Source organism: Rousettus aegyptiacus, unplaced genomic scaffold, assembly GCF_014176215.1.
Source record: "Rousettus aegyptiacus isolate mRouAeg1 unplaced genomic scaffold, mRouAeg1.p scaffold_m13_p_9, whole genome shotgun sequence".
Classification (NCBI taxonomy): domain Eukaryota; kingdom Metazoa; phylum Chordata; class Mammalia; order Chiroptera; family Pteropodidae; genus Rousettus; species Rousettus aegyptiacus.
Genome location: NW_023416312.1, coordinates 2,668,607 through 2,796,824, shown reverse-complemented (window position 1 = coordinate 2,796,824; position 128,218 = coordinate 2,668,607). Strand labels below are relative to the sequence as shown.

At 41.5% G+C, this 128,218-nt stretch overlaps 2 protein-coding genes and 1 pseudogene across 10 annotated transcripts; 1 reads left to right on the top strand and 2 right to left on the bottom strand.

The window, feature by feature from the left end:
- Positions 1–16,731: 16,731 nt before the first annotated feature.
- On the bottom strand, positions 16,732–24,541 carry TCEANC (transcription elongation factor A N-terminal and central domain containing). 9 transcript variants are annotated; one of them, XM_016119409.2, is made up of 4 exons: positions 24,455–24,541; positions 22,451–22,578; positions 18,273–18,328; positions 16,732–17,938 (listed from the first exon to the last, which is right to left on the bottom strand). In XM_016119409.2, exon 4 carries the CDS (start codon positions 17,821–17,823, stop codon positions 16,765–16,767), a length of 1,059 nt encoding a protein of 352 aa, XP_015974895.2. In that variant the 5' UTR covers positions 17,824–17,938; positions 18,273–18,328; positions 22,451–22,578; positions 24,455–24,541; the 3' UTR covers positions 16,732–16,764. The 9 variants fall into 9 exon arrangements, with proteins under 9 accessions (XP_015974895.2, XP_015974858.2, XP_036083079.1 ...); XM_016119372.2 differs by having other exon boundaries at positions 16,732–17,833; XM_036227186.1 differs by lacking the exon at positions 24,455–24,541 and adding an exon at positions 23,690–24,372 and having other exon boundaries at positions 16,732–17,833.
- Positions 24,542–31,453: 6,912 nt separating this feature from the next.
- Positions 31,454–81,866, bottom strand: EGFL6 (EGF like domain multiple 6). The gene is made up of 12 exons (XM_016119469.2): positions 81,779–81,866; positions 64,938–65,050; positions 59,788–59,880; positions 56,568–56,687; positions 54,343–54,462; positions 52,836–52,970; positions 50,940–51,062; positions 43,980–44,306; positions 42,859–42,939; positions 37,460–37,561; positions 34,878–35,143; positions 31,454–31,794 (listed from the first exon to the last, which is right to left on the bottom strand). The coding sequence occupies exons 1-12, from the start codon at positions 81,850–81,852 to the stop codon at positions 31,684–31,686; spliced, it is 1,665 nt and encodes a 554-aa protein (XP_015974955.2). The 5' UTR covers positions 81,853–81,866; the 3' UTR covers positions 31,454–31,683.
- Positions 34,366–34,484, top strand: LOC118608094 (annotated as a pseudogene).
- Positions 81,867–128,218: the final 46,352 nt, after the last annotated feature.

Here is a 128,218-nt window from a genome sequence, read left to right as displayed (position 1 = left end):
TTATATAACCTCTGGCTCTTTAGGGAGTCATTTTCAGGTAATGAATCTAATGTCTTTTCATTCAACAGCAAAAAGGTTATGCTTTGGTTTCTCACAAATATAAAAGACAGAATACTTGCGAAAATGAGGCATGTACAAAATATTGAGTTCCAGTTTGGGTTTGAATAAATTTTTCTTTTATAGAAAAAATATTTTTTTACCCATGCAGGATATTTCCCCAAAGAAATATGAGTAAGGGTTCATAAAACACAAATCTGTTGAAAATAGGGAGGGGAAAGAGATATTCATTACCTTATTTTAAAACACATAATAATTAAGACTATACAATAAAACATAAGAACGCTAGTTAATTGTCCAAAAGAAAAAAATATAGTGTCATGTACATTGAATTAAACTGCAACAAGCAATGTATGATATCACTAAGGAAATGCCACCTGAAAATCATATGTCAGAATCACAATCAAGGAGTGATGGACTACGAATTTCTCTCTTCAACTGCCAATACCAACCAGCTACTAACAAGCGCTCTTATGGAATGATTGTATCTCGGCTTAAAGTAAGCCTTGAGAAACTCAAAGATTTTCAAAAAAGAGTTCTAAGAAGGACCTACAAGTGTTTTTTAGGCTGTTCTGAAACGTAAGGGAAGCACACAACATAATCTGAGTATAGCTTATGGTCAGCACCTAAAGAAAGAATAAGGAAAGTTGCCCTTTCTGAAATAACTATTACTTGGACCCTAGTCAATTGACACAAGAATACTTGTATATTCTGGTCTCTTCCCCCCATTTACTTCTTTACATAATTGATCCGAAGGGCAAGTTTGGAAGATCTTTGTTGTGGGATGTGTGTGGTTGGCAGGCTGACACAAGTTAGGTAGATGGTCTTAAGCTCCCTTGCTCCATGAACTTGTTTACTGATGGAAACCATTTAAGAATTGACCTAGTTTGACTACCTTCATCTAATTAGGATTTTCATTATATTCTGTAAACATCTAATGCATCACTCACGAAGGAAAAAGAGGTCAAGTTTGCTAGACATTAATGATTCCTTTCCTTAAATGACACCTACTCATTAGTACTACGAGCACTGGGAGTAAATGCCCCATTTCAAGCTGAAGTCTGAAAGAAATTACCTCTGGTATGTCTGATGAAAAGCTACAAGGGTGCCCCAGACTCAGGTGTAATAAATACTTGTTATAATTAAATTGGTTACAGGCATACCTCATTTTATCGAGTTTCACTTTATTGTGCTTCACAGATGTTGTGTGTTTCATAAATTTAAGACAAGACTCTCCACCAGCAAAAAGAGCATGACTCACTTTATTGCAATACTTGCTTTATTGCAGTGATCTAGAACTGAACTCACAACATCTCCATCTATACTTTTCACATACAAGGAAAAACTCAGAACTCAATGGTAGGCAATTTGACCATTAAGTGACCTATCTAAATAATCAGAAATCTAATATTTTTCCTTTCATGGGCCAAAATAAAAGGCTCGTTCTCAATATACACAGAAGTTCTTGTATAGCTATATTAAGAAGGCGGAAAAGCATAAAAGGTAATTCAAAATCCAATATATTTCACTTTAAGGTAAAGTCGGAATGAAAATATAACGTTAAGTGAAAAAGAACATTGCCAAATAATGTATGGAGGAAAATCCCAATTTGGTGGAGGAAACATTTCTTATAGAATTTTTCAATATATATTGAAATATTTATTTATTTATTTACGTGTATTTACATATCTATATAATATATATTTTCAATATTTCCAATCAATGTCACACTCTTCCAGTTGGCCTAGAAACTAAATTCAGCATGTTTCTTACACTAATACAGAACTTCTGATCCTGACCTTTAAGTCAGATAAAATTTCAATGTATGATGAAATACCAGAAATCTGATTTCTTCATTGCTTATCTTAAAAAGGAGTAGAGTAGTAGCATCATCCTTAATCTATGTACCATCAGTGAGCAAAGCTGTAATTTGCAATTTTCAGGTTGATGTGATCAAATGGAAAGTCTGACTCACAACCATGATAGAATATATACTCTTTTATGAGTCCCATGAATTCTGTCCTGTGGTTAATGATGAATATCCACCCCGAGTCAAAGACCACTGACATGCTTCCTTCCATCAACCTGCCCACTGTCAGAAGACTGGGAGTGTCGGAGTCAGGAGCCCACACAACTGGCACTTCTCGAGTTTATGGGTAACCACCATACTCGCCCTAACCCTTCCAAAGCCTGCAGCATATACACACATCTACTCTGTCCCCTTGGGTGGTTTTACAATTTGCAGGAAATGAAGAATCATTTATGTTATATTTATTCAACAAATATACAGTGAGTGCACACAGTGTGCCAGGTGCTGAGACTACAGTGGTAGACAAGACACAGGAGGAATTCAGGAGGTGTCCCCAGGCCCCCTCGCCACACTTTTGCGCCCAACCATCTACCAACTGTGTGTATATCATATGACTTTACCTTGATGAATAAAAGAGATCCTGTCTCTTTCCTAGGAGAGCTCAGAAGAGAGGAGGAGACATTCAATAAGCAACTAAACAAATTGGACTTAGGGCCTTGAAGGAAGCAAACAAGGCGTAATGAGTAGGAATACAGGGTGATTATATCACAGAAGGCATGAATGAGGAGGTGACTCATGCTGAGCCCTAAAGATGAGCAAGCAGCAATGGGAAGGGCTATGGACAGGTGGTACAAGATGAGAGAACAGCAGTTCACCAAGAACCTAGCACACGGTAGCATTCAATAAAATTCTAAATAAAGAAAAGATGCAAACTGTTACAAAATCTTCATAATTGATAGAAGAACTGAAATTCTAATTGTTTCTCTAGCCATAACTAGATCTGATGTATTTACTTAAAAATAAAAAGTGCACATTGTACATAATGCTGCTCTTTCTCTACCCCACTTTGAACATAGCTTAGCTCAGGTCATTACAGATAGCAGAATGGCATAGGCATTAAAATTCAGGAATGAAGTGGGGAATTTGATCCCTTTGCTGATTTCCTGATGAATGTGAGTTATAAATTACACTTCACCTTCAAAGGCAGTGGAAGGAAAATCCCAGGCATGCCGTGGTTACATTACATAAACAGTATACGTTTGAGTGTGTTTGTGTGGGTGTTTGTGCATGAGTGTTTATTTTTTTAAAAAAATGGAAAGCAACAAGGAAAATCAAAAGAGTTGACTTGTTACGGCAGCAGGATTCTGGGTAATTTTTATTTAAATTTTGAATTCCATGTTACAATATTTTTTTGGGCAATAAACGGAAATTTTTTAATGAAGTAATTAACCTTTAGAAGAACTTTATATGGGACCCAAATGTAATCTTTGTCTTAGGCTACGATGGTTAGGGCAAGACAAAAATCCAGTTATCTTAGCGACCTTTTCCTTCAGATAGAGCCCCCCGAAATCCACGAAGACACATCCAAAACTTCGTGCCACTCCTAGAACTCCGGACAGTGGTACTGAAGTGCTGTTCTCCCCGCCTCCCCATGGCCATGTGTCTGAGTACCCAATACCCATGAGCACCTTTCTTGACCATTTCAGTGTAAGAGCTGAGACCACAATGGCGCTCACATAACCAACTTCTCATCCTTTCATCTCCTCTGGTCCCGCCACGCATGTAGGCATAAATATTCTAAGATGATGCAGATTCCTGGCTACAGCTGTTAGTGGGTTCAGCCTAAACTCAATCCCTGATTGGATTAAAGTGAGAAATCCTCACCCGATCTGTCTAACAGAGGACGGAGGGGAACTTCAATGGTAGAAGCTATTATCTGGAGCATTTGTGTTCTATTTATTCACAATTTCCAGCACGCAACAAATACAGATACGCAAAGAGACACCAAAAAATAACTAATAATCAAGAAAAAACTGAATGATAGAATTTAATATGTCATGACAATTTGGATGCAAGGGTAGTTTGTGCTACTAGTTTAAAGGGGAAAAATATACAATAAGCTCAGTTGATGAAGAAAAACTGCATTCAGTAAAATTCTATACCCATTTCTGATAAATCATCTCAGCAAACCAGGAATAGAAGTGAAGTTCCTTACCTTCGTAAAATATATCCGCTAAAAACCTATACCAAACATCATTCTTAATAGTTAAAATCTCTAAGTATGCCTTTTGAAACAAGAACAAGATAAGTATGTCTGCTGTGACCACTCTTCAAAATTGGAGGTCCTGGCACACAGAAGAAAAAACAAGTATGAGGATTGCAAAGGGAGAAACAAAACTATTAAACACAGACAATATGCTTAGAAAAGGACTCTACAGAAAACTTATTTAAAGAATTTAATGTGTCTTGCTGTAGACTGAATGTTTGTGTCCCCCAACCCCCATCAAATCCCTCTGTTGAAATCCTAATCCCCTAAGTGATGGTTTCAGAAGGTAAGGTCTTTGGGAGGTGATTGATTAGGTCATGGGGGTAGAGTCTTCATGATGGGCTTAGTGCCCTTATAGAGACCCCAAAGAGCTCCCTCCGCTCTTCCACCACCTGAGAATATAACAAAAAGAGGGCCATCCATGAACCTGGAAGCTGGCTCTCACCAGATAACGAATCTGCTGGTGCCTTGATCTTGGACTTCCAGCATCCAGAACAGTGAGGAAGAAATTTCTGTTGTTTATAAGCCACCCGGTCTATGGTATTTTTTTATAGCAGCCCAAATGGACTAAGACAGTGGATAGATAAAAATAGTTAACAAAAATAAATTCCATTTATACAACCAACAAACGAGAAATATAAATAAAAAAGATACCAATTTCAATAACAAAATTATAAAATATTTAGGAATAAATCTAACACAAAAAATGTGAAGACCTTTGTGGAGGTGTGTGTGGTGCCTCAAAGAACTAGAACTGTACTGTCTAATAGAGTAGCTACTAGTTACATGTGGTTGCTTAAATTGAAATACAGATCAATTAAAATCAAATAGCATTCAGGGTTCATTTCCTTAATCATATTAGCCACATGTGGCTACTTCGCTGGCCAGTGTAGATATAGACTATATTTCCACCATCACAGAAAATTCTACTGGATAGCACTGGACTAGAATATGTCTCTTCATCTCACAAATTTTCAATTAGAATGCAGTCATTTATATTACACTGCATATGTTATACTCCCATAAATGAAAGCATGACTTAGTAAGAAATACAGATTAAGAGTTGAAAAGTTTTCTTATCTTCTAAGAGTTATTGGGCTTGCCTTTTTTGAGGGTTGGGGGATGGGGTTTCGCTTAGCATCTTAAGGTCCTTCTGACAGTTAAAAAGCCAACTATTTTGTGAGTCTTTTCATTGTAACAGCCTCAGGTACTTTGATACTTGCTCTTCCGGAACCTGGCAACAAGGATAGAGGCACAAGACCCAAGACTGGCCAATCAGACACTCTCTTTGAAGATCTGAGTCTTGGGCAAGCAACGCAGAGATGCTGAAACAATTCAGAGTACCTTCCGTCATGAGTAGTGGTGGCCTCTGGGATCTAGTGACCACAGATGGTGCCAGTGGTGATGGTGACAGTGGCAGTGTTTAGTACCTAGCAGTGACAGCACCTTAATCAGGTCATTAGTATCTTGGATTCCAGTTGTTCCTGCCCACCCGAACAAACTCAATGCTCCAGTCTTACCTTTAAGAGCAACCCAATATCTCCCCAAGAAAGTCTTTTCCTAAGTCAGAAAGAGTTGATGTCTTTACTTGCAACTACAAATTCTGAATGGTACAAAGTTAGAATGTATGTTATAGATTATCTAGTGCAAGATTACTGTGATTCATAATATAAATGCAGGCAAATGGTATTACATCCCTCTTAACACTTTCATATCAGTCAGCGTAGGCTAAGTTATGGCATGGTAAAACATGACCATCTCCCCCAAATCTCAGTGGCTTACAAAAACAAAGACTTATTTCTCACATTAATGTCTAATAGGGGTCAGCTGTGGTTCCATTCTATGTCATCTTCCGTCTGGACCCAAGCTGAATGACCTCAACTAATGGAGCAACTCCTGTCTGATATATTACAGGTCTCATTGATTGAGAGAAAGGGACCAAAATGATACTCCAGCTGGCTCTCACAGTGCCACACAGAAGTGACATCCATCATTTCTATCCATATGTCATTAGCCAAACCAAGTAACACCATGGGATGTACCATCCTTCTAAAGGGAGGGGCACAGCAAGTCACACGGCAAATCTGATCTGAGTGCTGTGAGGTTCTAGAATTGTCCCCTGGAAGGGTCATCAAATGTTTGATCAGTAATACAATCTAACACACCTCCTATAACACAGGGCTCTGTTTCACTAATTAGGTAGATTTCAAATTCCATAACATGAATGAAATTAAATTTATTTTGAGAAAATCATTTTTCTGGAGATCGGACTTGAAACATCAACAGTAGTAACACTTGATCCAGCTCACTGAAGTTAGATGCAGTGCTTCTACAGTGTGAGGTGGACTATACAGAACAGAAACGCTATGAATTCATATCGAAATTCCGCTCTCACTTGGAGTAGAAATCTATTTTCCAAAATTGCATTGAGCATCTACCATGCTCACAGTTAACCTTGGGCTTTGAGGGATACAAACCTAAGCCGATGGATAATTAAAGGGAAAAAACATGGCCACTGCAATATAAAGCAGTGATAAAGAGGAGAGACAGAACAGAGAACATCCATCAGAAGAGGTAAGAATGAAACACCCCAGCCTAGTGATATAATGGAATCATGTGAGGAAGGGATTACTTTACCACAAGCCATATAATTCAGAAGCACAATAATTTTATGCCAGAGGATATGTGTGTTTGCAAGGAGATATGCAGGGGAGGAAAAACTGATCCAATATGTTAAGAATTCTGCACTTTAGTCCCCACTAAATGCAGTGGCTATAAGTTCTTACCAAAGACAGTGGTAATAGTGATGAAACTTAATTGAACTCATCTTTGCCAGCTCACTTAGGAAACTAGAGGAAAATATCCATATTCCTTTTTTCTTAAAGAAAAAAATCTTACGACCTTTATCTTATACATAAGAGTGGGGTTTTTTCTGCTTTCGAAATGTCACGTTTTACAGGTGGTTAACCAAAAATAATACTGACACAAAAGTTTGAAGAAGTGTAATTGTGACAGGGGTAGATGTTAAATTATATATGTAAATTTTCAGTTAAACCAGCACTTTAAATAAAGGTCAGTACAGTTCCTTTGGTTAGTAAAATATGGTTTACTTCCTGAGTTTTTTTTTTAAAAAAACAACTCATATGAAAGAGCCAGACACAAAAGGCCGCTCAGTGTATGATTCCATTTATATTGATGCGGGACAGGGCAAAATTCCCCGAGCGGGAGAGAGCCCGAGCCCTGCACGAGAGAAGAGAGTCCTTTTGTTAGGCAGTTTTAGTCAGGCAGGAGAGACAGGAACTGAGGCCCAGCTCTGTAACCATAGAAACTTCCCTTGAGGACCTTCCTTAAGTACCTCCCAGAAATACCTCCCTTTCAGGGTTATAAATTACCCCAAATCCTACAGCACAAAGGCCATAAAAGCTGGGGGCTAAACCTGGGGGCTAAACCAGCCACAAACGCATGCGCATGCGCAGAAAGTACTGTCCCTCACTTCAGCCTCATTATACCATCATTATAATACCATGACTATGCCTAGAAGTCCATGAATCTAATTTTAACAGACTGAATCCCGGGTAAGCACATGCGCAGTATGCAAAAAGTTATATATCAGCCAACTTTCAGTCAAGGTGACCTCACAGAGGGATTATCTAGAATCTTCCATTGTGGCCCAAATATAAACAGACCTTCCACTTCATAAACAGACATTCTCCCAAAAAGAAAAGAAAAAAGAAGAGAGAAGAGAAGAGAAGAGAAGAGAAGAGAAGAGAAGAGAAGAGAAGAGAAGAGAAGAGAAGAGAAGAGAAGAGAGAAAAGAAAGAAAAGAAAGAAAAGAAAGAAAAGAAAAAAAGAAGAGAAACAACTTCCCACTTCTGCGTTGTTGTTACAGCGCTCCTGGCTGGAAATCCGCCCCTGCCTTTGGGGTGTATTATCTTACCTCTTCACCTCTTGAATTCCAGAGGGCTGCAGCCTTCCTTAGCAGGTCATCTCCGTCTAAAATGTATTTTCAATAAATCTTACTTTTTCTCAATCTCACCCACATGCAATTCTTTACTGCGTCGGCGGAGAAGAAGGAACAACACACACCGTCCACTGTATCCCACTTTCCACCTCCTCCTCCTCCTCCACACCACCGAGGCGACGCCAGGTTTCACCTCACCCCAGTGGTGACACTTTGACAGAGAGTGTAGAAAGAATTCAACACACGCGCCAAAGTTAGAGTCAAAAGGAAAGTTTATTAGAAAAGGGGTGACACTTCACAGATAGAGGGTGGTCTTCTCTCAGAGGCAGAGAGTGAGATAGACAGTGTGAGAGAGAGGAAGGGGATGAGGGAGGGCCGTAAGGGGGGGAGAGATAGAATACTGAGAGAGAGAGATAGAGAGATAGAGAGATAGATAGAGAAAGAAGTGAATGTATGTTAATGTCGCTAGATCGTAGCGACTCTCGCGCACCTTCTTACATCTAGATATAGGAGAGAGAAGGGACTGAGAAGGACCCGAGTGTTCAGGGAATTCAGTTTGTCATTCTTAAGTTCTCATTTCCTTTGCAGTGAGGAAGAGGAAGGGGAAGGGGAAGAGTACGTAGTGCTAAAAGCCTGCACTTCCCAGCCTTTAATCCATTGGTTCCTCAGGGTTTTAGCCCTAGGGAATGACTCTTGGTGCCCATCTCCCCTCCACCAGTGTGGAGAATGGGTTGTTAGCAATCCTTCCTTTGTTCTGAACACGTCCTCCTGGCCTGGCCGCAGGGCTGATCAGCATATTGCAGTTTAATTGTAGTTTGATTAACATTTTAATTCTCTTGCCTCCTCCTACATTAATGTGAAACGTCCAGGATGGGCAAATCCACAGACAGGAAGTAGATGAGTGATTGCCAGGGGCTGTGGGGATGGGGTTTGGGGAGTGACTGTTCATAGGGACTTATTTTCTTTTTGGGTCGATACATATGTTCTGAATTTACATAACTATAATGGTTTCACAACTTTGTGAATACACTAAAAACTGCTGAATTGTAACAAAAATAAATAAATGCACATGAGCTTAAAAAAACTCATGGATAGCAAATGGTGTTTATATATGATGGAGGGATGATTTTTTTCAAAGAGCCACTTTTAGAATCACCAACATACAACCAAATCGGGCTGTAATGCATAGATAATTAAGTCAACAACAACAACGAAATCACCGAACAACTCTTTCAACTATATTCCTTATTAAATACTTACGGGGTCTTCTGGCAAGCAAAACAATGAATAGACAAATTTTTATTTTTGATCTTTTCCTTATTTATTTCTGATGAAAATGCTATTGAATACTAAAATGGAAAACAATGCACAAGAAAGGGAAAGATGATAAGACAAGTGGACAATTAACTCCACCTTAGAGTGTGAGCATGTATGGCCTAAGGCTTTATATCTGATGTTCAAAGATACTGCATGGGGAAGAAAAACTCGAAAATAATCTGGGAAAAACATGTTCTCTCTTTTCCATTCTTTCCATTCTCAAATTGTTTTGCCTGTTGTCAACTACAATCCCTCCCTCTAAACTTGTTTTAAATCCTTTACATAAATATACATATGTATTGATATGTCATATCTCTCCCTTTTATGGTTTTAAGCGTGTTAATGCAACAAATATTTGTTGAAAGATTTCTATGTGCCAGGAACTGTCCTAGGGGCTGGGGATAAATTGTGAACCGAAAAGACAAAAATCTCTGACACTATGTAGTTTACAAATTAAAGAACGGGGGTGAGTGGGAAACAGACAATAAACAATATAAATAAGGAAGGCGTTGTATTTAAATGGAGAATAAGTTCTATGAAAAAAATGAGAAAGGGTACTTGGGGATGTAGTAAATAGCCAGGAAAAGCATCACTGCCCCAGATGACATTTGAGCTAGGGCTTGAGAGATTAAGTCATTGGGAATCTAGGGGAAGAACATTCCAGGCAAAAGCAATGGCCAGTGCAAAGGTCCTGTGGCAGGCATGTGCCCGGCACAGTCAAGGGCCAGCGAGGAAGCCAGTGACCTACTGTAAGCCACGTGAAAAAAGAAGAACAAGTGTGTCAAATGCTGTTGATAGGTTTCACGGCTGAGAATTGTCCCTTGGATTTAGCAACATGGAGGGCAAAGGTGATTGTGATCGAGACCAGTAGAGAGAGTAGTGCTAACTAGGAACTCGGGCATTTCATCCAAAGATATAAGCAGAAGGCAGAGGTCATAGGTCAGTTGCTGTGGACAGGACAGCATTTTGCAAGCTGGAACACGCATAGGACTCACGGAGGGCTTAGTGACAGCAGAGATTTGGATTCAATGGGTCTGCATGGGGCCCCGGTTTCTGTATTTGCTCCAAGTGATGCTGATACTGCTGATCCTAGGGCCTCACTGTGAGGAGCAAAAACGTAAGACTAATTTTATCTACAGTTTCTTTTCTGAGTACAGATCTAACCAGGGACGTATGTGGCAACTGCTTTGGGTTGATTCTAGAAGATTTTCTAGGTCCCAGGAGCTTGAAATCATTGACAGTGGAGCTTGAATCTGTGGCTTGAGAAATGAGGAAGAAAGAGAAATGGAGAGCATTGATTGTGGGTCGAAGCTTTAACCCTGCTAGCTGCGTGACTGAAAGATGAAGGAGGCTTCTACGCAGAGATATGAAAGGCCACAGGGCCCAGCAAAGCGACCTGACACAGGCCGCTGCATGCCAGGCGACTCCTCTTTATCAGCAGAACTGGAAGAGGTGCCTCCCCGAAGGCCCCTTTGAGGAAGACTGCCATATTTCTCCATTGTGGGCCTGAGGAAAGAGGGACTGTGAAGGTTCAGAATGACTCACTGAGATAAACGTCCAACAGAGATCCTGTCTCCAATCCCCTCCCTCGCTTCATCTGATTTTTTGAAATCATCGTTTTATTGAGATATAATTCACAGACCACACAATTCACCCATTTCAAACATATAATTCGATGGTGTTAGCATGTTCACAGAGTTGTGTGAGCATGACCACAATCCATTTTTAAACATCTTCATCGCCACTGAAAAAAACCTATGCCCTTTAGCCACTGGTTCTCTTCCTAGCAGTTCTTTCCTGTCAGACGTGGTGAACGTCCAACACAGGGGCACATGGTCCCCCTGCCGTGGGCAGGAGCTCAGTGGGACACCAGCTGGACCAGGCCTGGCTATGCTATGGGTGGGAGGAAAATGGAACCGGTTTGCAGCTCAGTCACTTACACGTAGGCGTGTTAGGTGAGATCTCGCCAGAGGACTCGGGCCTCACTGGGCATCCTTGCAAACGTCTTGTTTGTTTCCATCCACAAATGTGAATTTAACAAATTATGATACCATTTTGATGATTTAAGCAACGGCTGGGGCACTCTCTTTTTATGTTTATATACATTTCAAAAGCGAGTATATTCTAAACAGAATAAGACGTTTATGAATGAGCTATTTTGTAATTTGCTTATTAATTAGATCTATAACTTTTCCATGGCTTTTTAGATATTTTAGAAATATGTGTCATCATTTGAAAAAGATTAATGACTACTTGGAACCTACTCCTATTTGGAGCTTGTTTTTATTAGAAAAGCAAGAATATGTCCAATGAATTCGTTTTACTTCTTTTTTGCTTTGCTGTTCTGTGGTCCATTTGCAACGTTTTAATGAAGGATGCAAACAACATAGCTATTTTGTCAAAATTGCTTGTCTGTGTTATATAGTCTCCCTAGGTCATACAGATGGAGAACAAAGATATAAAAACCATCGTATTTTCTAGGAAATGGTAATTGAAAGTGCATTGATATACTTTTAGTCTCCAAATTCATACAAATATATACATATGAATGTCCCTTTAAAAGCTACATGTTTTTATATTTTAAAAATTAGCATTTTAAAAATCACTTGCTTTTCCGAGAACCAGATAAACCACATGGCACTGTGCCACATGAATGTTCGGGAAGCTTCCCTTACATTGGGAAAGCCAGCCGCCCCTGTCAGGTGTCCCTAGCTGATTTCCTCATCGGAGGGAGGGGTGCACAGCACTGGGCCAAGATAAAGTCTATAAACCACACATTGCTGTCACTGACAAAACAAACCACGGTTTTAAAAACGGTTGAACCTTGAGCGGAATTAACAGGAATCTGGATGTTTCTGGAAACAAACCGATATGCAAAAAACAAAAAACCGAATACCCTGTTTTATTGAGATAGTTCTGGCTTTGCCTCTGTGTACCGTTGGGCCAGCAACAATATATCTCTCGGCTTGGGTTTCCTCACTGCTAAGTTGCTGGCAGGGACTTGTGAAGATTAAATGAGACACTTTATATAAAGTACCAAGAATCTAGTGAATATGGCGATGGAACATCTTTCACCCTACTTCTGCGTGACTAACTTCATCTCAAGATTGACCTGGAGGGTCACAGTCTCTGGGAAGCCCTCCGGGATGCCCCCGGGGCCCCAGAACTTCTGCCTCTTCAGTCTCTTCCAATGTGAAATGACTGCTGGCTACAGGGCATTGGCGTTTCCCCTGCATCTGTGGGTCCCAAGGCCTGGGACAGTGTCTTGATCATCTCTCTGGCCCCAGCACCTGGCAAAGTATAAACCAGTGCGCAATCATTACCGCCTAGCCTTTCTGATAACACGGAGCTCGGAAAAATTAATTTTAAATCCTGATGCAAATGAGATTATATGAGGTTGTCCTCAGTTCTCCCTTCAGATCGGGGGCTCTTATGGAAGCGAAAAGTTGCCCTCTGTATTCTAGGTCCTTACAGTAAATACCTCTGAGATAGAAAAAGATCTGAGTCAAATCTTTTGCATTTACTGGTAAGTTATAAATAACAAAGCAATCTGACCTAAAAGATGAAGGCCCGGCCCTCGCAAAGGCATTGGAGCGCTGCCAGGGGCAGGCTTCCTGACTTGGTACCTCAAAATGGTAACAGGGAATGAAAGGGGCTTCTCATCCCAGGAAGTGCTCGGGGAAGAGACAGAGCTGCAATTGTACCCACTTTTTATCTAAAAGAAGTAACACGGACAAAAGGCGAGTGACGTGGGAAAACCCTTCTACATTCAGGTATAACAACTGATGCGAGTGCCAAATGCAGAGCTGCTTCCCCGTAACCATGGCAACCGAGAGCCAGGCTATATTTGTATTACGTGGAATTTCTGTGCTTTTGTTATTCTTTGTTATGGGCCACGGGTAGGAAATTTGGGACTGGTTGTATTTTATGAAACATCCATTTGTAATATTATTAATGTAGGGAAGGAAAAAATCTTTTTTCTTCTACCTGGCTAGGTTCTCAGCTGCTCTTAACGAAACACAGATTGACAAGAGGAAAAGCATCCATTTATTTAATATAAGTTTTACAACACGTGGCAGCTTTCATAAGGAAATAAAGACCCAAAGAAATGGTTAACCCAAGTGTTTTTAGACTAGATTTGATAAAGAGTGGAAAGTTCTGGAAAAATGTGATGGGACAAAGGGAATGAGATTGACGTAAGTGACCTGGGAGAAATCTAGCAAGGACTGTTGGTTCAGATTCCTCTCACCTCCCCCCATCTGTGCAGGTAAGGGTGCTCCTTCCCTCGGGGGTGGGGAGGGCGCTTTTCACATGAGGGCCATATGACCAGCCTCAGGGCAGAAAGGGAGATCAGAGAGTCCTTCCTACACCTGTTTGTTTCTCAAATTCCTCCAGCTTAAAATATCCAATATTCCCAGGCACCATATTTAGGGATGGTATGTCCTGAACCACGCCACCAAGGGCTTTGTCAGGCGCAAAGACGTAGGGCGAGCAGTGTGCATACTCATGTTTGAAACCAGGTCCATGACATTTGGGCCATGGCTACGGCCACTTAGCTGGTGTTCCTGCGGCCATCCTTGCTTTCCTCCCCAACTAACTCAACACAGCAGCAAGAAGGAGCCTTCGCACAGGTCATCTAAATCTTACCGCTACCAAGTCCCTAGCTTCCATGGCTTCCCATCAGGCTTGGAAAAAAAAACCCCAAGTCCTCATCATGCCCAAAGGGGCCTTCATGTGCCCGATGGCTCTCACTGTCCTTCCCCTTGCCACTGCACCTCAGCTCCAGCGGACCTCAGCTGGATCCTGTCTGTGACAGGCACACTCCTGTCCTGGGGACTTTTCCTATAAAAAATGATTTTAAATTAAAGATCCTTTACTCCATAAGCAACTTTTTTTTTAAAACCCTTTCTTCTTAGGGAATAAGATACAGGATATGAAAGAAAGATTATCCATACTTAGAAAATGTCATGCTATCTCACTAGCTAAAAGAAAAAAACTCAGATTATTATTTTCCTATCTCTAGTTGCAAGAGTCACTGACAAAGTTGATAAAAATTGAGGAAGACTACCCAGATTTTTACATGTTGGAAAGTAAAGGAATTTCCATCCCAAGTGCTTTTATTTGCCTGTATATTTAGTTTGCAAAATTCCTGTATAAAAAACTACCAAAAAAACCCCAACCCCAAAACACACACAAAAACACCAAACCAAAAAGCAAACACTGACATGAATTAATCACACTTGGTTTTCATTTGCCGTACTTTCATACCCACTGAATAGTTTTTAAGGTCATTTCAAGTCACATGAAACCACACTTTGTGAAACTTGAAGTTTTAGGTGACCTTGCAAGTTTCTCTTTAAAAGACTAACATGTTACATCACAAAAAGCAGTTCTGGGAAGTCACAGGGAGAGAGTGAAATAGAATTCATACTTAATGGCTTCAAGACGATTTCTTCAAAACCTGTTGAGAACACATAAGTTTTGTGTACCTTTTGGGGAATTCTGTCACAAGGCGGGTAAACTATACATATGTTTAGGGCTTCAGACCTGACAGAGCAACTTAGGAAAGTTAGGAGCTAAGAACTGGTGAAAAAGTGTGGGTCTGTAGATAACTCAGAAGCAAACTTGTTAAAACTGTCACAATTAACATTCTATGAATTTTTAAAAAAGAAAAAAAAATCAGCTGTAATCACATTGAAGGCTTGGTTATACGGACAGATGGGTTAAACATCGTTTACAAAAGCCTCCAAGAAGTAATTTCCTCTTCATTTATTTGAGAAGCACCGGTAGATTCAAAGGCTGAGGCAACAGACTTCCTGTGACAGAGTAATGCCTGTTTTTACATAAACAGAATTGGAATGTTAACTCTAAAGGGGTTCAGAGTATGCCCCCCAAAATACGCCATCCTGGTGTGAGGATCATTGAGCTAAAAGCAAATGAGAAAAGCAGACATAGGATGAGTTCCCTGCCCTCCCCCATCAGACTGAAAGTAGAACATAAATTCCACACCTGGTACCAGGAAGGGGTACCAACCTCATCACTGGAGAAGAGGTGGCACCACGAACATTCTACACAAACCTGATGCAATAACCAGTTATCTTCCATTAGTTCTTCCATATATTTTCCCATAATTTGCTGCCCCTAAAAGCCTAAAGCCCTTTTCTTTCATCTTGCTACTGTCTACAGATTTATTGTTAAGATTCTATAGAAGCCCAGGATCTAACCCCCGCCCCACCTCGAGTCACTCATCGCTGTTTCTCCAAGCGAGTATCACTTGCACGTGACTAAACTGGTTTTCTCTCATTAATATTTGGTCAGTCTAATTTGCAGTCCCAGCTACAGAGCCTAGGAGAGTTTTTGCCCTCCCCTACATGTCCTTGAGAACATAGAGACTCTCTAATATCAGAAGCCAAATGTCATAAAGAGTTTATACACCCTTGAGAATGTGGGCAAAGCAAAACAAAACAAAACAAAACAAAACAAAAACAAAAAAAGCAAAACACACACACACACACACACACACACACACACGGGTCTAAGCAAGAGGATTCGAGACAAAATCCCACATCTCCAGAACTACATTTCTCAGAAGTCACTACTGAGGTAGTCTCGGACAGTGAACTTGGCAGAAAATCTGGGAGCATTCGAGTTGGGCTATTTATGGTTGTGTAGCATGGGCAAGTCAAGGCACCTCTGTGGACCGATTTTGTCGTTTGTAAAGTATACAGAAGACCAGTGTTTTCTCAGAGCTTTGGAAAGGATCAAGTGAGAGCCTAGCTATCAACGGTTTTCATTTGTGCATCCTAAAATAAATTGAGGAACTAAAAAAGAAATGTGGATGCCTGGGCTGCAGCCCACAGATTGAGATGCAATTGTTCTAGGGTGGGCCCTCCTCATTGGTGGGGTTTCAACGCTCCCCACATGATTCTAATACGCAGCCACTGCTGAGAACCACAGGCCTATTGCTAAAGTAGCGCGTCTCAAACTACCTTGGACATGCTCACCGGGCACGGACACTGTGAATGTGCAGATTCAGATTCAGGAGCTTGGAGCCCGAGAGTCTGCATTTCTAATAGACTCCTAGTTTATGCTGAGCCGTTCTCAGCCAGACACGGAGTATAACGAAGCATTAAGTAGCCACAAAGCATGATACAAATAGTCACCCGCTCTCTCTCCCCAAAGCATCAAGTTTTAGTGATAGTGGTGTGAGCGTCAGCCAACGGACTTTCTTTCCCTCTTTTTAGGATTAAGAATTGTGTGTATGAGATTTTTAAAACAAGCATAAAAGCGTGATGCAAATAAAAGGTATCACTCTTATGATCGGCTGTTAAGAGAATATTTATTTGTAATCAATCACAGGCACACCCACTTGCTATGATACCACTGCTCCCCGCATTCGTTACAGATGACGTACGTCATCATTTCTTCATCCGGGTTTGAATTCCGCACCCAACTTGGAAGGAAAAGTGTTCCTCTGGCGATGACAGTGACCTTGCAGTTGAACTTCTCACAGCGTCTGCATTTTATTTTCTTCGTGTGCGTCCCCTCGGTCGCTTGGGGAAGGGAATGTTCCCGTATGCTAGACTCTGTGTAGGAGGCTCTCAGTTGCTTCAGCTCGTCGCTTGCCATTTCCATGACAGTCATTTCGGCAAATTCTCTTGGAGACATGGTCCCAGAGAGCAAGTTTTGCTGTAAGTGAGAATTTTGGGGGTTCTTCAGATTGGCAACTTTGCTTCTGATACAAGCTTTATATTTTTTCAGGTTCTTGGAATAACGGGTAAAAATGTGCCCTTCGATCTCTCTTGCAAGGTCGTGCCACAAATCGGCCTGGGGCTGATCTGTGGAAGAACTAGTTAAAGCGTCATGAAGAAGCTCTGTGCATTTAGTTCTCACGGGCACTGCAGGATCCAGCAACTCACTTGACTTCTGGTCAGTGGATCTGGGGTCACCACCGCTGACATGCTCTTCCTTAGGTTCTACCTGACTAGGGCCACTCTCGGGCACAGTCATTTCTGTGGCTTTTGCTGTAACATCTTGGGACGATAGCTGAGAATTAGGGCTGGAGCTGTCCGACATCTTCGCCTGACTTGCGTCAGGAGAAAATCCCGAATTTTCTTCATTTCCACCTGTAGGGAATAATTCAGGGCTGTCCCTAAGTTTGAAGTGAGGACCCTTATAAAGAGCTTTCCATTCCAACAGCAAACACTTGGCTTTCTTTTTCAAAGCCACTGTGGGACAGCTTTTGAGGACTCTGTACACAGCCCTAATGACGTCTGTCTGCTGGAGATGCTCCTTCGTCACATGAAGAGTTTCTAGCTCAGTTAGATGGTTGCCAAGATCCTCAAAGTTCCTTTCAGACATCAGTTGCTCAATAAGGGACGCTCTGGCAGCTATCTGGGACTTGTCAGACATTTTTTTACAGCTGCAAGGAAAAGAAAACAGAGGTGTCCATTTTTCTTATGCTTGCTTTTGCCAGTCACGGCTTCCTGACAGCAGCACAGCACTGCAGTGACCTAGGTGGTGTTTTCTGTAAGAGAAAGGTAATAAAAATGGGTGCGACACGTTAGGAAATGGGATCTGCAGTGCGGTATGGCTTCGTCTCAAAAGTCTGATTCTCAGTAGTTAAAAAAAGCAACATTGCAAACAGCGTCTACATTAACAGCTGCTTTAAAGGAGTCTGCCGGAAGATCTGCTACAGCTTTTTCCATCTCGAGTTTCACACGTCAGTGATCTCTCCAGATCGAGATTCGTCAGTTCCTTTTGGATGGAATTTGGTGGTCATGTTGGGGACGAATCACGCCAGTGTCAGCATCAATGGGGCCAGGTTGTGCAAGGCTGGACTACTTCCTCCCCATACTCACCTACGCATTGGAACCACTTGCTGATTTTACAGTCTTTGAGTGGTACTTTCCTGAATCTAAAGGAATGAGAAACAGGGCACATAGAGGATGCTGTTAGACATCCCAGGAATCTGAAGAAATCGTGACCGAGCACAGGGTGGAGGGCGGTGGGGGAGCCAGGTGCTGACACCTCAGTCTTCTGAGCAATGGGGGGTAAAGGTTCAGACTGAGCGAGTCAGAGGATTTATAACTTTGGACTAACTGGTCCCCAGGCCAGAGTTTGGCTCTGTTAATTTTTTTCTTTTTTTAACTGCTAGGTGTAAAAAAAAAATGCTGCTCGATGATTACGTCGGTGTGAATCTCATCCTGGGCAGGCAAATATTTATCTAACCAGTTTATTTTTCTCTCCGCGTAATGTACATAATCTTGCCTATGTGATACCCATGGATCTGTATCTGCCCAACTGGTCTAAATGTGAACATAAGCAGCCTGATTGCAGGGACCTTGTCTTTTAAAAAACCACAGACTCCCACTTTACAGCACTTATAACCTTGAGTGAACATACACAGGCTAACAGCACTAAAGCAGCTACAAGGAATGAATGCAGTCTTCCTAGAAACCATCTGACACGTGCTAGAAAATGTACGTCCTTTTAGTTAGCAATTCTACTTCAATAAATTTACTTTAAGGAAATGAGAGATGTGGCTGTGTATATGAGAATTTTCTTCAAACTGAAACTAGGAGGTCCCAAATGGTTAAACTTGTACACGGATGTTAACAGCAGTATTATTCATAATAGACAAAAGGTGGAAATAACCCAAATGTCCATCAACTGATGAATAAACAAAATGTAACATATCCATACAATGGAACGTTATTTGGCAATAAAAAGAAATGAAATTCTGGTATATGTTGTAACATGGATGAGCCCTGAAAACACTAGGCTAAGTTAAAGACACAGACCACATATTGTATGATTCCACTCACATGAAATGTCCAGAACTGGCAAATCTGTAGAGACACGGCGTAAATTAGTGGTTGGCTAGGGCTGGGGATCGAAGCGGGGAATGAAAAAGGGAGTGGCTGCTAACGGGTGCAGTTTTTCTTGGGTGAGGTGAAAAAAATCTCTAAAGTTGATTGTGGTGAGGAGTTACACAACTGTCAATATACTAAAAACCACGGAAGTGTACACTTTAACTCGGTGTATGGCATGTAAATTATAGCTGAATAAAGTTGTTATTTAAAAACAACACAGAGTCTGATCTAAATTTTATTTAAAGATCACATGAGAAGAGAAAAGGCCTAAGATAGAAACACAACATTTTAGACAGTGTCATATTCCGAATGAAAAGATTTTAGGTGATTTTTGTTCCTTCTTTTCTGTATGTTCTATGATGAACATGTATTATTTTCACAATCAGAAAAGTTATTAGTCTAATATAACTTCATGATAATGCTATATATTTAAGATGTGTGCCTACTGGAAAATGGCATGGTAAATGGATCAATCAATCTTCTGGAATTAGAATATGGGAGAGAAAGGTACGCCCTCACCTGAGGCTTTGCCTTCAGGTCAGCATTTGCAACTTTCTCAGAAGTCCATCGCTAAATCTCAAATAGATGACTCTCTCTTCAAAATCTATCACCGAATATGAAGAATTAAGTACCCTTGGCCACGGCGTTGCCCTGCTAGGACAGATCCAGATGACCAAGATTCCGAGTCTGACTTTTTTACCTCCAGGTGGAGCTGTACATAACCTGGTGGACTTTCATATATTTTTTAATATATAAAGTCACTTAGCGGACCATCAATTCAGGATCTTAAGTGATTATTTTTCTCATTATCAAGATTCGGTACTTTCAAGATCATTGTTTCTTCTTTTTAAGTTCCACTTTTAAAGACTGAAAACCATAAAAGAGGTCCTCCTAAGAATCAAAGGCTTAATAAACAAAGACTAGACAAGATAATACAGAAGAAAAAAAAATGCACATCCTCAATCGCTAGACACTCTTCTCACAACTGTCTCCTGAGACTGCTGGGGTCCAGAGGAAGTGAAGCAGCCACGCCACCACGGTCCAGCTGTCCCCCACGTGCTGGACCGTTTCCTAACACAGAAGCAATAGTCACGCAGCCTGCATTCTATAGTCATTCTATATGCATCACTACCAGAGAAGCCAGGGTTGAAGTTTGCTAAACTCAGCGAGGTGGTTAATGAGGGCCAGGTCTAGCGTGCCTGTAAGGAGCTTAGGTAATGTTTAACTCAGGTCGGAATTTCTCCACGAAGGCTCAGTCTCAAGGAGATCCTGAAGGGGACTTGAACTGGAGTTTCGGGGCCTCGGGGTTATGAGGGTGGCCGTCTGTCAGACCAGCAAAACCTGTTCTTTGCTAATGAAAATGTACAGAAATGAATGTATTCATGTGTAAGCACTCTGCTCTTTACTTTGCCCCTCTATTTGCCTCTCCTCCATATTTACTTATTTGTAATTTTTAATTGTGGTAAACTACGCATGCCATAAAATTATCATCTCAACGCTTTTTAAGTGTGTTTCACGAATGTTAAGCACATTCAGAATTGTGCAAACCTCCAGAAACCTTTCCATCTTGCAAAACAAACTGTGTCCCCATTACACACTAACTCTCCATTCCTTTCTCCTCCAGCCCCGTCAAACACCATTCTACTTTCTATCTCTATGAATTTGACTACTTTAGATACCTCAGACAAGTGGAATCATACGGTATTTGTCTTATGACTGGATTATTTCACTTAGCATACTATCCATAAGTTTCATCCATGTTGTAGCATGTGTCAGGATTTCCTTCCTTGTTATGCCTGAATAATATTTCATCACATGAAGAGACCACATTTTGCTTATCCATTCATCTGTTGATGGACACTTGGGTGGCTTCCACCTTTTGGCTCTTGTGAATAATACTGCTATGAACATGGGGGTAAAAAATATCTTTTTGAGACCCTGCTTTCAATTCTTTTGGGTAGATAGCCGGAAGTGGGACTGCTGGATTATATGAGAATTCTATTAATTTTTTGAGGATCTGCCATACTGTTTCCCATTCTTCTCCACATGTTTAACAGCCTTTCAATCCTGTTAAACTTTCTATTCCCCCTGTGGGACAATCATGAGGATATAAAGCATTTATTCCCCTAGGAGGGTATAGTGTGGAAGCAACTGGGATACAAAATTTTGAAAACTGCCATAAAAAGACAAAGGAAGCTGTCTGTCCAGTTTAGGGTTCTATATAGTTCATTCAATGAATATTTACTGTGTATCTAGTACATGACGGATGCTGAACCTAAAGAGATACTCTCGGCCTGAAGGAGCTGCCAGCCCAGTGGAAGGAATACAGATAAGAAACCAGCCAATTACACTCCACAAGGACAGACACTGGCCACTAGGGGACACGCACGGGAAGAGTACCGAAACCGAATCTGGGTTTGCCATCATCTGGCCAGCTCCAATTGCTTCTTCACCGCTTTCACTCTGATTCACAGTGCTCTGTGAGAGGGGTCACCCTCTGGTACAGATCTTAGCAAGATAGTCCCTTGCTTTCCCACTTGAAGCTCTTCAGAGGGTCCCCTTGCTTTCAAGATAAAGCCAAGGTCCTTGGCCAGGTGATGAAAAGCCCCCTTCCAGCCTCCTCCATGATGCAGCTGAACCAACAGGCACTGACCATTTCACGGCTCTGGGCCTTTCCTCCAGCAGTTCCCTGAGCCCGGCCTACCACTCGCCATGACTGGTTCTCAACCTTGACTGCAAACCCAAATCATCTGCAGAAATTAAGCAGCCAAAACAAAACAAACAATGCCAGGCCCTTGTTTCACAGAATGATATCAGAATGAATTAGCATCCCTGAAGGTAGGCCTGGGTATTTTTACCTCTTCAGGTGCATCTGGTTCAAATCAGAGCTGTCACCACTGTACAGGCACGACTCCCTTCCTGCAGCAGGACCGTCTCAGTTACACTGCTAGCAGCCCAAAGACGGCCCTCGTCCTGCTCCTAGACTCTGCACAGAACCCCTCTGAATTCAGTTTGCCAGATGAGCCCCCATTAAATCAGGAAATATTAAAAACACCTGCTGTGCACAACCCACTTGAGAACCTTCTCCGCAGATTACAACTTGTGATGGCCATGTTTTAAGCATCATGATGCACCCAATTCCCCGTATTCATCCCCTCATTTACCTCTTAACAGCAGAAGGCAATGTACATTTATGGAGCAACTCTCCACGCCATACACACTCACGTCATCTCCATCCTCACAAGAAACAAGACAGGTGTACTGCGTATTTCCGTCTTACAGATGAGGGCATCTGTTAAAAACATCAAGTATTTGCACATTGTTTTTTCATGCTGCATACCACATCAAATTTTAATTGTCTGCCTTAACCACAAGACCATAAAGATGTCATTTGTTTCATTCACTGGTACACACTTGGCAAACACCTGGCCAGTGCTTGCTATTTCTCAACAAACATTTTTTTGTTAAATGAGTGAAAAGCGTCCAGGATGCTCTTTCCTCTCTGCTTGTGAGGCTCATTCTTTGCACTACAGATCACCTTGCTTGTATCCACTGCACCTAAGCTCAGGGCTCTTCAGCTTCTTCCACAAGAGACCAACCTCTTCTCAAGTCTAGTTTAATAAAAATCATTAAAAAAAATTCGAGTTCAAAGAAAAAAGCATGGTGCCTACTGTTGGCTAATTAAGTGAGCTGCAGGAGTCAAGCCATTTAGGGATAAGGACGGTCAAGAAGGTAGTTCCAGAAGTAAGGAGTATTGAGCATGTTGGGTAAGTTTCATAACTATTTTGTGCCTCAATTTCCTCATCTATGAAATGAGGGAAATCCCACATCCTAGGATTAATATGAGACTTAAACGAGATAGTCCTTAGAAGTATGCCTCTCACAGAGTAAGCCTGACAATTACACAGGACTACAGTGAAAAGGTTTACATATATCCACCATACCAGGCATTGTTCTAGAACAGGGGGTTGGCAAACTTGTTCTGAAAAAGGCTACAGAGTAAATATGTTAGGCTTTGCAAGCCCTCCGATCGCTGTATGGACTACTCAACTCTGCCGCTATTACAACAGCAACAGCAGCCATAGACAATACATAAATGAATAAGTGTGGCTTTGCTCCAATAAATCTTTTTTTCAAAGACAGGCAAGCTGGATTCAGCTGCAGGCCATAGTTTGCTGATCTCTTTCTAGAAATATTCCAGTAGAAATATTCAAGCCACAGATAAAATTTAAAATGGTCTAGTAACCATGTTAAAAGCAAACACGTGAAATTAAAAATATACTTTATTTAACCCAGTGTTTCCAAAACACTGCCATTTCAACGTTATCACTATAAACAAATTACTGAGTTATTTTACATTCTTTTGCACACTCATCTTCCAAAATTCGCTTTTTTACACTTACTGCAGAACTCAATTCGGACTAAGCACATCTCAAGTGCTTATGTAGCTAGTGGCTACCATACTGGACACGAGTTCTAGAGCACATGCTAATATGATGCTTAGATTTGCACCTGGTATAGCTTCTGAATACATATCATATGTAGAGTTTATACAGTGCCAGCAAGAGTAGGTCCTAAATATGCTGACCGACTGCATATAAAAGCTTGTAAATATTAACTAATACTACAGTATGGGCAAGGTGCACACATCTGGCTTAAATCCCAAAGAGGAAATATCAAAGAAAAATTTCCAAAAGCTGTTAACAAATCGGCAGCAACCTAGATCTCTTTAGAGATTTAGGTCTAAAGAGAAATTTTAAGTTTCTAGCCGTAACACACAGACCTCTCTCCCGCTATACGGGAGCCCCTTCCTCTACGGAGAGAACTGGTGCCAAAAGTTGGGAGGGGCGTCGCAGTTTAAGGACAGCCACTTAGTACACTGCGCTAGGGCGCTCCCGTCATGAGGATCCCTAGCGAAGGGACAGCGAGTGGAAGAGACCAGCTGTGGCCCGCGTTCGGGTTCCAGTGGGTGGGGTGGGCAGACAGGTACAGTCCGCTGCAAACCGCCCAGGGTGACAGCCCGGCACCCAACACAAGGCAGCGGCGGCCGCAGGGATCCGCCCGCCCCGGAGACCTCGTCTGGAGGGGGGGAGGCGAGGGCACGTTCGGGCCCACCCGGCCCAGGGAGCACACGAGCAGGGACGCCGGCGGACCCGAGCGTGGCTCACCGCGAAGCGCAGAAGCCCGGGCGTCCTCCGTGACCCCCGCGCCCAGGGAGGACTTCCGGTCCGGGGGCGGGACAACGAAGGCTCAACCAACCCCCGCGGACTGAAGAGCACGGCCGGACCCAGCGCATGCGTGCTAGGGAAACGGCGCCTGCGCAGCGCGGGCAGCGTCGTGGGGCCATTCTCCCCTGCTGGGTGTGGGAGGTCCTATGGTCCCCGGCTGACAGTTCAGCATCCGGGCATGAACTGCAAGAAACTAGCCCGACTCATGTTTCTGAGCGCAGTTTGTTGAACTACTCTAAGCGTATCTTTTCTGCTTCCAGTGGAGACAGTGTTCAGCTAAATGTTGACAGAATTTTGGACAAAAACGTGATTTATCAATTTAATGCGGTAATTAATTCAGCAGTATTTATTGCACCCTGATATGCCTCAGTTTGCTATGGAAGTAGGATACATCCATTAAGTAGTCATGTGTATCCCGCGCTAATCACCCGTACACATCTTTACGTGCAAGGGTTCAGTAAAACACAAGTGATGGAGGAACTAGAGAATGTGGCAGCCTTCTTTGCCCATCCCCTCCTGTAAGGTAACTTGGGGAAGGTTCAAGGAAGCAGGGCTTTGCTCTGGATTGGATGCTGTCGGGAAGCAGGGTGATTCTATGACTAAGGAATGCAATAAACCTTACCTAAAAGGAGGGAAGACAAAACTAAAATTGTAATTAGTAAAAAAGCAGTAGTGACTCCGTTTTAAAAACTGTTGAAATACTGCAGGTCCATTCTGGATATAACTTAAGAGAATTTACTTTCAGAAGGCTATTTCTATAAGATTGTTTCTGTCACAAGAACAACATGAGACAGCTATAAATCTAATTTATTGAACAGACAGGGCTCTGTAGGATGTACACAAGAAGAAACTATTATTTTTTCTTACCATTGCCTTGAAACTACATCTGTGGGGTTTCTCCCCTGCCATTTGGCTCCTCCGCAGCTGGAGCTTGAGGCTCGAGCAAATCACACAGCTTTTCCAATTACTTTCAGGTATAAAGATATTATTATTATTATTATTATTATTATTATTATTAGTTGTTAAAAAGTCCATTCTAATCTAAAATTTAAAAAACATTCAATTACTCATCCAAGTCAAAGCTATGACTTTCCCTCAGTTCACGTGAGGTCTATAACTATGTGGAACAGCAAAGGGAAAGACATGGATCAATTTCTTCACTCTAGTGCATCCTTTCTCTGCTTCCTCCACTATTATCTGGTCTCTCCCAGGAGAGGGCAGGAAGAGGAAAGAGTAGTAAAAAGGTCTTATTTGATTAGCATTGTAGGTTGAATGGTGTCCCACCTCAAAGATAGTTATATATACTTCCTAACCCTTGGAACCTGTGAATGTGACCTCATTTGGAAAAAAAAAAAAGAGTCTTTGAAGATAGGAATCTCAAGGCGAGGTCATCCTGGATCACCCAGGTGGACCCTAAATGCAATGACAAGTATCTTTATAAGAGACAGAAAAGGAAAAAACACAGAAACAGAGAAGAAGGCCATGTGAAGACAAAGATGGACATTACAGTTATGTAGCCACAAGCCAAGGGACTCCTTGAGGCACCAGAAGCTGGAAGAAGCCAGGAGGGATTTTTCCCTAGAACGTTTGGAGGGAGTATAGTCCTGCCAACCCCTTGAGGTTGGGCTTCTGGCTCCAGAACTGTGAGCGAATAAATTTCTGTTGTTTTAAGCCACCCAGATATGGCAGCCACAGGAAACTAATATAATTAATGATGTCGTTACCTGTCATTGGAGCTCTCTGTGTGCTAATGTCCAAATGCTGCCTCTTTTGTTCTTTTTATAGGCTCATTTCTGGGATGTTTTTTTGAGACCCCTCTATTGAGACCCCTTCTCACACATTCTCTAGTTGAGATCACATACTGCCTGGTAGATCACTAGCTCTTGGTTTAGGTGGTACATCCCACTCAGCCTTTTTCTGTTGGGTCACCTCACCTGAAGCAGGCCTCTTGGGCAGGGTCCTTCCAAAACAACCCAAGCCCAGCTACTTGTTTGATGCACACTTAGCCCATGGGAAAACCCCAGCAGCTCCCCCCGCCCCCTCCGCCCCAACTAAGCCCTGGAAGCTGAGGTTGCTCCCTTTGCAGCCAGTCTCTTTGCTGTTATAGGTCATCTTAAGTAGCCCCAGCTGGCTTCTCACCTGTTGAATTTTTTGAGAGTCAAGCACCGTTTCTTGTGTCTTTCCATGACAGGGAAACCTGTCAATCTCTCTAAAGAGGGGTGAGGGCCATGGATGGCAGAAATAGTTTGAGCTCCCCACTTAGCCCTGTATAGATGTTCTAGCATGCCTCTTTAGAATCATTGGGCACTTAACAGTGTGCTCAGCTTTGGGGCCTTGGGCAAAGCTCCATGTCCGGAAGAGTCCATTTAGCATCCTCTTGTACCTGTAGTCATCGTTAGGTCATTCCCATATCTCTTGTTCTTCTTTCCTTCACCATTAGTCCATTTAGTCATTTCTCTAGAATGTGAGTTATTCCACCATAGATTTATGGCAACAGATTAGCAGATAAATGAAGGACCAGAAAGTCTGGTTTTAATCACTTCTTGGTGCAGCTCATAAGATGGAAATTCAGAGGCAATGAAACAATATTTATACTACTTGGTTACTGGGGATGCTTCAAAATTCCATTTAATCGGAAAAACGTTAAAAAAATACAAAAATAAATGGGATGGAAGGATGCCAACTCTATTCAAAGACCTCTGCCTGCCCACTCAATTGCCGTTTGTATTGCTGCTAAGAAATTTGAGCTGAAGCCCCCCACTGGGATTTCATTCTGTCAGAGTGTCTGGTTACTAGGAGTAATAGTCTGCCAGTGGCCCTGATGTGTGGACTGCTCCATGCAATGTCTCACTTCATCTTGGTTCTCAGGTTTTTCTTTTAAAGGATTGTTTTGTAACAGCAATTCACCAGAGTAGCAAGACATAAGCATTGAACTAAAAACCATCGATTGATTTGGCTTCCTCGTCTTTTGTTCTTGCATCATGTAGCTTCAAGGCTCATTCTCATGGACTGACACTGTACACACCATCCACAGCCTTCCTTGCATGATATAGCCTGGGCATGCTGCCAGAAGGGATCATTCATCAAAAACGACAATAAAAAGGATAACCATGTTCACTTCTAAGTCTTCAGGGAGAGAAACATTTGGCCAGAAGTGTACTGTTCTGGTTTACGTTGCCCAAGAGAAATATTTTTCCACTTCAGCCTCATTTCTACCCCTATAACAACCTAACACATTGTACTTGCTGCATCATGTGGATTATATTATAGTTTTATTAGTTGTTCCTCATTTCAAACCTGACCCAACACCACCTGGGTTTCTACTTGTTGAAGAGAATGAAGGCATCGACTCCTTTGTCATGACAAGAGTAAATCATTTAGATTGGTATGTTGGCTGGGACAATTACATGAACTCAATCCCAGCTTTTGTGTGATGGGGTCCACGTGGTGGACTTCGGTGGGTTTGGGTCATCAGCTTTCAGCCCACTTTCTGAACAGCCAATCAGGTGCTTCGATCTACCCTAACCAGGTGGCATCTATGTGACCCAAGCTGGGCTGATTGCACACTCCTCCCCAGAATGTAACATTGGAGCAGAGTAATGTGGAGACCAGCATGGTGAGAGATCATTCTGGCGGCGCTGGCATCCTGATCAGCAATGGCTTTCCCCATAGCTCTGCTTCTAGCCCTGCAGTTTCCGAGGCAGGATCACTGGTCTTTCCATCTGCCTGCACTCTCCTGCTTCCTTACTGTTCCTTCCCTTTGCCGTAAGTTAGCTGAGCTCTGTTTCTGTTGCTTGCTAGCAGCAAATACTATCAGACACAGTCCCCATCTTAATGTGGCTGTGAGGTCTGAGGGCCATCGGAAGAGAATCCCTGCTCTTAGCGAGGAGCTGAAACTGCCTTCTTACTCATTCCATGTACAAAGGCACTGGAAGCTGCTATTATCAAACACAAAATATTGGTTAGTAAAGGTTACACTTGCAGTTGTTTATTCTCGACGCTTGAATTATCTCTCCCTTTGTCAGAGACCAGCAGAATGGGACATAGGAACAGTAAGAGCTGATAGGAGAGGACGAAAGGTCTGTGAGATCGGATTCTTCACGACTTCAGGGGTGACTGGATTGTAAAGTTCTGTGTGCCCAGAAAGAAACATGAATTCACAAGATACCGGGGAAGGGAAATGGAGCAAAGGGGAAGCAGGAGCTGACGACAGACAGCTCTCCTGGCCGTTTGCCCGGTGACAGCCACACACATGCACACAGGCTGCCACAAGGGGGCGCTGCTAGAACTCTGAGACGGTCTGAAAAACGCAGGATGCAGGTGCAAAGTGTCACACTCAGAAGGAGAGCTGTGTCACTAAAACTGAGGAAAAAGATTTTTTAAAAGACAGCGACAGGCTGGTGATGGTAACTGGAATAGAGGAGGTCGAAGAACTGTAAGGGCAGGATATTGGATGTTATTTGCACAGATGGTACCGCTGGTTGATGACATCTAGGAAGGACAAGGCTGCAGAGCTATTTAACTGCACCTCCAACGAACAGAAGCTTTTACACAGAAGTTGAGAAATAAGAGATTGCGAGCAAGAGTAGGGCAAGGAGGGATACACCTTCAGCTCCAGACCCTGACATGTATGTAGTGTGGGAGGAGGAGTGGCTTTCAGTTGCTAAGGCTGCGGGGGTAGAGATGGCCCTGGGAGAGAACTCGGTTCAGCTAAGATCGAGAGATGAAGAGCTTTTTGGCATGAATTAAGATGGAGTGGAGTTTGTTTACCAGACAATGGAGTACCTGTGATGGTGAAGGGAGCGGAAACAGTCGGAGTGCCCAGAGGAAGAGGCCCAGAACTGTGGGGATGAGAGAGTGGGAGAGGATGGATGACAAGGGCGGTTGGACATTGGTCGGTGGCCAGGGACAACAGATATGGGAGTCATGGCTGAATTAGCTGACCTTCGGTTTCCCCAAGGGAAGCAAAGTATGATTTGGTGCTGGTGCAGGCTAGAGCTTCACGACACTGTGGGCTGTCAACTGGAATTTAAAACAATATGTTGGTATTTAAGGGCCCAAGAAGTTAGTCCCAAGACTATGGTCCTGCAGAGGAAATGGCAGGAGCAGCCCTCTGGGATCAGGAAGAGTGATTGCCTGAGTCCGGGTTGCACTTTGTTTGAAACTCTAGGTAGGTCAAGGAAGGACTTACTTTTCTCTCAATAAAATATCGAGCAGTGGCCAGTCTGGGACAGGAGTAGAGATGCCACCATGTCGTCAGGGACCCAGGGTGCCTCCAGCTCTGCACTCCTCCAAAGGGTGTGGTCCTTGCCCTCATGACCACAGGGTAGCTCGTACAGCTGCCTTTGCAACCACATTGCAGACAGGAAGGAGGAAGAACAATGGCAAGTAAGCTGCCAGCTGAGAACTCTCTTTAATGATCCTTCCTGGAAGCCTCACCAATGTGTCAGCGGCCTCCTACATCTAAGAGATTTTGATAAATGCAGACTTTTAGTTGAGCACATTGCTCCCTAATCCCCCAAATATATTTATTTATGGTTATATTAGTGAGGAAAAAGGTGAGCATGGCTATTGGGTAGGTAACTAGAAGTCTCTGCTACAGATATCAGAGAAGCATGAAATATTATTTGATTCAAATTAAACTCAGTTTCTTCATGTATTGATTTTCTATACATAGCTAACATGATTCCCAGGCCTATTTCATTTCTAATTCAATAGCTCTTCCTTTAACCTGGATGACTGGGTCACTGTCCTTTATTGCAAGTTTCCTCTTCTATTTCCTTTACTCTGAGCCACAACTATGGTGTGAAATTTCCTTGGTCACTGAATGGACAGGAAGTCTTCTTCAAGTCCTACCACAGTATTAGAAACCACATGTATCAGTTAGCTTTTGCTGTGTAACAAACCATCCCAAATTTTAATATCTTAAAACAACCATTTTATTATCTCTTACAATTCTTTGGGCTAATTTGACTTAGCTGAGCAGGACTTCAAGTGGTATCACTAGAAACACTGTTTTTTGGGGTTTCTATAACTACCAGTTATCCAACAGATACAGCTATAATCCTGTGTAGATGTTGTAAGCCCAAATTACTTCACACTAAAGAAAAATGTTGTAATTTTCCCCCCAAGAGTTTCAGCATGAAAAAGTCAAGAGTGAGACTACAAATTTTAAGGATTAATAAGTAGATTACCTTCTCTTTTCCCTTTCTCCTGTGGCCTAATTCCTTCATTGCTTTACAGAAGAGCAAGCAAATATCTGGGGAACATTCTACTCGGAAGTTGTCTTGGAGCTATTTCTGACCCAGAATATTAAAGCAGAATATCCTTTTGTCCTCAAAGAATTCACTCAGGATTCATTATCACACAAAACTGTTCTTGAATTTAGAAGAAAAGAGAAACAGAAAAGAAGGCATTCATCTTTTTTTGAGTCCTGCTACTTGCTTAATGTAGTTTTAGGTAGTTCTCTGAGGCCTTGAATAAAACAACTTATGCTAATTTGCACTGCAGTTATGAGGCCTAAAATGCAGTTATGTGTTCCCATAATACGAAGTCATTTTAAGAATTTTTAAGAACATAAAGTATTTCCATAAAGAATAAAAACCACATTTTCCAGTGAAGAAAAAAATCATTCACATAACTAAACCTAGAATTAACAACCACATTTTCTTACTTAGAAAAACTTAAACCATGAACCAAGGTGATTATTTGGATATTATTATTACAAAGAATTTAAATATACAAGTTTGGCTCTAAAAGATCAAGTTAAGCCATTTAGGTAAAGGTCTATCTGTGATGTCATAGTTTCCAAGAAGTGCCATAAAAGTCACAGTTAAACATTTCTCCATGTTTTTTTTTGTAATTCTATACATGTTGTATAGAGAAGTTCCTCAATTCATGTAGACAAATAAAAATATACTGGGGGGAAAAAGCGACATTTTCATATTTTATAATTCATAAATGAATAAAGGCACACAATGGTACTATATTTAAAGAAAATACTGATGCATTTTATACAAGAAAGGCATCTTACAACAATGTTTCTGTTGGTACATTACAACTTTTCAGTTGGTATTTCTAAAATGGAGGCGGATCTATGATATAATATCAAAAAATGGAGAACTGAAACAAAAAGCCAGAAACGAAGATATAAAAGACAACAGTAATATTCAACCATCCACAGATGAAAGGCTGTCTGGACATAAGCCTGACACCAGCAAAATGCCATCCACTGCAATTTCTCCGGATTTGCCTTTGCCACGTTCAGCTTCAAAAATGATCTAATAATGGAGAGGGAATCAAAAATTACTTCAAAATATTCAAAACTGATCAAATCAAACAATTTGATAGCTATTAAAGAGAACTAAACTCATGTGTTCCTATTGCACAGAAACAGACTTTGACATTGAATATGTAGTAATATATCACATTTTCCAGATGCCAGGTATCTGCACTGAATGAGTTATGTTCAGAGAAAAAAAGGTCACTGTAACACCTAAAAGAATCTGGAAAGCTGAGAAGGGTAAAGTTTCATAAGAAAAATTGGAATTCCCATTTGAAGAAACAAAGGCAAAAATAAGAAAGTAATACGGTTTTCTTTAAATAAAAATTGGCTAGAAGAAATTTAATATTCCCCGTGAACATCTAATGTAAAACTATATAGTCAAAAGGGAATTATTTTGATATATCCAAATTTTGGTTGTTTGTAATAATAGAGTTATTTTGCTTAAAATATTGATTCGCATATTCAATGATCTGGAATGTCATTGTTTTTATGTGTTGAAAATGTTTGATAATAAGCTATAATCGTTTTTATCTAAGACATTTATTAATAAAGTAACCAAAAGAAGCAAACTTCTTTATATTTTAGAAATTTCTATAGTATAGAAACGGAGAATGAAAACAACACACAAAAACCCATCTTTGAATTTGACACAAAATGACACGGGTAAATCATTTAACAAAATTAAGGATATACAGTGACTATTTTATGTTCACTCATTCATCCAAAAATATTTCCAAAGAAATATTATTAAGTTTTCACTGAATATTTCTAAGTTTCTTTAATTTTACAATATTTTTCAAAAATAGTTCTTGTTACTTGTATGATCAGAAAAAGATACCAGAATATATTTCAATTTAAAAATTATGAAAATCATAGGCACAATTTATGGAGCACCTGTAAGATGCCATTCATTATAAGAAGAAATAATTAAGAGGTAATATGCCTAGTAGGCTCTGAAATTCTTTAATTCTCAATATCAGAGATCAGCAGATTTAGAGGACAGCAAAATGATGCTGATTCAAAGATGATTAAGGTTATCCTGGAACAAAAATTTTAGAGAGAAAAGAATATTTAATTTAGAACATGTAATTCTTTAAAATGACATACACATGTAATTCTATCAAAATGAATTCAATAACATGTGCATACTGTGGTTATAGATTAAAATATATATTCATGTAGAAAGTGAAATGCAAAATATGGAAGCAATCATGTCACCATGGAATGACTAGAATCTTTACTTTTGTTCAATAAGATAATTTACTTTTGTCTTTTCTGAACTTAAAAAAAATAAATTCAAATTTATAGCAAATTGGCATTGTAAAGAATGATCTTTCAAGAATCATGCAACTATTCATTCTTTCCTGCGTCATAAATAATCACAGAATAGTTGTCAAGGTGGCAAAGATGAGGTGATTTTAAGCTTGCTGTCACCACTGTGTTCCACTTTCTCAGGCTCTCCAAACAGAAAGAGAAAGCCTCAGAGAAAAATGGGGGCAAAGAGAGACTGTGACTGCCCATTGCCTGGGCTGCTGTCTTTTGCCCTTAAGCTCTCTGATTGATTTTCTTGAGAACTGCTGGACACAAGTTATCACTGAGTAGCAAGTGATAGCACAATTGGGTATAGAAACTTCTTCCTCAGTCTCTTCTCAGGAAAGAACTGCTTTCAGGAAGATGTTCATTCTAGGTAATTTTAAAAAGTAGTGATCTGAAAAGCAGACATCTCACAGCATCTGAAACGGGAGGGATAATGAAGGTGGGCGTGTCTAGATTTGGGGATATGCAGCTTTTCCATCACTGAAATCCCTGACTGATACTCCCAGACAACTAAAAATAAATGTTAGGATAATTAATTGACATCCTAATTTGTGTTTGCATTTAACTGCATTTTCCCTTACCCTCGTACAAAAATATTAGGCAGGCTTCTTATGTTTTCTTGTCAAGGAGATTTAGGATATAGCAATCAAAAGCAGACTTTTCTACAATACAATCCCCTTCCTGACATTTTTTCTGTGTAGGTTTAACCTCCTTGAGGAGACAATGCCAATAGAAGGTAGAGTGGCCTTTGGTTCCTGCGAGATCACCTCTAAGTCCTTGGAATATCCTACCTCTTAAGAGTGTCTTTGGCCATGCCAGATAATTTATGCTAACAGTGTGATTTAGGGCGAGGCCTTGGGTCCCACAAGTATCAGCCTGACCTCTGAAGAAGCTAGAGACTGAGTAACAGAGGTCAGTCACATGGCCAGTCATGCTGACCCCCAACAAAAACCTCGAACACCAAGGCTTGGGTGAACTTCCCTATTGGGCAATACTTTGTGCATGTTGTCACTCATTGCTGAGAGAATTATGAGTTGTCCATACCACTCTCCTGGGAGAGGACAACTCTCTCCTGGACTGTGCCCTTAATCTATATCTTTTCATTGTAACAAGCTGTAATCATGAATATAACAGCTTTTCTGAGTTCTTTGGTCCTTCTAAGGAATCATGGAACCTGAGGGTGGTCTTGGGGACCCCAAGCAATAGCCACTAAGTTCAGTTCAAAAAACATTTTAAAAATGACCTTGTAGTCTACAGCCATGCCACCCTGAACATGCCCCATCTCATCTCATCTCGGAAGCTAAGCAGGGACGGGCCTGGTTAGTACTTGGATGGGAGACCACCTAGGAAGACCAGGTGCTGTAGGCTTTTTAAAAAATGACTTCGTAGCTTCCATTCACTGTGATAATTGCTGGGCATAGAATGAGTGAGCAACATGGTTATTTATTTATTTATTTATTTATTTTTATTTTACATATTAAGGAAATTATAGCCTGGTTCAGAAGGAAGTTAGTGAGAGGAGCCTGACACACAAACGCATCATTTCCACAGAATGTGATATGTGTGCTCCTGACAAGCATTATCATTAGTTGTGATTAACTGCCTTGCCGATTTTGCTCCAAAATATAAGCTCGTTAAGTGTAGAGGAAAGTCTTACTCATCTTTGCAGCCTCGGCATCTAGGTACTTCAGTAAGTGTTTTGTTTGTTAAATCATTGAAACAGAATGTAAATATCTAGTCTCATGCTGTTTTTCCACTTACACTTTTGGTAGCGTCAATCCCTTGATACAGCTGAATTTTCCCCATCTTCCACCTTTCATCCTCACTCTTGGTCTCCTCCCATGCCAGGGCGTTAGTACTGTTTTTCACAAATACTCGAAGTTTCCCTACTTTATTTCCAGACAGCCGGTAATAAAAGAGCAAACAGAAGTTGCTTTGGGGCTGCAGGTCAGGGAGAAGAAGTTTTAATCGGCCAACATCCTTCTTATGGCCTGCCAAGGCGGGAACTGCCATGTAGTAGCCAACAGCTTTAAGAGAGGAAAAATGCACACTTGACGAGGCCATTGTAAAGGGTTTGGCTATAGTGTATAAGATACTATAAAAAATGAACGATAATCTCCTAGCAGGAAAGCTGAAGTCCTTTCATTTCGAACATAGGAACGAAACTTTTACACTAAAATAGGTTTTAGGGGTCACAGAGCTGAAACTCATTGCTGTATAGAAAAGGCAACCAAGGGTCAGAGAAACTGAGGGATTTGTCCACATTCACAAAGCTTGACAGTCGCAGATATGGAGTAAGACTCTTAATTAAATGATCCTATAGTTTTAGCACTGCAACTTTCCATTTGCTTGTTTGCACTTCAGAATGCATTTTCACTGCATGGCAGTCAGCTCCTTAGGTGGGTTCACAGTGTGGTGTTTAATCCACAATGTACCTGAATTTGTACTAATGGTTTCGTGGTGCTCAACAACCGTGTGTTACATATCATTGCAACTTCTGATTTAGGATGATAGGAGCACATCTCCTATTTCTAAGTATCCATCTTCCAAGTATCTTTTAACCAATGATAGCGAATGTTTGCTCATCTTCGAGCTTCTGATTGTGGCTTTGATGAACTTGGACAAAACTCTCATAAAGTGGGGTCTGAAGAAGTTAATAAGGAGGAGGAATTCCTTAGAGGCCAGGAGGAAGACACTGGGTGGGGTGGAGTCTTCTGCTAGTAAAATTCCCAGAGACACTTGAGGACCCAGGCTGACACTACCTAACTTTTTATTGGACCCAGAGACTGTCCGGTCTTCTTGTCCAGCTGCTAAGGTTGTCAGAGTCAGCAAATAAAATATAGATGCCCAGTGGAGTTTGAAAGTCAGATAAACAACATGTCTGAAATATACTAAAAAGTATTCATTGCTTCCCTGAAATTTAAACATCTTATACTTTATCTGGCAACTCTAACCAGCTACAGTCTCTTTTCTGGGACCCACTGTGGCAGGTTTCCTCTTCTCTCCCAGCTAAAGCCTACTTTAATCTGCCCTTGAAATTTTAACCTTCTAATAATGCTGATTCATACCATGTTTCTTTATTTTATATTTAACTCCATTGGAAAAGACAAGCCAATCTAGAAATGGAGGTACAGAAGGGAAGGGAGTACGATCTAGGTGATACAAACCCCAGGGTCTTTTGTCCCATTGATAGAAAACCCACTTAAGACATTGTTGACTATGTGAGCGGTCACGATCCTAGAGTAAGCTATGGGCTCCCACTGTGCCATGGCTCTGGTAGACATAGATTTGGAGATGCCATGACGGAAGAAAGGAGAAACTCAGGTCAGTTGCCATCAAGATAGTTTCTCCAAGCTATGGACTATCACTGGCCTGGTTAAACTTGCCCTGTGGTTGCTCTGAATCTTTACCGACAGTCTCACTCCCACAACTTGCTGTGTGAGATGCATCCACTCTACCGAAATCCCGAATTATTATTTTTTTAGGGAATATCCAGGTTTCCCGATTACATGTCAGGGCTTGAAAGAAAAGCTCTCAGGAAGGAATTAGTCCAGAGGAAGGATCTAGAAGAAGGATCTTCTAACCTAGGGCTGAGCTTGTACATCCCCACAAAAATAATTTGACTGATAGGAAACTCAAGTCTCTGAATTACAGCAGTTGTCTCTAATTATATATTCAGCCATAGGAGACAAGGGTCCCATTTATGCTTCACATGGGATCTGCCAGCCAAACGCTCTGTCCAAAAGAAAAGCTATGGCCCATCAATAATGTTTAGGTAGGCAGTGGAAGCTAGGCAGCTCAGAGCTGAGAAAAATCCAAGCTTAACGGGGAAGAAAGAAATCATCAAGCAACAGAAGGGAAGGTTCAGTCCAGGAGTTCAGGTTGTTAATTTGGTGCTCATTGTGGTTTTGATGCTTTAGGGCTGACTCTGCTAAAACTCCAGGTTTAGGGAGAGGTCTTATTTCCTTTCCAGGTTTGTTTCCTTCCCCAAAACAAAAAACAACAATGCATCAAAGTTGGCAAATTGGAGAAAAGGAACGATTCCCTCCTACCCTGTACAAATTTCAACGTCTCTCTCAGCAGCAGAGAGTGAAGATGGAAGCGGTTTGCTGAAGCATCCTTGGTGGAGTAGATAGGTGGGTAGCAGAGGGATTAAGGAAGAGAATGTGATATGCTAAACCAAGTTAGTCATTCATCAGGGGAGACTTCGGAAGGTCTAAAAGTTTCCAAACATGACAAAGAACCCCAAACTAACAAGTGACAGGAATAATAACCCTCCCATTCTGGAGAGCCTTCTTTACCCGAGTCGCATTGCACTACATGAGATAGTGAAACCTAAATACCATTGTTTCGATCAGCAGGATTCCAGTCAAAATCATCTTCTATATCCTGTTTCCAGTCACAGTCCCCACGATCGAAGCTGCAGTCAACGGAGATGTTTAAATCTGCTAAGAAAAATGGTGTGTTTCATAATCGTGAAAAGCTTTAGAAAAATGTCTAACACGTGGAGCTTTGGAAGGCAATGGCATGTTTTCAGTCAAGAGTTTAGCTAAGCTACTCCATGGTATTGCAGCCTCAGCATCCATTTTGTTTGGTCAAGCAGCCTGTGGGGGCCTTAAACTGATACTAGCAGTGCCATGTGAGTACACACCCTAGATTACAACTTGCGGTGTCACAAGTAAATGGAAGTTCCTTGTATGACTTCCTGGTTGCCTTTGTGAGAAACAGTCATCCCTGCTTCCCAGGGCTTCCCCCTTGCTTGCTCCTTAGAGCAACCCCGACGTAGTTGGTTCGAATTGGCCAACCCAGCCTTATCCTGATGTACAGTGCATAAAGAAATGAGGACCTTTTGGACTTTACAAAATGGATTCCGTGGGAGCCATGATAGTAATGTCAACTGGCAGGTAAGGGTAAGGTAGGGGAGGAGGCGAGAAACTAATACTTAATCAAGCCACGTTCAGAGACTACAATGTGCAGATCAGCCCTGCAGCCAGGCCAGGAGGACACCTGTAGAACAAAGGACGATTTCTGCTGGATTACTAACCACCCCTTCTCCACACCTGAGAAGGGGAAACAGGAAAAACAAAGTCTTTAAGTGGCACCCAACACAAATAAAATCATTCATTCCCTATGGCTCAAACCACAGGGAACCTGAGGATTAAAGGCTAGGAACTATCAGCAGGCCTTTCACTCTACATTCTTACCTTTTCATGCTTCATACTCTTCCTTTCCTCACTGTATGTCCATATCAAAGGAAATGGGTTGACAAAGTCTTTTAAATCATAATTCACAGGTCGAAGGAATTATATTTGAACCAAATTCCCTTAATCCTCAGGGTCCCTCTCACTGTCTTTCTTTCTGTACTAATCTTGACTGTGTCTTACTGTTCTCCTCTCTCTGGGTCCCTCTCACTCTCTGCCTCTGACAGGAAACCACACTGTCTGTGGAGTGTTACCCTTTTCCTAATAAATTTTCCTTTGACTCTAACTTTGGCATGTGTGTTGAATTCTTTCTACACTCTCTGCCAAATAACCCTCTTCTCAGTGCAGGACTTGGTCTCCCCCGCAAATTGGGGAACTTTGCCCTGTCAAGGGGAATGCCCTTAGGGTTCATCAGCTCCCACCTACAGAGGCCAATGAGCATGAGGCTCCCACCTTATAAGGTGCATGGACGCTGAACACCTGAGACAGATGATGCGCAAGCCTGACCCGACAGCATCATGGACGTTGCAGAGAGCCCAAGACTCTGACCTTCTGCCCATAGCGGCCACAGGCTTGGGACCGACGCGCAGCTCTCTGCGCTGCCAGTCAACTCAGCTCGCCTTGGCATCCCTAAGGACTTTCATCCTTCGCTCTGCCACGTGAGCCTCTGTGCTTCCCCGCTCTGTGTGCTGTGTGTTAACCTGGGTGGGTACCTGATCGGTTTATCTGAGAAGGTTCCACCCAATAAACCTGGCTTTGGGGAAGGACACAAATATGTTCAATGGCATTAAATCAGTAGCCGCTTTTCTTGCTTGCGACACCTCAAAACCCCAAAGTGTTGAGGACCCTAATGAAGGCATGTGTCCCAGGTCCTTCCTCTTTCTCTGTAAATACCATGCCTTGATCTCTCCACGTGGGCCCACCAGGTATGCCATGTACTTCCTCCAGGACCTGTGAGTAATAAACTTCTCTATCTCAATTTCTTTTGTGGTCCTTTGTTAACTCTGGGTTCTACTCAACAAGTGTTAATTTAACAAAATCACAACTATTGTATGGAGTACAGAGCCAACATTACAAATTTGGGACCAGTTCCTCTCGTTGCTTTTATGTAGCTCATGAGTCAGCAAACTAACATCCTGGCCCACTGCTTGTTTTTGTAAATAAAGTTTTATTGAAATATACTACACCCATTTATTCATTCATTTACATATTATCTATGGCTGTTTTTAAGTTACAAAGACAGAGTTGAGTAGTTACAACAGAGACTGTATGGCTCACAAAGCTTAAAATATTTACTATCTGGTCTTTTATGGGAAAAGTTTTTTGACCTCAACGTAGATGATAGAAAACACAGCTGGGAAAGAGAGGGGAGATGGAGATGCTTTGGTTATAACTGATGCCAGCCTCTGGCTCTGAGTTGGGGCTTTGGCAGTTTAATGTTGAGGAATAAAGGAATGGCAAAGACAGGGAAAGAGCTAAAGAGAGAAGCGGCAGTGGCTGGTCGTTGACTTATTACAATTTATAGAATATTTGCACATACATCACAATATTTGATTTGATTGTCGTAAAAATTCTATAATCAGACTCATTTTCGGGAAAGTAATACTGAGGGCGTAAGTGATTTTTCTAAGTCCCGCAGACACGGAGTGCTGGAATTGGACCTGTATCCTAAATCAGACTGAAATTCAGGGCTATCCATCCTGCAAATATCCTAAGCCAGCACAACACATTGCTGCTTTCATCTCACGTTCCTTTCTTCTCAATCCCTGTTGCCCCCATTCCAATGAAGATATTTTGTTTCTAGTCCCAGTTTTAAAATTAAAAGATGTCAGATAATACTCGCTTCTAGTCTTCGATGTTCTTTAGTGAGTATCATTAGTAGTTTGAAAAGGTGATGTTATCAGGCCACAGCTAGTGCAATATATAAATCCTTCAGTTGGTTTATAACTGTGGTGGCCTTTTTCCCAACTCCCTACTCTTCCTCAACATGCAGGAGATTGAGAATGTAAATGGTGACAATGCAATAGCATATAGCCAACTACTCCTTAAAGAGAGAAAACTCAAGGCTTTGGTCTCAAGTACGGTATTTCATTTGTGTAGCACTTTATGATTTGCAAAGTGCTTTCAAATACATTCTCTGATTTAATCTGTACCACTCCTAAAACAGATGCTGTTGGTGCCACGGCAACATCTGTCAGCACTTATGTTCCCTCACAGGCACATAACCCTCTACTGAAAACACTCACAACCTTCTGTGTGAGGATATTCTCTGGCCGGAACATGCTTGGCCCAAGCCAGGCAGACCAGAATACTAGGGAGCTATTCCCCTGGGAGAGCTCTCAATCAGTGAGGGAAAGGCATTGGTGGATAGATACCTCCATTTTCTTGCCTTTAGGACCAGTAAGCATTGGAATTTGACACGGACCTGAAGTCAGATTGGACTCCAAGCCCTTTCTAGTCTTGCAGAGGGTCCAACTGGAATGGAGGTCCAGTTGCCACAGCGGTGCCCTTCTCTGTCTTTATGGCAGGTCAAGAGTACCCTCCTGGGAGCAGCCTTCAATCCATGTCTGATGGGAGCTGGTGTGTAAATACTCCACTCCCTTTCTCCACAGTTCTGAGCCACGTGTTGTATACTGGCTTCCAGATTCCCCAGTGGACTCTAGCTCCAATTGTCTACAGTGGAAACCTGCTTGAAAATGAAGCCTTTACTGCCTCCTCCTCTACCCTATCTCGCTTCCCACTCCAAACCAGTTTCCTGGGATCACCTCACACATAAATCACTTGCACACAAATTTTTGTCTCAGGGTCTGTTTCTGAGGAACCTAGACTAAGACAGCGCCTTAAGACAAGTATTGTTTTTATTACAAATTTACACTTGAAAGTAATGAGGCAACACAAGTCTAAGCGACTTGCCCAAGGCCAACAGCAAGTGGAAGTGTTGGGGTACCCACCTGAGTCTTCTAGTTGAAAATGAATGCTCCAGGACACTTTACTCAAGGACCTTAGCAATCACAGAGTCATATGCTCATATGCAATATTGTAAACTTTCTGTGTTTCATTAAGGATCACAGAAGAAAAGATAGGATAAGAAACCTGGTTCATTTGGGAATCCAAAGAAGATTCAATTTATTAATTTCACTTTAGCAAGAGTAAAATAGGTCTGGGCAGAAGCTCTGAGCACTTGGAGAATGTAGCTTATCTCTTGAGCTATGATACATTTTCTTCCTAATCAGGAAAAAGGGCAATAAGGTGTTTGATGCAAAGAAATAAAAAAATTAAATAGAACACTTAGGAGAAATATGGAGAAAAACGAGCAGCCTGTAGGAGCTGGGTCATGAGTCACTAGCCTTTGGAGAGTTTTTAGAAGCAGGTTCTTAGATTAAATTTGGAGGACTGAACTAGAGAGGTAGAGAGGTACTTTCTTCATGGTGGAAGTTATTCTGTAAACCAAAGGAACAGAACTGAAGAATGTACTCATGGGGTATACACAAGTGGGAATCAAACTAGCATAAGTTTAGGACATGTATGGTGGTAAGTAAAAAGTTTGAAAAGGAAAAAGAAGATCAAAGCATTCATATTTATACCAAGTAAAAGTGATTAATATATAAGTAGGTTTTCCCCGGATGTTTGTGTAGAAATGACACATATAAATTGTTCCAGGTCGTAAATGTGCTAAATAAACTCAGAAGAATTAGGGATAAGACCTAAGAAGTTCCAGATTATGAGGCTTTGATAGGCTGATCATGAAAATGGCCCTAATTTTTACCTCTTCCTGTACCCATGCTCTTTGTCACGTGACTTTGTAGCACCTTCCCAACTCATAAGTCCGGACTGGCCTTGTGAATTGCCTTGGCCAGTAGAGTCTGGTGAAGGTGATATGCCAATTTTGGGCCTAGACCTTAAAAGGCCTGTGTGTGTCCACTCTTTCTTGGAACCCCGTCGCATGCCTCATGAGAACAAGCTTGACTAGCCTGTTGGAGGATAAGAGACCAAACGGAGAAGAGCTGAGTCAGCCCAGTTGTCCCGACTGAGGCCATAGGTGTGTGAGAGACTACAGCTAGGGTCAGCAAAGTCACTAAGCGGGCCTGCAGCTGACCACAGACACGTGAGCGAGCCCCACCCGGACCAGCTCGGATTAGCAGAACTACCCAGCCAATCTATACACTTGTAAGTAAAAATAAATATTCATTGCTGCAAGCCACTGAGGGTTTCTGGTTTGTTGTTATGCAGCATTATTGTGACAATAGGTAACCGACACAGGCACTTCGGGTTAGATTTTAGTACATGGTCAGGTTGTGGGCTCTTAGGTGTCGGAAGTTGAAGCAAATGAGTCATTTTCTCCCATTTCCATACACACGATCTGTCTCAACATTTCACTCTAGGTGTCAGGTGGGAGTGGTACCGTGTGTCATGATCTAATGATTTTTCCCTGAGGTGTTTATAAATGAAGCAACGACTCATAAACATCTCATCCTATGAGGAAATGAAAACAACATGGCAGACCGTGAGAGAGCATATATCTGGGAGAAAGCATTATTTACCTTTGAGTTCCAGTCTGGACGTTGTAGGTTTTCTTTCGATGAGACCCAGATCATATTCATCTGCTTCATTCACCTGATGGGCTAATAGAGGACACTTGATCAGTTAAGAACAATACCAAAACCTCACATGCTAAGAAGTTATGAATGAATGATTGAACAAAGAGGGTTTAATCATGTATTCTACCGACAACACATGTTAGAGCCTTGTTTCCCTAACGTTTCCAAGGCTTCACTTGGGTCCAGTATCCTCATCCAGGAACCTTTTTCCAGAGGTTCCCAGTTGACCTAAGCATCTATACTACTAATAACACGTCCTTTCTCACCAGGTTTTGGAAATACACTTTCGTGAGATTCTCACTCTCTCTTAAGGGAGATGATGTCATTGGCATGCTAGTTTTTGGATGAGTGGGCCTGTGTCTATTTCCCATTTAATTAAATACAACAGCCATGGACCCAACAACAGACAAGGCACAATATAGAGAGAGCAACGGATGTCCAATGAGAACGAAATGGAAAGTCTCAGTGTACGGGATCCAGGATGGGTTAATATGAAAACCATCCAGGAGAAGCTGAGACTTATGGTGGGTTCTGTACTTATCCATCCATGGAGAACACATAAGCTTAAACTCTACTATAGAATTTTCTTTCCCACAATTGCCCATTTTGGCTTTTGAAATCATAACTACACAACTGTAAAATTCTCCTTTCATTGAATGAGACTGTAAAAAGCACCCTCAAGGAGAAAGGTAGAGTTTGGCAGATCCACTTGGTAAGGGCGGGTCTGGTTTGAGGGGTGCACCACATGGGAAGCTGGGCAGCCAAAGAACCGTGCATGCGGGGCAAGCAGCTGACTTGGCTGGGAGTGGAAAGAGAAGGAATGTGTCAACCTTCTCTGCCCAAAGGGAAAGGACTTATGTACCTTGTTTCCCACAGAGCAAATCTGATTACGTATCTCTGAAAGATGTTAAGTTTCCAGACCTTATTGAGAACCCTGCTTCACAGGACTTAAAGCCAAAGCTGTTTTATTTAACGTGTGAAACTGTCTTTTCTTCTTTCATTTGCTGGGAGAAACCACAATTCATTTTTTATAACATGTATAAAAGAACAAAAGAGATACTCACAGAACACATCGCCTCGCAGCCTCTGCTCCTGTTCCACGTGGTTCTTCGAGGCTGTCTCATCTCTTTTCTCTTCCCCCAGCTCCTCATCCTTTTTCTCTTCATTCACTTTTTTTTCTCCATTAGGGCGCCCACCTCTGAAAACGCTCTTTTCAGAGTCGAAGGGCCGCAAGTTAACCTTGGGGCTGGGAGTCCCAGCAGGTTCTGTGATGACATTTTTAATTTTTACTTTCTTTTTCATGCTGTTTTTGTGAGCAAGCAACTTCTTGATTCTGTCTTTAATGGTACCAACAGCTCTGATGACTTCCTTCACAGACTTTTCGGGGATAACTAAAATAAACAATAACAGACAAGAAGTTCCACCTTGTCTGATAATTAGATGACTCACAAAAAATGGAGCATTTAAAAAGAGTTAAAGTGCAGTAAAGGAATGTTTTCCGACTCAACTTATATGAAGCTCTATGATTTGACATTATTTTCCCCTTTTTTTAGGCAAGGCAACCCTTGGTTGACCTCACAGGCTGCAAGAAACTTGCCGGCTTACAATACCTTATTTAATTTATTTATGTATTTATTTATTTATTATTTTTTTACACCTACAGAACCCAATCTTCCTAGATGGTCTCCCATTCAAGTACTAACCAGGCCCGGCCCTGCTTAGCTTCCAAGATCAGATGGGATCGGGCACGTTCAACTGGATCTGCACCTGTTTAAACAGTTGTAATGTTAAGTTAGTATCTTAACTACCTTCTGTTGGAGGACACACCTTTGATTTGTTTCAGAGATCTGATGATGAAACACCTGTTCCTTCAAGGTTGTTACAGATCCTAAAGTAATGGATTATCCAGGGTCCTCTAATATTCTTGCTTTCACGCAGGTAGTCTCCAAAGCTCATGCTACCCAGGTAGCTATAGGTTTGTCCAAACTTAATGTTCAAAGATTACAGCCATAGCATTAGGTCGAACCACATAAATTGCCAATAATGAGCCATTTGTAACCTACAAGAATGACGATTGATGGTTCAGTGCAGACATGCCTAATTTTTCTTCTCTATTCTCTTGACCCTTTGAATTTTTTCACCTCCATCAACTACTATTTAAAGCCAATGATTTAATTCATTGAACACTTATAGAGAGGTTTCTACATTTACTATTTTATATTCATTTCCTATTTCTCACCACTAAATTAAATTGCTTTTAGAAATGCACCTCTAGGCTGATTCATCACGCCCTCAGTAGATCAATGACCCTTGGGAAAACATTAGTTTAGAAGAACTCAAGAGGCAGAAAAAAGGTCATTGGGCCCAACATCTTTGTTTTGTAGATGAGGCAACTGGGTCAGGTTAAGTGACTTGCCCAAAGCCACTCAGCTAGTGAGCCATAGCCCTATTTCTATGACAGGTTTATTTATTCCTGCTTTAGGGTTAAGGGTTCCTTTTCTCTAGACTGGTTCAAATTCCTTGAGATCTAGAATCCAAAGATGCATGCCCCCTTTCCAGTGATTTACTCATGATAATTCAGAATATCCAACTTATGTAAAAAATAAAAACGCCGATTGTTAAAGCCAAATATATTGTCCTTTTATAAAATATCCAGGCATGCGCTAGTCTAGACTTAAGCAAAAATGGTGTAAGAACATCTGAACCAATTCACTGAACTCGACTACGTGGACATAGTTTAGAGGGAAATAAAATAAGGGAGTAGACATCAATTTCAGTGCCTAAAAAGAATACTATAAAAATAAATTGGATTAGGATTTTATTAAAATGTTTTCCTTGGTGATGTTTTAATTTCTCCTCCTGCTCAGTTCCTTCTTCATCATTTGGCTGATTTGATTTGTACCAGAGTGGTAGAAAAATAAACAAGGAGAAGCCTATAATATTGTGGATAATTAAACAATGCTTTGAAAATACATGTGCTCTTAATTAAGACATTGTTTTTACTTTGAAATCAATCTAAAACTGTTATGACAAGAGCTACATTTCCCTTTTCAATGAAATGTCCTAGTTATTTATCAATGTGACAGCCTGTAGTTAGTTATAGGTTCAAAACCAACTACTACTAATACAAATAACATATCAGTATTCATTTTCCCAACCTTCAGATGGTCTGTTTCAGCTTCTCTGCTAGAGGTCACATTTAAGTTTTGATTGTAATGCGCTGATCAGATATGGACCTTCTGCTGGAGGCCCCACTGTGTAATTCTGTCCATAGTTCCCTGAATCTTTCCTGAAGACCCAGCAAGAAAAATTAAAAGGAAACACCTACCCCCTGGAAATTCCCCTTCAGCAATCAGTAACATGAAACTAAGGACCTTTAATATATAATGGGGTTCAACCCACAAAAGGCAAACCTAAACATCTGCTCTCACTTACTGCTTTGAAGTTATTTTTCCTATTGAAAATTAAAAATTAAGCCATCACAATCTTTGTGTTGTCAGCAATTTCACTCCCTCAGTATGGAGAGAAAGAGCTGGGGTAAGGATTAAAAAGCTATGCTTAAAAAAAAAAAAGCTATGTGCATACATGACTGTGAATGGTTATATTTGGCTGATGCACATGACATGACTGTTTCCTCTTAACATTTTCTTCATTGCACCATCTTCTTGAGAATATAAACATGTCGGAGGCGGGGGGAGTTGCAGGAGGAGGATCTTTGACACATTTGGTCATCTTGGATATAAAAACAGGGAACTGCAGTCTTCAGATTCAGAGGCCAATCTTCTGTAGATGAAGTTGGTATTTTCTCTTGGGAGAGATTTGAGATTTCTCTAAATATCTACTTTGCCCCAAACTTCTACCAACCTGAAAACCCAAACTTCACTTAGAGATGATTACTAGGATGTGAGAACACCTTTCCCAGGGGGAATACAACTTTGACTTTCCTTCACTTGTGCCGAGTTCATCAGATGATCTTCTCTCTGGCAGGAGAACTGCTCCTGTCATCTGAGCTTCAGACACAGTCCTAGGAGGAGGGGCTTAATCATGGATGAGGAAAGTACTGCACTGTGGTACCCAGGAAATGGGAAGGGGCAAGGGTGGCAGAAAAGCTAGCCAGGAGAGTTTGTCAGGGAGGGGCCCAGGGGCCATCTCCATCCCAGAGGTATAGCTATGGTTCATGTACATGCCTATCCTGTGACAAGCCCTGGAGCCCGGTTTTCTGGGTCTGACTCTTAGCTCCCACATCTTCTAGTTTTATGTCCTCCAATCAATACTTATCTTCTCTTTGCCTCAGTCTCCCCATTTATAAAGTCGAAGTAAGAAACGGGGGGTTTCTGAGGTTTAAATGAGAATACGTGTTAATTACTAAGACTAGTGACTGACATATAATCGGCCTGTGTTTGCTATTATTTTTAGAATTCATTACCAGGATGTTGAAAATCTTTTACTGAGTTTTAAGAGAAATTTCCAGGCCATACCTCCAAACTTCTAATGTTTATTTTATAATCGAAAAAAAATAGAATGGCCTGGTTATAGCGACACCTATGTTCTTGAATATGCTCTATATAAATTGAATTAAATCAGAAGCATATTTCTAATGACTAAGGAAGCTACTTTTGATGGGAACAACTGTTATATTTTGATAATGACGCCATCACACTATTACTCCTACTACTAGTGAACGATTATTGAGCACTTAATATATTCTGGACTGGAGCTAAACCCTTTATATGGACATCTATTTATTATGTATAGATTATTTCATGTAATCATCAAAACAATATTAAGGGCCTGATACTATTGTCTCTATTTTGCAGGTGTGGAAACTGAGGCACTGAAAGATTAAATAATTTGTTCTCAGTCCCCAGGTGATAGGCTAGGGAGCCAGGAATCAAGCCAAGGTAATTTGATTCTAGGAGCCATGCTCCTCATAATTCAATGACATAGCGCCTTTTCCTAAATTGACTACTACTACCCAAGTAGCATAATATCAAAGTTTTGATTTTCTTAGAATGAGGTATAGCTGCTGTCAAATTAAGGTTAAATTATCTCATAGTGTATTATTAATAGTTACATGTATTAGAACAGTAACAAAAAATACGTATCTACACTTAGAGTGCTCCTTCCTCTGGGTAGCGAGGGCACACAAGGATCATCTACTAACTCCTCTTCTGTACTGCAACATAGTCTGGACTTTTGCAAAACTAGTCAGCTCAATGTAGAACATACCTCAGAAGTGTCCCACCCTGTAAGGGGGCAGCTGGGTCTTTTTTTTTTTTTAATATTTCAAGTATACAGTACATTGGTTAGACATTTATACAGTTTATGAAACGATATGCCGATGGCTCTTTCTCTCCTCTGGCTCTCTACCTGGCCATTACCTTACTGCTGACTGCATTCCCTATGCCATGCTCCCCATTCCCGTGACCATCTATTGACTGCTAATTTGTACTTCTTTAACCCTTCACCCCTTTCCCCCAGCCCCCCAATCTCCCTCCCTCTGGTCGTCACCAGATTGTCCTCTTTATTTGTGAGTCTCTTTTAGATTAGTTTGTTCCTTTTGTTCCTTAGATTCTGTATATAAGCGAAATCATATGGTATTTGTCTTTCTCTGTCTGACTTATTTCACTCAACATAATACCCTCTAGGTCCAGCCATGTTGTTACAAATGGTAGGATTTCTTTTTCTTTTTTTCTTTTTTTATGGCTGAGTAATATTCCATCATATTTATCTACAGAATGCTGGATCCACTGGTTGAGGGTTGTCCCTGGGGGTGTTAACTCTGGGTTGTACCTACAGGGAGCTGAGCAGCCTTCTAGAGAAAGCTGGAAGGTCACAATGCAGAGCGAGTGCACTGCTCTGGGACTAGGGACATGCATGGAACTGTCCAGCCCACCTCGATGAAAATAGGGAACCCCAAGGGACCATGGCCTGGCCCATCAGCAGTACCCAGCACAGGATGACTGGGAGCTCCATTTTGGATAAGAGGAAACAAGTTTAGAGAGATTAAGAAACTTGCTAAAGGTCAAGTACGGGGTGGAGCTTGGATTTAGATTCAGGCTGTTCTACCTCCTGAGTCTGAGCTGCGGACCACTACACCACACTGACTGAGACAAGTGAGCCTGGAATGCACGTGTTCATATTTGGTGGCCTGAAGGAGCCCTTGGCCACTCAGCCAAGATGGACACTGATTTATTTGGTCACCTCTCCAGGATTCTCTCAAGGTTATGGCATCCCTCCCCTCAATCCCCCCATGCACAGCCCTGCATAGGCCAGGCAGGCAGTCTCTTTCCTTCCTTGAATAAAGGCACATTACAGGCACATTCATACTGAGGACATTACAGGCACATCCATACTGAGGAATAGACAGCACAGTATTGAGTTGCTGCAGACTGAGTGGCCATTTAATCCCATCTGCAGCTACAGCAGGCATCTCCCCCAGAGCCCGCAGGGAAAGCCTGCTCTGTGGAAGGTCCCTAACTCAGCAGAGTCCCTGCTGGGATAACTGGGGGTCATTTTTAAGATCAAATGTAACCTCCACCCATTTGCTCTCAGTCTGCTTTGGGAAGCTACTTTTATTTCACATTCCTTATAATATTTATGGACACAATTTATGCTTTTCCACACTGTGTTTTTCTTCCAGACTAAACACTGCCCAGTTCTTTGGCATGTCATCATAGAATTTGTTTCGAGACTCGCTTTCTCTGGTTATATTTTTTTGTACATACTCTATCCAGGGGTGCTCAACCGGTGCCCGCTGGGGTACTCTGATGTCAACCTTTCATGCATGTGCTGCTCAATGTCTATCATGTTATGGGCAGTTAATTTTTGCCATCGCTGAATGGCCATTCTTGTTGTGTCATCGGATGTGATACAGGTCAAGGTCCAACTTGAAGTCATATTTACTGGAACGTGTGGGAACTCAGCTAAGGGGTATATGAGAGGGAATGGTCGGGGCATGAAACAAATCTAGTCACCCAATGAGTCAAAAAGGACACAACCAGAGGGACAGGCCTGGATGAGGTTAAACTCTGTGAGATGCTGTTCGCCAGAGGAATGACTGCCCTCTCACTGTTGCTGGCTTGCCTGGGTAGACATTTGGGATGCTTATCGCGATTTCTAGTTTTCTCCTCTTTTGTGATGTATGGAAGGATTATATATATATTTTCCCCCTTACTTTCAAGCTGAATTAATTAAGAGCTGGGGCATGATTGTCTACACTTCTTTTTATGCTATGGCGGATCCTGAGGCCTCAAATTGATACTTTGGTACCATAGATGGAGGGACCTCTATCAGTCTGGGTCTCTAAGTGACTACATTGAAAATAAACAGCCTGAAAACTCTCTTCAGACATAGCATGAGTAAGAAATAAATGATTACTATTGTGGATGTTAATAGCAGTAGCATTCTATTGTTATACATTTAGTTTATAAATTTAAGATTTTACCACCTAAGTATTAAGGAACTTATGAGCAAGAAGAATGGGACTCTGTGCTACATATTAAAAATGTAAATCCAGGTTTGAGGATGACAGATAAAGTGACATCAGCTTCATTATACTTTGTTTTGGTTGTGCATTCTGGACAACCAAAAGTCCTGATTCACATGGTTAAAAATCTTCTGTGGTCCTAAGCATTGATATTTTAGGATTGCTTGTTCCTGAACCTTAATCTAGCCTGTCCTGACAGATACATTTGCTCAGTGTCATTTGTCTTTACATCTTATTTTCAATATTTGAAAGTCTGCTGCAACAAGAAAAATATCCAGAACCCTTGCTATTCTTTTAGTGCCTACGACTTCAGTACGTATTAGAGATGTGGTCCAATTAGCAGAGAAGACAAGACTGAGGCACAATTAAATTTTCAAATACTACATGCACACTCACATACACAGGGAGGGGAGGGAGTCAGGAAAGGAGGGAAGGAAGGAAGAGGGAGAGAGATGGACGGACAAACTGATGGACAGAGAAATATATGAAGGGAGGAAAGAGAATACTTAAGATATCATGACCAAATGCTACTTACGAGAACACTGAAGTCCACTGCCTTTGTATCCCTGCTTGCACTTGCACTTGAAGGACCCTTGGGTATTGAGACAATTGGCGTAGAGGCTGCACGTATGAGTATTCACAGCACATTCATTTACATCTAAAAATGTGAACATCCTGTGAACAAACTTGTAGTAACACGGCGTGCTGAAAGACTATCATCCCTTATACTTGAGCGGCTCTAGGGCCAACCACCAACATGGCCAACAAACCAGTCATGGCCTGAGAACTGCGAGGTGTAAAATTCTCAGCACCTTGGTGCAGAGTCCCGGCTTGCCTGATACTCAGTATGTAGGGAGTGTGTCTGCAGCTCACTTCTCCCATGGCCATTTTATCTGATGATCAATATTGCTGAAATCTATAAGATGCTTAGGTTATTTTCTTAACTTTTTTACCAGCCTAATTTAGAACTAAATCACAATATTGGAAAAGAAATTCTATACATGGAAGGACTTGGAACTCCTAGGCAAAGAAGGACAAGATGGGTTAAGAACCAGTGACATCACCTGAATTCATAGGCATTTTGTTCAAAGACTGCCAGGAGTAAGGGTCAGGCTAGTCTGAGCTTGTCTGCTGGGTGTAGACTAGGAAAGTTTGTGAGTTCCACCCAGGTGAGAGGCTCATTCGCCCTCTGCTCCACCCTACTGCCGAGCTGTACTTTTTGTGGACATATGCACACAAAATAGCCTACTGTTTTTAATTTAGTCGCAAAGGGAGCTTGGATGCTAATCTCCGTCACTTTTAAAATCACAAAGATTTGTTTCCTTTGGAAGCTCTCCATATGACTTTGTACTCTGTCCTGTGGGGCCTCCCTGAAGGTATCACGGAACAGGCTTGTGCTGTGTGATTCAGCATCACCGATTACGGAGCTGGGCGGGTCTGTAGGGGGTTCACCAGCCTGCCTAGGACAGCCCTTGTGTTTGAGAAGATTTGAGAGAAGAGCTGTGGGACCTTCACAAGACGGTTCAAAACCCAGGAGTATCGCCCCAACACAATTACACAGGATGTGTCCTGGGACGCTCTGAGTGTAGGGTTGAAAGAAACCCTACTTTTTCCCCAACTGTTTGTTAGCTTTCTACATCACGTGCATGTTTGCTACACATTACGTGACTAGGAGTCTACAGGGAAACTAAACTTCCCTTCGCTGTAAGACAAGCCCCGTCCCACGTTATGTCTGGGTACTGGGAAGGTACCAAGAGCCCCCCAACACCCACCTTCACTTGCTTACTGAGACTTGGGATCCCTTCACTAAGGGATATAAAATAGTTTTTTCACTAAGGTCAGGCACGTAGCTAACTAATACCAGAATCTTATCAGAGTGGCTTCAGTGACCCTGGAAAGGGGACATCTGATGGGATGTGGAGCTTGAATCATGACAGGGCTGAAAGAGAGAGGAAAGAGCATGTGCCTTTACCTCCACCTGTTTGTAAAGCCACCCTCATGGCAACGGTTATGAACAAATCACCAAGATTGAGATCAAGTAGGCCTTGTTATTCTTTCTTTTATCAAATATAGAAATTACTTTATTGTTCTCATTTTTAGATTTGCATCTGGACAAAAAAATCAAAAATTAAAAAACAAAACCAACCATTTTTTAAAAAAGGCCACAGAAATCATTTCAAGATATTTGTTCCTATAAGAGAGCTATATAGACTGAATTTCCTTTCTTTAAAACTTTACAGAACTGGCTTCCTGTAACTCAGGTCATCAGAGTTCCCTAAATGCCAGAAATGTAAAAAATGTAGCTTCTTCCATGTTGCTAAACTAGTCAGTACAGTAGGTTGTTCAACTAATAGACTGAATTCAAACATCTCTAGAGAAAGGTTACAGGTGGTAGGGAGAGGGAAAAGGAACAGATGCCACAAGATCTTACCTATACAGTCATATCGGCCACTGATGTATTTCAGTTCGAAACCAACATGACATTTGCAATAGTAGCTTCCAAATGTGTTCACACATCTTCGCTTATAGGGGCAGGCGGCTTTACCAGAGGCGCATTCATCAATATCTAGGATGTAGAACCAGAAGGTGTCAGAGACAGTAAGAAAAGCGCTCTAGCTCTGACATACATATGCACGTGCACACAATCTTTATGTCTGCTAAGTGAATTAATATTTTTCCAGCTATGTGTACTGTATAGCACATACAAAATTTGAAAACAGACAGGTATACTTTAAGCAAGCTGAATACCTGAAAATTACAATTATTCATTTTACAAAAGAATTATTAGCAAGCTCCTCTAAGTCCTGCAATACTGACCCAAATAACAGAAATGTGGTTTCCTAAGAACACACTTATATGTAAATTGTGGGTCAAGTGTTATGAAGGAATGATGCAACTTTGGCAAATAATAGGCTTCCTTCCTTTTCTACCATTGAGAGTCACATTATCAGAGGGGCCGACAGCAATGTCTACCAAACCATTAAGACTCAGGCTTCGCTTTCACTCTTGGATATCAAATTGAATGCATGTTATGTTGTTATTTTGGATCTGTGGTTAAACATACAGGTTGATGCTGGTTTATTGTTTCCTTTGCATTCTTAAAATAATAAGTCAGTGATGGACTGACAAAAATTATTTTTCATGCACATCTTCTTCCTCCTTCCAATAAAAATAGCACCAGACAAATCGAAGAGATGGGTGAGAATTTACATTCAGTTTGGGCAGGAATTAGCCTTGTCATATAAGCTTTATTTTACTACAGAGTACTAAACCTTGTGATTCTAATTAAATCTTTGATTACTCTCAAAGAGCAGAGCTAAAATTTTAATTTACATGATTTTTTAAAAGTGTTTAACTGATCTAGGACCTATTTGGCTGAGCTTTCTAAATACAGTTTATAAAGTTATGTACGTTTAAGATAAACATCCAGCATCTTGACTGAAAAATATGTCTACTGCAGTAAGGAAATAAGAATATTAAATCATACTGATATTTCCTTATTTAGATCAAAAAGATTAAGAACTCTTTCAACATTCTGATTTGGTTTGACATCTCTTATTAATGCTATGCGCTCCTTGCTCTAAATATTATGTATATTTAGTATAATTTAATTAAGTACAGTACTGTAAGGATATAGAATTTGGTGGTCAAAGTAAAATGCACAGGGTAAATATACTAAAATAAAATTTTTTTATCCTTTTTTCACTGTGGCATTTGACAACCCAAAAAGAATAGAGACGTGTTCTTTCTAGCATCCCAAAGTGTGTCTAGAGCAAATGTGGGTAAAAACGTTGTCACAGAAATGGACATAAATCTGTACTTTTAGGAGCTTGTGATGTCTGGTCAGCAAGCAGATTGTGACAAATGAAAAAGGAGAAATCCAGTCAAGGGAGCAGGCGCGGGAAGAGAGGGAGTGGAGGTGATGGCTGCTGCTCTACCAATGCAAACTCGTCCGTCTGGGGCCAGGCGGAGTCCTGAGGATGGACATAGACACTGTGGTCCTTCCTTTGTGTCTTCACAGCTATATTGGCAGTTTGTCATGGCACACGTCCTAGAGTCTGAAAAAGTAAGTAAGGATTAGCCCTTTCCAAGATGATACAAAGCGCTTACTGAGAAACCACCTCTGAATTCTAGGACATCAAATGTAACATGTGGAATGGTATTACAGGACAAGCTTCTTTGTTTGAGAACAAATGGAATCTGGGCAAGGGTGGTGCTTTGGTGGCTCCATGGTCGGTTTTGTTGGCCAACGCACTGAGTTTGACGGTCCTTAGGTAGGGCACGCACCCCTCGGTTCACAAAGACTGCAACTCTCTCTCCTCCTGCATGACCTCCAATCCCTGCTTTATGTCACCTGGCTGGTTTCTATAGGATACACACCTTCTAATGTAGGTGATCAATCTGAGTAATTAGGGTAAAAGAATCCATTCTAGAAATCTCTCCGTGCATGTCTAGCCTCAATGAGAATCATTCGAGTCACGAGGCTTGGTCTTTTAGGTGCCAGTATTAAAACATGTGGCAGATACAACTGATTGACTACCCAAAAGCCATTCTGGAACCCCCTTTCTCTTGCCATTTCATCATTGAGGCTGAAAAGCCAGATACTTATCCTTTTCCCAGTTTCCCTTTCAAAAATAAGGAGTGGCCATGTGACCCAGTTGTGGCTAAAGAGATATACAGATGAGTCAAAAATAGACAAAGAGGGCACAGGGCTAGATACACAGGCCAAGGTAATGTAACAACATCTACTGATGCTCATATTTCCAGTTTATTCTTCCTTCTCGTTAGTTGTCTTCTTTTTGAATTAATTTTCAAAATTTACCTAATTCTATCTTTCCACTGGAGGAAAGATATCTTTTTTGGCACTGACTAGGCTTTCAAGAAATGTTTCAGGAACATCCATTAGCATATATCTTTTCAAAAATGTTAAGTGATTACTATAAAAACCTGAATGTTGGTTCCCACGGGGGAGGGGAGTTCTGGCCAAGATCCATTTGGTAGTGGTTACATGGGTGCTCGCCTTTTACAACTTGTTAAGCTATGGATTTGTCTCTTGTGGGTTTCTGTTTAATTTATAACAGTAAGGTTTTTTTAAGAAGTGACTCTTAGAATGCCTGCTTTATCTCTACAGCTTCCTTGCTAACGAAAAATCTAGATGACCTGTAAGGTCGGGGCACTTCGCCAAGGACGGACAGCACAAGGATGAGCCAGGGGAGTAGTAAGCTGTGCATTAGCCAAGATTTTATAACCACGGGAAAGCCCAGGATGGGCTGGAAAGGCCGTGAGACTTCTGCAACCACAGGAAACTGGCAGAAGGCACAGGCTCCGGGCTCGTTGTGGGCAGCGGGGCAGAAGAAAGAGAGATGGGGAGAGGGGAAGGAGGATGGGATGGAGGCAGGGAGGATGGGTTTACCTTTCAGCTGCAACATAAACCTGAAAAGCCCTCCTTATCAATAAAAGAATGGATATAGACTTTTACTCTCCTACAGCACACGGGTTTCTCTTTATCACAGGAGGGCTTTTCTTTTCAGGAATGTGAATCGCAATGTATTTCCAACAAGAGTCACTAATCTTTGAGTGTGGGGCAAGGGGCGTGAGAAAGGTAGTCAATGGGAAGAATCACGTCCAGATAGAATTTAAGTTTATTACCTTCCTAAAACAATATGCTGATTTTATTCAACATGCTTATTTTCCTGAAGAAACTCAATATGTCCCTGAATATGTATAAATATATACTTTATTTTTCTCTTTAGTTTGTCTTTTTATTTAAAAAGTGTCCAGAACAGCCACATCCATAGAGACAGAGCAGATGGGTCGTTGCCGGAGGCAATGGGGAGGAGGGTGAGTGTGGCTGCTAATGGGCATAGGTTTCTTTTTGGGGTGAAGAAGCCATTCTGGAATTACTGGTGACAGTTGTAAAACATCGCGAATGTATTAAAAGCCACTGAATTGTACACTTTAAGATGGTTAGCACGGTGAATTCCACATTATTTGTGTTTTATCACAATTCAAGATGGAGCAAAAGTGTTTTAGCCTGGGAGGATGTTAGACTTTGTTTGGTTGTTTTTTTTCCGATCACTCAAGTCAACTTTTGCTCAAGCATCAAATGGTGAACATCGAGTCTCAAAGGTTGACTGAGAGGAGCCTGGCTGTTGAAACTTACTGGCACACGTGGCATCTGGCATTAGCATGTGGCCGCTGAGGCAAAAGCACTTGTAGGTCCCATGAGTGTTCACACACCTGTGTTGGCAAGGCCGTGGTTTCACTCCGCACTCGTTCACATCTGCAGGAGGCAGTTAGAACATGGAGAAAGGTGAACTGAATCGAGAAACAGATGTGGAACTGGGTTGGCTTCCCCGGACCCTGCCTGTGAGAGTGTGGACATGGGGTGATGATTCGCTTTTTCTCTGACATTCATTAAAGGATTGGCAAAGATGCGCAGTGAGCTACGCCGCTGGAGGGAATGTAAACAGGAACGACCATTTTGGAAAACTGGCAGTATCTACTAACTCTAGATATAGATACACCCATGACCTAGCAATTCCACTCCTGGGTGTCTACCCAACAGAAACATGGATATTGCTCACCAGAACACTCCTAACAGAAGGATGGATAAATGACCTGTATACTCGCGAGAAGGAAAACTACAGAGCAATGAGACTGAGCACACTGAGACTACAAGCGACAGTGAATGAAGTTCACGACCGTGATATTGAGTGGAAGAAGCTAGATACAACATGCACGTTAAAACACAGGGACAACTAATCTGTGGCTGTTGGGGTTTGGGGACAAGTGACTAGATGAGAGTGTGAGGGGGTAAGCTGTTAAGTTTCTGTTTCTTGATCTGAATACCAGGAATATGGGTGTTTTTGAAAATTCATTGAACTGTACATTTGTGATATATACACAAATCTGTGTGTGGACTGCTTGAGTAAAAAGTTATAAATACACGATTTAGATAATACTGCCTTTAATGCTATCCCAGGCAAACTAGGACAGATGCCGATAGCACAGCCACCTCTCAGTTGCTATTTTGTGAGGCCCCTCCAAACTAAATTTATATAAAAAAATTCCCAGAAAAAAAAAAAGCCTGGGAGGCTAGGATCTAAATGCTAATAATCAGGTTGTGAGACTGACTTCCTTCTCTGTGTTTTTTAGTGTTTTCTAAAAACTTCTAAATATTAACAATAAACAACTTTTTTATTAAAATGAAAAATGATACAGAAGGAAGCCTTGGGTAGAGGGAAAGCTGTCATGTGGGTGCCTCGTGTCCAAACCTCTCAAAGAAGAGAAACAAAGGAAAAAACAAGCATGTTCCTTATAAGACAAAAATTCAGCATGGCAGCAGGCAAAGTGTATCCTTGAAAATAAGGAAGTGGCTGCTTTCGCCTCTGAAAAAGGATCTTACATGTGAGTTTCTCCAACACCCTAGCTGGACATGTGAAAGCCCCTTCTCCATTGCCCATCCCCTACCAGCTTCCAAATGGATCCTAATCGCTTCAAAAGGCAACTGAACAGGTTGAGAAATCCAGGATTACCCTCCTATTTGGCCCTAACCCAGAGGTGACTCACTGGTCTCTTGGAAGAAGCATGTTTGGGAAAGACATCAATGGAGGGCTGAGACCTGACGCCATGATCAGATATATCTGGCCTTTGATCAGGGTGCCCTGGGCCAGGGAGGCTGCGGGTGGGAGACAGACAGTCCCAAACTCGAGCCAACTGGACCATTCCCTTAATGTTAATATTTTACCGAGACTTGACAACCAGCATGAAAAATTTCTTCTCTATTCCAAATCTCTCAGAAGGTGTCTTGGTACAGAATCTAAGACATTTGGAAAAACAGGTTTCCTGGTATGAAACCCCGAATCAGGGATGCAGCTAAATGATCACTTATGAGACCACGATTCTTGAAGCACCTCTCTCAAGCAGCTGGACGTGGTTCTAGGAAGCACCCTAGGGTGCTGGCCTGTATGCTGTTGGTGGGCCAGAAGAGATTCACAGACTCTTCTCTGAGGCTGCAGGACTGGCAGCTCAAAGAAAGGGCGTTTTGGTGTGCACAGCTAACCTCTGGGCTGGGCAGCAAGGGCTGGGCATGGCAGAGTGGAGTGGGTGCCTGCCTTTCTCTGCAACCCCATTCTTCCTTCTAGAACCATGGCAACTTTTCTTAATGGCAGTTGAACTTGATTTGCGGTTCTTTGCTCAACTGCATTAAATAACTGGGAACACGTTCTTAATTGTTACAGGTGTCTTCATGCCAGGGGTTTTCAATCTCAGCATTATTGACATTCGAGTCAAATCATTCTTCGCTGCTGGAGACTGCCCTGCGCACTGTAGGATGGTTAGCAGACTCCCTGGCCACTAGACGCCAGTAGTAACCCCTTCAAAACAACTTCAGTTGTCCCCTTGGGTAAGGTTCCGAGATTCAGCAAACAGGATACTCAGTTCAATTTGAATTTCAGGTAAATGACTAATACTTTTTTAGTATACACATATCCCATGCGCTATTTGAAACATGTGTACTCTGTAAAATTATTTGTTGTTTATCTGAAGTTTAAATCTAACCAAGAATCTGTTTTTAATCTAAAAACCCTTCCTAGGGGTCAAAACTGCCCAGATTGAGAACCACAGTTCTCAATAGTATCAATAAACTCTTTACCATCGTCTGCTAAACAGCCTATGACAAAAGTCACAAATTGCCTTTTAAAATACATCCATTACAATAAAAATATGCAAGTCATCCTACCCAACAATCCCATCTGTAGATATTTATCCTATGAACAAACCCACTCAGGGTGCAAGGATATACATAGAATGATGTCTGATTTAGCATTGCTTACCATGGCAAATAACTGGAGACAACTTAGATGATAGTGGTTAAATAAAGTATTTTTTACATAAATGATAAAAGCATTCACACTACAGATTAGGACACAATCTTGAAAAATGTGCGGTAGCTCTGTCTGCATTGACAGGAGAAGACGCCCACCAGAAATGCTGAGCCCTGCAGAGGGTCCAGGACAGACTTTACTGGCTGGAGTAAGCATGGGGGTGGACATTCTCACTTGTTAGTTTATATCCTATTGCACTGTTGGATTTTTAGAGTGGAAAACATACATTACTTCGGTAGCTTAAAAACACAATAAAATATTCGTTTAGAGAAAAGAAAGATCTGTTATCTGGCATCTTGACAGAAAATATCAGAAAGACTTCTACATCTCTCCAGCAGAGATTGAAAATTTTAGTTCTGAAACCGCTTTCATTTGAAGTTTCGAGCTAAAGTCTATGACATCCTGAGCACCATATTGTGTCACGAACCCCGCTGCAATGATTGAAATGCTTCCGGAAGGTAGGTTTGTACTAGGACCCTGGTCTGTTTCACTGACCTTGACTGCAGGTTTTCCCGGTGTATCCTGGGAAGCATCTACATTTGTTTGGTCCCACACACTCCCCAAACTTGCATCCAGGTTCACACGTTGCTGTAAAAAAGAAAAGGTATTTTGAAGATAATAGAACAGGAGTAGTTAGCACAGTGAAATGCATGCATGTCAAACTCAGCCAGCCACCTTCTGTATGACAGAGAAATCCATGGGGACACAAAAAAGGACGATCTGCTTCCTCTCCAAACTGTTCTCACCTTTAAGATACTGGAAAGTGTTTTGCTTGTAAACTAGATCATACCCCACCATCATGGCTTCCACCTCAACGAGTGCAAGTTTATTTTAATATTATTTAGCCCTGCCACACCTCCAGTGGCCTTCAAAGAAAAATAAAGCCTCCCAGACCACGGCCAACCAGTTTTGCACGTAAACACAGAAGAGTTAATAAAAGAAGTATAATGTGCAAGTCAGAAGAGACTCCTGGGGTAAGTGCAAATTAAGAGCCCTGTTCTTCTTTCTGTCACTTGCCTCTTTTTTCTCTTCCATATTTTCTCTATTTTTCTTTTGAATGATCAACATCTTTTGAAAGCTGTATGTTTTCAGGAGAAGTGAATAACTCACAGATTGGAAATGGTGAGGCTTGCTACGTCTAGCCCTAAGGATGGGAAGAAAAAGCATTGTGAGGAAGACAATGGCGTGACAAAGGCAGGATTTGCTTTTCCATTTTATTCACTTCTGTATCCAGACACCCGACACACAAATTAGGCACTCAATAAATGTTTGTTTGCTGAATCAAGTGGCGGGAGAAAACAGAGGATGTTTAACTGATTGGGTTGGGGGCAAGAAAAAAATAGTCAAAGATGATGGGAAATTTGCATCCAGCTGATAGGGAGGAGATAGGGAGAAAAAGTACTAGAAAAAAAGGAAAATGGGAAAACCCAAAGAAAAGAAGGGGAGAAAGAGAAAAAAATATTGAATGAGAGAGACAAGGGAAGGCGTGTAGGGAATCAAGGGCCATCAGCAGGTTTTGGAACCAGCAAGAGCTCAAGAAATGGCCGTGGTATGAAAGAAAGACTCAGCAATTGCCCTGGAATGCTGCTCACTTCTCTGCCCATTGGTTCTCTGACTCATAGTAGGTCCACCTCTGAGCAAGCCTATTCCTAAAGATCCCGGCATCTTCCCATTCAACCCTAGTTTTTATTAATGTCACCATTCGTCTCACAGTTATCTGGAATCAATATCTCAGACATCTCTATTTTTTCTTGTCCCCAAACCAATCAGTTACCACATCCTACCCCTGTTCCTACCAACAGTTCATTCATTGAACAAATATTTATCTAGGTAATGGGAACCACTTTGCCCACAGATATTGGCAGGTTACACCACACCCCTTCTCCCTTGCTCTTCCTCCAACACTGCCTGTGACTGACAGCCTGGTTTCTGGGCAGGACAAACTCTGGTGCAATGAACACCCCAGAGCTCCCAGTGACATCAGGCTGAAGCTAGCCTTCACCTGAAGCCACATCCTTGGCCAGGTCCTTCATGCCCTTACAGATTTCTCCTGAAAGCGTCCCTCAACAGAATATTTGTACACAAATCCCTTTCGCAGGCTCTGATCCTAGAAAATCTGCAGTCAGACACGACACTAAACCAATATTCCAAAAGCATAGTTCTGATCATGCCATGCCTTATATAGAAGTCATCAAATAATCTTTATTGCTTCTCGAATAAGGTACAAGCATCACAAACATGATCTGGCCTCCATCTTCTTTTGCAGTCTTAGTTTATTCTGTTCCCTACATGTAAGCAACGCTGTGGTCAAAGTAGATGGTCTGCCATTCTCTAGGTCTACCCTTTGCTTTCTGCCTCTTCCTATCCATTGTTACCCCACCTTGGGTACCCTGCCCCCTCCCTGCAATGGTTACTACCCTCCAGATCCTTTAGGGACTACTTTGCATAGCCCCCCTTCCCAGAAGCCTTCACAGATTTCTCCAGCCACGTGTGAACTTCCACTCAGCTTAGAGAGCACCACGAAGCTTCGGGCGGGCTTCACCTGTGAAACTGACCAGTGTCCAGCTTATTAAATAATCAGACACATATCTGGCTTCCATCTACTACTACTTGATTCTAAATGCTTTCAGAACAGAGGCTTCAACGTTCCTCTTTGTTTTTCCTGCTGCATTTAATAGGGTTTGTGAACATGCTATATACTCAAACAATTTTGAACAGTCAATAAAGTAATAGGTGTAGAACTTTTAATAGGGAAACATTTTGCGACTCTGAATAAATCATAAGTGAGAAGTTAGTGGGAAAAAATGCTTTCCACTCTTGGAGGAAAAAAGACACAGAATTTGATTTCCAGTGTCTATTTTGTTATGGATACGTGCTTGGAGATTCAGCTTGAAGTTCAGATGTTAGAAAAATAAATCTTGTATTTTTTTAAGCCCTGAAGACCTCTGATTGCTCCCTAGGAAGTTATTTTCAACATGGAAGGAAGGCCCAGGATAAATGCCAAACAGAATACAGCAGAAATGGTGAACAGTGTCCTTGCTGCTCTAAGGTTAAAGCTCCAGAAAGATATTTTCAATTTACAGTCACTTTGGATCTGAAATTTGAACAGCCAATCCACAGCACAGGGACATTCAGTGTGTCTAAAATGGCCTGAGATTCAAATGTGCTTTGGAGAAAGTAAAGCTCTCTTGTCTTGCTCAGTTCTCCCTGGAACTCCTCCATCTGCAGCTTTTCATTAATGATTCATTTACAGACAACTCTTTATCCTACTTAGCGCAGTGACATACATTTGAAGGTTAATGACACTGAGTTGGGCAGACCCTGACTGGGAAGTATATTTAGGCTGGGCAGAGGCCAAGATCTAGAAAGCTCTGGCAGCGAGGCAAGGCCTTGGAGGGACAAAGGGGGAATAGACAGACAGTGGTGAAGGCCTGGGTAGACTGAGGCCTCACAGGCTGGGGTCTGACTCAGCTTGTTCAGGCAGGTTGACATGCATTCTTGTCCCCTCCATGCGGCCTACACTGTGGCTTAGGAATCAGAGACCTGGCAAGGGGACTAACCACCCGGCTGTTTGGTGCTTCCAGGGGTATATGACTTTGCCATCGAGAAAGATCATGCAAATTGGATAAAACACGACACAGATTTTAGATATAAAAATCATAGTATTAACCAGAACATTTGACCTGCGCAGTCGGGGTGCTAATAAGCCCTTCGGCTCGCCAAACATGCACAGTGAGCACTTTGCTTGAACCCTCTGCATTTGCTCTCTTAACACCTCACTTTAAATTCTTTCATGCCTATGGCATTATATCGTCCACAAAAGCATTGAGAATGTGACTGTCTGCATGATTACCGGCCAAACTGCTCGGATCTAGTTACAGAATAGCCCTTCCGGAAGCAAGTTCACCCTCATTTATTCACCAGAGACGTGCAAGTTTTATGGCAGTAGGTGCTGAGGTTCGTGTGACTGTAACAGAGTTTCCAAATCATGCATCCCACGTGGCTTTTGCCCCTTTCCACCTCACTGACTTCAAAAAAAGATGTGTTATGTTGTGTCTAGAAAAAGAATAAAGCAACACTTACTTCCCCCAGCACTTACTTCCGCCATCATCTGGTGCTCTGTCGGAAGTCTGTGAGGAGAGTTACTGGGCCTTTCTGAATCAAGGGGACTTTATGAGGTATTTCCTATGTGTGCCGGGACCCCTAACACTTACCCCTCTTACCCTCTAAAGTAGATATTATCCTCTCCATGTCGCAGAGGAGGGAATGGAGCCTCGGTGAGTTTACCTACCCTTGCCCAAGGTCACCCACATCATTTTAGTTCTCAAGACAATACCCTTGATCATGACACTACCAGTGAGAAAAGCTACCCTTCCAATTGACAAGATCCTACGGGGATGTGTAACTTGCTTTATCTAGGTGGGTAATGTTGATCTTTTTCCAAGTATCTTCACGCTCCCGTGATCTTGTCACAAGGAAACTGTGACAGTAGACGGTTTGTATAATATTGAGCATGCAGTAGCTATATCAGTGTCCTCCAATGTTTCATAGATTTTGCATATTATCAAGTTCTGCCCTTACCTGCGGGCTATCCAGATATTATTGAAACAGACAGAAGAGAAGTTTGGGGCAGGGACAGACCAGCAAAAAAGAAGGTTGCATTGTTATTCTTAACAATAGCTGATATTTTTGTGCTTTACGGTTTAGGATCTAATGTGATGCACACCAGTGCCTAAAGTGTATGGGACATGCCGTCGTGTATTTATCCCATTTAACAGATAAAATATTGAGGTTCAGATATATGTGACCTAGGGACACAGGAGCAGTGAGACCAGATTCTTACGCTGAAGGAGTGTGTCCCATCTCTGACAGTCAGTCAGGAGAACTAAATGTGGATTTGATTCGTCTACACTGTGAGTGTTGGTAATTAAAGAAAGTCATATAAAAAACGAAATACCACAAAACTCTACCCAACTCCCTGTCCTCCCCAACCCTCCTGAAATTATCAAAGGACTCTCTGAGTCCCTGACACATGGTCTGAGAAACGATCTCCAAGGCAAAGTGTGAGTCCTTAGTGTGATATTTGCACAAAAGAATCCAAAAAATACTTAAAATCTTTGCATATATGCATGCATCCCTTGAAACCATCCAGAAATTGGCACAACAGACTTTCGAATTATAATCAAATTATAAAGTAAATGGCTTACTTTCATGTTTGTGACTAAATTAAAAAATGTATTTTATTAGAAATCAGTTGGAAAAAATTATCACTGGAAGGAGGTATTTCTTGGCCTATATTTTTGCCCAACTCGGTTTCTCCAGATTAAAACAGAAACGGTAACGAACGATATAGTCACACTCGCTAAGACAGCAACAGACATAAGTGGCAAGGTAAGTCTCCTAAAACGAATCAGGTCAAAAAAAGAAAAAACAAGAAACATAAAACGCATCACGTCTAGGGTGCTGGTCGGTGATGTCTTGGAAGGAAAGACGTCTCATAGGTAACCCAGATGTTGGTAGTTGTCCATGTCCCTCTGCTGGGAAACCCACTGGCTTTGGTGACAGCTTATGGTGTCACAGATAAAACCCGAAAGTGCCTGGCCTGGTTCTTGAGCATACAGTGGTCTGAGTTTTTACAAAATTACCTTCGCAGACTCCGTTGCTGCTTCTTCTCCAGCCATAGCAGCAGGCCATTTTGCTTCCATAGCGACAGACTCCAGGCTGGAGTGCTGGTGCCGACAACCCGTGATCGCTTGGACTGTGGAGAAAGAGCCACATGTCAGAAGTGAGAAAACAGAAAGGGCAACAGAGACCCTTCCCTGCTACTAAATGTGCAGCAGAGATGGCATGACCTGGTTAATTTCAACAAGCCTGCCATAAACACTAAATTCGACCTTGAAAATCTGAATTTTGGGTGGCCGGTCTGTACTCCCATTTCATGCCAGCCTTTTCCAACAATTAATGTCATCCATTTCCTTCTTCTCCCAGTGTTAAAAAGAATCGGGTTATAGACTTTATAAAATAAACGCACATGAAAGTGGCCAAAACTTTATGTTCCTGAACCTTGTAGAGCGCCAGTTTTGAATTGTGTTCTGTACAGACACTGAGGCCATTCCAGGTCTGCGTCTGTTCCAGTGCTGAGTGTGGTAATGTGACTCCCTGGCCCTGTGGCTTTGTCCCGAAAGAGAGCATTGCACTTCACCCCAGTGGCCACCTGGGAACCGGTGAACGAACTATAGTCAGGTAAGAGCTGGAACGAGTCTAGACATCCTTCAGCGAAGCCATCCCATGCTACAGATGAGGAAGCTCCAATCCAATGAAGGGGAGCCCGCCCCTTCCCCCGCAGAGCTGGAGACGGGGACTCCAGCCCAGGGCGCCTTCTCATTTCTCACTGCCACCTAGAATCACAATTTGCTGAACTCTCTAACTGTGGAGCCAGAGTTGTCAAACTTTTTTCAGAAAGAGTCAGGTGGTAAATATTTTATGCTTTGTAGCCCATACAGTCTCTGTCCATTTGCAGAAGCAGCCACAGGCAATAGTTGCAGATGGGCATGGCTGTGTTCAAGAAAATCCTTTTTATAGAGACTGAAATTTGAACTGAATATACTTTTCATGTGTCATGTGATGCTATTCTTCTTTCGATTTAGCTTAAACCATTTAAAAAGGTAGAAAGCATTCTTCGCTCATGAGCCCTGTGAAAACAGAGGGCCACTCAGCCTCAGCCAGTGGACTGTATGTAGCTTGCTCACCCCAATATCCAGCCCTGCAACCATGTTCCCCTGACTATGCTGGGCCATGAGTGAAGCTTACGGCATGTTTACCTACTTACCGGCCAAGTATGGGACGCAGCTGCTACCAGATTCTGGAGGAAAAGACTTGAGTTGTATATCCTATGGAGGGCTGGGGTTGTGTTCACATGCATATTAAATACACTGTAAAATGTTTCCTGTGCTCTTTGACAGACAAGGAATGCGCATTTTACCACGTGCCTCCTGCTGCAGGACTGAAGTTTGTGCAAGTTAATAACATCTTAGTCAAGGTCGGGAGGTTAAACAGCCTTGCAGTTTTCCCTCGTGGTCTGCCCCTCCCGCCAACTTGGTTATTCAGTTATGAACATCAAAGACATGGTCCGTGACATTTCATTAACCAAGAACACCAAATGTTAGGATGATTTTATTTACTTTTTCTTGAAAGGGACATTCTTTCATCCTCTAAGGGAATTAATTTTGGGGATTTATGAGTTATTCTCTCAACCTCTGATTGGATTTTTGAATTCTCTACAACCACTACATCGGGGGTCTCCAATCCCCGGGCCGCAGACCGGTACCAATTCATGTCCTGTCAGGAACTGGGCCACACAGCAGGAGGTGAGCAGCGGGCAAGAGAGTGAAGCTTCATCTGGATCTGCAGCCGCCCCCCAGCGCTGGCATCACCGCCTCAGCCCCGCCTCGGACCATCAGGCATTAGATTCTCATAGGAGCGCCGGTCCCTGGTGCCACAAAGGTTGTGGACCGTTGCTCTACACGACTGACATTTTTACCAGATAAATCTTTGTTGTTAGAGGCTTTCCTGTGCATTGTAGGATATTTAGCAGCATCTCTGGGCTGTACCTACAGACAGTAGCACCCACCCTTCTAGTTATATCAGCCAAAAATGTCTTTAGACATTGCCAAATGTTCCCTGGGGGGCAAAACTGTCCCCTGTTAAGTACCACTGTATTACAGTGAAACATTGATCGAGCGCTTGCTATATATTCCGTACAGTGATAAAAATGACACGATCTTTGCTCTCTTTACAGTCTACTGTCAACAGATACATTACAGCATAGAGCAGCACAATAAGTAGCATCGCGATGGTCTCAGAAAGAGTTGTGACTGAGAAATAATGCAGCCATCTGTCTTAATCTAATGTGGACCTTACTAACAATTCTACAAGGAATATTCTTGATCCAGTCTGCACGTAACTAACAACGCCCAAACAAGAAACCACGGATACTGAACATGAAGTACGTTGAGTAAATAAGTGCAAGTCCAAACGCAACGATATACTCAAGAATCATTCTTTAGCATTTTAAACATTGAGCTATAACCATTTAAAAGTGTACACTTCTGCGGGTTTTAGTATATTCACCGTGTTATGCAACCATCATCACTATCTAATTCCAGAACATTTCCATCACTCCAAAGAGAAACCTCATATTTGGTAGCGGTTAGTCTGCGTCTCCTCTCCCTCCATCCCCTGGCTACCACGAATCTACTTTTTGTCTCTGCATTTGCCTAGTCCGACATTTTGCATAGATGTAATCTTACACTGTGTGGTCCTTTTGTGTCTGGCTTCTTTCGCTGAGCACGTTTCTAATGTTGATGCACACCGTGGCATGTACCACTACTTCCTTTCTATTGCAGAATCATATTCCATTCTGTGGACAGACTACATTTTGCTTATCCATTTATTAGTTGATGGACATTTGATTGTTTCCACTTTCTGGTTATTATGAATTCTGTTGCTACGAACCACCGTGTACAAGTTTTTGTGTAGACACATGTTTCTATTTTTCTTGGGGTTATACCTAGGAGTAGAACTGCTGGGCCATATAATAACTATATGTTTAACTTTTGAAGAACTGCTAAACTGTTTTCCAAGATGGCGACATCATTTTCACCAGAGATGTATGAAGGTTCCAATTTCTCTACATTCTTATCGACACTTGTTATTGTCAATTTTTTAATTGCAGCCATTCTAGTGGGCGAGAAGTGATATCTCACTGTGGTTCTGATTTGCATTCCCCTATTGGCTAAGGATGTTGAGCATCTTTTCATGTGTTTATTGCCTGTTTGTAGACCTTCTTTGGAGAAAGGTCTATTTTGGTCCTTTGCCCATTTATAATTGGGTTACTTGTCTTGGTGTCTTTCAGATTTGAATGCAAAGATTGAAATTAGTAAAAACAGCTATCCCTACACCTTGGTGTATAAGGTAATGTAACTTTACCTCATGTTGCAAAACTCTCTCCCACCTAGGTCCTCGACGAGCCTGTTTCCTGACCATACATGCCTGTAATAAACCTCGATGACGTGCCCACGTGTTCCTTCTTCCTTTAACAACACAGAGCTGGTGTTTGGGGAGCAGAGTGGTGGGAGGAACTAAATTTGCCTGGGAAAGCGAATGAAGGTGTCACAGGGGAGGTGACATAATATGAGTTGCAAGAGAAACCATGATAAACAGGAAAGCTATGGGAGAAATTCTGCCTATGGGACTTTAATTCCACATTTTTATAAGGAATGTGGGATTCATTTAATTAATTTCAACCTATCAACAAAACCTTGGAGATGACCTGCCAACTTCTTGACTGTAGGTTTGCAATCAGTGCATTTACCAACTGCAGTAAGAAGGATCTTACCTATTTCCTGATGCCAAAAAATCCCAGCTTAATCCTCAGTAGGGCGTTGATATATGGAGCACTGTGCTAGGTAGTGGGGATACAAAGATAAATGTGGCAGTTGGAGTCCCTGGTAATGAGCTTTTAGACAAGAAGGTGAAGGTAAGAGATATACTAAACATATTCAGTTGGCTATAGAAGCTTAAAGCAAAGAAATTTAATCTGTTCAAAGGGATCCAGATGTTCTCTCTGAGGGTGCAAACTTTAAATGAGACTGAAGATGAATAGGGGTCAACCATATAGAATGAAGGACAGGTTATTACAGGCAGAGGTAACAGAATGAGTGCAGGCTAACAGGTAAGAGACACCATGCTTGTGCTTGGGGAACAGACAGAAGACCAGAGGATTGAACAAAGGGAGGAAGATGAGCCTCAAAAGGTGGGCAGAGGCTACATCATGGAGGATCTCGTGAGTCAAGTTAGGGCTATGGGACTTCATATCCTAATCACAATAGGGCAGCACTGCAGGGTTTTAGGAGGGAGGTTATTTGAGAAGATCTCCCTTTAGAAAAATATTATCATGACAAGTCTGGAAAATGGACTGGAAGGAGGCAGAATGAAAGCAGTTGGCTCAGAAGAAAGATTTTGGTGGCTTGGACTGGAGCAGTAGCAGAGGAGATGGGGAGACATGGATGGAATCAAGGTAGATACAAAAGACTTGGTAATGAATTAGTGTCATTCATTCGCCCAACAAGCGTTTATTGAGTATCTGCAATGTATCAGGAACTGGGTTAGTCTCCAAAGGTTCAGCAGCAACCAAGAGGGACCTAAGATCTCTGCCATCATGGAGATCTTATTCTGGAGAATTGGATGTGGAGGGTGAGGGGAATGTATTAGCAGGGAGACAGCAGTATTGCATTTCCGGAATGAGGAATATGGAGGGAGGAACACGTTAGAGAATAGAGTAAATGACAAGCTCTTTGTGGGACATGCTGATTTTGAGGGCTCATCAGACAGACAACCAAGGAGAGATGTTGAGTAGGAAGTTGGATATTTGGGCAAGAAGTCCAGGAAGCAGGAGGAGATTTGGGAGACATCTGCACGTAGTTGGTCACTGAATCTATGGGAACAGATGTAGTGTATGGAAAGGAAGGCTTAGAGAAGAGCCTCAAGGAAGTTAGCACGTGAGAGGTGAGTCAAGGAGGAGGAAGGTCCAAAAAAAGAGACCTGGGTGATGCTCAGAAACATAAAAGGAATACCAGGTTAGTACGGTGTCAGGAAAGCCAAATGCAGAGTGTTTCTAGAAAGAGCCGGATCAGCTCTGATGTCAAGAGGTTGTATAATATGGTGGTTGGGACAATGGGTTTTGTGATAATTAAATTATTTAACATATGTAAGTGCTTGGAACAGTGACTAACATAGAAAACATTCCCTAATTGATTACTTTCACTAGTACTAGGATTAATATTATTATTAAATGTGTTGAATGAGCTATAAAGTTGAAAATTGCCATTGACTCATAATCAGTTAACTGCATTACAGTTCGAACTAGGTTTCTGTGTTAGTCTGAGTCCTCGGAGAAGCAGAAGTCAAGATGGAATTCTTAAACATGCAAGGATTTTATTAGGGGAAACACCTGTGAGAGAAAACGGGCAAGGTTGGGAGAGCCATTGGGTCCCCCGTAAGTCTGATCCTGAAGGAGATGGGGAAAGGAGGTTGGGAGTGAGCACCCAGGGCTGCTGTGCAGTGGACGTTCTGGCCAAGCTGAAGGGGAGGGAGCCTAAGAGCCAAAGTCTACCTTCGGAGGGGAGCAATATTTCCCACAAAAGGTCCTGCCATAGTATCCCTGACTCGCTTGGCCAAAAGCAGCCTATGGGAAGCGCTCAAACGTGAAGATGGGTTTCCGAGGGTAGAGTGGTTGGGGCCCTTGGTCAATTACACTCCCCCCCCCCACCCCAGGTGTTGGAGGTCCCATGGCTGCCAGTTTCCATGGTTTTTTACTTTTTAACGTAAATCGGAATCAATTTTCACTGTGAGGGGAGACTGTCGTAGAATTTCACGTTAAGGAAAGTAACCATAGATAGCATCCAGTTCTAACCCATCATTTTACACATGAAGAAACTAAGGCCAAGAACGACTGGTGACTTTTCACTGGTATTAGAAGTCAGAGGGGAACACTTCAAAGAACTATTAAAGGAGAGCAGAATTTGCCACTCCAAAGTGTGCCTCTTTGGGCTGATTATTGACAGCAGACAGAAGAGAAGCTCTAAAAACTGAGTAGAACTTACCCTTTTGTAATATTTTTGTAACATTTACACTTCTAGGGGGCATCTCCATTTGTAAGGGTGCCTCCCTCTTTGTACCTGAAAGAGGAATGACTTTAAGTCTCTAGAAACTCTCATCAATGGCGAAGGCAGGACTTAAATTTGCATAACAATCTTACTCTTGTTTACAGTGCTTTGCCTGATCACCTCCCCAAACTGGCTCCCCCTCCTCCACCCGCCACATCTGTATCTTTAGCTGGAGACATTTAGCTTGGGCCATTTCGGGGAGTTACTCAGCTTTCCTGGGTCTCTCCCATGTATACAGTGGGGATACATGTTATTAAACTTCCGATTGTTTTTCTCCTGCCAATCTCTCTTTTATTGGGGGTAGAGGCATCTGAGTCAAGAACCTGGAAGGTAGAGGGAAAATAATTTTTCCTCTGCTACACTTCATTTATCCATCTATCCATTTGTTCACCCAAAATGTATTAGGTACCTACACATGTCAGGCACTGTACTAGGCACTGAGACTCTTGAGGTATATGAGGACAGCCCCTGCCCACAAAGAACTTGTAGTCTATGGCTGAAGATGGGTAAGTAAACAGATAATTATCCTCCAACATGATGACTCCCACCAAAGGGATAAGATCTCAGGAACTAGGGGAAGATATTGGAGTTGTTAGGTTGGTGTGGGTGGGTGAGGGGTTTTCTCAAGGAAATGGGGCCTGACACGAATTCTGGTGACTAGTATAACTTACCCAGGTCTGTTTAGTGGGGAAGATGTCCCAGGCCCCTGCCAATGATGGAGCCACTAATGCCGTGAGTCTGTGTCTTGTAAACCCAAGCACAGAAAGCTCCCCTGTTTGGAGCAGGGGAGCAGAGAGGATAGTGGGATGGAAAAGGAACAGGGAGATAAGCAGGGTCCTGAAAGAAAAAGCCTGAGTCCACAGGAAACATTCTGTCCGCCCTGAAAGCTCTGGAGAGTTAAGGGAGGATTTCAAGCAGTTGGAAATATCAAGGGTTTTACAAAACACAAAACAGCCTCCATAGAACTATGGTGAACTTAATAAGCTCAAACGAGATCAGTAAAACTGTTAGATGTGAAATCACCCCAAACTGATGGAAATTTGTTGAAATATGATTTTTCAAAAAGTCTAATTAGAAACTTTGGTGAAAGGGCCCAGGGTCCCTAGCACAGGTGGCCAAACCCATTTAATACGTACTGGTCAAAGTCAATTACTTTTGATTATGCAGAATACTGCCTGGGGTTAACTAACAGGAGAAAGTTACCAGACGATGAAATTCATATACTCTTTCCACATTACCACTACTCTCCAGAGACATCCTCTTTCTTGAGTTTTATTGCTTTCATATGCTCGCCTGTAGGTGAAAAGGTAAAAATGAGAAATCTGAGGTGTATGAATTTCTCCCAAGTCATCATTTTTGACATGGTCCAAAGCATCACTGTAAAACGCTCCAAAACGTTAATGACTAACACTTGGGCCATGACAAACTTGTCAATAAAGTAAGGTTTCTTATTCACTGTAAGGAATGCCTTCCCCAGTCACGGATCCATCCTCCAGCTCTGTTAGAAGATATCAGAAATTTGTTATTAAATCTAGCCTTACTCACATCTGTTTAAAAAATGAAAATAACAGTTAGGAATCAATTCATGATCAGGAAGTATAAATGGATTCTGATGTTTGGGCAAGTACACAAATCAGAAAACACCAGTTCGGCCTCCAGCTCGAAACAACACTGAAGGAAAAGCTATCAAAAGAACCATGTAAGCAACGTGCCTTTTAATTAATGCGGTGCCTTCATGTGTTCACCGAGTTTTGAGAGCTTCGAAGACACAGTCACGATGGGATTTTATTGGTTTGATCATCCAATTCCACATCTGATCATGGACATGGAAAATTCAAGTGGTAAGTTACTAGTGGATAGAATTGCTAATAATTACTTGCTGACTTATAGATGCCACAGGAAATTGATTTATTACATCAAAAATCCAGCTCCATTCTATGCTTGCCCGTTTTTTTTAATGCACATGTACAGCTATTTAAAATTATGCATAAAAAGAAAATTAGTTATTAAATGTTTCTGTTTAAGTTGAAACAATATTATCGAGGGGAAGAAAAGAATCCAGCACAGGCCAGCATGATATTGACAATAGCAAAGCACAGTAGCTTATAAAATCTTTTAAAAATTGCTAACAAAGCTTTAATTTTTAGTTTCTACATAGTTCTTGCATGATATTCCATGATAATGTTAGCAAATGCCTCAGATTACTTTCCCAGCAGCCTCGCCTTCTACCTTTGCTCTGACTCCATCCCCACTGACCAACTTTCCCATCACTAATGCAATTATTCGTTTACTTTACTATCTGGTTGTGAGTATTCTGGATAAGGGGCATAACTATTCGGCTAAACTATATGAAACTGCCATTTTTTAAGTTAAAAATGGCCAAATATCCATAATTTCACATGTTGCAATTTAATGAGTGTGGAAGAGAGAGTTAAATGCTCATCAAATCCATTTCTGTGTCTCTGGGCACAAAGCTATGCTACTGCTTCCTAGCCAGCCTGCCAGTTAGGTGGGGCCACGTGACTCATTTTGGCCAATGGAATGATGCAGAAGTTAGCCTACTCTGATCAACACAGTGGTATTTCGAGAACCATTTCCTTTCCTAAAGTCCAGGACACATGATTTTTTCCTTATATGTGAATCCATTCATACAAAAAAATCTCGCAAAGCTATCAATATGAATTGCATTTAGTTTCATACTTAGTGGAGTATGTAATTTAAATGTGCAAAATACGACCACTGCATGCTGGGATATCAAAGATGCATGGTTAAGGCACAGTATCAATCATCAGAATTTAATAGATGCCTGAGTATAATGAGCTTTTATATATTTGGCTGGATTGACCCGACCCCATAGAACCTGATAAACTTGGGGTCATCAATCAAAAGGAGTTTATGAACCTAGAAAGGGAATTCCTGATCTTGGACTGAAACAATCTGCCACCTTGGGAGGCCAGGCTGCTCACTCTCACTCACTTACTCATATCTCTCTTCTTAAACAATGTCTGGCACATAGAAGGCCCAGGAAGCTCAGTCCGGAGGCAGGAAAGTATTAATGTAGGTGAGCGAGTCTCTGTGGAAAGGAGTCCTTGAGCTGTGGAGTCTGAGCTTAAATGCTGAATTGCCCAGTTTCTTTAATGCATGATACAGCTTGCTGTCTACATTGAGATCAAATTAATCAGAAGATCACCATCTCCACAGCTGAAGTTAATTTAAAAATATTCCCGGGATTGTGGAAGTAGTGTAGTATTTCTTCATGGGATTCCTTATATTTTGCAAAAATATACTGTGCCAGAATTCTTAGTATGCTTGCTTACGGTCAGGTTCCAGGAAACTTCATGATATTCTCCAAGACGAACTGAGAAGTTGAAACTTCTTTAACTGATATTTAAACTTCTTTAACTGATATTTAAATCCGTTTAAATGTTGCCAAACAAATGAAGTAATTTATTTTTTTTCTAAATTGGGATAACAAGGTCCAACTATGAGGGGTTTTTTTCGTTTTTGATTTTTGTATTGTTTTAATCAATAGCTCCCAGTATCACAAGTCCATTGTACCTAACCAGTTAAGATTAATTCTGGGTTCTCATCCATCTTCAAGATACACAGTCCAAGTCCAACAGGTCTAGGGATACCCTCGAAGCATCTCACCTTCCTGGTTGTATAGGTTACCAAGCTCTCGGGTCCCACCGAATATTGATGTATCTTCAAATTTCCCATGCCAGGAGTGGTAGGGCTAAAGTTAGCAAAATTCAGAACTTTTCATTGCTTCCTCTATTTCTCTCACTTATCTTCCAAGCTCAGGACTTATTGGCGAAAACTGGGGATGAGGACTGTGTTAGATCGTGTTCCTCCCTGAAGCAGACCATGAGACAAGGATTTGAGTGCAAGTGGTTTTATTTATGAGGTGAAGGGAACATCGATAGGGGAAAGTAGTCAAAAAAAGCCAGTGTTATCAATATGGCTACATTTACTTTCCATTCCATTCATTCATTCATTCATAGTGAACGTGCGGGAGAACGATATAAAATGAAGAAACAAAGGGGAGCCATTGTAGGGGTTCAGGTGAAACATGATGGTGATGTGGTTGGGTGGTAGAGGCAGAAGGGAAGGCAGACAGGCTTGAGACATGATCCATAACAGGACTTAGTGTCAGATGGAATAGAAGTGGGAAAGAAGAGGAAGTCGTCAGGAATGATGCTGAGGTTTTTGGCTTGAGCCAGTTTGGATGCTGTTCCTTCTGGGATAGGGAGAAGAGGCGAGGCAGCGGGCGAAGCGAGTTCTGGACAACTGATCAAGAATTCAGTTTTAGATGTCTTAAGCTCAGGGAGACATCCTAATGGATAGGTCAAGAATGCAGCAGAGAGAGCCTGGGGCTGGATATTTGCATTTTGAATTTACCTACATCTAGATGCATTGAAAGCACTAGGACCATAAAGGTCAACTGGAGAGGCTATAGATAAGGAAGAATATAGGGTCAGAGACTGTTCCCTGTGGAAGCGGAGGCTAGCAAAAGAGGTTGAGAAGGAAGGAGCAATCAGTGTGGGAGAAAGAAAATCGGCATGTGCGGTGTGTTGGTTTTAAAATATGCCCCCAAATCCTTTGATATTCCTTCTTTCGAAAGATCGAAAATAAAACTACCTTATGACTCAGCAATTCCACTTCTGGTATGTATCCAAAGGAATCCAAAACACTAATTCGAAAATATATATGCGCCCCTATATTTATTGCAGCATTATTTACAATAGCCAAGCTATGGAAGCAACCTAAGTGTACCCCGACAGACGACAGGATAAAGAAGACGTGGTACATATATACAATGGAATATTACTCAGCCATAAAAAGAATGAAATCTTACTATTTGCAACAACATGGACAGGCCTGGAAGTTATTATGTTAAGTGAAATAAGTCAGACAGAGGACAAATACCATATGATCTCTTATATGTGGACTCTAACAAACTGATGCTTGCCAGATGGGAAGGTGGTTGAGCGGCTGAGTGTAAAAAGGTGAAGGGATTAAGGAGTACAAATTGGCAGCTATGAAATAGTCACAGGGATGTAAAGTACAATACAGGGAATATGATCAATAATATTGTCAGGTGGGTACGAGGCTTATTGGAGAGATCACTTTGTAAGTTACATAAATGTCTAACCACTATGTTGTACATCTGAAACAAATATAATATTGAATGCCAACTGTAATAAAAAAAATTTTTTTTAATGCTTAATTCCCCTTCCCTTATGTGGGGCTGTACTTAGTGACTGGTTTCTAACAAAGTGAGTACGGTGAGAGTGATGGAGGATAACTTCTGCATCTAGGACATAGAAATCATTGCAACTTCTCCCTGTTCTCTCTGTCCTGGAATTCTTGCTATGTGGGAAGTCAGCTGACATGTCATGAGGACATTGATGCGGCCCTATGGAGAGGTCTACAAGGTGAGGAGCTGAGGCCTCCCGCCCATTGCCATATGAGTCTGCCATCTTAGAGGCAGATCGTCCAGCAGTGGCCAACAACTTGACCGCAACCTTGTGAAAAACCCTAAGCCTCATACAGCTAAACTGCCCCCAAATTCCTGTCTCACAGAAACTGTGCGAGATAACAAATATTGTTTCAAGCCACTAATTTTGGGGGTATTTTGTTGAATAGCAATAGATAACTCATACATATAGTGCCCAGAAACAAAGCAAAGAGAATACTTAATGAGCAAGGTGATGATCTTTCTAAAGATATTTACTGCTTTGGTATTTTGATTTTTAATTTCGTATTTTGATTTTTAATTTTGTATTTGTTTTCATCAAATCTGAGATGCCATGGATTATAAGCACACTATTATTATGTGCATTATGAAAGAAAAAATGCTGCCAATTAAACTATACTATGGCTCATTGTCTCAATGATAATTCTGTGCAATTGTGTGATAATTCTGAACATGAATTGGGCATGGCCAGGTTATCTTTAAAGAATACAAAGCCTGCAATACCCTGCTTTGCTGTCTATGGCTCTGAGAACAAAGTCCAAACTCCTTGGCATATCGGGCTCCTTATAGCCTGGTTCCAGCCTGCCTTCTTTAACTCTTGGCAGCCACTGGGTTCACGACCACAGATGCTGTATCTTGAGCCAAAGTCTTCCTTCTGCATTCCTTTTACAGGTATGTATCTACCCAGCCAGCCATTCATTTATTCCTGTGCAATCCCTATTACAAATTAAGCACTGGATGCTTGTCTTCTTCCCCATGTAATATTAGGTAGACTCGCATTCTGAGGCTCATGTCCTACAGTATCCTAGAATCCTGCAGCAGGATTAAATCACGGTGTTACCTTAGTTTTACAGTATTTCTTTTCTTTCTGTCCCACTTCTCAGTTTCTCTACTACAACTTCCTGGGGTCACCTCCCAAACCAACCATGTGCACTCAAATCCTGGTTTCAGAATCTGCTTCTGAGAGGGTGGAAAATCAGGAATTTTCCACTTTATTATACACATGTCCCTTGATTGTGCTGGGCATGAATCAAACTAAACAGGACCACTGGCGATAATGTGTGAGAAAACACTTTGTAAAAATGTCAGCTTTTATGTATTCAATTTTGAAGGGGAAATATATTAGGAATACAGGCATACCTCAGAGATATTGTGAGTTTGGTTCCAGACCATTGTAATAAAGCGAATACTGTAATAAAGCGAGTCACACAATATTTTTTGGTTCCCCAGTGCATATAAAAGTTATGTTTACAATATACTGTAGTCTGTTGTGTAATTAAAAAATACTTTATTGCCAAAAAAATGCTAGCCATCATCTGAGCCTTTAGTAAGAGGAAATCTTTTCTCTAGTGGGCGGTCTTGCCTCAATGTCAATGAAAACACAGTATCTGCAAACCATAATAAAGTGACGTACACTAAAATGAGGTATGCCTGTAGTGGAACGTCACTGCTTTTAGAGCAGATGACCAAATTAAATGCAGTTCTTGGGAAATCATCTAACTTCTTCACGTTTCTCCATCCCACTGTCTGTCAAATACACATAACGCCTATTTCTTAGGGTCGATCAGATAATTGATTGAAATCACACTGAAAAGTGTTGACACATAGTTGGATCTCAATAATATTTGTTGAATGCCAATCTGATTTATGAAGAGTAGATGATATACTTATTCTCATTTTAATGTTTCCATAATCTTGGTCTATGTACATAAATTACATATAAATCGGACTTAAATACCTTCGGAGCCAGTGAAACTATTGAAATAAGGTTGATCAGAAAGGATTTCTATGTTGTGATTAGACATTTCGTGGTCACTATTTCCTAGAAACATCTAGCTCTTTAGTTTTGGGTATATTCCCACAAACCCTGGTTTTAAGAATAAAGAAATAAATGACCTGCAAACCATTTACAATCACTAAAATCATGTTTAAAAAGAAGATCTAGCCTACAAATCTTAAAACAATAGACTCATGGCTCAGACTTTCTGTGGAAGGCTGAATAACACCCTCCCCCAAAAAGGATGTCCCTGTCCTAACCCATGGAACCTGAAAATGTCACTTTAGTGTCAAAAGGGACTTTGAGATGTGACCAAATTGAGGCTCTTGAGATGGGGAGATCATCCTGGATTATCTTGGTGGGGGTGGTACAATGTGAAGGGTTCTTCATAGAGGGAGGATGATGACTAAGAGTCACAGAAGAGCAAAGTGACAATGGAAGTAGCAATTTGAGTTATGTGGTCACAAGCCAAGGACAGTTGGAAAACTCTAAAAGCTGTAGGAGACAAGAAACCCATCTTCCCCTGGAGTCTCCACAAGGAATCAGCCATGCCAACATCTTAATTTTAGCATCATTAAGATTCATTTTGGACTTCTGATCTCCAGAACTGTAGGAGAACAAATCTGTGTTATTTTAAGCCACTAAGTTTATGGTAAAGTGTTACGACGATGCTTCCTTAACAGGGTTCTGAGAAGATTTGATTCCCTACATAGGGTATGGTTTGTAGAAAGCAGGCCTTTCCGCATGCATCCGGACCCTCTGCGCAAACCCACTCAGTCCTTCGTCTCTCATGTTATTTGTACTTGAATTCAACAGAGAAAAAATATATATAACAGAAATACAAGTAGGGAATTGCCCCAAATTTGTATCTCTAGCATAGCAAAGGTAATTACATTTATCTTATATGCTCGAGGCAAAAAGATGCCAGACTTAGGACCTGGGACACTGGAGACGAATTTTCAATCAATAAATGTTCTAAGTTGACACTGTCCAATAGAAATATAATAGCTGCACAGGGTGTTTAAAATTTTCTAATAGCCACATTTTTAAAAATATGAATCAGGTGAAACAATTTTAGTAATATATTTTATCTAAGATCCACAATATTATGATTTCAACAGGTAATCAATGGAAAATGATTAGTGAGATATTTTACATTTTTTTCCATACAAAGTCTTTGAAATCTGATATGTATTTTATACGTACAACACGTCTCACCTTGGACTGGCTATATTTCAGGTACTCACTCAATAGCCACATGGGGCTCGTGACTACCAACCATATTTACTGTATTAGACAAAGTAGGTCTAGAACATCTAAATCATTCCAATGCATAAAGGACATAAAAAGTCTAGGGTTCAAGCCAAATTCTGATGCTTAAGATCACAGAAATTCATGCTGCTAATGATTTATTCATCTGATGAGTGTTAACTGCCTACTATGTGCTAAGCACCATTTAAGAGGCATAAAATTTTCTATGTTACTAAAATTATGGTGCGGTGTTTTGATTAAAAAAAAATAACTAGCGCTTATATTAAAAATCTCTATAGCAGTGACAATTTTTGCTATAAATTGTGAAACCTCAGGAAATAACCAGAAGACATACTTTTCTGCAGTGAATGCCTTGTCTTTTCTGTTAATGCATCGTCTGGAACTCTGAGTCTGGAGTTGATTAAATGCGGTTCCCAGCAGTTCCTGAAGAGCCAACGACCACTTCACATTTCTACGCATGTTGAGCAGATAATAAACACACCCACTTGGGAACCCAATACCATGTAAAGAAATCAGGTTTCACATCTTGAAAACTGCAGAATCTTCACACAGATTCTCCATTTTAATATTCTTTCGTTTATTTGGGGGCTTTTAGGCTTTTCATTTAATTTGGTGGCACTTTGAAAGTGACGCTCCTGGAGGTCAGCTTGCCAGCCGCTAAAGAACTAGTAATCTCTTCTTCAAACAGCACTTGGTCTTTCTTAAGTGGGCCTTCCAGCAACAGAAGCTCCAGCATTCCTGGACAACGTGATTATGAGCAAATGACATCTGCTCACATTTTGATCACGAAAAGGAAATTGAAACTTGCGACCATACATTCTAAGAATCTGGTTTGAGGTTCGTTCGCTTTGAACTTCAAAATCCCTTAATGCTGGGGTGGACTCTGATGAAAAGTTATTTTCCGTAAGTCAAACAAAGATAGTCAGGCTCACCTTTAAGAAGCCTGTACCAAAGCAAGGCTCTCGGCCAGTTTTCCTTAGGAATTGTCCACTAAAAATCTCAATAGAATAGTGCTTCTCACTCGGCTGCTGGTGATTCTGCCCCCCACCATTCCAGGGGACCTTGAGCAACATCTGAGGATGTTTTTTGGTTGTCATGATTTAGGAAGGTTGCTATTGGCTTCTAGCGGGTGCAGGCCACAGATACTGCTGCTAAAAATCCTACAATGCACAGAACAGCCCCTCCCCCCAAGCGGTGGTCCAGCCCAGCCCAAAAGATCAGTAGCATGCAGAGGGGAAGCCTGTGCTAGCGCACAGCTCAGAAAGCAAGACATCACAGTCAGGGGACCAGGAAACCGTTTTCAGAGAGATTCGCCAAAGGCTGCCCTAACTATTGGTGAAGAGAAGAGATTGCGGGCCAGACGCCTGGGTTTGAATGTCGGGGCCATCACTTACTGGCTGTGCCTCCGTGGGCAAGTTACTCCCCCTCTCTGTGCCTCATTTTTCTCCTCTGCGACAGGAAGATAATAATAATAGTACCTTCCACTCAGAGCAGGTATGGACTTCAAATGTGTCAATAGCCCTATAATATTTAGAATAGTGCCAGGCTCACAGCGAACACTATGTAACTGTGTATTTACTAGGTGGCTTTGCTGATCTCTGCAAAAATTAAGCTTCAGGGCTTAGAAAAGCTCATGGGCAGTGAAGAAATAGCTTCAGGTTCTGAATTGCCTTAGCAGGAAGAATGAGTCCATTTCATCTGACAACAATGTCTTTTCTTTCCAGTTCATCAACTCTAATCAGAAAGCCATTGAGTAGAGGAACCCCATTCACGGTGGGCTCAGCCCACCAACAGTAAATTCTTAGTTTGCACGTCCCCAGCTTCTTTCCCTCTGTCCCCAGCAAAACTAGTAACGGACAAGTCAGTTGGCGCCCTTTGGATAGAGTGCGAAACACAAAACTGCACAGGCACAGAACCCACCCACCCACAGACAGACCCTCGGATATCCGGCCCCACAGTATGTGTTTGCAGGTCACCAGGCCAGATGTACCGCGGAGGTGAGCGTGGAGCCTCCCTTCTCCCGGACCCCACCGGCCACAGGCAGGAGGGGCGCCCGGGATGCAAAGAGACCTGAGGCAAAGCCCGTGGGCGCTCCGGACGTGGCATCCTTGTAAAGTCCCATCTCAGCGCGCACACACACACCTGCGGAGATGCCCGGGCGCAGGGGGGACAAAGGGAAGGGGCCCCGTGGAGGAAGCTCAGGTCGGGGGTGATCTCCAGCCAGACACTCACCTGGTCGCGTTTCCTGATCTACCTGCCATGCAGGGGAGCAGCAACAGGAGTGCAAGCGCCCAGGACCGAGGCATCTTCGCATGGGGCCTCCCTTGGCCGCCAGGGCCTCCCACTTCTCCTCCTGTCCCCCAGGAGAGCGCAGGACCTCGCGCGTAGCGGGCGCCGCCTCCGCTCCTCCCGGGTGCTGGCCCTGCAGCAGGAGGTCTTACAGCCTCAGGAGAGGCAGGGGCGCCCTGGCAAGGCGCTGCGGCTCCTCCGCGGGTGAAGCGCGCCCGGTGCGCGCGAGGGCGGGGCGGGCCGTGCACATCTGGCTGGGACCCGCCTCCAGCACCACGCGCATCCTCGGCGCTGTTCCCCCAGAAACTTCCCCCAGACTCAGTTCACGTCACTGTCGTCAGTCACCGTGTATCACAGCGTCTGTTACCGAAATGGGACAGGTTTCGTTGATACCTGCGCTCGAGGATTTAAGAATTTAGTTGAGAATCAAAGCAAGAACTAAGGATGCTGGTTCTGAATGCCACTTCTATGTCTGTATAGGTTTCGTCCTCAACACTTTACAGGGGTCCTCTCCCTGAATGCCCACACCCCTTTTCTCATCTTCTTACTCCTTTGTGGCTTCAAATATCAAATGCGGCTCTTGAATAAGGTAAGAAGACGATCTCTTCAAGGTCGTTATCAAAACCCTTTGAACTCTTCATACCATAACTGGTTTTAGTTACTGAAAATATTAAAATTCAAGGAAAGGAATATAAAATATCAACTGTATACCTGCAAACATCTTAAAGCAAACAGAATGTCAAATTTGTCTTGGTGAGGGTTTCCCCACATGCAGACCCCAGGACAAAGATTCTAGTAGCCATGGTTTGTTCTGGAAAGTAGGGGGCTGGGGGAGTAAGCCTGGGGAGGGGAGGCAAACCACGGCAGGTGTGTATCTCGTAATGGTTGGGGCCAAGTGGAGCTTCATGCTGCTGGGTCTCTCCCAGAGCTCATGCAGGGAGGAGGCAAGAGAATTAAAAATGTTAATCAAGCCACATTGAGACTGCAATGTGCTGAAAGGCTGGGAACAGCCAGCAGGCCTTTCACTCTACGTGTTCTGACCTTTGTCATGCTTCATACTCTTCCCCTTCCTCACCGTATGTCCATGTCAAAGGAAATGGGTAACAAAGTCTTTTAAACTGTAACTCACAGGAACTAAAGAATGACATATAAACTAAATTCTTCAAACACTCAGCCCCCCACTCACTGCATTCCCACGTCTCTCTTGGTCCCTCCCACTCTCTGCCTCTGAGAGGAGACCACGCTGCCCGCGCAGTGTTCCCCCTTTTCTAATCAACTTTCTTTTGGCTTTAACTTAGATACCTTCTACGCTCTCCGCCAAAGGACCCTCTTCTTTCAGTGCAGAGCTTGGGCTCTCCTTCACTCAGGGAAATTTGCCCTGTCCTGCATCAGAGCCAGCCTAGAACATGCATCTCCACATGATCTCACCCGAAAGAGCTGGGGTGTTTAGGCACCATCTCCATTCTGTCATCGTCTGCAGGCTTCTATCAGGCTACTTACTGATCCTAGGACTGCGCCTGCTGAGCTGCGGGCAGAGAAAATTCCACAGATGCTACTGGCACCGTGGGGCCTGGGAGGACATGGACAGCGCACCGCACTGGCTGCTGTCGCCTGCCTAGGAATGGAATTGAATTGAAAATTATGGTTTTGCCCATGTTGCTTCTTCCTGAACGTTCAGATACAAATTGCTCCCTCCTCCCAATAAACCATTATTTAAAAAAAAATTCCTAATAAAACATGATTAGCCTAAAATGTGAGGGCCACCCTGCTTTCTTAGCCCTGAATTAGAAAGGGTCAGAATGGCGTCTCACATTAACGTTTATCTGTCACATTTCTAGCTTTGGTTTCAGCATTTTAATATTGTTTCTGCTTTTTCTTCTTCTTTTTTTTTCAAAGCCAACTTCCCTTCTGTAAGCTTAAAGAAGGTGATACACATTACAGCTGGAAACTTCCAGAGGAGGTCACACTCTCCTCGGCCAAACACACCTATTAATTCCAGGGGGACAAAGTGCCATCAGGTAGTGTGAGGAACAGAGAAGGAACCGGAAATGATGTATTGCCAGGTTGAAAACAAATTGCCACATAGAGGCGGGTGTTTTTAGTAACCACGCCAGCATTGCTGACTTTGAAGAGAACTGCTCTTGAGGTCCCCCTACTCCATTCTACAAAGGAAAAACGATGTTTGATCAAAATCTCATAAAATCATCCACACCTTTTACAAGGCTCTGTTGTTTTTTCCAATCTGTTTCCACTTAGCCCCCTGGATAGAACAGGTGTGATAGAATATTTTTGTATTTTCTGAATATATACATCTAACACATATAAAACTTTTAACACTTATGATGTGCCTGGCACTGAGATCCAAAACATATCAAAATATCAGTGCCAGAAGCAAAGCACTGATGGGTGAAAGAGCTGGGTGGAAGAGTATTTAGGCCAGAGTTTTCAATTTCAATACAAATTATGGGGGACGAGTGGAGTGTCTTGTTAAAAACGCGGATTCTGATTGTGTAGCTCTGGAGTGAGGACTGAGTCTTGACTACTAAAAAGCCCCCAAGTGATGTCCATGCTGCTTCTCTGGGAACCACGTAGGGTAGCAAGGGTCTAGAGATCACCTGAACCAGGAATCTCCAAGTTCAGCTGCACATAGGAGTCATCCAGGAAGCTGTGAAACTACTGATGCCTGGGCCCCACCTCAAGAAATTCTAATATCAGGACTATGGCTTGGGCGTGGGGACATTTTAAAACTCCTTGGGTGGTTCTAATAGAGAACCAAGACTGAGAACCATTGACCAGGACCAACTCTGACATTTTACAGATGGAAAAACTCAGCTCCGGTGTGTGAATGGCCTCACCCAAGGTCATGCACAGGATGAGTTTATGTCTCCATGTTTCTTCATATAGTCCTCTTCCTGGAACTGCATGTTTTTTTGATCACCATTCCTATTGGAGAAGAAAATGGCACCTCTACCTAATCTTCTTTCTTTATTGTAACCGAGGAACATGTTCTAGAAATTGATGCATTTTCTCAGTCCGTTTCTTTCCATTCCTTCTCGTTCCATGAAAGGAGTCAATGAAGCATAAGACTCTCAATGTAGACACTGCTCAATTCTGTATGGAGGGTGTATCTTGAGATATAAACTATTTCTCTTCATTCTGTGCTTGTCAAGGACCCTTTTCTTAGAGCTCAATGGTAGAAGCAAAATCCCAACTACGTTCAGTCTTCCTTCTTTTCTTTACTCTCATCCCTCATTCCCTCTTTGTACTCTCCCATTCTTGTTCAAACATTTATCTGGAACCTACAGAGTGCCAGGCCCTGTGCTAGGCAGTGGGAATGCGGCCCCCACACAGTTCCTGGTTCTTTTGTTCTCCCTGGTGACCTGAGCCAGACAACTAACACACGGTTCTTAGAATGCGTGGTCTTCTTTAACACAATGAGTCTCACTCCTTTGGAAGAATCACTAAAGTGAGATTAAGAGAGAAAAAAAAATGACACCTTGATTCATTTTCCCTTCAAATTTTGCCAGCCCTTAGAACTCTCCACTTGCTCACTGAGGAAGAATAAACAATTGGTATTTGTTACTACATGCTAGAGAGTAATTATTTACTCTTGACAACATTTATAAGATAGGTATTATTACACCATTTTACAGACGAGAAATGTCACGTTTAGAGCAGTCACACATCTCATCTAAAGTCCCCTATCAACATAATAGGAAGAATATGGATTTTGAAGTCAGATCTCACTGGAGATTAATTTTGCCACCAGATTTCATTCTTCATAAAGCAGATTCATAACTTGGTAGTGGTGGTGGGGTGGAATCAGTTCACCACCAGAAACAGTGAATAACATTTTCTATGTAAGGAAGTATGTTCTGCTAAGAAATAACATGGCTTTCATCTGATTTTTAAGGCAGTCTATGGCGTTCTTTAAATGTAATGACTATATTGAAAAACCCCCTTGCTGTGAATTAAATCTCATTGTCTGAATGTTATCTCCCTTGACTTTTACCAAATTCATAGGTTCACAACTTAAGGCACTCAATCATCACGAGTTTTCTTTTTGTCTCTGTTGGGAATAGGTATGACTTAAGTCCATCCTGTATACTTCCTTCCGGTACCATGTGTAAATATCCTTTGCTATTTTCCTGTTCACAATTGACTATAATAATAACTTGGCATACCCCTGGCAAGGCTTGTCTATTTCTTTTTTTTCCTACATAAAGCCTATGTAATGATTTGTGAGAACTAAACCCAGGCAACTCAGTTTAAATGGGCCTTAAAAATAAAGACTCTTACACAAAGTCGCTCCAACTTAATTTGGGAAAGTTTCGTTGAGAATGGTTCTGTGGACTGTAAAATTGGAACTACATTTGTGATCCTTTTTATTAAAGAATAAAAATAGCAAAATTGTTAAAACAAAATTCTTTTTTCTTTTCTTTTTTAACATATATACCTTCCTCCCTATTTTCAAAAAGTTCTCTTGTATGGTTTACATATTACTCGTTCCTTTAACAAACAATTATTGTACTCATGCCAATCATGTGATGGACAGTGTGTTTAACTTGGATATGCAGATGAAAAAGACATAATCCCCCGCCCTGGGAAACAGAAAGGTAAATATATCATCATAATTAGTGGTAGAAGTGTCAACAGAAGTACTTCAGGGTGCTATGGAAACAAGGAAGGGAGAAGATAAATTCTTTGTGTTCTATATGTATAAATGTTTGACCCTGTTTTATACCCTACTTTCATGAATTATTTTATAAAATAATTTTTTAGGTTGCAAGATTTTTCAAAACTGGAAAATCTTGCAAATTGTAGTGGGTCAGATGACAATGTGCCCCACACCACATTGTCCACAGTTCTGCTGCTCTGGAGTGAGGCAGTACTATTTGGTAAAAAGAACCCAGGACTGGAAATGAGGAGAATCAGGATTTAGTTGAAGGTTCTACCAAGTAATTTCCTCAACTTGGGCAAGCCAGTTCACCTCCTTAGGCCTCACTTTCTACATCTATATTGTGTTTGCAAAGGATTCTGGATCCTTAAGTATCTTTCTCCTAAGTTTTGTGATTCTAACGTTTTCTTTGTCAGGAAGGTGGGCAAAAAAAAAAAAAAAAAATCAACTATTACCCAAAAGACTGTATTTGAATTTACAAAGTTGCGTTAATTTCAGCAAATAAGGAACCTTGATCCAATGAATAAAAGGATAAATGAGTGAGTGAACTTTTTTTTCCATTGTTGCTAAGATTCATCTTGCATGGCTTCTGGCTCCAATTCTACATACATGGTGAGACCTTTTACACATTTACATGAATTTCTTCAGTACCCCTTGGTGCCAGGTACCATGCTTAGGGCTGGTGACAGAAATTTCAAGATGTCTAGCATTAGCTAACATTAGTGTCCCCAATCATTATGTCTAAAGATCCACCACACATTTCCAAAACACTCTCATGGGTGGTACCATCCTGTTGAGAAGAACTGGCCTAACACAATAGTGAGCTTCATCCTATGGGCTATGGGATCAACTGAGCGACTTTAAACAGGGCAGTGACGTGATACACAATCGTATGTGTGTTGGAGAGCACCAAGATTTCTCAATAGAGAATGGGTTGAAGGCCAGAATCAGAGGCTCAGGAGGCTACTGTGACAGTCCAAGCAACAGACAACATGGATCTGCAATGCACTACACTAAGGTAGCTACAGCAGCGATAGAGAGGAAGAGAACAGAGATAGTAAAGGAAGAGTAGAGAACATAAATAAGAGTTTGGATGTTAGAGCCAAACAGTCTTGTGATCTTGGACCATGAAACTGTGGGCAAGTTGTTTAGCCTGATTCTCCTTATCTTTAAAATAGGAGGCAATAATATCTACCTCGTAGACATATTTCTTACCATTGAAATAAAATCTCTATGAAAATTGAGACTGTCTCTTTGCTCACCCTGTATCATTAAGGCTTGGCATAGTGGCTGGTGTATATAGTAAGTATTTGATAAATGAATGAATGGATGGATGAGTGAATGCCTATTCACTGAATGAATGAGACGAAAATGAAAATAATGTAGCAGAACGTGGCCATCATTGTTAATATAGACTCCTACTCGAATTTCTGTACTTCTCAAGACTTGTACCTTCCTAAGTGTTTTATAACCCTGGGCCACCAGTCTGTAAGGTCCTCCAGCCCTTGTGCTCTTATTCTCCAGACCTCTCTCTCTCAGGTGGCATTTCTATTCATGCGTGCTTTACTGGTTAGGATCTGGCTTGCAAATAAGATGTGGCAGAGACTGGCTAAATGCACGCCAAAGATATTTTTCTTCCTAGTCTAGAGCAAAACTCTATGTCGTAGACTCCAGGCATTTAGGTGGGATCTGGACCAACGGAATGAGCCAGAACTGAAGAACACTATTCCCAGGCCTGGTCCCCTAATACCCCATTGGACCCTCACTCGGGCTCTTCTTTCATATGTTATCTGGATGAACAGGATCCTAGGGGACTTTGAGGAGAACTGCAAAGATAGTAGAGCTACAAACAAGATGGAAGGAGCTAGGATCTCCATGACATTGCTTGGAGAAAAGCCACAGGAATTCCTTGGACTGCTACAGGAATGAGAAAGGGGCTTTCATTGTGTCAAGCCAGTGAAGTTGTGGGGTCGTTCTTATTACATTTAAGCTATACCGACTATTACAGAAGCAAACCTGCCTTTGGTTATCTTAAGCAGAAAAGAAAGACAGAGGAGATATTGGGTAGCTAACAGAAACTACAGGAAGGCGGAAGTGTCAGCATGGAAAACAGAAACCAAGGAAGTGCAGGAAGCAAGAAACACCCTAAGGTAAGTCACAAGAGAGACTAGTCAACTGTTGCCAGCTGCTCCTGCATCCTGCATCTGTCTTCTGGAGCCACTGGGAGGGACATAATTTCTAAAGTGTTCCAATTGTTCCAGTTTCAAGTCCTGCTATGAAGGCGCTTCCGACCTGTCAAGTTTAGGAAGGAGGAGTCCACGCTCTAGCTGCTGGGTGTCATGGAGAACAAAATTTTGGCCATTTGGTTTGCCTAGACCCAGTCCGTCAGCCTCAGCATTATTGACATTTGGGGCCAGATAATGCTTTGTGGTGGGGGCCGTCCTGTGCATTGTAGGATGTTTAGCAGCATCCCTGGCCTCTACTCACTAGACGCCAGTAGTATTTGTCCCTCCAGTTGTGACATCAAAAACGTCTCCAGATTGCCAAATCCCCTGAACGGATAGGGCAAAATGACTCCCAGCCAAAAACCACCACCATAGAAGGAAGGCCCCAATCAAGCTGCACATGTGGTAGGTTCCCAGCCAGAGAAGGCGGCATGGTCTCTCCCTATCGGCACCATCAGAGTTCACTGAATTGGCCTTATACAGGCACCATCAATGCGTGCCCACTCTCCCTTAGCGTTTCCATGTCCATGCAAGCCAGCCCCAACTTCGGCTGCTCACACGATGGCCTCTTTGGCTGTGGGAGCCTGCAGTGTCCCATGTAGGGCAGATCAGAAGTGCCCAGGTACTAACTCCCACCTCGGAGCAGTCAATGGATGACAAGAGCTGGTAAACAAGCACAGTGGCCTCCTCCTGCCTGGATGACACAGTGGGGTAGCACTGGCTGTTGGGTTCTCCTGGGATTAAACACAAGTCACCCACCCACAGCGGGAACTCACTTAATATGCACTCATTTTATGGCTTCCTTCCCTTCTTTGTCTCACCTACAGTCCTGTTAACCATTGTTTCTTAGAATCACTTGCAAATAAATGATTTTCATTCGTATTTATGTCTCAGGGGCTACCTCTGAGAAGCAGGAGCTTTCTTAGGGGAGAGGGTGGGATATGACTCCCCAAGCTCTATGTCTTAGGAATTCTCTGGACCTTACAGCCTCTTGTCTGGTGTGGGTTGCCCCTTTCTCCTTTGCTTTTATTATGGGTATATACATCTTTTGGCATTACTTGGTTGCTGCTTTCAAATACTTAAATCATTGGCAGTCCAAGCATCCCAATCCTCTTTAAGTACAGAACTATGTCTCTACCACTCCATAACACACATTTTGGGGTACGGGCCATCTTGTAATACCCCCCCTCCTCCAATTTTTTAAAACTAGTTCCTACAATACTGCTAGAGTGGTGGGCTCAGGTAGTAAAGTTTGTACCCTGTGCCTCACCTGTCCTTGGTCATATCTTTTTGGACCAGGGTGGTTATATAAGCCATGTTGTTCCTCTCCAGGAAGGTGGCATTGGGACACTTAGGTCTATAGTCAGTCAGTGGTGGGGGGTGGAGAGTTGTGGTGGGATATGTCAAAGGCAACTCCAAGCCGAATTTAGGGCCGGAGGCTGATGGGGGAGCAGAGCTAATGAGTAAGGAGGGAGCAAATGCTCAGGGACTGGGTGCCCCCAGATATATCTATATCCGAAATTATACTGATATCTATATTCACATATCTTTCTGTATCTCTGTATATGCACAAAGATATCTATATATCTAGATATATATATATCACCCTATCTCTATCACTGGATCCATAATTATATCTCTGTAACTACATCCACATCTATCTAGATCTATACATCTCTATATATCTATCACTATCACTGTATCTAAATCTGTATATATAAAAATCATATTTATATTTCCATAACTATCTCTCACTATGTCTGTAATTATGTCTATAACTATATATTATATTTATATCTATGTCTATAATTCTATGTCACTATATGTATATTCCTATAGCTATATCTATAGTGAGCTATATCCTATATCTCTACCACTATATTTATTGACATCTCTATTTTTAATAACTATAACTACATCTATAAATATCTATCTCTATTTCTCTATCACTATATCTATATCTATAACTATTATTCTCTATCTCAACTTAGTTTCATGATTCTTTTGTCCCTTTAAGGCCTGAATGTACTGGCTGTCCTCCATCTCTATGAGCATGTCTGGATCCATCTAATATACTTACTTTGAACTTGAGCTAGTTTGAACAAATTTGTTTCTTATATCCAGAAGAATCCTAACACTATCTATTCCATCTCCTGCCTTTTTGCAGTCTGGCCAGCCTGCACCGACGATTTCAAGTAAGGAAAAGAAGAGGTCCATTTTCATCGAACACAGTACCTTCAGATGGAAGAAATGCTTGTGATCCTGTAGTCCAAGCCTCCTATTTTACAGACAAGAAAGCAGGTGCAGAGAGACCCCAGCTCCAGCCTGGAGTCGGCCTTGAGATTTTAGAGATAGTAAGATATGAAAATGAGGATACAATGTGGGTGCCTGATCAGTGTTCCCGCCACCCAGGTTATGTTCATCAGGAAAAAGATGCACTGAAGAATCAAAAGACACAGTGTCATCAGTTGAACTTTTTAAAATCAATTTCAGCAGGTACTATCAGGGTCTCACCAGTATCTTCTTGGTATTTTCCACTACAGCATCCCCCCTCCCCATATCTACAGGAGATATGGTCCAAGACCCCCAGTAGATACCTGAAATGATGGCTAGTATCAAGCCCTATATATACTGTATTTTTTTCTTATGTATACACACCTGGGATAAAGTTTAATTTAGAAATTAGGTACAGTAAGAGATTAACTGCAATAACTAATAAAATCAATTATAACAGTCTAGTGTAATAAAAGTTATGCGATATGGTCTCTTTCTCTTTCAAAATCTTATTGTGCTGCACACACCTTTACACTTAATAGAGGTACTTTTTGGCCTCTCTTTGACACATGTGAATTGCCAGCCTCACTACTCCTGCACTTAAGTAAAATTAAGTAAAATAAGGGTGATTTGAACACTAGCATTATGATACAATGACAGTTGATCTGATAACTCAGGTGGCTACTCAGCGACTAACAGGTGGGGAGCATATAGACCCTGGAGACACTGGACAAAGGGATGAGTCACGTCCCAGGAGGGACAGAGAGGGCAGTGCAAGATTTCATCACACTCCTCAGGATGGCACGCAATTTAAAACTAATGAGCTGTTTATTTCTGGAATTTTCCATTTAGTATTTTCAGACCGCGGTTTACCGCAGGTAATTGAAACCATGGAAAGCAAAACTGTGGATAAGGGCGGGACTACTCTAATTGCCAAAGCCTGCTGACCTCGAATACTTGCAACTCCTTGGGGGATTTTTAGCCACTGATGGCAGCCTCAAACCAACGGTGGACAGGGTTTGTTGGCTCACCATCCCGGCCACCTTGCCCCTTGGGAGAACTCTGAGGCATGTTGTACACAGCCTCCCAGGGTTCCCCAGGGGGACCGAGCTCCAGATGTTCAGACTGGAAGTGGCTGGATGACTCGTTTTTGGCTTCCTTCTCCTCCCCGTCTCACTTTCCTCTTCCTTTGCCAATATTTCCTAGGATCGCCTTCCAAATAAGCCACTGGCATTCTGCTCCTCGCCTCCGGAGAACCCCAAATAAGACACCTACATACTGCAGTAGGAACGATTTCCATCTGAACATCGAATTCCATCTCATAGCAGATTCGGAAAGGAAGGGGATTGCACGTGCGGGCTCTGGGGTTCCCCATGGCCAGTTTGAGAACAGTAGGGTACTTGGCTCTTCCTGATCCATATCAAGTAACTGTTTCAACATGATATACCCATTTATCCCAGTCTGACTATAACCGAGGGGATAAAGCCTATAAACTGAATCCTAAACTCATTGCTTAGCCCCAGAGCTTTCATTTTATTGAACTAAGAAACATGTGGTGTTTTCCGTATAGTGGGAAATTTCTATGCTGTGAAAGCGAAGAAAACACATCTTTTAAATTTCGTTCTCAGTACAACAAGGTATACTAAGAATTTTCTAAATGACAGATTTATCGCATATATAAATTCTAGTATTTCCTTCCTTTTGTCAAACTCGTGGTATTGCTTACATGCCAAGAATAAGAATTCATATAACTGGAAGCTTATGATAGAAACACAATATGATAATGATTACACATTTCCTACACAGCTATTTTTGCTAAACAGAAAAAGAATATGTAATAATATTTTGTTGATGCTAAATAATCTTCAAATTATGAAAATAAGATACTCCATGTTTGCTACTGGGCTCCATTAAGATGATTACTAAACATTTTAGATGATTGCATGTATTCAAGAATTAACAATATAATATAGGTCTGCTGGAAATATTTGACTGTACGTGAAGTTTACTGTTAAAAAGTTGATTTTGTTTGTTCTTTCATTCAACAAAGGTTTACCTAGTACCTATCTGTGGGACAGAAAGAATAAGAGAAAATTACTCTAAGAGAGCTTCCTTATAATGAGGGAAAACAGACAATAAACAAGGAGATAAATATACAAGTAATATAACTTATGCTTTTACTTATAGGAAGATTTTTTAAAATAAGTTAAACATCCTGTTATATACATAGGCCCTGTTCTTAATTTGGCTTTAGAATCACAGAAAAAAATGGAGATTTTAGCGAAGTCACTGGTCCGTGTTTGGTTACACATCATTTAGTTAAACCACATCTGTTCTCTAAAAATATCTTTCAAAGCAATAATTTTTAAAAGATTTTTTTTTAAATAGCGGAACATTCTTTTGGATAAATGGGGAGGGGTATCAATTATAGCATGTGCGCCTTGCAAATGTGACATGGAAGCTCATGCAAAACAGCTGTACAAAGCTTAATATTACTAAGCCCTGCTGATCAAGGGATCATTCAACATCAGGAAATGCAGAAAAATAATATAAGCGCCAACTTCGGCAATAAAGCCAGTGCGAGATCTCCTCCTTCTCAAAGGATAAAAATTGCCTTGATCGTAGTTGTACCGTATTGCTGAGTTTTGCTTTCAGTTTGGCAAGCTAAGAATCTCCTATTGTTCTTAACGAACTGAACCAGACACCTGGCCCAAATCTGCAGATGGGATGGGTGACCCTGATGTCAACGATATTATTGAAGTGCAGTGTAGCTCTGACCTCATCACCCTGAATTTTTCATGATTTATTTTCCTGTCGTGAGAGAGTCCCAAGCATGTATTTGTGAGATCAAATATAGCTGGAGTTCTAAGAGTCAGAAATCTAGTGCCCTATGTAGATCCGCTACTAATTCTTAGTAAAGGTGAATCACTGGATGACGGTATTTGAGTTATGAGACATTTAGAAAGTTTGTATTCTGATTTGAGTCTAAATGCAAATAGATATGAGACACCACCTTTGAAGGAGGCAGGTCAAAGCCTGCCACCCAGGCTTTATTCTCTTCTGCTGCCTTTCCCTTGCTGTCCAACTGCAGTTGACCCCAGGCCAATTGAAAACTCTGGTTTCCATTCTTATTTGTAAAGGCATGAGCATAAGAAATGGTAAATTATAAAACAAGTTTTGGAAAACAAACTTATAAGGAAGTAAATCCCATTTGATCTGGTATCTTCCATGTTTATTTTGTTTTGACTTTGTCTTACGACATAAAATCTCAGAGGTAGATGGGACCTTGTGATGAGCTGGGTCATTTTCACACAAATACAGAAATGAGGTTAAAGCCCCACCTCTTACTAGCTGTATTTAAATTTTTGGTATTTTTTTTTTAAATTTCCTCAGCGTGAAATAAGAAGAAGCTATCTCTCAGGGTTGCTGTGAACTTAAATGAGTTCATATAGACCCAGTCCCTAGAATGGTGCCTGGTACAAGGTAAGCACCTACTAAGTGTTAGATGTCACTGTGGTTGGAATCGATTTTTATGAGATGTATCCAAGACCCACAACTAAAGGTGGCAATCAGAGCTTCAGATCCCAACCTTGCGACACCATACTATGACCTACTTTCAAAACTAACATTGGTTTTGGAGTTTGCGGGTCAAATAGAAGTTAATTTCCCAGTTATATTGCTGATTACTATACCAAGTATGCATTTCGGAAGGCCTAATTTTCTGCATAATGACAAATAGAAAGCCAGTGTGGATTGCAAGAATTCTGCTAATGCTTTCTAACATAAAAGGCTTATTAAAAAGACATTTTGTTTGGTCTCCTGTTTTCTATAATAAACCCACTAAGGTTTTTTCCTTAGTACCAGCCCTATAAGATCCCCAGCACTCATAACCACACCAACTTAGGTAAAACAGTAAAAAATTATATGTTTTATTATATGGTGGTGTAGAGAAACACTTGCGCTTCAGTGAGAAGCAATGCACTGTTTAGATGGCACCCATCCTGGTTTTCTGATTCTAGCCTTTTATTGTCTTTGAGCTATTTTGCTTTAAGTTGTAGATGACTGGTGATAATGCAAAATCATTTGTATCTATAGACAAGTACATCCTGTCCCCTGGTGGTTCAAGTGACTTCCCTTCCCCATTGAGGAAGAAGCCATTTGCAAGCTCATTTTAACATTTTTGATATATATATATATATATATATATATATATATATATATATATATATCTGTTCTTCGATTTCTCTTTTGAACTCCTTGTAATATCTTAGTACTTCCCACAATAATGAGTTAAATCAAATCTTTAAAATGGGTTCATGTTATCTCTTTGAGTCATGATTTTATCTTTTGAAAATTATACTTTAACTGAAAAAAATCAGAGCTAACAAATATTTAAATATTAGATATTTAAATATTTGTAAAATATAAATATATGTAGCATAAAATATAATTTTTAAATATTCATTTTTCTTTATTTGTGGGGCACTGGTTTATAACAAAAACATCCCTAGTTGCTGCTGCTTCAGTCTTTATCACTTTCATCAACTCAGATTTCTAAAACAGTTCAGGTCGTATTTTTTTGGTGGTGGTGGGGGGGAGGGTCCACAATTTATTTCCACTTATCTCCAATAGAGTTCTTAAATTTGAACAAAACATTTCCCCCACTCAAATTTATTCAAATAGAAATAATGAAATTTAATTTCAATATTAATAAATCGGGACCACCCATGTTGACAGGGGAGGACTATTAAAGAATTAAATGGCATTGATGGGGGTAGACTGATTTCTCATCAGAGATGCTAAAAACAACTAATATAATATGGCTAGCAGTTATTCTCTACTCCCATGTGTGTATCTTTTTCCAACAGTACCAGGTAATTAACTCAGACACACTGACTGGGTGACCCACAAATCTGACTTGGGTGACCCACAAATTTGACTCAGTTCTGACACTGTCTACAGGTCCCACAGGTTAAGGGCTCAGTCCTACAACACTGCCCTTCCTTACTTCAGATGCCAGTTGTTGAGTCCTAGTCGTCAGCTGCGATTTTGACCAACAAGCTATTGATGAGAGGTTCCAACGAGCCCCTCCTTGGGTTGGGTTAATTTGCTAGACCAACTCACAGAACTCGGAGAAACATTTTCCTTGTTAGATTACCGGTTTGTCACAAAAGGCTATAACTCAAGAACAGCTAGATGGAGGAGATGCATAGCTCTCTCTGAGCTCACCACTCTCCCCAAATCTCCATAAGTTTACCTAGAAACCCTCCAAACCTCATCCTTTGGGTTTTGAGGAAGGTTCTATTACACAGCCACAATAGCTTAAAGCCTAGGCCACTGGTGACTGACCTCAGGGCTTCAGGCCCTCTCCCTGCTCTGGAACTTGTGTTGAAGTTCCAACTCTCTAATCACCTGGTTGAAAACGCTGGCAACCAACCCAATCCTGAGACTCTAAAAGCCTCCTCATTAACATAACAAGAGACACTTTTGCTGCTCTTATCTCTTAAGAAATTCCAAGGCTTTTAGGTCTGTGCCAAGCACTGGGCCAAAAACCAAACATATATTTATGATAAATCACAGTATCGCACTACCATTTTATCTTGTGGATGAAATAAAGGCAATTTTGTAGGTAATTTAGACCAAGAACACTTTTTTTGCAGGTTAGTAGGGAGGGCGTGGGTTTGATTATACAGAGTAAGCAAGTCATCTTAGTTTGCCTAGGACTTTCTGGTTTAGCCCTGCAAGTCCTCAGTTCAGGGCAAATCGGGATGGTTGGTCCCCCTTAGTTGAATTACTGAAAAAGGCTAACTATATTGAATATAATCATATTACATTTTCTGTTATCTTTGTATTATTGTAGAAAAAACTTGGGCTTTGGAATTCGACTTGGGCTCAAATTCTGGTCCTACATCTGACCAGCTGTGTGGAAGATTACTTAACCCCTTTGGTGCCCAGGTTAATGTGGGTAACAGTATTTGACTCAGAAGATGGTTGTGAAAATTAATGTATGGGTTCCAAAGATGTTCATGCCTAGGCAAGCCTGCCATGCCCATGACTCATAGAAAATGCTGGTGGTGCTGGGGTGGGAGGTGCAGCAGGGTGCTGTGAGATGGCTAATAACAATGATGAAGATAACAATAACAACACAACAACCAGCAATAGCAGCAGCTCCCATTTGTGGAGTGCTATGGGCTAGGTACTAGTCTAAATCTTTTACCTGAATTAACTGATTTAATCTTTATCCCTCACGGCAACCCTACAAAGTAGATACTGCTGTTAACCCCATTTTACAGATGAGGAATCTGAAGCACAGAGAGGTTATATGACTTGCCCAAGGTCATGCTGCTGATAAATAGCAGAGCCAGGGTTCTGATCATGAAACCGGGGTCAAGTTAATTGGAGGAACCTCTGGGGCATCTAACAGGCAGCTAGAGATGCAAGTTGCTGACTCACAAGAAAGGTCAGAGCTATAACTTATGATATGAGAATGATTTTCACACAACAACCATGCCTACGAAGGCAGTAAAGAAAGAGGAGTAGTGAAGAAGATAGAATAGAAAAGCTCAAGGAAGGAAAGAACATAAAAAATGAAAGGGAAACTTTCAAGAAAATGGTCAACTGTGTCAACAAATCCAATGAGATCTAGGATGATGACAAAAAGGCCATTGGACTTGGCAGGCAGGCTCCCAGAGGCTTTCTAGTGCAGTTCCAGGGGACTCAGAAAGAGGAATCCAGCTTATGGGCAGCTTCCGGCAGGTCCTCAAACTTTACCAAAATTGACTTAGACACTAGGACTTCTCTCCAGAGATTCTGATTTAATCGATCAGAGGTGGATCCCTGGCTTTCTGATGTCAGTGTTTTTGTAAAGGCCCCTGCAGTCATTCTAACGTACTAATATACCACTGAATTAACTAAGGGGAGTGGGTTGAGAAAAAGTGAAGGTAAAGGTCCAAGTAATTCTGTGAACAAGGTTAAAGGATAGAAGAGAGACAACTTGATACATGGCAATAGCACCTACTCACTGTGAGCTCCCACTATGGGCCAAACTTTCTCTAAATGCTTGGCATACAGTTTGGCATTTGACCATCAAAACAGCCTACGACAACAAATACTGCCCAATGCCACAATGATGGAGGAGGAGTCTGCGGCATAGCCTTCTCACCACGTGGGCTTTCCATGGTGGTGATTGGCCCCTGACCCCTGGTGATGTATTATTCCCGAGAGGTTCTGTTTATCATCCATGGGCTCAGCTTAACTGCTTGTCATGCTTAAACGAAGATGAACAGGACCGCAAATCTCCACACCTGTATCTTCTGTGACTGCTCCATCTCCACCCCATCCCACGCCCTGGCAATTCTCCCTAGAGGATGGGGGCACTCAGAGCACCCGAAGCAAATATCCACACTCTCTCTCCTCACCACTGGCTAGAGCTAGCTCCCAGTCTGGTCTAGGGTGTATATAATCCCCAAGAACTCCTTTTGCTTAAGACCTAGGCTATTACAGACCTACACAATTTAACCTCCAAGAGAAACATGTTTTTTATATCTGCAGAGAGAGAGACAACCCAGGGCTCTGGCCACAGGAGTTCAAAGACAGCCAGGAAGTGACAAAAAAGGAGATCCTATGGAGTGGGGGTTGGCAAGCTTGTTTTGTAAAGGACTAGATAGTAAGTAATGTAGGCTTTGTGGGCTGTATGGCCTCTGTCACAGCTACTCGGCTCTACTGTTGTAATGCAAAGTGGGTATAGATTACACATAAATGAAAGAGTGTGGCTGTGTTCCAATAAAACCTTATTCACAGAATTACATGAATTATGTAATAAATTTTGGAGTAAATTTTCATTTCCTGTAATATTTAAGTGTCAAGAAATATTCCTCTTCTTTTGATTGTTTTTCAACCATTTAAAAAGATAAAAATCATTCTCAGCTTCCAGAATGTACGAAACCAGGCTGTGGGCAGGGTGTGACCCACAGACATAGTTTGCTGATCCCACTATACAAAGGTCAGTCACTCCACCCAGTTATATTCATACACTATTTCTGCCACTGTACGTTTCCATACCTTAGCAGACCTTGATGTGTGATCTGAAAACCCCATTTGGTTTTCAACTATGACTAGTATCTCTTTCATAGGGTAAGAGCTGGAAGAGACCTAACTCACCCTGGAGGTTAAATTGTGGGACCAAACTGGTCACTTTTTGGTGGAATTTTAAATTAAAAAAAATTAAATTGCTAACTAAAGAAAGATATTTCCAAAAGTTTAAACAAGTCATTCCCGTTATACACTTTTTTTTTTCAACTTGAATGAGAACACAAAAATATTCTGGAAACTGAACCTTTACTGAATAAGTATGCCATCTCATCTGAATTTTTGGAGAAAGAAGATATGGGAAATACCAAGACCATTCAACATTTATCTGTGGCAAGTCCTCAAAGACAGAACAGTAGTCAATCCAAAGGGAAAGTTTCAAACATTTAATTGGGTGTCAAACATTTGGGGTGCAAGGGTCTCATCAAGGATCATAGGCAATGCTTTCTTTCCTGTCAAAATGTCTTTCCCACTGTACGGCCAGAATAGATGACTATCATTTTACTAATAATCTGTCCTTAGTGTATAAAAAAAAGGACAGTCACATTAAAATGACTTTTAAGTGTTTCAGTGAGTTGTATATGACACAAAATTATAGTTAAGGGTTTTGTAAATGTCAGCCTCTGGGTATTATAAATGCTGAGATTTGAAATCTATCATTTTAGCAGCTGAAAGCAGCTCGTAGGAGACTTTGGAGTTTAAATTGCCAGAAAGAATATATTTGCAAAGAAACATAGTATCAGGAAGGTTATAGTTCAAGACTTTAGGGAGTTTACTCATCATCATCATCATCATCATCATCAGGAAGTTTGGAGTTAGATAAGTCAGGACTGGTGTTTTAAGTAAATATGGGTTTTGACAGCAGCCCATACTTTACATGTTTTAAAGATGCTGTTTTGTGTTTAGAGCTGTAGAATTGATGACTTTTTTCTGCGTTTTACTTCTAGAGAAACACAAGACAGATCATTTCACCCTGAAGTCAATACTGGTTGTAAGAAGGCTACATCAAGGTATCATGTTCATTCCTAGAATTGGAGTCCAGGGACTATCATCCATAGGTATGGAGAGCCTAGACCTTTTGGAAAAGTGAAGACTTTAGGGTTCTGGCAGTAGGAATTGAGGGAAAAGGGTGAAAGGAGAAACGAAACAAAACAACCAAGATTTTGATAACAAAATGGATCTAAATGATAAAAGAGAGAGAACAAAAATCAAAGATGATTCTAAGTTTTTTGGGAACTTCCCACTGATAGAAAGCAATCAGAAAAGGCATCACATTTGTAGGAGAAATATAAATAGGTTCAGCTATAAATAAATTTATTTGAAGAGTGATGTCCTGTGTCATCTGGAAGCAAGGAAGCAGGGTTCAAAATCGTGGAGGGAATGGGAATTATTGGAGAGAATGGAAGAATTATAGGAGACATAGAAAAATGTGACAGAACAGAGAATGTGGGAGAGAATGGAGAATTATCAGAGAGAAAAGAGAATTTTTGGAGCCCCATGTAATTGTGGGATGCATAGGGAATTGTGGGAGAAACACTAAACTGTAGGAGAAAAAATTGTGAGATTAACTGGAATTGTAGGAAAGAATGGGAATTGCAGAGAGAAAAGAAAACCTTGAGAAATGTTGAATTGTGAGAGAAAATGAAAATGAAATATTGTGTGGGAAACAGAAAATTGTAAAGGAAAACAAGAAAATATGGAGAACTGTAGAAGAGACCAGGAATTGTGGAGAGGAAGACATTGTGGGATGGATTGGGAATGGTAGGAGAGAATGCAGGGTTGTGGAAGACAATGAAAAATTCTGAGAGAGACAAGTAATTGTGCAATCTGGGCAGAATACAAACGAAGGACTGATAAAAAAGATGAGGAACTGTAAGTTTGGAAAGGTGACTTATTTTACCAGAACCAATCATAAATTCAGTTTGCAACTCAGAGAGAGCTGCTGATAGTAACTCTCTGCTAAACCCTTGGGTCTGAGAGCAACAGTTCCTATTACATTACCATGTATTGGCAACCTCGTAGGCACTGCCTCGTATGCTCCAAGGTCTAGACTTGTTATCCCAGACCATCTCCATTCTCCTCTCCTCACAGGGCTTGCTCTGCCTCAGTTCTGAAAGTTAGACACAGTGGTTTAGTGTGTCCTGGCTTTGCTATACCTGAGAACCTACCCTGGGGAGCCCTGAAATAAGGTCTTAGACCATTGCAAGACACTCATTTTTCATGTCATTTTCAGTTGTCCGTCCAGAAAGAAAAGGAACATAGATGCTTTGCTGAGTTACATTTTCCCTCTTTTGCACTTTATTTTCCATTGGATGCTAAGAAATCTGCTCATTCATCAGGAAATGGCCCATTTATCATTTTCATGAGTAAATGTAATGAGAATGTTAGTTTTAGCTTGGAAGTGTTATAATATAATATAATATAAATCACTGGCTTTGGAATGAAAAAAAAAATCTTTGTTTGCCTCTGGCCAAGAGTTAAGGTCTTCATGTTGCTGAATTTATACATCCATGATTTCGTAAGTGTTTATAATTATAATCAGGGAGATCTCCTGCATGTAACTTGGGACTCTTTCACTTCTTGGTCTATAATACTTTCCATATGTTGGTTTTAGAAATGTTGTACCTCTCTGTTAGCATTCTTTTCCACCCTTAAAAAACCATCTGCTTTTAAAGACATTAGAGATGTTTCACTTAAGTGCAGAGAGCATTGTAATGTTACAGATGGTTACTTTTTCTTTGAGATACTTTTGTGCCTATACATATATATGGACTCTACAAAGACTTTTTCTTCAACTGAAAGTTGACCATGGTTGGAAACAAAAGTGGTTAAATTAATTCCCCTTCACAGGAGCAAATGAATGAAGACAAAGTGAGAATCGGATTCTACACTATCGGAAAAATAAAAGTATTGGAGGAGAGAAATGGTAGTCAGTAGAGTTAGAGGTGAAGTCAACCAGGATTGTCATCATCCAGCTTTGACAGCAGCAGGCCAAACATAGGATTCAATCAGTTAGGTAAAGCTAAATGGCTAAATAATCCAAAAAGAATCACATTTTCATTGTTCGGTTGCTTATTATGAGTTGATTCATTTGTTGTTATTGTTAAAAAAAAAAACTTCTAGAAAAAACAGTATTATTTCCTCAGTACAAAGTAATTCGAAAGATCAAGTGTATAAGTGAAAAGTCTGACTCTTTACCCCTGTCCTCTAGTCACTCAATATCTCTCCCCAGAGATAATATTGTTACTATTTCGCTAATATTATTCAATATTTGATATAGCAAAATTCCATTCCAACAAAATACTTTGCAATGAACTGAAAATGAGATATGATCTGTATTTTCGTAGCCACACGATGAGTGTAAAGAAGTTAAATAGTGAAACATGCAGTGGGTATAGTTGAATGAGACACACCCAAATTGCCATAGAGGCTGTGACTTCTGTGCCAGGGAAACTTTTGGGGTCATTTTCAGTCTGAAAGGTGCTCTCTTGCACCGATAATCCTGCAACTTTAAGCTCCTTCAACAACTTCAATGCAACTTAGAAAGGCAAAGCCCAGACCGTCCTCAAATTCAACAGTACAGAAACAAAAGACATGCCCAAGTCAACAGGGAATTTCAGACTCCATCAAAGGAGAGATGTAATTTGTTAGCATTTCTTAAATCTGTGCTGTAACAATTAGGGACAATGGAATCTAAATCTTAATAACAGAACAGACAGAAGCTGCATACTCCATGAACAGGAATCACAGAAGACTTAAGACTTATTGAAATTGGGAAAGACAGAGCACCTGGAAATAAGACAGTAACCATCCCAATGAGGCTGCCCGAGATGCCCAACAGTGTGGGGCATAAGACAAGTAGGTCCAAGGTCCACAGCCAGGCCAGCAAACAGAGGCAAGAATCGCAATATGGCCATGGTCCTCCTTGAAGCATTCACCATGGCGGGGTTAAACATGCAAGGATTTTACTGGGAGAAATCCTGTGGGAGAAAAGGGGGAGGACACTGGGGAAGGCTGGAGGTCATCGGATCTCAATGAGAGTCTGACCACGAGTGAAGGGGAGGAGAAGGCAGGTTTCTGGATGCTTCCTAGACTGCTGTGCAGACAAAGAAGGCTGAGCAAAGCCGCTGGGACGTTTGGGAACGTAATTACTCCATTACAGGTAAGTTGTGTCCCCCAGTGGCAGGCTGCCTCAGTGTCCATTAGACTGGGTCATTGGCAGGGAGCACCACATGGGATGCGTGGCTTCAGCACAAACACTGATGGATTTTGGAGCACGGCCACTGGGGACCTCGGTCAGTTATGCTCCTACAGTTAGAGAGGTCTGCAAGGTACATTCTTATGGCTGTAATAGACCAGGACTGCCTGTTTATGAATCAATCATTTCCATCTGAGGCTGATGTGGAAGTTGGTGTCATAATCAGTCCATCTCCAGCCTTGTCCTGATCAATCCCTGCTTACTTATGTTAATTATTTAGAAAGCTGTATATCGGCCATTTTCCTAGAGTGAGTTCTGACTAACTCTCCTGTCATTCTTATGTAATCTTTAGTACAACAACCCTTTGAATGATTGTTACTAGAATTAGACTGATGAACTCGAACTGGTGATTGATATCAAGTTTCTGGTGCTCAGAAGAGGCACATCAAATTAACAAATGGTCTGTGCAGACTGGGCCCTGAGCGGGCCTGCACTTTTGGGTGTCAAAGCCTCGCCTCAGCACCTGTAGGGCAAAAGGCTATAACCAAAATAGGACAGGGTGGTGGCAGGCTGAGGAGGGACATAGACTCCTGGCCGAAGGTGAAAATGTATAGTAGAAAAAGAGCAGATCCCAGTGGCGAGCGGAAGTCTCCCAAACCTGCCTAACTATTCCCAGTCTGCCACTCACAAGGGCTCCCTGTGATAGAAACACAGCGCTTCAGCAAAATCGCTTTGAGCAGAGGAATAGCAATGCTCTATTCGCATCTGTTCCGGGCTTGAGTTTGTCTCCTGTTTCATGATTTGTTCTAGTCTGTATGAGAAGTGCAGATTAGAAAACGCAGCACATTCATGGTCATGGAATACAATGCCTGCCTGTGAAATTAAACCCAGAGAGAGGGGTGGTTTCTGCAGTGTGGGGGAGCTGGCCTGACCCACAGAGTGCTCCTCGTATCTTAGGAGTGAAACTCAGAACCGAGTTATCAAAATACTGGAAACGTTCCTAACCTCACAGTGTTGAAACTTTCACCAAAGTTTCAACAAACGCTGTGCGAGGCTTCTTTCTACATCCAGAGCCATTGGGGAAGAACTCTAAACTGTAGCAAAAGACGTTTCTGGAATTTGTGGTCTTCTATTTATTCATTATCAAATTTATTTAAAAATTGTTTCTTTGTTTAAATTTTTAGTTTGTTTTCAGATAGATAAAAATCCAGAAATACAAAAGAATACGCCATGAAAAATAGGCCCTGTTTCTTCTCTCACCATTAACAATATTGAACTCTACCCAAGCCCTGGGCCTCTGGAAAACAACAGAAAGAAATCCCACAGTACGGTGACTGTAGGTGACTATATACTGTGTTGCATATTTGAAAATTACTAAGAGACTAAATCTTAAAAGTTCTCATTACAAGAAAAAAAGTTTTGTAACTATGTAAAAGTGATGAAAGTTAACTAGACTTATTGTGGTCATCATTTCATGATATATATAAATATCAAATCATATATCTAAAACTAATATCATTTTATATGTCGATTATACCTCATTCAAAAAAAAAAAGAAGAAGAAACCCCCCACAGCTTATTGCAGAGAACCACCTTTCCCCATATGACTTAGACAGGACTTGTGAATAAACCCCTTGTTTAACTAGAAGGCCAGACTCTCCAAATTCCCATTTTTTGCCTTAAAAATGATTCGTAGAACTGTTTTGTCCCCACTGATCGATCAGAACAAAATGCTTATTAACCAAACTTTGGTTAAACTCTCTTTCCCACAGATCCTGGAATTTTGGCCCACCCTCAGGCCCAGCCGGCAGACAATCTGTCTCTCAAGGATAGGCTGGTCTCAGGGGAGAACATTCTTGATGGTGCCATGCCCAGTTACCCCACTTCCTCACTCCGGTTCTTTCTAGCCTTGCTTACTCATCCCTATAAAAGGAAACCCCTTTTGCATAACCCCTGAGAGCTTGCTGGTGTTTCCTGGGAGTGTTTTCCCGTGGCAATAGTCTCTTGCAAACTTTTGCAATATTCTTTTAGAATGAAGTCTCTAATTACTAAGCCTGCATTTGTTTTTCATTTGACACTTATCTCCCAATTCTCCTCCCCAGAGGCAGCTGTTCCCATTTTTTACACATCCTTGTCCCATCGTCATAAGGTAGTACCCCCTTATCCACGGACTGTTGGTATGAGGCCTCAGCTCCACACACAGGCCTCTCGTGGGCTGCTTGTGTACCCTCATAACGTGGTGGCTGCCCTTTCCTGCTTAGCAATATAAGAGTGAAAAACAGAAGCCGCACAATGTTTTTTTTTTTTTAATGTATGATAAAGTCTCAGAAGCTACACATTACCACTGTGGCTGTATTCTGTTGGTCACACAGACTAAGTCTGATGCCGTATTGTAGGGGACTACACAAGTGTATGATTAGCAGGAGGTGGGGATCATTGGCAGCCATCTTGAAAGCTAGAAACCACAAGTAATGCAATTGCCAAACTATACTGTGAAAACGCTACTCTTCAAAGTCTAGGTTCTTTGTTGGATAAATTGTAACCAAGAGAAAGGAATGTGCGGGGAACATACAGATTGAAAGAGACTTAAAAGACATATTAAATTTAAAAATATGGGTAAGACTATATATAGTGTCTTGGTACATGTATCTGGGTAATAAAACTATTAAAAATTGCAAAAAGTGACTACTAGAGAAGCCAAAATGATGGTTATTTACGGGGAGAGGAAGGGGAGGGACTGAGGGGGGGATTTGACACATGGAAGGAGCTTTTGGGGTGGCTGGCAAAATTCTTTCTTGACCCGGTGATGGTTAGAAGGGTGCTTAACTTCGAATACTTCACTAAGGCACATATTTACCTTATGTGATTTCCTGGATATCTTTTTACAATAAAAATACTTTAAAAATTAGAAATCCTAATTCCGAGGGCAATGGTTAAATCCTCCTAGGAGTATTTGTTGGACTCTGTGTAGAAACCTCAGTTCCTTTGAATACTATAAATTAGGAGGGAAGAATATAGGTCTTTTTTATATTTTTCAAAAGTACATAGTGAAACACAAGCATGCCAACATATTTAAAACACTTCTGACTTTTCTCCCACCACTCTTCGAGGTAATAAAAAGAAGGAATTTCAAATGACTTCTTGTGAACCACTTAAGCACAAATACTCTCTCTTTCCTCAAAACCAAGTTCTTGTCTTTGAAATGAGAATAGAAAATGAAATGCGGTGGAATGTCCTTCTGCCTAACCTTTCGTGAAAGGAATTTTTATTGCAAGTAGCACCAGCATCTCAGGCCTGCCTTTTGAATGAAAGAACTAATCCACCTCTTCTTCAATCCTCTGTCAATAAACGTTAGCATCCCAAATATTAACAGAGATAACCTCCCAGCAAAAGATGACGTTTCTCATAGTTCTTTATAAAGTCCTAGAGAAGAACAAAGAAAATACCACCTCAATCCCAAGTAATTTCACAGCTATGCAGCTAAAACAGAAAATCAAACCAAATAGAAATTTACCCTTTCTCTTAAGTGAAAACGCCTATAGAATGGAAAGCAGGGTTATTTTTACTGGTGGGTGGCTGAATGAATTGCCCCCATGGGGTATCTCTTTATCTTCTCTCCAGCCAATCCCATAGGCAGCTGAATCCCTTTGTGCATTTATCTCACTATTATGGCCCGCTCTCATTTTCAGAAATGTTTTAAAACTAAGTAGCAAGAAGGGAAAAAAAGCCCTGATGAAAGCACCTCTGGGACACTCGGAGGATAGGTCAGGAGAGGTCCACGGCTGTATTACCTCCACAACAACCTGAAGACTTTGTCATCTTTTTTCATTCCTTTTTTTCTTCTCTTAACCATCCTTCTCCTTTTATATTATAGAAATGAAATGAAATTTTATTATTTTGGATTGGTTCAGGCATCTCGAAGCAAGTCAAACTACCTGATTCAGGTGAGTAGTTTCTCTGTATTGTCTGATAAGAGTGAATGTCATTCATATCATCATTATTGTTACATATGAATTTAATTAGAATTAGTTCAGTAAACACTGAAAATATTTTGTATCAGATTTTTTTTGGGCATCGAATATACAACATCGATATCTTTCTCTGTCCATCAATGGCATTGTGAGCAGGGCTTAGGTATATAGAAGCAGATTCTCAAAGCACAAGGAACTTCAAAAGGTCAAGAATCTAAAGAAACAGATGGAATCTGGATTCTGACCAACGGAATATTTTGTTTGCGTCCAGAGATGCATGGCTATGCAGAGGAGGGAGGATGCCTGTCAGGAATACCTCTTTGTTGGTTTCCCTACTTTTAATCAGTGGCCACCTCTGTCTTGTTAGGGGTGAGCTGTTAAATCCACCACAGGACTGATCAATTGGAATGATGGAGAAGTGACACTCCAGGTGTGTTCACTGGGAGTATAATTTGGAATTCACTCTTTCTGAAAAATTTCCTTGGAAAAAATATTTAGGGAAGTTCCCCCAAATATGGTCCATTCATGGCTCTAGAGGAGCATTTCTCAAAGGAGTTTTGCATCAGAACCATCTGGTAAAGGTGTTAAGAACACGTGCACACAACTTCATTCAAGAGACACTGAGTTTTAGGTTGAGGGTGAGATCTAGGCAGTTCATGGAGAAAGCTTCTGAGGTGATTTTTCTGCCCATGCCTTCTCATCAAAGCCTCTATTCTCCATAAGGTTCCGAACTTAATACACCTAAGGGATATACTGTAGACTCATGGTTAAAAAACTGGGGGACAAACATCATAGGGTCCATCAAACCTCAAGGAGGAATGGCAATGGGGAGGCATGTATGCAGTTTGACCGAACTCCCCAGTCCATTGAAATAGGCCTCCTCATTTCCCCACTTACACCAAGAACCTCAAGTCTACCATTTATGCTTGGATTAAATGATCCATCAGAAAGCTGTTTAACTGGTCAAAAACATTTTGATCACCAAGCCTTTTGCCTAAGAATTGGTATTTGAAACTTTCAGAGTTGTATGTTCCATTGGCCTTACTAGAAAAACAAACATATCGAACTTGTCTATTTGTCGTGGGGTCATTGATAAGGTCCTTGCTCACTTTTATACTGTCTTCTTTGCTAGGACCGAGGGAAAACAAAACTTCTTCCTAAGAATTAGTTCATGTTTTATGGATGCTGAATCATGTATCGGCCAGTGTTTCTCTCTATTGGCTACTTAAAGGCTCAGAACCAAATTTGTGGTCACGGCATGGATGTTGAGAAATTCACTCCATTTTCTTTTTCCCAATTTCTTCACTTTTATTTTATTTTAGTTTACTTTAAAAAAATATTTAAATTGGTTTTAAGTACACAGTACATTCGTTAGACATCTACATAGTTCATAAAACTGTCCCCCCAATGGCTCCCTCCCTCCCCTGGCCCTCCACCTAGCCAACATATTAATACTAACTACATTCTCTCTGCAGTCTTCACTTACTTTTAAATTTAACCTTATCTCTTCTGTTTAAACATTATTCCAATTGACATATTTAAAATATAATTGTATAAGCACAAATGTAGCAATGAGTATATTAGTAATGATGAATAAATTTATAGCAATTGATGAGTCTTAAAAGTATGTAATGTTTTATATTTGTGTTAAATCCATTCTTGGAAGATAGCCTGGTATAAACAAACAAAAAACGACAGATAGACACTATGGTATCACAGATTTACTGATGAGATGCTTGGTAATTCAAAAAGAATGTGGCTATAGGAGAGGTGGAGTCCAATATCCATTCACTTGTCAATGGCTTTTCCAAATGGTTTTCATCTAGGGCTTCCCAAAAGGGGATCGCTTGGGGAAACTGAGGTATCTTAATGTCTTTTAAATCTGGAGTGACTCAGGTCTGTCTGCTCGGCTGCATCCAAACTAATGACCCTTTCTAGATTCTTGTTCTCTCTGATGTCTGATTCATCACTGTCTCAAGTGTCTTCTTGATATTAATGGGGAGCCCAGAAACAAAACCTTTCAGATTTTGCGCAAACGCACGCACACGCACACATACACAGGCACACACACATTGTAGAAACTGCATTTTAAGAAAAACCACATTTAAAAAGGAACCATTCCTTGTCATCAATTCTTCTATTTCTTTTTCTTACTCCTATTTCCTATTGTGATATATATTTTAAATGGTGTGTGTATTCTCCTTAAAAAAGAGAATGGCATTCTGTGAATATCTGCTTTGAATCTGGACTTCTTTTCCACTCTAGTGAGATGCTATATAATATACGATGGGGTCCCAATTTCCTCAGCCTATAAAGTATCCAGAGGTATTCAGGCTGCCTTCGAAATGCTGGAAACCACATCGTCTGGGATCAGTCCCAGGGGCATGTCCTGGGCCTCACAAATGGGGAAGCTGTTGAAACCCCGGCCCAGACATGTTTAGTTTTCTTTCACTTTGGAACTCCTGCTTTCGCTGTGTGAAATGTGTCCTGGTGAGATAGCACGTGTGAGGCTGGCTGGGGACTGCTGAGGCCCCGTGAGCGGATGGCGAGGACAGAGGGCAGTCGGCTGGAAATAACAGAACTTGAAAATGATGAACTTGCACTTGACAGGGTTTGCTTGCTCAGTTGTTCCTAGTTCTCTTCCATTCCTTTCGGGGAACTGGCTTTCATAGTCAAGAGGCCCTCAGAGGGTTTGGAAAACGACCAGAAAGAAGGCTCTAGGGGCATATTTTGCAAAGAGAAAGGAACACAACGGCATTTTGCTGGACCCTTAGACACACTGTCCAAGAACTCTCTGCAAAATGGACGTGTTCTCTGTGCTGTCCAATATGGTGGCTGCTAGCACACGTGGCCATTGAACTCTTGAAACGTGGCTAGTGCAACACAGCTGAATATTCAGTTTTCTTTCACTTTAGTTAATTTAGATTTAAATTGTCGCACATAGGTAATGGCTACTGTATTGGACCACACAACCTTGGACAATTTCATGAGGGTAATGGAATATGATTTGGCTCGCAGACATGTGGGATGTATTTCCTAGCTACTTCCTATGTTTCTAAAGCTGTAGTCCCTGAGGATTTGTATCACTCAAAACAAGTTTGTTTGTACTCCGGCTTGCACATCTCTGTCATTCTTGGTATACGTTCTGCTTTTCAAATAAACTTGTTTGCTTTCTTTCCAGCCTGCTTCTTGCTCAGAGAGCCAGAGAACAGGGCTGCCTGCCAGTGTTTTACTCCCGCCTTAGCTCAAGAGGATAAGGGCTGGTCCCTCTGGGAGGATTTGCTGAGAGGTCTCTCCAGCAGAGGGCTGGGGCCATGTGTCTTGACAGGACTCAGCTACCTTCTCCAAACAAAACGCCAGGTGAATTTAAATTACTTACAGATGAGGAATGTAGGTGAATGGCAGGGCGAGAGCCTGAACAAATGGTGAGCTTGACAACAGCTACTTCTGGTTACACTAGAGCCTGGGTTATGTGATGGTTGAAAATCAGTACAGGACCCTAAATTTGGGCTTGCTCACTAAGTCACTTGAGTGCCCTTCAGTGGGAACCCTTTCAGTCTTAAGCCCAGTTGAGAACTTGACCTGGAGCACAAGCTGTAGTAAAGGATCATGACCACATTTTGCAGTCCTGATCTGGATCCTAGCATGGCCCTCCCAATTCCCAAATCAGAGAATGGCAAATAAAAATTAGACTCAAAGTGTGTGAAAGACAATAGTGTATGTATCTATTGATACATTGCTTAAAGAACATGGATTAGTGGTTACTGTATGCCAGCCCCTAGGCTGGGAGCTAGAAATACAGAAAGAAAGGAAATGAAACCTCTCTGTCTTCAAGTTGTTCATTGTCTAGTGGAAGAAATAGCAGAGAAGACCCAAATATTGTAACAGATGGGGGTAAGAATTGTCACAACAAAGTAATGGGATGCAGTGATCACAGAGCCCAGATTAAGCCTGGGACTTTATCAAGGGGGCTTCCTGGAGGAGCTGGCATGGGAGTTGGACCTAAAAGCAGAGTAGGAATTTGCCGAGTGGGCAAGGGCATTCTGGGCAGAGGCCTTTGTCCAAAGGTACAGAAGAAGCCTGATGTATTTGGAGCAGACCAGTTATTGTAATGACTCAGGCCACACAGAACTGCCTAAAGTAGAAATTTAAATGAACACTTTTGCTCCAAATTTCATGACCCAGAGACAGCCACTGTTAACTGTTTGATGTATCCTTATAGACTGTCTGTGTAGTTTTTAAAAATAGTGCTTTGCATGTAGTCACTGCTCAATAAAGTTAGTTTAATAAAAGCTGACTCCGTGTGCATGTGTGAACACATATACTTGAAATGCCCCATTTGAACCCTGGATGGAGCCACCCCTCCCCAAGAGGACTGTCTCGGAAGCCAGAAGCTGCTATTGTAAGTCTATATTGTTCCTATTGGCCTAGTCCCTTGCTACTCAAAGCACAGCACATGGACCAGGAGCACTGGACCACTGAGGGGCTTGTAAGAAATGCAGAGTCTCAGGCCCCATGGACTCAGAATCTGTACTCATGGCCCCCAGGTGATTCAGGTGCACCTCCCAGTTACAGAAGCTCTGGCCCAGTCAACACAATGCCTGTCCCTGAGGAAACCAGGTGCTGGCCCTTGACCAGCTCAGCCAGCCCTTCTCCTTCTCCCTTACTTGTCCTGACTTTTGAAATCTCCCTAAGGAGAAATCGTCAATTTCTGGAGGGTCTGTTGTGGTGTTTCCTTCTTGCTCCAGCTGGGAGCCCTTCACTCCCTTCTTGTCCCAGCCTTGACTCTCTGCTGGTTCAACTTGGTCACTTCTGTACCTCTGGCCTCCACCTCACCCTTTTAGCTTTTCAGAGAGACAGTACAGTCTTCAAGTGTATGGCCTATGACACTTGCCTGCCATGGGTTCAAATCCCAACCAGTTGTGTGATTTTAGACCAGTAACATCATGACGACTTTCTTTTTGGGCTCAGTGACACTGTGTGGCTCACCCCAGCACTTTTAGCTACATGCCGTTTTCCCTTTGAACACCACCTTTAATGAGTAAAATGGACACAGTGCCTGCGAGGTGATGAGCGATACTTTGAGGAGTGGAGATTGGAGACCTGTCTCTGATGCTGGTTAATGTAGAATATTGTGAACTTCTAGTTCCCTGCTATCATAATTGTCATTACCAGCTTATTGAATCAATAAGATGAGAACTGGAAAATAAAATTTATTCTGGCAATTAGAAGCTGATTTGGATTCCCTGTGAGTCTTCAATTCAGCGTTGGCCAGATAATTGCCTACTTACTCTAGCCCTTCTGTATGTGGGGCTGGATTTGCTTTTAAGACCTAATTTTTTTAAGAGAAATAGGTAAAGAAAGTTTCATATACTCCCTGTCCCTCCCTCCACGCACAGCCTCCCTCATTATCGACATCCACCAGAGTGGGACATCTGTTACAACTGATGAACCTACAATGACATCTCATCATCACCCGGAATCCATAGTTCACATCAGGGCTCACACTTAGTGTTGTATATTCTATACGTTTGGACAAATGTATACTGATATGTGTCCATCATTATTGGGGCTGGATTTTGAGTTAAAAACTATAAGAAATTACTGGCCATTCCTGGAAAGACAGCACAGTACCTACAGAGAGTCATGATGTGTGTGGTACTCTCCTCTTCCCTTTTGGAGGTTTGCCAAGTAGATACAGCTGAACCTGTTATGAATTTGGAAAGATTGGGGGGAGATTCTGATGGTCAAATCTCCCTATACTGCCCCACTGTCCTTAAAAATTGTATTGTAAGTGTTGCTTGGAGACTAAATCCATCTGCAGAAGCAATTTTATTCTTTCTTATCTTGATGAGATTTGCCAAGGGGCTTGGCTGTCAAACCTTTTTCCTATTTTTATGCATAATTGTATAGCATGCACAAAAAGATTCGGTAAAAAGTTAGCACAGCTCACTATCAGTACAGATAATGTGCTAGAATCCATTTCATAGCAAGTGAAAGTGTTAGATAAGTGGTTTTAAGCCTTTTGTGGGACCTCTTGGCATGTCCTTAATTTAATTCAGCAGATATTTAGATGGTCATTAACACTCGTTTTTTTTTCTTAGTGATCTGAAATTTTTAGAAATAGCTAGAAGAATTTTTCTTTTACTTAATTGTTCCTGTTTCAAAACACTTTTGCTTTTAATCTCATCAAGAGAGCAATCTTGACTACTTGCTGAAATAACAGTTTTATAGTGGCCCCTGATAACAAAAGGCCCTCTTTTGCGTTTCTGAGACCAAACTGACTGTCCAAACTATGAACAGTCTGAGATGTTACTATTTATAAGCCACCAAGTTGGCTTGCTAGTTCCTTAGAAGTGGGTAGAATACAGAGACTCTTGGGGCAGACAGGGAAGCCTAGAAGGAGGCATGAGCCTCCAAGTTCCATGGGTGATGTGGAGGTGGGCCCATGTAGAGGATCTGTGTTACAGCTGAGGAACCCCAAGCTTAGGAACACCCAATCGCATAAGTGGGCTGCAAGCAAATCTGCCTAAACTCTGCCCTGGAGGCAGATATTATCTTTATTGTCCCAATTGGGAACCAAACCTCCCCTTTACCTCAAAGGGAGAGGACTATCTCTGTATTCCAAGGCTGATTGCTATATAAACATCTCTGGACAGATAATCTGGAACAAAAGCTCCTCATGACTTTGCCCAAAAGATGGGCAGACACACCAAAATTAACTCAAAATGGATTAAGGACCTGAATATAAGACCTGAAACAATAAAATACATAGAAGAAAACATAGGAATGAAACTCAAGGACCTTGGATTTAAAGAGGATTTTATGAATTTGACATCAAAAGTAAGGGAAGTAAACACTAAAATAAATGAATGGAACTACATCAAACTAAAAGGCTTCTGCTCAGCAAAAGAAATCATCAACAAGGTAAAGAGATAATCATCTGAATGGGAAAATATATTTGCAAGCAACATCTCTGATAAGGGCCTAATATCCAAAATATACAAAGAACTCATACGACTCAATAACAACAACAAAAAACAAAAACAAATGATCCAATCAAAAAATGGGCAGAGGACCTGAGCAGACACTTCTTCCTAGAGGACATACAAATGGTCAACAAATATTTGAAAAGATGCTCAACTTTGCTAGCTATTAGGGAAATACAAATCACAACCACAATGAGATACCATCTCACAACTCTTAGAATAGCTATAATCAACAGAACAAGTAATAACAAATGCTGGAGAGGATAAGGAGAAAAAGGAACCCTCATACACTGCTGGTGGGACTGCAAATTGGTACAGCCACTATGGAAAACAGTATGGAGGTTCCTCAAACAACTAAGAATTGATCTACCATATGATCCAGCAATCCCACTACTTGGGTATTTACCCCATAGACTTGAAAATCCATATCCAAAAATATATGTTCACACTGATGTTCTTAGCAGCATTAATCACAGTGGCCAGGACATGGAAGCAGCCGAAGTGTCCTACGATAGATGATTGGCTAAAGAAGCTGTGGCACATACATACAATGGAATATGACTCAGACATAAGAAGAGATGAGATACTGCCATTTGCAACAACATGGATAGACCTTGAGAAAATCATGCTAAATGAAATAAGCCAGATAAAAAAAGTTGAAAATCACATGATATCACTTATATGTAGGACATAAACCTAAAAGCAACAAATGAGCAGAGACTCATGGACATGGACTATAGACTAGTGGTTACCAGAGGACTATAGACTAGCAGTTACTAGTGGGGTGGGGGAGGAGGAGGGAGGTAGATGGAGTAAAGGGGTTCAAATATAGGGGGATAGGGGGTGGGCAAAGTGAGTAAAGGGAATCAAATATGTGGTAGCTTAAAGAAACTGGACTTTGGGTTGTAAACACACAATAGAATATACAGATAGCAAATGATAATGTACACCTGAAAATTATATAATCATATTAACCAATGTTATCCCAATAAGCTTAATTAAAAATAAAAAATAGGCAGAAATTCAAGAGACCTACAGAGAGTGGCCTCCCAACACCACCACCAGTCTCCATTCAGGTGTCTGTTCAGATGTCCCCTCTCTAAAACAGCCCCTCTCTGTCACTTGCTACCGATGCCTCTATTTTTATGTAAAGCACCTATCATATTCTAACACATGATATACTTATTAGTCACAGGTTTCCTCCACTAGAATGCATACCCAAAAATATCATCTGTTTTGTCATTACTTTAATCACCAGGGTTTAAAATAGTGCTTGGCGCATAATAGGTACTCAACATTTACTAAACCAGTGAATGAACGAACAAATGAATGAATGAGTAGGCTGTTGTTGAGTATGTCCATTGCGCTAGGTGGTTGAATGAGAGTATGATGTGTCTCTGTACTTAACTTTTCCCAAGAGAGTTTCCCCAGACACTCTCTGCTCAATAAGGGGGAGCTCCCCCACAGATCCCAGGATTCCTTAACCATCCCACATTCTGAAAGATCCTGCCAAGTTTGGGATCCAATGTCATGATTTAAGGCAGAAGCCTCATTTCAGCCTTTTGGTAGCGATAATACAGAAACGAAGGCGGCAGGCTCTAGGAACTTGTCTCTTTGGAGAAAGCTCCAGGCCCCAGTAAGCAGGATGTCCAGTGCTCCTGAGCTATTAGAAATCAGAAGCTGGGCACAAAAGGCCTTGGGAACTAATACGCGATGGTATGGAAAACAGACCACAAGAACTTTACAGCAAAGAAAGAGGAGAATCCTCACTAGCTCTGGTTTCTTAACAGATCAAAATTAAGGGTTGCCTTTTACAACTGAGTGCACTCAGGACCTCTACCACAGTCCCCATCCTCTTAATCCCCTTGTTTAAGAATGACTTTGAAGCTAAGCAGGGTCAAGCCTGATTAGTACTTGGGTGGAAGACCACCTAGGAATACCAGGGGCTGTAGGGGTTAAAAAAAAAAAGACTTTGGATTCATAAACAAGCCTCAGAAAAGTAAGTTGATACTTTTCATTGAAAACAAGAGGAATCAAAGATATCTGCTGGGAAGAACAAAGGGAAGTGTGCCAATTAGTAAGCTATTGTCTTTCAGCCCCAAACTCATCTGTCTATATTTCTGCTTTTCCAGTTGCTCCCTGTGAGGTTCTGCCATGAGGGGACACTAGAGGGACACAGCAAGACTGGAGGAGGGAGAAGGCTGGGCGCCGCGTTTGTTGCGGTTGCTGCCATTGTCTCCCCAGGAATGGTTCTCCATCCTGACCCCAGCAGTTGGTTCCAGTTCCTCATTTTTCTCCTCCATCATCGGACATGCCCTCTCAGCCATAGCAGAACCATCAGATCAGCTCAGAACCCCAATTGGGGCTTTGGGTTGCAGCCCCAAGGGGACCCTCCTGCCATCTTCTAGGTTGAGATAACCCCACCACTTCCGCCTGTTCCCACCAAGCCCTTGGGGTAGTTAATGTTTCCAGCAGTTACTGTCTCTGAGACACCTCCATGTTCACTTTATCTGTTTTCAGTCTTTCAACATCAGTGAAATTAACTCACTCTGTTAATAACTGTCACAGGCTCTGTTTTCCTGACGGGACTATGACTGACAGGGAGTATGACATCGGAGATTGGTAAAGGGGTCACAAGATTTGTTCAAAAGAGCAAAACGTTAACGATCTTTTTGTTAGTTGACCTCTTTAACTTTTAGAATAGCTCACGCAAAACTCTGTTAACTATAAAGCGATTGGCACCATCGTCAATGGTGGCAGCAACCCTTCATCACCCTGTGCTACATTTTCCTTTGTTATTTCATTGAATTTGTGAAGAAGTGACAGCTGAGTACTTTATATGTTGTGGGATGCAAGCACAGAATTCTATGTTCTAGTTAGAATAGTTCCAATGCATAAGTCTTACATTATAATAGACGATGAGTTTTTCATCATATCACAAAGAAGTGTAATCTATGCCAGAAGTCACCATGCTCTATTTTAAGTTTTTCTGAATGACAGACATTTCCACATTACATATAAAATTAATGAGGAAGGGAAATTATTCACAGAAATGTAAGGAAGGAGACATTTAGTACAGTCCCAGGTCTGTTCCTGACCCTTTGTGCTCGAGACGCCTTTCTTAGCAACGCTTTCTGAGTTTCCTCTGGACAGAGTCACCTAAGCACAGCTGGCCTCCATAGGGGGTTAGGGATGTATTGTTTATGTCAGTATTTTGCACCTGAAAACAGATAGCATGCATTTTTCTTATAAAAATTACTTAGGGGACAATGAAATGGAATATGCCTCCTGAGGAAAGAACACGACAACCTAGAGACTTGCCAAAGACAGTGACCTTGAGTCCATTCAGACCTCTGGATTCAGGTGACAGGGGAAGGAAATAGAGAGGACCGAGGTCAGGGTTGAATTGCCCAAGAACAGGAAATAGCAAGTTCCAGACATGGAGAAATGTCATAGGCCAAATGGCCTTAATTTTTCAACAGATAAATTATAAGACAAGGATAAAGGGGAAACCTGTGGATTCGGAAAGACTCAAAAGACATACTGAGTTTTTAAAAATGAGCGAGACCGAACTACAACGCCTAGGGAGAGATACCATGTGATAAAATAATAAACAAATACAAGGAAGTGATTACTGTGGTTCTCTTGGGGTCTGTGACAGAGGTGGGGCACCTACAGGGCTTCTAGGATGGCTGGCAAAGCTGAGTTTCCTGACCTGCATGGTGGTTACAAGGGTATTTATCTTACAAAAACTCATCAAGCTATGTTTTATTGTGTGTAGAGATTTGTATCTGTATTTTGTTTCATGGTAGAGATTGAATAAAAGAAAAGCAGCTCATGACAGCTTGGCCCTATGAGCTAGGGTTTCTGGTTGCTAGAACCTGGCCTGGTGCTCACAGCTGGGTCTCGGTGTTCTCCTGTTGAACATAAATATTTTACCCCACATCAACATCAGACAAGGCCACTCTGTGACCAGGATGGATCTAGACAAAAACAAGACCACCCTGTGTGAATACAGAAGACAAAACATGAGCGCTGTGAGGTCACAAAATGGCCAAACATGTCCTCTCCTGGCAAATATGATGATTGCCACATCTACCAATTATAGCTTTGGCCTCAAGTTTGTCCTTCTGTCTTATCAATGAGAATTAAGATACCCAATCATAGAATTACCCCCACCTCCTCAAGGAATTCACTCTAAAGCAAAACCCCACTCCCTTAAACTCTTCATCAAGTGACCCGACACAAGCCCAAACCCTAAAGTAAGTTTTTTTCTAAAACTTTTCATGAGGTGTCCAATGGTTTTTCATAGTGTGTAGCCTCCTTTGTTTCAAAGAACAATAAACCCAACATGTTCTATTATAGGTGTTGAACTATAGGTTCATGACAATTACAGGTGTTCCTGGTGGCCCTTGGAGGGAGGTCTTTGGACAAGGTAAAGAAACAAAAAAAGAAAAGAAGAAAAAAAATGTTCAGTGGCTAACAGTTCCTGTCTGTCTGGGAAAAAAATGTTTCAAGTGTCCAGAAATCTCTTCAAGTCACGGTGTGTGTTTGCTGAGATGGTGAGTAAACAATGCTATAAGTGGAAACATTTCTATTTCCTGATTCTTTTGGGAAACAGAAATACCATTACGGTTGAGTGTAAATTGGAAAGCATGATGAAAAACATGTGGATGTAAGTTCTAGAACTATTTGGCTTCTCTGCTGGTTTCATCCACAGGGAAGAAGCCAGACTGCTCTGGACTAATCAGCCAGTCACTATGAGACTACTTGGCAATGATCAAATTTAGGAATCTGAAATAGTCTGGGACCCGACATAGAAGTCTCCTGAAATATTCACATTCATTGCAGATTAGAAAACCTATGTGCACATATCATATCCACAGTCCTTTACATTGTGAAGCTTTATAAACCTTAAAAGAGCTTTCAGATTCTTCTCTTATTTTACCTCCAAACAACCCTGAGGGAAACTGGAAATCTCTATTTTACAGATGAGAAACAGGAAAGTGAGGGGACAATCTCAAGCTCACACAATCAGCCAGGGAAAAAACCAGACGTCTGAGCCCTTTCACTTCTCACTTTTGAAAATGCTCAGTCGTGGCAAACTTTGGTCCTGTCAGGGTTGATTTGATTATTCCTAAGGGCCATGTTTCATTTCAACAAAGTCTGGCAAACGAGGTGCGTAATACTTTTTATGGTTAAAGAAACATAAAAGAAGTTATCTTTATGAATAAGGAAATTTGTGTGCGCGCGCGCGCACGTGTGTGTGTGTGTGTGTGTGTGTGTGTGTGATGTTTTCTGGCTCCTTGGCCAATTCGCTTTCCAAAATATCACACGGCCTCCACGTGGACACTTTTCAACTCTGTTGTGTGCTTGCATGAATATAGTTCAAGGAAACAGAGGATTCACGGGGACACGCGTGTATCACTCGATTGCTTTTAAGAGATTTGTGAACATGAACCAACATAGTAAATTCTATGGAAACAATATGATGATACAATACTTCCTTCTGGAACTTTCTGTTCACACACTCAAGGAGTCCAGGCCATACTAGCAGGCCCTTTATATTTTGCGGTGGCCCTTGGATGAAGCATGTTACCTTGCTGAATCTCGGTTTCTTTGTCTGTAAAGTGGGACCAGAGGAGTTGGGGTGGCGTCCAGCTCTGCTCTGCAATATCGCAACCTCAGAAAGATTCCACAGAACCATGTCGTCTCTAGTCCTCTGGCCTCATCTCTGATGGAGAGGATAGCGCAGGGCATCATTATTTCTTTATGCCGAGGCACATGACTCAACGGTAGTTCTTCATCTAATTAAACCTCTACTCTCTCTGATGACAAATAGTTTGCAGTTCCTACTCTTCCATCCTTATATGAAATTCACAGACAATATAATCATCTCCACATAATTTTTTTCCCCCAAAATTGATATGTTGCTCTAATAGCAATAGGAAAAGGAATATGATGGAAGCAATTTATAATAAAATATATTTCAATATGTAAACAATCAAGCATGATGATGCTAGAAGCACCCCGGCTCTCTGCTCATTGGAAAAAAAATTTAAAAGGCTCCATGATCAAATAAGTTTGTAAAGTTTCGGGTGAAACAATGTGCAACATTTTGCAGGACTTCTCAGAGACTTGAACATATACCGTCTATTGCCAAGTTACAGTGGAGAATTTGGTATATAGCATTTTCCCAAATTGTAAGACCATGCAAGCCATTCCTTAGGGATGTTTCACACAAGTAGTGTCAGAGCATGTGCCTTGAGAAACATTTCCCTACATCAATCATGGATTCTATCCGGTCATGAGTGACAACGCAGCCCCATGAACTCTCGTTCGTTTTCAAGGCGGAGTGCTATTGGGTTTAGGGACACAGAATTAGAACAGAAGCTTATTTAACAGCATCCCTGACCTCTACCCACTAGATTTCAGTAGCAACTCCCACCTCCCGCCAAGTTCTGAAAACGAAACAAAACAAAAATGTCCAATGTCCACTGGGAGGCAAAACTGCCCCCAGCTGAGAACCAGCAAACAGACTGAAACACGCTGTACTAGAAAACATTATTTTAGAACTTTTCCCTGTTGATATTTTATAAAAGATATTTTATCCAGATTCCCCACGTGCATTTTCCAACAATTCATCATTACGAGGAACACTTTTTGAGTCATCAGATTTCTAGCATCTTCCCTTCTAAGTTCTTTTGAGATACAGCTACTTGTATGTCATATCACCTTGCTATGAGTAAAAGACTTAGACACTGCTCGGCTCCCAGTAAACAGCCAAAACATGTTAAATAGTATCATAGGTACAGAAATAATGACCAAATCTGTACTTAAAGGTGACTTTTACTACAGTGACTTCTGTAGGTATCCAAAAGTAGTACTGATTGAAGTCATTTCAGGCTAATTTGTCTCCACTAAAAATACTTTGTTGTTATAATTTAGGGAAGACCTTATAATATGAAAGATTTCATATGAACTCAAATATAAAATGACTCCTTTTTTTTTTCTCTCAAGGGATGCTTTAGAGAATTACTTTCCTTAAACTCGGGAAGCTATAGTAAATTAATATGCAATTTAGATAAGAATGACAAGAGCAAAGTATATTGTTCGGTTTATTAGACAATCTTTACTGAGAGCTTACTATGCGTAAGTGGAGTTCTGGGGCAGAACTAATCTCAAACTTGAAAATGAACTCTCAGGTACGTGTTTCCTTTAGATCAAGAATCTCCAACCTTTGTGGCACTAGGGACCGGTGCTCCTATGAGAATCTAATGCCTGATGATCTGAAGTGGAGCTGAGGCGGTGATGCTAGTGCTAGGGAGCGGCTGCGAATACAGATGAAGCTTCACTCACTAGCCCATCACTCACCTCCTGCTGTGCGGCCCTGTTCCTAACAGGCCACAGACCAGTACTGGTCTGCAGTCCAGGGGTTGGTGATCCCTACTTTAGATGGCCAGTCCCTCCTTGTCTCTCACAGGACTGGAAGAGTAACCATATGTCTTAATATCTTATGCTTAGCACTCTCACACTCGAAAGTGTCCTAGTTCAGAAAATATATGTATATAAATGATACAATTGATAAGGGGTTAATATCCAAAATATGTAAGGAATTCATACAGCTTAACACCAAAGAAAACAAAACAAACAAAAAACACCAAATAATCCAATGAAAAAATGAGAAGATCTGAATAGACATTTCTCCAAAGACATACAGATGGCCAACAGACATATGAAAAGATGCTCACCATTACTAATCATCAAGGAAATGCAAATCAAAACCATAATGAGATATCACCTCACACCTATTAAAATAGCTATCATCAACAAATCAACAAATAACAAGTTCTGGCGAGGATGTGGAGAAAAGGAAACCCTCGTACACTGTTGGTGGGATTGTAAATTAGTGCAGTCGCTATGGAAAACAGTATGGAGACTCCTCAAAAACTTAAAAATAGAGCTGCCATATGACCCAGCAATACAATTTCTAATTCAAAAAGATACATTATTTACAGTAGCCAAGGTATGGAAGCAACCTAGGTATCCATTGACAGATGAATGGATCAAGAAAATGTAAAACACATACACATAGGACTATTATTCAGCAATAAAAAAGAATAAAATCTTTCCATTTGCGACAACATGGATAGATCTAGAGGATATTATGCTAACTGAAATAAGTCAGACCAGAGAAAGACAAATACCGAATGATGTCACTTACATGTGGAATCTATATAAACAAAACAAATGACCAAACAGAACCAAACAGAAACAGACACATTGATACAGAGAACAAGCTGATGGTTGCCAAAGTGGGAGGATGTAAATAAGTCATTTAAATAAATATATCAACTTAGTGGGGGTGGGGTGGGGGGGGAGAGCCCACCATCTTTAATCATTAGGGAAATTCAAAAAAGTGTCCTAGTTTAGAAATTACATGGACACCCTAGTAACGGTGAATGTTCCCTTTCTCCTAGTATATGTCTCTGTTCTGTGTAAAAAGCTAAAGAATCCAATTCTTCATAGATGAAGCGAAGAGTGAGTTCAAAGAAATCAGTCTTGCAGGTCTATGTGCCCTTGACCTCCTGCTTCCTCGTCGCTGTTTGCGCGCCTGCGTCCTCTCCTTCCACCCCCTTTTGCACCTGTGCCTGGCACACACTAAGCATTGGGCTTCATTCTCGGTATCTCTTCCATCCAAGTGCTCTCTGCATTTCCCCTCTCCTGCTGTTGCCTGCTAGCAAGTCATTCGCTCTCAGGACTACTTTCGCGTCATTGCTAAAATGAAAATAGTTCTCTTTGCTATCCATCTGCTCTGATCTGTCTTCTCCAGGAAACCACGTACTTCTAGGTTTCTGGTGTGAATCTTAGCATCTGAATAAAACTTTAAGTAGTGGAATTTAACCTCCTTTGGGTCCTTTTTCCCAGAGGATAAAACCTTACGCCATCTGAGCTCCCTCTGCATAGACATCATTCTCCCGTTGGGACTCTTCTTCCTGGTGCACATCAAGCCAGCCTTGTTCTCCTCTGGTCTTTGGTCCTTGAGCATTCCTGTCACCATTCTGTCTACTCTTGTTTCCAAATTCAAGGCCTCTTGAGGCCCACGGGCTTGCAACACCATGACCATACCCCTCCCTGGCAAAGGGGACTATTCTGCCATTCGGGGCCAACTCAGGGCTCTGAGAGGCTCTTGCAGGATGCCTTGCACTTCCTTTAGACAAAACAAATGGATGCTGCTTCTGCTCCCACAGCAAGCTGGAAACTGGCGACCCTGGGGTCTTTCTGCCCACTTCAGCCTTAACCATGGACAGAGCACAGGTTCCCTTTGCATTTGGATCCGCAAACTATGGTTGTCTTCCATTATTTCCTCCTCTCTGCTCTGACTTGGCCTGGTCAAGGGCACAGGCATTTTCAGAGACCTGCTGGAATCTAAATGATTCTTGATTACCTTCTGACTCTCCCTCACATCCCAGATAACCTTCTCTAGGCTTGAATACGGAGCAACTGTGTCCTTCTTTGCCATGCATTTGTACAGATGTTTGTATCATGTCCAGACCTGGGCTTTTGGAATTCAAAACTTTGACCGCTTTGTTAGTTTGCTTCTGTCTGTGTCATCACATCTCTGAGGGGACCAAGGGTGCCCACTCAGAGCAAAGGTAAGGCCGCCGAGAGAGAGCAGAAGAAGAATCAGAGGCTAATAACTTAAAATTGGCCATCATGTGGTTAAAAGTGTTTCTGCTCATAGCACGAGACAGAGAACAAAGAACCTGTGCCTCACAGCTTGCTGGCTGCCCTTCTAGATCAGGAGCTGATACAGAGATACCGAGGAAAGTGGACTGGTTTAACAGCTGTGACTCACTATCACACAGTCTAATATTATATTAGCAATGTTTAATGAGCGTTTCAAATTTTGTTAAGTAGTCATGAGAGCCACAATTTCTGCACCAAAGTGAAGCTGAAGACATAATAGATAAATGTCATTGAAAACAGACTACTAACTTCTGGAGTGGTAGGTTGACTTTTTGTTTATTTACTACTTACCTGGGTGTGGAGGGAGTGGAAGGGTGGCAACTCTATTTTTTGGGCCAGAATGCAATGGTATTAGTTCGTCTACAGTTGTGACCAGACATATTAGCGGTCCTGCTGGCTTGGGAAGGCAGTCTTTTGCATCTCAGGCCCTGGGGTGGGACATAAAGATTTATGGGCTCTGGTTTTCTTGTAATGCAAGCATATTTCACACTTCTCTTCTAGGTTTGGAGCTTCTAGAATAGGAGCTCAGTAAGTAGTAGTTCTGTGGAATGTTATTTAATATAGATCATCATTGTAAAAAAAAATTCAAATGAGTCATTGTCTTGCTGTGAAAAGTTTGAAGAGAGAACATAGCCATCAATTTCTCTTGATGACTTAGAAGGACCTCTGAGTAATTAAGTCATCCTTGGGTCCTGAACTAGTACTCCACTTGGGTTCAAGGTCAGAGTCAAGATATGAAAAGTAAGGAATCAAAACTTTGTGTTTCCAGGGCCTGTAAGATTGAGAAGTAACTTAGCTGGACTCAGTCAGCCCATCTCCCCACACATATACCTGATTGGAAAAGGGGACCCTGATTTCACGTCCCAAGGAAGGCATCACCTGAACTAGGCCAGGACAGTGGCTGCTCCTAACGGCTCAAAGAAACAATGTTCAAATCACGTATCAAGTTAATTTTATAAATCTAAGAAAAAATGAATGCTCGAATGTGCTCTGAATAATTATAATCTCACATCTGAAAAGCTGGATCCCAGCAATTATCACATGCTTGGGTGGTCTCCACTTGAGTAGTTGAAAATCAAAGCTTTGGTTCCTTAACACATGTGAAATTATTTTGAGCCACGAGGGATTTGAACTCTACATTTCCCATAGGAAGCAGTATGGTGGTCAGAGCTGAGACTCAGACCCGAGGCTCATTAATCAGACACTATTGACGCACATCGCTAAGGGCAGAGACGTTTTTCCTACAGGTTCCTTTATATTAATTACCTAATTTACCGAGGTAGACGCAAAATTATTCTAATTTATACTGATCTGGATTTGACCTTCATGTGGCCGACAGATGTGTCAGTGGGTTACAAGATATATTTTTCTAAAATGAAACAGTATAATGGTAAAAGAGATGAAGAGCTGCATCCCAGATGCAGTACCCTGACTCTCATGCCCAGCAAAGCATTCTCCATGGCAATCCTCCTCAGGCCTCAATGAAATCTTAAGCAAGTTCTGCATGAATTGAATATACACGCTGGCAAGAATATAGGAACTTAAATGTTATTCCGGTGACTAAAGTAAACCATTTGCACGGGGCTGCTGCCAGCCCTCCACTGGGGGCGCTGCTTTGAGAACTTGGAAAAATAAGGACTGTGAGTCTTCAAACTCTCAGAATTAGGGTTTTGATAAAGTGACAGTCTAGATGTTGATTGGCCCTTCTGTTTGCTAAGTAACAGACCATCTGTGACATAGAAACCATGTGAGGAAAGAACACAACCAGCCCACCCAGGCAATTTGCAGTAGGGGGCATGTGCTCCAAATTCTAGAAGCTCGGTTTCTGGGAAACTGCTTTATTTCAGAACGGACTCAACTACTGAGAATTGCCATTAGGAAGGCTGTTTCTCTATTTTGATGCATAGCCAAACTTCTTAATATAAGTAATTTTGGGTCTTTTTTTTTTTTGTGATCATGCTCCATCTTTCTCACTGGCTTGTTTTCAGGTTCTTCGCTTTTTATCTTAGGTGATCTCATTGGAAAAAAATTAATGGAATTATTTCTCTCACTTAAAATCCATCAGTTTTTTTTTCTCATTGCACATATAGTAAAATCTGAAGTCCATGAAATTGATAAATTCATGTGAAATTGGTAAATTTAAGTTACCTATTATAGAATACTAGAATCTATATAGAATATGCAATATATTTAGAGGAGCGAATGATTTAAAACAATCTAAACGTTGATTGGTAAGTAACTAGCTAATAAGTTCTTGTCCATTTATACGACAGGATGCTATGTATCTGTGACAAAGAATGAAAAAACTATATATTGAGATGGTAAGAACTCCAACCCCAAAGCCCGACTTTGCCTCCCCAAACTGAAGCATGCGTCCCCTCAGCTGCTGGAAGTTGGAAAATGGCATTTTATAGCTGAGTTTCCCTCTGGAGATTGTCTGGATTGTCCCTACTTCCTTGCCCTTCCCTTTATTTCTAAGCCCACAACAGTCTAGTTGCTACCTCCTCCTCTCAGTTAAAATTCCTCTCATTATGTGTACATCAGGGTAACTAACACAACTACAGCAGTGAACAATCTCCAATTCCCAGGGGCTTAACATAATAAACATTTACATCTTGCCCTGTCGTAGTCCAATGCAGACTGAGTCCTCCATGTGGTATGTCAGAGGTCTAAGTTCCTTCCGGCCTATGGCCCTGCCTTCTCTTAGAGTTCTCTTGAAGTTCTGTGCTGTATCCTTTGCATTTCACAAGCCAATAAACTGAGAGTGACAGTTCAAAACTGTGCAGGATGTTTTATGACTAGGCACACGTCACTTCCTCCCACATCCCATTGATCAGCAATCAGTCAAACGGCCCTAACAAAACTGCAGGGAGGTCTGAAAATGTAGACTTCCTGTGCGCCCTGGAAATGTGACCATCTCGATGGAATCTTCCACACTAACAGTGATCTCCTCACTGCCACCCAGTGGCTGCTTTTCAGCGCTCCTCTACCCTGACCTCCCTGTACCATTGCTCATTGCTGATTATCACTTAACTTGAAGTCACCTGCTTTCCGTGGTTCCCTACCTGCCTCTTGCTGGCTACCTGCCCCATTAGCTGCTAGTTTTCATGCCCTTCACAGGCTGGCTTTCCTCTGCTGCTTTCATAATGGCCACACCTCTCTTCTGCACAAAACACTGAGGGGCCTTTCCCTAGCCATTTTGTACCTCCATTCTTTTTTTTTTCTTTTGTATTCCAGTTCTTAACAAGGTGATTGCCACTTAGTAGGCGTTCAGTAAATGTTTATGAATTGAATTAGATTGGTGAATGATGCTTTGCTGTCAACACACTTGTAGTCCGTATAAACACACAACAGTCCCTCTTATCCACGGGGATATATTCCACCACCCCTACTGGATCCCTGAAACCACAAATAGTTCCAAACCCGACATATACTATGTTCTTCCTTTGCATACACACCTATGAAAAGCTTAATATATAAATTAGGCGCAGTAAGAAATTAACAACTAATAATAAAACAATTATAATAATATACTGTAATAAAAGTTATGTGAATGTGGTCTCTCTCAAAAAAACTTATTGTTCTTTACTCTCCCTTCTTCTGTGATGATGTGAGATGACACGACGTCTATGTGATGAGATGAAGTGAGGTGAATGACGCAGGCCTTGTGACATAGCATTAGGTTACTATAAGGGTGACTTGAACACAAACACTGTGATACTGTGACAGTTGATCTGATAACCCGCATAGCTACTAAGTGACTAATGGGCGAAGACTGTGTACAGTGTGTAAATGCCAGACAAAGGGATGATTCACGTCTTGGCTGGGACAAAATGGGACAGTGCAATATTTCATCATGTTATCGAAACAGCACTCAATTGAAAACTTATGAATTGTTTATTTCTGGAATTTTCCATTTAATATCTTTGGACTGTAGTTGACCATGGGTAACTGAAACCGTGGAAAGTAAAATAGCAGATATGGGGGCTACTGTAATTAATTTTAAAGGCAATATAAGTGAAGTGTAAACCTTAGGGGATCTAGGTGCTGGGCAAGTTCACAGAAAGACAAAATTTCTTGCTGAAAGGAGCTAGGAAAGTCTTCATGGATGAGGCAAGAGCAGAATGGGTAGGTCAGATTTTCCTATGCCAAGATGACCTAAGGAGTATTTCGGATGACAAATACAAGTAAGGGCAGAGGTAGTTGCAGA

Excerpts from the sequence above, each read along its gene's own strand:
- EGFL6 (XM_016119469.2), bottom strand. The coding sequence starts at position 81,852 with ATGCCTCGGTCCTGGGCGCTTGCACTCCTGTTGCTGCTCCCCTGCATG. Across the intron at positions 54,463-56,567 it reads GCCAGATGCCACGTGTGCCA|ACTCTAGGACGTGTGCCATG; the intron begins GTAAGTTTCAAC and ends TTACTTTTTCAG. Across the intron at positions 42,940-43,979 it reads GCTGCGAGGCGATGTGTTCT|CCCATCAGGTGAATGAAGCA; the intron begins GTGAGTATCTCT and ends GTCCTCTATTAG.